The sequence below is a fragment of the Siniperca chuatsi genome, linkage group LG23 (assembly GCF_020085105.1).
Source record: "Siniperca chuatsi isolate FFG_IHB_CAS linkage group LG23, ASM2008510v1, whole genome shotgun sequence".
NCBI classification, from domain to species: Eukaryota; Metazoa; Chordata; class Actinopteri; order Centrarchiformes; family Sinipercidae; genus Siniperca; species Siniperca chuatsi.
In genome coordinates this window covers 12,573,174-12,716,893 of record NC_058064.1, presented here as the reverse complement: position 1 = coordinate 12,716,893, position 143,720 = coordinate 12,573,174, and the positions used below count along the sequence as shown (strand labels likewise).

General features: G+C 39.1%; 8 protein-coding genes and 1 long non-coding RNA gene across 17 annotated transcripts in view; 4 read left to right on the top strand and 5 right to left on the bottom strand.

Annotated features, from left to right (window-relative positions):
* Window positions 1–13,945: 13,945 nt before the first annotated feature.
* pus7l (pseudouridine synthase 7 like) lies at window positions 13,946–22,596 on the bottom strand. Of its 4 annotated transcripts, XM_044185691.1 has the most exons (11): window positions 22,457–22,572; window positions 22,311–22,346; window positions 21,306–22,140; window positions 20,897–21,056; window positions 20,483–20,702; window positions 19,518–19,616; window positions 19,206–19,287; window positions 17,143–17,308; window positions 16,189–16,315; window positions 14,664–14,717; window positions 13,946–14,572 (listed from the first exon to the last, which is right to left on the bottom strand). In XM_044185691.1, the coding sequence occupies exons 3-11, from the start codon at window positions 22,093–22,095 to the stop codon at window positions 14,198–14,200; spliced, it is 2,073 nt and encodes a 690-aa protein (XP_044041626.1). In that variant the 5' UTR covers window positions 22,096–22,140; window positions 22,311–22,346; window positions 22,457–22,572; the 3' UTR covers window positions 13,946–14,197. The 4 variants fall into 4 exon arrangements, with proteins under 4 accessions (XP_044041626.1, XP_044041627.1, XP_044041625.1 ...); XM_044185692.1 differs by lacking the exon at window positions 22,311–22,346 and having other exon boundaries at window positions 22,457–22,596; XM_044185690.1 differs by lacking the exon at window positions 22,311–22,346 and having other exon boundaries at window positions 22,427–22,534.
* Window positions 22,597–28,422: 5,826 nt separating this feature from the next.
* On the top strand, window positions 28,423–37,288 carry LOC122871085 (tetraspanin-8-like). The gene is made up of 9 exons (XM_044185687.1): window positions 28,423–28,644; window positions 29,863–29,928; window positions 31,250–31,366; window positions 31,485–31,559; window positions 32,587–32,682; window positions 33,101–33,193; window positions 33,595–33,666; window positions 34,227–34,310; window positions 36,242–37,288. The coding sequence occupies exons 1-9, from the start codon at window positions 28,585–28,587 to the stop codon at window positions 36,365–36,367; spliced, it is 789 nt and encodes a 262-aa protein (XP_044041622.1). The 5' UTR covers window positions 28,423–28,584; the 3' UTR covers window positions 36,368–37,288.
* Window positions 37,289–45,012: 7,724 nt separating this feature from the next.
* Window positions 45,013–53,331, top strand: LOC122871084 (tetraspanin-8-like). Of its 3 annotated transcripts, XM_044185686.1 has the most exons (10): window positions 45,013–45,394; window positions 45,916–45,971; window positions 46,323–46,388; window positions 47,090–47,206; window positions 47,325–47,399; window positions 49,022–49,117; window positions 49,537–49,629; window positions 50,034–50,105; window positions 50,759–50,842; window positions 52,520–53,331. In XM_044185686.1, exons 4-10 carry the CDS (start codon window positions 47,099–47,101, stop codon window positions 52,652–52,654), a joined length of 663 nt encoding a protein of 220 aa, XP_044041621.1. In that variant the 5' UTR covers window positions 45,013–45,394; window positions 45,916–45,971; window positions 46,323–46,388; window positions 47,090–47,098; the 3' UTR covers window positions 52,655–53,331. The 3 variants fall into 3 exon arrangements, with proteins under 3 accessions (XP_044041621.1, XP_044041620.1, XP_044041619.1); XM_044185685.1 differs by lacking the exon at window positions 45,916–45,971 and having other exon boundaries at window positions 45,018–45,394; window positions 50,759–50,846; window positions 52,524–53,331; XM_044185684.1 differs by lacking the exon at window positions 45,916–45,971 and having other exon boundaries at window positions 45,023–45,394.
* A 1,364-nt stretch (window positions 53,332–54,695) lies between these two features.
* Window positions 54,696–60,566, bottom strand: LOC122871082 (tetraspanin-8-like). The gene is made up of 9 exons (XM_044185681.1): window positions 60,321–60,566; window positions 59,468–59,533; window positions 58,913–59,026; window positions 58,695–58,769; window positions 58,452–58,550; window positions 57,016–57,102; window positions 56,729–56,788; window positions 56,517–56,600; window positions 54,696–56,170 (listed from the first exon to the last, which is right to left on the bottom strand). Exons 1-9 carry the CDS (start codon window positions 60,399–60,401, stop codon window positions 56,066–56,068), a joined length of 771 nt encoding a protein of 256 aa, XP_044041616.1. The 5' UTR covers window positions 60,402–60,566; the 3' UTR covers window positions 54,696–56,065.
* An 833-nt stretch (window positions 60,567–61,399) lies between these two features.
* LOC122871083 (ras-related protein Rab-19-like) lies at window positions 61,400–69,714 on the top strand. 2 transcript variants are annotated; one of them, XM_044185682.1, is made up of 5 exons: window positions 61,400–61,735; window positions 62,215–62,552; window positions 65,453–65,636; window positions 66,858–66,961; window positions 67,052–69,714. In XM_044185682.1, exons 2-5 carry the CDS (start codon window positions 62,358–62,360, stop codon window positions 67,238–67,240), a joined length of 672 nt encoding a protein of 223 aa, XP_044041617.1. In that variant the 5' UTR covers window positions 61,400–61,735; window positions 62,215–62,357; the 3' UTR covers window positions 67,241–69,714. The 2 variants fall into 2 exon arrangements, with proteins under 2 accessions (XP_044041617.1, XP_044041618.1); XM_044185683.1 differs by having other exon boundaries at window positions 61,507–61,523.
* Window positions 69,286–94,398, bottom strand: lrrc17 (leucine rich repeat containing 17). Its single transcript, XM_044185679.1, has 5 exons — window positions 93,991–94,398; window positions 84,973–85,351; window positions 83,719–84,217; window positions 73,995–74,150; window positions 69,286–70,329 (listed from the first exon to the last, which is right to left on the bottom strand). The coding sequence occupies exons 2-5, from the start codon at window positions 85,243–85,245 to the stop codon at window positions 69,887–69,889; spliced, it is 1,371 nt and encodes a 456-aa protein (XP_044041614.1). The 5' UTR covers window positions 85,246–85,351; window positions 93,991–94,398; the 3' UTR covers window positions 69,286–69,886.
* A 28,895-nt stretch (window positions 94,399–123,293) lies between these two features.
* Window positions 123,294–126,617, bottom strand: LOC122871080. Its single transcript, XR_006376784.1, has 2 exons — window positions 126,541–126,617; window positions 123,294–123,637 (listed from the first exon to the last, which is right to left on the bottom strand). It is a non-coding gene; the product is annotated as an uncharacterized LOC122871080 (long non-coding RNA).
* A 26-nt stretch (window positions 126,618–126,643) lies between these two features.
* Window positions 126,644–143,720, top strand: part of ccdc146 (coiled-coil domain containing 146) — a 50,272-nt gene continuing 33,195 nt past the window's right edge. For 2 of the 3 annotated variants that reach the window (XM_044185675.1, XM_044185674.1), the window contains exons 1-2: window positions 126,644–126,795; window positions 127,560–127,756. In XM_044185675.1, coding sequence (XP_044041610.1) covers window position 126,795; window positions 127,560–127,756 — 198 coding nt within the window. In that variant the 5' untranslated portion in view covers window positions 126,644–126,794. Of the gene's footprint in view, window positions 126,796–127,559; window positions 127,757–139,387; window positions 139,737–140,670; window positions 140,786–141,816; window positions 141,987–143,720 lie in introns of those variants that run through there. The other variant, XM_044185676.1, reaches the window with a different exon arrangement.
* On the bottom strand, window positions 128,064–139,253 carry fgl2a (fibrinogen-like 2a). The gene is made up of 5 exons (XM_044185678.1): window positions 138,402–139,253; window positions 137,400–137,604; window positions 132,291–132,510; window positions 130,250–130,420; window positions 128,064–130,139 (listed from the first exon to the last, which is right to left on the bottom strand). Exons 1-5 carry the CDS (start codon window positions 139,002–139,004, stop codon window positions 129,824–129,826), a joined length of 1,515 nt encoding a protein of 504 aa, XP_044041613.1. The 5' UTR covers window positions 139,005–139,253; the 3' UTR covers window positions 128,064–129,823.

Here is a 143,720-nt window from a genome sequence, read left to right as displayed (position 1 = left end):
TGCCTGACTGGGAGTGTGGGAATGTGTCATCCGATATCATAACTCCGGCAGGACCTGTGAGGACAGGGAATTAATCCAGCAGGAGCAGAAGAGGAGCGTGTCCTGATCTGATCAGCACAGCAATGCAGATGGGAAGCTAAAGGAGTGATATTTTACAGTACACTACTGCACTCTGTATTATGATGCAGCGTAGTTCCCAACTTAAGAGTGGAGGGAGGTCTTGTTTTAGCAAGCCGAAATTAAAGATGCCCAGCAGATGTAGGAACTTGGACTATGTGTCAATTTAAATTCCTTAAAACAGGGCAACAGCTGCTCAGGTGCTGCAACCTGCTTATTTAGCTGCAATGGAAACACCCTAATGGCTGTCCCAGACCACAACCCACATGAACACCACCAGGATAATTTAAATCAGTGTCACACACTTTATAGTGAATCAAGGCCAAAGTATACTGAAGCTGTTTGGCAGTTTGTAATGGCCCAGCACTCTATTAAGACACGTATGTATGTAGGTGTTTTCTTTAATTTAGGGATTTCCTTTAGTCCAGATCAGCAGGTCACACCATGATAGTTTTTTCCAATATGTAAGTGTTGTATGCTTTACGCACGTCTTAATGTATAGAACGTTTGTCATTAGAGACTGTCACCCATCCTGGTCAAAGTGTAAGTGAGAATCACATAACTTTTCCATTGCCACCTTAAGAAATGACGCACTTTACAAAAAAACCTAAGCTAAATTAAAACAGAAAATACACTAAATGTACAAAATATAATGAAATGAACCAATTATTTTTCTATATTATTAAATCTCATGCCTTGGAATCTCGTTCCTTTCACCTGAGACACTCAACACAACTAGATTGAGTGATAGTGCCCTCACATCTCAGAGCTGCTGCCCTGCAGAGAAAATGGATAAATCATTACTGCAGAATGGTATTCTGAATATACATGTAAATTAAAACAGAAAGCAATGAAGAAAATTAAAAAGTAATTAATAGTATACTGTTAAACCACCATTTATTGATTTTTTTTACCACTTGGGGGCAGCGTGACAAGCTACAGTTGAAACGCAATCTTGTTAGCAAACAATAAGTTATTTACACATCTAGCAGTTACGGAGCAACATTAGCATTCATTTGGAGTTGTGTTTCTGGCCACCAGGAGAATGCAAGTCCAATATTCACTATCCTTGTAGCTCAGTTTTGGTCGTCACCAACTCCTGAGCAGGTCCAAAACAGGTGCCTTATGCGGCTGAAAATAAACCGTAAAGCTGTGGACTGTTAAACCAAAGCAATGAGCCGAAAGATGCTAAAAATCTCTGTAGAGCTGAGAGGAACTGCAGAGTCGGGTGATAATTCTGTGTGTTCATCACTATGAGCAACCTCTATCACATCACACATTAGTCATTTCATCCATTGTTAATATAAAAATATTGATAAGAGCAGCTTTCAGTATTGTATAAATGTAAATCTGGGCAAAGCAGATGGACAACTCATGTGGTACAACCCAAGTACAACCACTGAAAATTCATATCCAAGTCTAATTTTTGCCGAATTTATTGCCTGATCTCTTAATACTCAATATATACATTAAAATCAATCTGTTCAAGTTTGGTCATTTGACAACTTATCCCCTTTGTGGACTCATAAATGATATTATAAAGAGTATGGTCTAAACTTGCTCTATATGAAAAGTGCAATGAGATAACTTCTGTTATGAATTGGCGCTATATAAATAATATTTTATTGAATAATGAAGTCAAATATTTTGTCTTAGATGTTTAAGAGGAGTAATAATATCCACTTTGTAGCTGTGTAATGCAGATGTGTGACAACACCTCAAACCCAGCCTGCCTGACCATCACATGCTCTCCAAACCACAGAGGTCTGGCTTTCTTAAAAAGCCATTCAAAGTCTATTAAGTCACTCACTTAGCAGAGGGGAGAGAAAAAGGGGGAGAGGAATATAAAAGACACAGAAAGAAAGAACAGAGAGAAGAAAAATCTCAAGTGAGACAAAAACAGAGACAAAGAGAATCTGTTGTGAGTAAAATTGTACAATAGAGAAACTATAGACAAAAATGTGGAATACTGTGAATAATTCACTTTAAAATTTTGGCAACATACATGTTTTTACGTTTTGAAGTACACAGTCACAGTACAAGTACACAGGGTATTTGGTGGGAACAATCAGTAACCACTTATTTCTTGATCCTTTGGTTCCTATGAGGCCGTCAGCACAGCTAATCCCAATTGAGCTGTTCACAGGAGAGCAGAATTAAAGAGGCGAGTTACAAAATTGCTCATAAGCACACTGTTTGCTTTTTCTAAACCTTATCAGCCATATCGTTTAGATAATGTTTCTTTAACCATCGAGTCTAAATATACCCAAGTAGGGTAATTTCCCTTTCTCTCCTCCTGTCTTTGCTCCCAGTGGAGCAACAAGTAAACACGTGAAAGGTTGATGCAATAACCCAGATGTGACAGAAGTGAGGAAACCTTGTATTATACAGTATATATACTCCAGCAGATGTTCAGATTTAGATTCCTCGAATGCTAGAAATTACAAGAATGTTTCCCTGATCTGCTCTGGCAGATTTTGCATTAAAAAAGAAAACATTCCCTAGATGTAGGAGATGACTCCTGTAGGAAATCAACTGTACTAGGTCCACAGCTACTCAGCCCTTATCTTGATAAATCACCCAGACTTCACAACAAAACTGAGCGACAGAGTCAAGAGCTTCAGCCCTGAATCATTCCTGAAATCCTGGCTATGGCTAACACAATATGAGCAGCTTTTTCCACTGCCATGCACATGACTGTATAAAGTAGTAGAACTGAACAGTGCTTTTGAAATAGGCTGATGAATTTCACACCCTGGTCTGTAGCCAGTGTGACCAAGACCTGCAAAAACAGTCAAATATTGGATGCATGGTTGGAGTTACATAAGCTGATACAACAGCTTATACAATAAGACTAAGACTACAGCTATGCTAGCTGCTCAGTGATTGTCACCCAAGTTATTAGAATTCATCCTGAGGGGAACATGAATGTCCATGTACCAAATTTCATTGCAATCCATCCAATGGATGTTGAGACATTTCACTCAAAACCACAAATGCCTACCCCATGGTGGGTCTAGAAGAAAAGTCAGGGGATCACCAAAGTCCATATGAATCATCTTCTGGGAACCAAACTTTGTGCCAATCTGTTGATTAGATATTGAGATATTTTACTGGATACGTGAACATTTTGACCTGCTGGTGGCGCTAGAGGAAATGTAAGGGGATGACCGAAGTGATTAGGATTCATCCTCTGGGGACTATGATTATCTGTACCAAATGTCATGGCGATCCAGCCAATAGTTGTTGAGATATTTCAGTCTGGATCAAAGTGGTGGATCAACCGACTAACTGAATTTGTCGAAACTGCTGGTGGGGCTAAAAATAACAAACCTCACAAATGTATATGAGCAAGCTACAAATAATAATAGAAAATAGAGATAAATTAATTTAAAATTAGTAATGAAAATATTAAACAAATTGACATAGTTTTACATAACATCCTTACGAATATGATTTAAGCTAAAAAGATCTTGGATCATGTTTCTTCTTATCCTGCTGGTGGCGTTAGAGTAGTTAACTGAATGAATTATACTTTGGTGCTCATCGTTTCCGTAAAATAAACTGAACGATTGAATTGTGGTGAATCTAACTGATCTAACAATGTGTAGCATGTCCATATTGACAAAATTTAAACATTTATATTTATATACACAATCTAAGCAGTTTAGAACTAGCTCAACCCGGTGGGCTTTACAATGTTTTATATATCCAAAGAGCTTCTATAAAAACCAGACCCAGCGTCTAATTGAGACCTGCGTTTATTTGTCAAAACGTGTAGCCACATCCGGCCAGTAAAAGGGACTCGTTTAATGATATTTTATAAGCAGTTTGAAAAACATTTTCTGTGGCCTTCCATCATGAGCATTTCTCAGGCTGGAGAAGTGAAAGTTAACCTGCATTAAAACTGCTTTTCTCCACTTTAATGTGTGACTACTCCAATTCAAACATCCAGTCAAAAGAGGTGCCCTGTACTCGCCCTCCAATGAGACCTCTTCTTTTGACAGGTTGACTACGTTGACGTAGGAGATTAATCCATTTGGGATAAATTGTTCTCATGTCTCTATCTGAATGTGTTGAACTCCCGTAAGAGATCAGTGAGACATGCAGGCTTTGTGCTCCTCCAAAGAACCATGTCAGTGAATAAAAACGAGGGCATGGTGGTCCATTGAGCCTGCGTATTTACACAAATCATAGCAAGGAGCTGATAAGAGATTTCAGCAATAGAGGGAAAATGGCTGAAGTGTTGTGGATCAGTCATGGTATGACTGTGTATTATGTAGCTACAGAGTAGTTATGTTTTATCAATTCGAACATCTACAAAAAGCAATATTCATATCTGTTTCTCCCTGTGTGGCCTAAACTGTTTTATTCCGAAACCAACCGCATATCAACCCATCTGTTGTACTCAGTTGTTTCTGCAACAGAATGCCACCAATTCATTGTGTTTCATGTTCATTTATGATGAATGATTTTTCTCTTTTTTCTCCTCCTAACTGAACCAAATCCATTTCCTCTGCAGAACAACGTTTTTTAAAAGAACCACACACACAAATGCATGTCAGGTTTTTCCAGATGCCCCCAAACAATGGCTCCATTCTTGGCAGATTCCCCTCATACTAAATTTAATTAGACATTGAACTGTTGCATACACTGTACTTTGTGTTCTTGCTTCTCAACCCCTTTGTTTTTTTGTCTTCTCTCCCTCTATCTCTGCCTTCTTCACGAGCAGTTAGTGTAATTTGGGTGTATAGACCAGTCGAGTGATGCTCAGTTTGTCTGGAGTGAACACACGTTTAGCTGCAAGACATTTGTGAATTTCTCAGGCATGTGGAAGCTGCCAATAAAGAAAAGAATGGAGGTTTGAATGGAGTTTTATACTTTGTAGTTTTGGTCTGATGGAGCATCTCTTTACTGTTACTGTTCTGTTATGGAGACTGGATAGGAGTGCGGTGTCCATTCTCTTGTCGGAGAATGCTGGTGATCTTGCATGTTTAGCTCACACTGACTTAAAACGATGATCCATCACAATGAACTTTTTTTAAATTCCCAATGTATTGTGACATTCTAATGCAGCAAGAAATGCTTGCATCTCCGAATCCTGTTTTTGGTGCATTCAAGTGCTTGTGGGAAACTCGGATATCTGAGATTTAATGCTTTCTTCCTAACAGCAACAAAAAACTTTTCAAAAAAACCTGAAGTCTTCAACCCCAACCAACACCGACTCAAGTGACATCACTTGAGGCAATTTAGCAGGCTTTGAACAAAAGGCTTGATACAACTTTTTTCTCATGTGCAACAGTACTCCCTAAGACCTGTAAACAGACTTTTATGTGTAAAATCAGCGGAGTTTCCCTGTAAGGTCATAGCTGTTCTTCAGGCAGTATAATGTTTCATTTTTATCAACATAGCAAGTAAATGCAATGATTTTTGGCACCTAAGCCTTTAATGTCAACGCTTACTTGAATGTATTAATGTGGAAGAGCTGCCAACAGCCCCGTCTAGCATCTGGATTACCATGGCAAGAAAAAAAAAGACCTCAAGCTAGTTTCGAATTTCTCCAAGTTGATTTTCATACTTTTCTGAAATTAACTTAAAACAATAGTTGCCTGGAAGGTAGGAAATCAATCTGAAACCCTATGGTATGCCTTGACCGTCTTGTAAAGTATACATGCTTTGTGTTTTATTGGTTAAAAGAAGCTCATGGTACTTATGGTATGATACTTTAAAATGTTGTTTTTCTTAAAAACTATGGAAAAAGAGGACAATAGAGTTCTGATGTAATTTTGGGAAAACAAGTTACAAACTATGCCTTGACAAGGCAACTCAATTTCAAGAGACTACGAGTTTAAATTGTTTGTTAAAGGAATAGTTTGACAATTTGGGAAATACATTATGTCACATGAATAACTTGATGAAGCTAGGAGACGATTAGCTGAGCTTAGCCTTAAAACTGGCAGCAGGGGGAAACAGCTAGCCTGGCTCTGCCCACAAGTGTAAAAACTCTGTCTGCCAGCACCTCTAAAGCTCAATAAATTAACATGCTAGCATCTTGTTTGTTTAATTTGTACTGCAGGAAAAAGTCACTGCGCCAACCAAGCAATAGTCCAGCTAATAAACCTCCATGAAACCCTGCTTCCAGTCTTAAAAATTAAGCTAACCGTCTCCTGGCTTTAGCTTCATATTTAGCATACAGACACTTGGTATCAATCTTCTAACTAAGAAACCGAATAAGCATATTTCCCAAAATGTCAAACTATTTCTTTAAGCTTTTTTACAGTGTAGATATGAGGCAAAAAGTAGGGGGAGAAACAAAGAGAGAAGGAGAACCGAGATCAAAACTGAAGTAAAAAAGAGAGGGAGTGGACAAACAGGCGAGATATATGTGCCATAGGCCAATGCCTGACAGTTTGTATAGACACAGAGAGAGAATAACAGCATTAAGTAAGTGCCATATCCAATTTTAGCAGGCTATAATGTGTTAGCTTACATCTCTGATAAATAGTGCTTTTACTTTCCTATGTTATCATATACATACATATCTAACATATATTATCTAATGGTCTAAGCATGGCGGATGTGAGATACTGCATAGATAATTTGGTGTATGGAGATATCAGCCGGCCATATGTAAACAATATCTGCCATTCCTTTGTAAAACAGAGGGAGAGTGAGGGGAACGGGGCAGGGGGCTTCATAGAGAGGAGGGTGAAGGACTGAGAAAGTGAAAAAGATGAAGAGGGGGTAGGGCGGATTGGAGCAGGATATTTAAGAGCATCAGGAAATAACGATGGTCCCTCAGAGCTCCTCAATAACCTCTACCAGGACAGGAAGCTGCTCCATCAATCACCATGAGGACAGCTCTCTTTCTCTCTCTCTCTCTCTCTCTCTCTCTCTCTCTCTCTCCTCCTCCTCAGGCACTGAACCCAACAGACGCACCGGTGCAGCTGCTCCAAAGTGGCCTGCCTCCCATTTTCATTCCTATCTGTCCATGAACACACACACACATACATAGACCTATTTGCAAATGCACACACATACACAGCTTGGATTTAGCCAATAAGGTAATTACCGGACTACAGTCAGGCTCCAAACCAGCTACACCATGGAGACACTGATTGATGTAAAAGAAATAGGTTGAAGGCAATGAAAGGATACAGGACGCTAAACTTGCAATGTGCATCTCAAAGCCTGTGTGTGTGTGTGTGTGTGTGTGTGTGTTGGTATTTCTTAAAAGAATAGTTCGACATTTTGAGATACTCATTTCCTTTCTTGTCAGGCTGAGCTGCCACAAACACACACACTCCCAAACACACTAACAGCTAACGTCTGTACAGTTAGGGACAAATTCACACAGACTACACAAACGGTCCAGCAGTCAAATTAGCGCAAATGATGATGATGAGGTGAAATTTGCTTCGCTTTCTGTCTGAATACACCTCAAGTTTCTTGGCCCAGGTGCAGTAATGTCCTGGAGTCTTGTTGTCAACATGAGGTTGCCAGGCAACCAGCGGGGACTCCAGGAAGTCACTGCTCCTGGCCAAGAAATCATTCTAGCACGCCCATAAAACCACAACTTGTCATTTTTACATTTTTAAAAAATGTATGTAAAGATCAAACAAACAAGAAACAATGTGTTGATTAGAAAAATTTTGAGGTGCTGGTAGGTGGATTTTATTAAACTTTGGACAGAGCCAGGCTAGATGTTTCCCCCTGTTTCCAGTCTTTAAGCTGAGCTATGCTAGCCATTTCCTGACTCTAGGTGCATGTAGCGTAAAGACATAAGAAGTGGTACTTCTCATCTGACTCTCATCATGTGTATTCTCCAAAATGTTGAACTATTGCTTTAACTGAATATTGAAACAATTCATTACAAATGGTCTAAACAATGTAATTTATTTAGTATATATAACAAACAGTATTCCTATCCGAGTTACCATTAAAGCTATTTTGTCATAGAAAAGGTTTCAGTCGTAGTCATCTGGACACTGTTTTCAGAATCAAGACGTTTCGGCTCCCATCCGGAAGTCATTCTCAATTGTGAAAAAATTGGACGGGAACTGGAAATTTAAGCTACTCTGAAATTTTCCAGTTCCCGTCCAATTTTTTCACAATTGAAAGACAGACGAATGACTTCCGGATGGGAGCCGAAACGTCTTGATTCTGAAAACAGTGTCCAGATGACTACGACTGAAACCTTTTCTACGATAGAACACTCCTGGACGAATGAGGGACTACACCGTCTAAAGCTATTTTGTGTAATCTGTTAAATTCATAAAAAACTAAATGGAAATTTAGCCAAGAAATTATGGTAATGGAAAAACATTGTCCATGTCCAACAAGTCCATGTTTTTGGTTTTTATATGACAGCATGGGTGTGCATGTTTGCATACACTTCGACAATGTCTTAGTGTTGCAGTCTGGAGCTAGCTAAGATAGTGTTATGGTTCATCTCTCTCTCTCCCTCTCTCAACCAGTGGAAAGACGCCATTAAAAATAATGAGCTTTCCTTCACCTCCCTGTACTTTGCAGCCAGTCAACAGATTCTTCCACTCTGGCACAGAGTGCTCACTGTACCCAGGCAGGGGTTTAACAGATTTTTTTGTGTCTTAACTTTTACAGTGTGAGAAAAATTCCCAGTTGTAGCGAGTAACCCATTAATGGCTCATGTGAAGGCAGTTTACCACGAGTCCGCTGGTGTTGTGCCTGTGTTAAAAGTTGGGTTGTTCGTTGGGTCACAAACAGGGCAGGAAATTAAGTTTTTCCACTGAGTGGACACAGTGAGTGGTTAGATCCAAAAGTCAACAGCCACTTTTTATATTTTAGCAGCCAGACGTTTTATGGCTTTTTATTTATTTTATTACAGAAAAGAGCTGTGTTGGATCTGTGCTTCATTTGCAGCCAGATAGAACAAGTTATAATTTTCCACCCTGGTTGCAACCACATTGTGTCACAGTTACCATAAAGTCCATAGTTAAAGACCCAAATTTTGGGGTATCCTAACACTTTAATTGCGCTCAAGCACATGACACAAACTTGTCATGTTATGGTTTCAAATCCTTGATCATGACCTTTCCAGGCTGACTGAGCATGCATGCTGTTTTTCACCAGCATCTGATTCACACTCACACCTGGGTGGTTTCAAGTGCAACTGCGGTTTTCTGAAGCTGGCATCTGTACATACTATCATGAGATCATCTTTTTGATTCTCATAAAATAAAAATACACACATATATAACCTTTTTAACCTTTTTAATGCTATAATACTTGCATTTTTGTGTCTGAATGAGTAAATGAATTTATATCACTTTTGATACACATTGTGGATTGACATCATGAGAATGTCTCATCCAACTGTCACACGCTGTCTTTTTGTCCTATGGATCCAACTGCTAGATGTGTGCAGGATCCACTGATGCTCCCAAAGCAGCATTACGTTACCCATTAATCAGTCTTATTTGACACAGCATTGGGGGGTTTTTCTTTCCGCTTGTCAATAGCTCAGTTATCAGGTCAGTGTATTTTCCACATGCAGGCCTCTCACATGTGGGACACTGACTGGAGTAAACTAAATGGGTGACAGAGCAGCCTCTGGGCAGCAGAGAGAGGTCCGGTGGTTTTACTGTTGGATGACACTGTCCCTTAATGAAAAGGTCACAGGTCAAGTGTTGCAAATGGCTCATGTGTCCAGCCATGTGTGCTTCTTATTACATGCATTTTTCCATGAACGTAAGGTACAATATGAGTTACAATTACAGTGAGCTTTCTTAAAACCAGTGCGAACAAAAAAAAATGTTTTTTTGGATAGAATAACCTGTGCGTTAAATGTGAATTTCATGTGGTAAAACCATTTCCAAATGATTTCAAGGGCTGGTCTGTACTTTTGCACCCTTGTTAGCTTCAATCCTTGCAATCAAAGAACCAGAATCTAACCCAAGAGCCTTTGTGCACCTACTACGTGAATGTCACTTAGGTGCATCAGTTAAATAAATCACTTAAATAATCACCTCCAATGTAAGTTTAGGAGCTCTTAAGAAAACACTGGAAATCCTAAAGACTAAACAGAGGATATTGACATTAATGTGGCAGCTTAAAAGTAAAAAGGCACATACTGTAAAATTAAGTTAACAGTGGGGGAATTGTTTTCTTTTACTGCGACTATTCAAAATGCATTTTGACATTGTAACAACAGTTTTGCTTATATTTCCATCCAACCTCTCTTGACTGTGCTCAGCCACCTTGTGTACACAGACTGTCACGTCTGGACAACACTCAGCGGTGGCTCCTGCAGCAACATGGCTGACAGGGGCCCAGAAAAAACACACACACACACCCACACACACACACACACACACACTCTCAGCTCTTTTGCTTTCTCTTTCACAGGCACAGACAAGCTCACAAACACACACACATACATTTTCAAAATGTCCACATGCACAGTCCCATATCAGCGTCTGCTCTAGTAAAAACATAGTGAACCACTTGTCAATTAACTGACTGGAGGACAGGCAGGTCAAAGGCCGCTAGAATGTTTACATGTCTAATCATGAACGAGGAACTGTGTGTGTGTGTGTGTGTGTGTGTGTGTGTATGAACCTCTTACATTACCATAAGCTCTGAATAGGCTGATGAAACCAGAACATACCAATGTACATGGCAGAAATGGTTATTCCTTTATCACTCTCAAACAGATTTACAGTGAGTGAGCACTGTTGTTTTGTTTCTTGTTCAAAGATGCTGACCAACGAACACTGGCCTTCCTAGTTGCCTCTTATTATTCCAGATTTTCCTCTCCACACTCAATTCCTCTCTCATTTCATTATTTTATTTTTCTTATCTTCTCTATCCTTCTTCTTGCCTGCAACTTCTTCCTCCTCAGTATGACAGGTGAGACCACTAGCAGCTAGCTATTCTTTGCATGGACTCATATGTCAACTAAAATACCCAAAACTGTGTTCATGTAGGACCCCGTTGCTCATAGCAAGAAGATGATTGAGAAAATATGTTTTCAGAGCCTTTAAAGGGCTGCAATAAAACACAAGGGCACATGGCCAGAGAAAGCCATACTGCTCCCCCATTCCATGGTAAGTGTCTTTCAGCTTCCTCCTCTTCCTCCATCTCTCTTTGAGAGGAGAAATATATCACTGTACATCCATGGTAAATATCTTTCATAACCCTTGACTTCCTTCTCATTCCTCAAGCCTTTGCGCTGCTTTTCAACTTAGCGAGACGTGTAGAAAAGTTGTCATCTTTGCTGCTGAGGTGGGTCAACATTTATCTACAGACGGCTGGAACGAGATTCAGCCCAAGGATGCAGAGAAGTCACTCACCCATTTCTGCCTGCGTAGAGGAATCATAGCTGAGCAAGATGTAGTCCTGTTCTCACTGTCTATAGAATCAGACCAGTTATACTCTTTTCAGCTGCAAGTGTACTGGGCCTTAGCCACACGAGCACAGTACAATAGATTTTATATTTCATGCAGAGTACAGAATCACCAAGTATATATATTTGGTGATCATATATGCATTTGTAGGCAGGTATGTCTTAATTTAATTCCTCTGCTATTCAGAGAGAAGGACACTGACCATGTGAACATGTCATTTTTTACGTCGAGTTTTATTTTTCATAATAGAAATGAAAATAGGTTGATATTGTAGTTTTCTTAGTTCCACTTGTTTTAGTCATTTTTAAGAAACAGTATCTTAAAACAAGGCAATATATTTGCAATATTTGAAAAACAATATTTGATTATTCAAATTTGATAGTTTGATTAATCTTCTCATTTAACTCTCGCAAGCAAATCAGAGTGTGTCCCAAAATGTTGAACTATTCCTTTAATGGAGGAGCTATTCACAAAGTGTCTCATCTTTAACTCTTATGGTTTGCTGTGATAGAAGTTATTGGTTGATACATTCTGGAAATGGCCTATTTCAGTCAAGACATCGTTGTTTGTTTGACTCCCAAGGCAAGAAATATTAAAACTCTCAATATACAGTATAGGATTCAGTCTTAAATTGTCACTGCAAGGATTTCAATTATCCACTCTCCTTTTTGGTGGATAGTATGTCATTTTGTATCAAAAATCTTGAAACAGTGAAGAAACTCATTATTGCTAATGCGTCTCTTTGGCAGACAGTTTAGCTCACAGGCAGGCACTTTATCAAGCAGCGCTATGGGTTGATGACAGGCTGCATGTCAGAACCCACCTCCAACTAAAACATCCATATAGTCAGTCACTATCCACATTGCTCACAGTAACGGGTATTAAAAATAGCCCACAGGTATATCTGACATGAGTTATTTATGAGGGAGGTTTTATATGCTGCTGTCTTTAAACATTCTCATCAAAATTGCATGAATTAGTCATAGAAGGCAAAGCTGGCTCGATTTTAATACAGATCGAATGCTGCCCCACAGCAGCATAATTACATCAGAGTTTTATGCTTCATTATATTTTATATTGGTTGTGGAATGCCTCTCCTGATGGTGTACAGCTCTTTTTTTATGTGAGAGTGGATCATATGAACTGGCAGGGTGGATTTAGCCTCAGATTAGGAGTGTGATATACTCATTAACATCATTAGCCTTTTAGTCATGTGGTGCAGGTGCTGTTTTCTGTCAGATAAGAAATCTCAATCTTATGCCAACGTGGCTGAGGGTAATTTGGTGGACACTTGGGAAAATCCAACTTTTAAAAAAAGAGTTAAAACCATCTCTATACACATTGCACTTTGAGGAGCAGGAGTTATGTGACTACGATTATATGTTGTCTCCATCTAGTGGTGATTTGTGGACAGTACAATAACCAAAAATGAGAAGTGTCCTAATTCCATATTAAATAATTCTAATTGTTAGTCACTTTACATTGTGAACACACTGCATACTAAATTAAGTATACTGAAAGCAGTCACTACTTTGCACGTTCAGTTTTTGTTGAAACTGTATTAGAGAGGTGCTAATGCAACTGTGGTGCTGTTGAACTGTATTGCATTATACTGTACAGTTAGGTGTTTCTGTTATTTAGTCTACCGTCATTGATATAAATGGACAAAATATTCAACAAAAACCTTCATGAAGGTAGAATTTATTATTATTATTTAGTTAGGTGTACCTAATAATAAACTGGCCACTGTGTGTAAATCCACAGAATCTTTGAGAGTGCTGATGGATGCAAAAAAGGAAATGTTCACAGCTGGAAAAACTAATTAAAACTAATTGTGGATGGTAGCGAAACACTTTAAGAAGCTACCAGAAAGCCATTAATACAGTATTAAATAAAAAATAAAAATATATTTCTCTTTTGTTTTAAACAAAAAAGTGTGTGTGTATCTTTTAAACACTGCACCTGATCTTTCCCTTAATAACAGAAAAATGTAGTTTAGTAATTATGATAACTTATTTAGCAAAGAAATGTATTTTGTTATCTTGGACAGAAAACACTCTATTTCAAGCTTTTTCTTGACCAATTTTACAGTGAGAGACATTAACTCTGGAGTGAAGAATTTTGGGCCTATTTTTTCATGAGGACTTGCAGATTTATCTAAATGTTGAGGGGATACAAATTCTAAGGCAGATTTTTTTTCTTCTTCTTTTACTGTTATTTATTGTTCTATTTGAAAATAATGTGAGTGTTGCAAGACTATTCGGGAATTTTGTGGAAATGTTGGCTAGATATATGTATGTATTTGGATTTATGTGCTGTGATCTGTTTAGATTTTTTGTTTTATCTCTTCAGCTATGGAGGATGAAATTTCTTATCCTTGAAAAAAAGCTTACACATTTAAGGTTACACATTTACTTTTTAAAAAGCAGAACACCGTTAGATGGAATCTTTGTCATTTTTATTAATGGCACAAAACACAAATACTGTTTACACGGTTTTACATTTAGATTTGTTCACATTTGTTTTATTAGTTCAACATTATGCTTTTTTTTTTTGTCTTATGCTCATTACTTCAACAACAAACCAAAAGGCTACTGATAATGTATCACAATGATGGGTTACAAAAATCTCTTTTCCACTAAAAACAAGAAAACATATTGTAGAAATACAACAGGAACAATGTCCCGTGACCTCTAGGGGTCACACTTCATGATCTCTCTGAGGCAGATAGTAGCATAGCAGGAGGAGTCCAGGTCGAAGTTTAAGGTGAGAGTGAGTGAGTCCTGCTTCCCTTCTACAGTTGTGCCATTCAGCTGCCCATCACTTCTTCTACTGCTGCCTCCTGTCGCCTCTCCTCCTCCGTCCCCACAGGCTGCTCTCTGCAGCTGGTAGCGGAGGTTGCGTGGACAGGCCAGCAGGGGGCGGTAGCAGCCAGGCAGATTTAGTTTGAGGCTGCTGACTCGGAAGCGACACTCTTCCAGTCCGTCTCTGGCCAGTCTCTCCTGGAACCAAGTCCCCATGGCGTTTTCTGGATACTTCACAGTGTTCCCCGGCATGGGTAGTAACACCTGACAGGATCATAAAAACACAGCAGCAACAGTAGTGAGAAAAGTAGAAATAGTAGCATTTAAAGTAGACGTACTTCCCTAAACTACATACTTGTCCCAGTGCGTACACTCCCTCTTGCTCCTCTTGGTCCGTCACCACATGGATCTGGAAAAGCAAAGAAGGAAAGGTCAGCAGCACAGACATGGTGTTTGCAAAACGTGTCAAAGGTGTTCTAACAGTTAGAGAGTGTCCTGCAATCAAGAGGTCACAAGTACAATCCCCAAAAAAAAAAAAAGTTGACGTTGCTGCCCCGCTTATTGCAAAGTAAAGAGAACTTGCATGAGAAAAGGGATGAGGATATTAAAGCTGAAGCAGAGGAAGAGCCTGTTGTGCTAGAGTTTAAAGATGTGACCCTGCAATCAGCTACCTTGGAATCACTGTGACACGAGGGCACAGAAGAATGAGTCACAGGGTTACTGTAAAGTGAGAGAATTGGTTTTTAGTTAAGAAATAATCATTTCATTGGTATTTTATATGTACTGATGTCAGCAATAGTTTTTGTAATTTCTCTCACTAACATGTGCTGACTCCAGTGATTCTCTCCCTCTCAGATTTCTCTCTGTTGGTCCTTGTGCTCTAACTGCAGTTTCATGCCAATATTAGGCGCTCATTTCTCAGGCTTAGAGTCGGAGGTACCACTAGTGCTTATGTGCACACTATCACTCCCCTCCACCTGCACCCGCACCCTCCTCTCTCTCTTCCCTCATGTGTTAAGGTCACTCACTACTTGGTATAATATGTCAAAGAAGAAGGTGACAGATCATGAAATGTGATATGGAAAATGTAATAGGAGATATCTGATTGGGTGATGAGATGATTATGTAGAAAGCCACAATCTTTATATTTGGACTTTGTGAAGATTTTGAACTTCGACTCTTGAGACTGTTTGAAAATACAAATTTGGACATTTTGGACTCTAGAAATTCATCCCTTTAAGATTTTTGTCTGTTTCATCCACATCATCATCATTTATATGCACTTTGCTATATTTTTTTAATTACTATTTTTAAAATGTTCTCCCTTTTCACCATAATCATATTTTATGATTCCATTTATTTTGGGAAACTAGAAAGGAAAACCTTTGAAGTTGTAAGTACTTGTTCACTCTGCTTAATAAACCAACACACATACTTATTTAAACCCAGACACTTGAGTTGTTTTCATTTGTGTTTGATAAATTTCTCTATGTTCAGCTTGTAGTTTAAGTCCAAGCTCTCACCAGAGGTCACTGTTGGTCAGGTCACATGTGTTAGATCCCCTCAGGGGTTCACTAGAACACTCATAACTTGAAGTATTTATTCATTATACCATTTCTATTTTTGCAGCCCTTTTAACTGTTTTATGGATGAAACAGAATTGTGTTTTTCTGATGTATAAATTATGAAAGGTGTGTTATTATGGACTATATCTTGTAATATTTGTAACAGCCTATACTCTGCCAATGGGCTTCCTATAGTATGTAAACACAGGGCATTTCCTTTGCGTGTCCTGATCAAAGCACTATAGTTAAAATATTGGTACATGCGATACATGTCACAGCAAATGTCTTTTTTGTGTATTTTCCATCCTCTCTTACCTGAGGCGAGCTGGTTTCTCCAGTGTCCTCCACTTTTTTTTGCCCTTCCTTCATCCACACCAGGTCTCCTCGCCTGGCACTGTGGCCCAGAGTAGCCAGCCTGTGAGCCACTGCCTCATTCCACACTCTGACAACCACAAACAGATCAGCACATTTTCACTATTAAGCAAGTAAATCATTGGGAGATGGCTTTAATTTCCCAAACCGATTATGACTTATTATATGATAGTCACTTACTATTATGTTGAATCTTTTTGTAAAAAGAGTAAATCACTTATTTAAGACTGAATTTGTTTATGAATTAAAAAGGTGAAAGCAGGTGATGCTGGGTTAAACCTAGCCCCAGTTTTACTCTGCAATCTTTGAAAACCCTGATGGTTGTTTAACAGCACTTTCCTGAAGTTATTTCCAGAATCTTTAAAGTCTCTTCTAACCATCTGGATGAAAAAATATTTAGTCTGCTGCACACTGAAAACGACTTTTAAGCTGCTTCCCAAGAGCAAGGACATATGTCATTTTCCAGCTACCTGGAAACAAAATACAGTCTCAACTTAGAAAACAGGTTAAAAATAAACATTTGGAAATACCTTCAGAAACGTTAAGTATTGTTAAAGGACCTTCTGGGTTTTTTAAAGATTTCTGGGTAATTTTTTTCCTGAAAATCGGATGCTAGCTTTGTAACTCGAATGTAATGATAATACATGACAGGCACAAACTAAAGGGTTTCAGGGTTAAACCCTGAAACTGAATGGGACAATCTAAAGGAAAGTAAATAATTATGTCTCCTTTTTTAACAATCTCTGTCAAACTGTAAATGAGGAATGCCCTTTTCTCCCAGTTTCTGCAATGGAGCTGCTCAATAGCCAACAGTAAAAAGCTACAATATGTTTGTGTTTGAACCTGGCAGGAACCCCATAAAAAAGGGTGTTTGGGGGTATTTTCCTTGCAGCTGACCTGCTACAGTAGGCGTGTGGGTAGAAGACTCTCATGCTGTGGGGCAGGCTGAGCCAGGCTTGGGTACAGCCATCCGGACCTGTACCGAAGCGGTTCAGAGCCCGAAGCATCAGTCGCTCCCTGGCCTTCGACAACGGCATCAGCGCCAAAGACTCCTTAGCGTTATCTGGTATAGAGAAGCAAAAATGTCAAGTGTGATAAAGAGAGCTACACACTTACAGCATGTTGAATTCCCAGATGCTAAAAAACAATTCACATTAAGGTAATTTACAACGTTTTAATATGCCAAAACTCAGTTTATGAAACCTGTCATAAATTTGCCACATTAGTTGTTCTCAATAGTATAAAAATATGATGGGTTTTCTACAACATATGACAATATTCAGCAGATTCTGAAGATTGTATTGCGCCCCTTTTACAAATTATTTTTAACAGCTCGCTGTCTACTGGCTGCATCCCTGATTTCTTTAAAACAGCTTGTGTCCAGCCAGTCCTAAAAAAACCCGGGCTTGATCCCACCCTCCTGGATAACTATCGCCCAATCTCCAAATTGCCTTTTATTTCGAAGATTCTCGAAAAACTTGTATCTAAGCAGCTTCTTGCTGCTGTGGAAAACAATAATACCTTTGAAAAGTTCCAATCTGGCTTTCGTCAACACCACAGCACTGAGACAGCCCTTCTCAAAGTCACCAATGACCTATTAATGAATGCAGACGCAGGCATGTGCTCAATTCTTGGGCTGTTGGACTTAAGTGCTGCCTTTGATACAATTGATCATGGCATTCTTTTAGATAGACTGAGACACTGGGTGGGCATATCTGGCACTGCACTAGACTGGTTCTCATCTTATCTGTCCAATAGGAAATTCTGTGTCATCCTTTTCCCATATCAAGTACGGTGTGCCTCAAGGTTCAATTCTGGGACCAATATTGTTCTCCTTATACATGCTTCCCTTGGGTGATGTCATCCGCAGACATGGTATTTCTTTTCATTGCTATGCGGATGACACACAGTTGTACCTCCCTGTCAAGCCCACTGACCTTAGTATGAGTTCTCTGCAGGACTGCCTGTCTGACATAAAAATTGGATGTCGACAAATTTTCTTCAGCTCAACTCAAATAAAACTGAAATCGTTGTTATTGGGCCCCAACACATCACTAAACAAATACTGCCATCTACTGGTAACCTGTCACAACATATCAAGCCTGTTGCAAGAAATCTTGGTGTCCTGTTTGATAGCAATTTATGTTTTGAGCAACATAACACTAAGCTTGTCCAATCATGTTTTTATCACCTCAGAAATATTGCAAAAATACGATCTATTTTAAATCTTAGTGATGAAACTTTGACAAAAATGCAGACTGTACAAAACTCAACTGCTAGGCTGTTAATCAGGAACAAGAAGTACGACCACATAACACCTGTTTTAGCCTCTTTACATTGGTTCCCTGTTGGATTTTGGATTGATTTTAAGATCTTGTTGATTACTTTTAAGGCTCTTCATGGCCTGGCCCCAGATTATATTTTAGACCTTGTAATACCTTATGAACCTTCACGTAGTTTGAGATCTTCGGGCAGGGGTCTCCTGTCTGTTCCTGAGTCCAGGATGAAAACTAAGGGGGACAGAGCTTTTGCTATCAGGGCCCTGAGGCTCTGGAACAACTTGCCCGAAGAAATTAGGTCGTTTCAAAACACATTTTTATCTGAAAGCATATCCTGATTTTACCTGAACTGGTTGTTTATTTTACTGTATACTTTATTGCTTTTGTGTATTTTATGTATTTTATTTCTTTATATTTTGTCATTCACTGTGGCATTTTATTTCTCTTGTTGTGAAGCACTTTGTACTTTGTTTTGATAAGAGCTCTATAAATAAAGTTTTATTATTGATTATAATATTACCACAACTATATTACAGGGGCAAAAAAGCACCAACAGAAACTCTTAGTTCCTGCAAACTCTAGTTCTTTGGAAGCAACTTTCACATCATCTTTTCTGTTCTCATCTCATCCGTTTTCAGGAAAAATGAAACATAAAACGGTCAGTGTTGTCCTGGCTCTCACCAGTTTGGAGGAAGTGTCTCTTCGCGTGGCTCTGAGGATCATCGCCTTCCTCTGGAGTGAAGAAGAGACGCACAGCAGCCACCTGACCCACACACAACAACACACGTCACAACACACACCAACAACAACACAGTACTGTGCAGTCTGATAGGGCATAAATCATGAATGGATAATTTTACTGAGACAAGTGTTTCAGGCTTCATGAAGTCGGTGATGCCTGCTTTGAGGAACCAGTGACTGCTCAGCTTCATTTCACAGCATGAAGAGCAGTAACATCTGGTCATGTACACAATAACTGTCTGTAACACTTACCATGTCTTCTTTGAGTAAAGCCAGCCCTACGGGGTCAGACTGAACGCTCTGCCCACTCCCAAACCTCTGTGGTCCATAGTAGTTGACAAAACCTCTGGCCTGCAAAGAACAAACCATGTGAACGTGGCAGTCTATTTGTAGCTTGTCAGAAAAATCACTTTCATATTACTACTGAACAGCAGGAGTGATACAGGCAGCCACCATTTAAGCATAAGGCTGGTAATGTTCTATATTTTCTTACGGTCAACAAATCCTATAAAAATACTAAAAGCAACTATGATATATATTTAAAAAAATGTAATTTTTTAAAAAGTTCAGTTCCTGAAACAGCTGGGCACTGTAGTTTTTAGCAAACCTTACTCATACAAGAGGAAATGGTGCATTTGTTGGGAACTATTTTCAGCTGTGGAGTCATACACATTTGGTGCTCTACACCTACAGTACTGTTACAGAATTTTCAACTTAGCATATGAGATAATTTGGGTATGCATTCAACATCGATATCATGTGGGATTTTAGTTAATCAAATATTATGATATAGCTTAAATTGTGTCTTGTTTTGTTTCATACTGTAGGGCAAAAAAGGCTGTAACAATGGCCTCATCACTCCTTCAAGATGGAGTATTTTCTGTAAATTTAAAAAGAGTTGCTTCATAACATAAATCAAATCTTGTACAATACCTTTGGTGTAAATCTCTTCTATGAGATTTTTTAAATGTTAAGATAATGTCTGAAACATGACCTAAAACTGAATCATTTGTGGTGGTTCACATGTAAAAAGTTATACTTGTGTGTATCTAGATTTGTTTCATTTTTCAGTACAAGAGGAAGGACATGCATGTGACAATATGCACTGCTGTGAGCGTAAATTGTGGTGAAAAATACAGGTTGACAATGTGTGATGATACAAACAAAAAAAAAACATCAACTGAAATTAATGAAACTGAAAAAAAAAAGAATAATACCTCGACATTCTCCACTGCTTCCTTTACCAGCGCTGCCAGGTGAGACTGTGTGCTTGCACCAGAGGAGTGTGTGTCACTGGCCCCGTGTGGTCTCAGGTTGCGGACCACCAGGTCGAAGTGGTTCCCCTGCAGTCGTCCAAGCCTGAGAGGCTCGCTGACAGAGCGGATCTGAGACAGACGCATCCCTCTCTTCTCGAACTCTGCTGTCTTCTCTTTCAACCTAGTGACAAATAACACCAAATAAATAAATAAATGGTCTCTGTTTCACACTGATTTCTGGCATTAATTTTGAGGCTTCAAAAGGAAGTTGCAACAAGATGTTACAGTTCTTTACTATCGTTTGTCTTGCCAATTTGTGAATAGAAATAAATGATCCCCAAACCAACGAAATCCATGAAAGATATGCAGAACTACCTTTGAGGTGAGACCTTCTTGACCACCATGGACTGGTAGGTGATGGCTCTCTTGTCCTTGATCCCAGCGTAGGTGAAATCTGACGGCAGGACCCCAAGAGCTGCTGCCATGTAGCTGATGGCCTCCAGAGTCTCCAGGTTCTCCTTACACAGAGTGAAAGCTGAAAGAGAGGGGACACACACACACACACAACACAGCAGTGTTTTTATTCTAATTTTAAGTGTCGCTTATAGGAAATCTGATTCGAAATTTTCATTATTTCTACTGATCTTGAAATAAAAAACAATGACATTATTTCAGTATTAAATGTCCTTACTTTCCCTCTTTATGACAATTGATTAATGGATGACAATTTTAAGTATTAATTGAGAAAATAATCAATAGTTAAAATTGCAATTCTACACCTTACCAGTGTAAACTTCTTCTTCCTTGCGTTCTTCTGCGGTTCTCTTCTTTGGCCTCCCTTGCTCTCTCAGCCTAACCGAGACTGCTGTCGTCCCCTGGTCGTTGAAACTTTTAGTCTCCACCAATTTGCCAAACCTTCGGCTCAGGAAGTGGTGGACAGCCGTCCTGTGCTCCTTACTGTCATCAGGTCCAAATGTATAGGATGAGCCTCGCACTTTGGCATCTATGAACCTGAAGAAGTCCTCTGCTTCGTCCTCTGTAACCAGCTGGGAGAGCTCTCTGTAGTCTGGGTCTTCCCTCACCCTGATCTCAGGTTGAATGGTGACGGTCATGAGGAAGGGGAAGCGGTGTCGGACGGCCCGGTGGACGTTAGCTCTGTGGTGTTTGTCAGGGAAGTATCCGAGAGATAGCTCCTGCTTGGTTGGCTTTTCATCTTTGAGAGTCAATACAAACTGCTCAAGCTCTTCGCTGACTGACTGGCCTAAAATCACACTTAAATCAAAGCTGCCTGGACTAGGAATGGTCACATCTACCCCACAATCAGCAGAATCATCAGTGTCCTGTGAGACTGAGTAATGACGATTCTCCTTACATTCTGCACTGGTTTCATTGTTTTTATCTGAGGAGGCACAGGCTGGTGTCTGTGTGGCTGCTGCTATATTAACACGCTGTCCAGTGATGTCTATCTCAGTCACCACGAAGTCTTTGATAAAGTTTTTGATGCTTCCAAGAAACCCTTCATGGTTTGATATGAAGCATGCAGGGACGTTCGCAGCATCACTGTCCTGCTTCATGGTCACTTCATCCAAACACTGCAGAGTTTTCACTTATTCCTGTTGCTGAAAAAGACAGAAATACAATGTTAAAGGCAGTCAGAGTTGGTGCACACCTTAAACGTAAAGTCAGGTGGCTTATACAGGTGATAGGTGTTTTAGGTGCTTAAGCATAGGTTATACATGCGAAATAGCTGGTCTGTTTACAGTAATAATCGTATATACATAAATCCTACCTCGACTTTGGTGACAGAGAGCTGTTACGTTACCTGCTATAACAAAGAAAGTAAAACACGTTCCTGACTTTAAATGGGAATATGAATTTATTATGAAGGAATAATAATAACTTAACTGTTTTTTTCTACTCATTTACTCAACGAACCTGCATGCGGTGTGTAAACGAGAAGCTGTTGATGTAAACACAACAACGCTGAAACAATTCAGTCTACTTCCGCGTCACGTGACCGTCATGTGACTTTTCTTAAAGGCACCGACAACAAGTCCGGGAGCAAGACAACGACCTGTTTCCAATTTCGGCCACCTGACTCGGTAACACACCTGACAGGGAACAGGGGATTCAGTCCTGGTTCATTTGTGTGGCCTAATCCTCAGTTGTAATACATGCAGTCGTTATACATGTTGGGTTACACTCACAACTGTCCTCCGTAAAACAACAACAACTGCAGGTAGGAACTAAAATTAGAGACAAGGGGGCATGAATAAGTAACCTAAATGTTAAACATTAAGAAACATTTTAATATTGCTTTAAATGCTAATGAAATTATATTGTTTGTAACAATAACCCAATTAACAATTATTCCTACTAAAATCTATAATTTACCACAATGTATTATATACTATGGCATAAACGTAAATGTAACATAAATGAATAAGATGCACTTACAGTTAAAGTAAAGTAATTCTACAATAATATTAATAATAATAATAATAATAATAATGCAATATACATTATAATACTAATAGGAATGTTATAGCTTCTGATGAAGATGATGTCAACTCATTTGAGATCAGGGAAGTTGAACAGTTGTCTTGAAAGCAATAACAATCACATAAACACCACTCTATCTATCAATTCCCAGACCGATGGAAAAATGCCTTGGTAATGCCTATTTTAAAATCCGGGGGAGCTGAAGAGACTAGCAACTACAGGCCAATTAGTCTTCTTCCTGTCCTGTCTAGTGCTGGAGGAGGTTGTTTCAGAACAACTGCTATATTACTTGGAGACAAACCATTATTTGCACCTTCTCCAGTTTGGTTTCAGTCATAAGCACTCCACAGAATCAGCTTATTTTCTGCTATTAGAAACCATGAAACAGTCACTTGATAAAGGAAATGTAGTAGCTGCAGTGTTCCTGGATTTAAATAAGGCTTTGATACCATAAATCACAGCATTTTAATTTTGAAACTCTCAATGTTCAATTTGTAAAAATGATTACTATCTTGGTTTGACTCATATTTAAAGGGTTGTGAAAAGTGTGTTGTAATTAATAACATCAAGTCTTTTTTAAATTGAAACAGGAATATCCCATGGAACATGGGATATTCTTGCGTAACATCCTTTCCAAGAAACTTAGAAAAAGTATCAGCTTGGCTTGATGCCTCCTGTTTGACACTAAACACTAAGAAGACAAAGTCTATCTGCTTTTCCATTAAAAAGCTACCTGCAACAGAATCTTTGAACAAATTAAAAGTGAGCTCATTGAACAAGTAACAGAGGGGAAGTATTTAGAGATACTTTTAGATTCTCAGTTGAATTTTAAAAGCCACGCTAAAAAGATTTGTAAAATGATTAAGGCTAACCTTAGCTGTTTTAAGATGATAAGAAATTGCTTGACATTTGATTTAAATTCAAGGATATTCTCACATCTGTCCTATGGTCTAACTACCTGTTTTTTTTGCTCAAATAGCTTTTTCTGTGAAAGGAGCAAAGTTCTGGAACTCGCTACCTGATCACCTGAAATCTGTTGCAAACCTCACCGCTTTTAAGAGAGTTGCCAAATCCTGGCTAATTCAGCAACAAACCTGTACTCATGTCTAGTTTTTAAATGTAATGTTTTTTAATATGGGCTTAATTGTATCTTGCCGTATTCAGTTTACCTTTTTTTTTACCTCACTGTATTAATCTTTTATTTTCATAGAAGCCCTTTTAGGGACGGGTGTTGCAAATTGGCATCCGCTATAAACACGATGATACTTGCATCAGATAGTTGTTTTCAGTTTGTCTTTGTATACTGTGTCTGTCCTTAACAAATAAATCATGAAGGAATGAATAAATAAATAAATAAATAAATACATAAAAAATATATACGTAGACTTTATGTCATTTCTGTCAAAGGAAAAGATAAAGCTGAGGTTCACCGTTGATTCTTGACCCTGGAAACAGCAGTTGAGGAAACAATCTCACCATTTGGTCAATTTAGTAGCTGTTCTTGAGCATTCAATCACATCACCTGATCTTACAGCGCTCGGAAAAATTGGAACTTTGAACATAAACAACTCGATGACAACCGAAACTCCATCTGCTGATGAAATCATGTGATGTGATTGAAAGCTCTAGAACAGCGACTTAATGGACCTTGTTTTGAGACTGTTTTGTCAACAATAATACTTTTTCCATATGATGATCTTTGAGCAATATGTTTTTTTATTACATATATTACATTTCATACACTGTGAATCTTTATTGTGAAAAACAGAGGGATTGTGTTATAAACTGTTCAGTGGTAACAATTATTTTAACTATCTTTATTATAATACAAACTGAATGGCTTTACTGACAGGAAGCTATTACCTTAAAACATAGCAGCAACTAACAAAATCACATTCTTTATCTATTATTGCTTTTATAAGCATCATTGTAATATGATAATTATTAGAAAAAGTGGGAGGAATGAAGAGTGGAAAATCTTGATACAAGAGCTGCAGGGAAGCTTTGTCACTCATGTGTGGGTGTGGTTTCCTGACACTGGTTTGTACACTGGAAACACTGTCACCCCCACCCAACTGATTTCTCACGCTTTGTGTCCAGGAACCACTCACAATGAAGGAACTCACAAGGAACCACTCACAATGATTTCACAGCTCTCATTCTCGGGAAATAACTTCAGACTTCACTGAAATTACTCAAAAATAAGTTGTACTGTCAAAATAATCAAATGTTCAGCAGCAGAGTCTTATCACCCTATACTGCCACGTATGTACATATAGGATTATCTTGGCTGCATGCAAGCACATTTAAACTACTGAAATTTCAGCCAAGAAACAGTACACACACACACTAAAGGGAGTAAAAAGGACACTCCACTCCCGTTTCCTCATCTTTAACCTCATCTTAATGAGATAAATAATGCATCTGAAGTGCATCGCTTACAAAGTGAGACTTTGGTGACCACAGACTCCCCAAAAGAAAGACTGATTACTTGTCTGGGGAGTTTTGAGCAACATATGAGGAATGCACTGTAACTTTCAAGATAAACACATACACTAATAACCAGTGGATTAGACCATGCCATCGCTCAGCTCTCGGGACTACCCAAGAAGGCAATAGGTCATCTGTAACATGTACAAAAAACTTAAGCCAGAGTCGTGACTGGAATGAAAAAGAATGAGAGCATATTTCTCCAGAGTGAAGGTCCCTTTACTAACTGTTGTTGAAATCTAGGCTGTCGATCCAGATTAGTTACATAACTTCCTGCAAACCTTGGAGCCACGACTCCAAACTGCACGCTGATCATATTTATAGTGATGTGTTTCTAATATGGTGCTGCTGCTTTCAGAGAGTGTGTGTGTGTGTGTGGGGGGAGGGGGATTACATCTTACATCTGCTGAGAATTTTGGCCAGATCGCTATAAACACTATGATACTTGCACCAAGCTTCTCACACTTGGGATATTTTTGTTGGTATTTAACAATGAGGTCCTGAAATGCCATGCTTCAATGATAGTGAGGTAAGTGAATTTTATCTGACTGTTGAAGAATCCCTCACAGCGATTCAGAGTCAACACACAGCTGTGTGAGTATCAACAGTGCTAATGTCCCCCACAGGACCTAAAGTATTCAAAAACAATGGGAGTTGGTGAAAAAAACAAAATGCTTATCCCCTTATCTATCTCAGAAATGCAGCACATACAAATACTTAAGTTCAAACACATACACACATATCCCATAAAGATATATGTTAACAGAATAGTTTGACATTTTGGGAAATATGTTTATTGGCTGTCTTGCCCAGAGTTAGACGAGAAGATTGATACCACTCTCATGTCAATACAGTAAATATTAAGCCAGCAGCCGCAGCTTAGCTTTTCTTAGCGTAAAGACCGGAAACAGGGGGAAACAGCTAGCCAGCACCTCTAAAGCTCACTAATTAACACATTATATCTTGTTTGTTTAATCTATACTGTAGGTCCATGAGTAAGCAGATACAAAGAGCATTAAAAGGTGACTACAAATTAGAAAATATTAAATTATAATTTAAATTTTTACACTGAGGTGGAGCAGAAAAGTCTGCTGAAACAATGTGAAGCCAATTGGATGTTTACTTAGAGGATGAACTTCCTCTCAGTTTAATGCTGTAGATTGATTTTGTTGCATGTTATTGTTAAAGTTCTACAAAGTTCTCCAGAGCCACAGAAGACATTATTAAACTTCTTGTCAGAGGCTGATCAGTACTCCGCTTGATGATTTTCTCGTCCAGTATATTAGCTATTGTGTAGTGTAGTGTATTGCCAAAGCAGTGTTGCAACACACTGATCTCTGACACCGTTCTCTTTTCTTTCATGTTAAAGACCCTCCATTTAGATCTGCTACAAAAACTTTATGTGTGCAGATACTTTGTGACAAAACATTTTTACTGTCATTATTTGACAGTATAGGAATAGGAGAAGGAGAAGTCGTAACTGTTCATGGGAACATGGGTATACAGAGAAGTGAAAAAAAGTAATACGAGGAATGTCAAGTGTTTTTTCATTCAATTTCAAGATAGAGCAGCAAAATAACCACTAAAAGTCACTGTGAGACCTTGTTTAAGCACACTAGGTTTCATTTTCAGGGAGTGATATATTTAGGACTTTATTATTCAAACACGGAAAGTGGATGTTCTGGTGTTTACTCAGTCAAACACACAGTAATGAGTTTTTCTGGACACCAGTGCAGGGGAGGGCTTTCTGTAGTAAACTAAAAGAAATTCATTGAAGATCATCTGCAGCGGAGGCCTTTTCTCGCAATGATCAACAACATTCTCTCATGACACATTCATCTACGTCATCCTTCACTCTAATATTTACAGTATTCATGTATATTCTCAAAATGCTGCTCCATAAGAATCAAACTGTGCAACCTTTAGCTCTAGAGAAGAGAACTGGTCCAGCCAGGCACTTCCAGTAAAGTTAAGGGGTTATTGGCCCTTTCCGCCCACCGACGTCCTCTGCGCCACAGCATGCCTCTGTGCATTCATGTCCTACAGATGTGTGAGCGCATGCCATCGTACATGCCTGTGTGCCAAAGATTTTGTGGATGTGTGCTGGTGAAGTTGACTGAAACATTTGGAAGCATGGGACACTAAGAAAGCTGAATGTATGTGTGTGTATATGTATGTCTGCATTTGTGTTTGTGTGTGTGTGTTCAAAATGCTCTCCAGATGTTTCTAGGCTCCAGCAGGAAATGCTCCACTCTGGATCTGCTTCAACAGTGGAAAGTTTTTTGGAGGAACTCCAGGGACCAATAATATTGCAGCAATGTGCATCTGTGTCTGTGTGGGTGAGTGTGTGTGAGTTGTAGATAGATAGATAGATAGACAGATAGATGGTGTGAGTGTGTGTTCGTATGTGTGTGGACTCTGATGAGAAGTCATGTGATGCAGCCTCTCACTAGTTCCTTTGTTCGTCAACAAAGGACAACACAACAGCAGACAAAAAGTGCTTTATGGGGAATTTAACGGAAGGCAAGTTCAGTCATAGGAACACACACACACTCACACACAAAAGAAGAAAAAGATTTTGAAGTCATGTTTCTACTTTCTTTCAGCTCCATTTGAGAGCTCTGTTTTCTTCATCATCTGTCTTCCTCTCAGTGTCTTTCTCTGTCTGGTCTTCATTGTGGTATTGAAGGCCTGAGGTCCAGCCCACTGAGCAGCAGATGTGGGGCTACAGACCAGAGCTACAAGGTTCCCCTAAATGAGGAAAAACATTTTTAGAATCACTTTTTCAAACATTTCTGAACAATATGTATATCTGTACAAAAATCATCCCCCCTCACCGCTCCAGCTCCACCCACACACATACCATTTCCAGATGAGGAGGGCTTATCACCGTCATGATGGGGGGCTCCCTCCCTCTCTGTGCCCAGTTATAAACACCAAGTTGCGAAATTTCTCTTTATTAAAATCAGGCTCATCTCTTTCTCTCTATAGCATGCGGTTATATTGAATAGGAAAGCTTTAAACTGCATTCAATATATCGACGATATTTTCGCGAGGTCAAGCGAAACAAAATGGGGAGAGTGAACGTGTGGTTGAAACGGAGTTACATTATCGTGATAAGTGTGATCGCGGTAAGTATTTTTCTGTTGCTGCTAGATAAAACCAGAGCTAAGGGTTTGTAAGTGCAGAGATTATTCCTCGCATTTTCCGTCGAATGGTTCAATTCAGTGCAACTTTTTCAAGAAATGTCTTACTGTGCCTTAATTGTTGCCATTGGCACTGCAGCTAAAGCCAATTGGAGATGAATTGTAAATGGTTAAAAGTAAAACGGAACAGTTTAATTTGAAAATCAAAACTTATTGGAATAAAGATTTCGGGGAGAGAGAGAACTCCGCAGTGGATGAAAGGAAAATGGACATGATGGTGTTGTAACAGGAAACTTGGCATATGTGCATATGATTGCTTACTCAATGTTATGAGCTACCAGTAAACCAGTTACACTTTATTGTAATGTTCTAACTATAATGTTTTCACAGTATTTCACAGCAAGCCTGCAACTAACGATTATTGTCACCACTGATTATTTTCTTAATTAACTGACTCATTGTTTGGTCTATATAAAATGTCAGAAGATGGTGAAATGCCCAAACCCATAGATACTCAGTTTACTATCACATACAGTACAAGGAAAAGGAGGAAATCCTCAAAACTGAGAAGCAGAAATTAGAATGTTTGGCATTTTTTCATGAAAAATTACTTCAAAGTTATCGATTATTAAAGTAGCTGCTTCTGTTGATTGATTAAGTAATTATTTGATAAATCCTTTCACTCTGCTGTATTTGTAGCACTAATCTTAAAGATATTCTTGGATTGTGTAACAACCCCAGCTTTAATACCAAAAGTAAAAACTAAACTAGAACACGAAAAGTAAAAAATCAGAATGTGCACATTGATTTAAAAACCTTTTATTAAGTTCTTAATATTCTCCTTCTTCATTTTTACATTACAGTACATGGGAACTGGATTGCGCAACATGTGGTTTTGCTTGTTTGTGTTTCCCTCCAGGTATTTTATAACTGTCACCGTTGTTCTGTCAGGCTGATGGTTGCCTCCCTGTTGTTTAGTATTTATAGATTCATAACACAATTTGATTTTCTTTACATGCTGTGTGAGCAACACGCTCTTCTTCATGATTTGTCCCAGAGCTCTTACAGCCAAAACACACTTTGTAATGCTTCACAAACAGTGGTATTGAGCCTGTGACAGCACCAGCAGATTGGTGGATAATACCAATCGTTAGTCGCAGCCCTGGGAGTAATGAATCATGAAGTGTATTGCTGCTGTTGCAGATCCTGAGTGCCCTGCTGTTGGCTTTCACTCTGTTTAGCCACGGATACTTCCACGAAGATGAAGAGGTACCACATGCATTTACAGTTTAAAAAACACACATAAAGCAGTATCTATCTATCTGTCTATTGATCTGTATATTGATCGATGTATCTATTAAATTCACATACAACTTAAGGGATCGTGTCAGTGGTTTTGCATGTTTTAGCATACCACAATGTATTCTCTACCATTTTGCAAACCATGTTACTGTATTTTAGGAAATTTCTGCCGTTCCAGGCATTAGCAGACAAATAAAACAACTAAGCAAGTTTCAAGTGTCTGCTAAATGATTTTAATACTGTACAGAAATTAATGGAAACAAATGGCTACCTGTAAAATACATTCATAGCTAAAAAAGTACAGCCTGCATTTGAAAACAATCAGCAAAAATGTGAATTATGCATAATTCAATTAAAAGTGTAAACTTTAACTAATAAATATTGTTTTGTATGCGTAAAGTTAGCTCCTTCTCATTTTCTTTCGGATTCGTATTGCTGCTTTTTAGCGCTGTGTGCATAGACGTAATGGCAAACTCTCTGACTGAATAGTAACTTGTAAAACCTCATTAAAAAAGTCACTCCAGCTGAAATCCTTTTTTTTCCTATTGAAAGCTTTATTCTTATTTTCCTCAACAACTCCACACAACTCCAAACACACACTCAACACTAAAAAAGAAAGGGTTAAAGTCCAACTTTGAGTGCACTTTGACCATAGGTTTATACAATGTACTATTCCAGTTCACAAGATAGAAGAAGGTAAGGCTGCAACTAGTCGTCATCTCCCCTCAACAAAACCATACTCTAGTTGTAGTCTTGCTTATGAAAGCCCAACTGTTTCCTCTAAAGCCATCTATCTTTCTAGAAACGATCAACAGAAATCTTTGAGGCATGTAAATACTTTGCAGTAGTGCCTTTAACACTACCAGGCAACAAATGAATGATATAAGTACATGTTATCGATGAAATCTTTTGCAGCATCTCCTCACAGAAGTTGACTCGTGTACACATAAAACCTGACAGTGGTAATTGAGCTCAATTCTTGCTGTCTTCCAATGAATAATGAGTTCAGTATTTACATGTTCAAAGTTCAAACAATAAGTACGGTGATAGTACTGGAATGATACTACTCTGTGTAGATGTTTGCCTAAATTCACCTTGACATTCAGAATAGTCCAGTTACAGTCTGTAAAAACTGCCTACACTGACCTCACTATAAGCTGCATGAACTAAAGACAAGAATTCGGACACTTCAGCAGTGACCATGCATGCTGACGCAAGGCTTTGAACTCAGTTTTTTCCCTGTTCACTGACAACTGCTGACCTGGTTCTCTGTTTGTTTTCTCCACAGATAGATCAGATGATCACAGGCCTACGTGTCTTGTATGGTATATCAATCATAACTCTGCTCTTGGCCATCACTGGTCTGTATGGTGCCTGCAAAAAGAAGCAGTGGGCGTTAATAGTGGTGGGTAAATAAAAACAACATCTGTGTTGTTATTAGTAGTATAGTAGTCCCTGTAGTAGTAGTAATAAGCAACTATAAAGTATAACAAACTCCTAAATCTTGATTGTGTGTGTCTCAGTTTGCAGTTGGAATGATCCTGAACAGTCTGTTCATGATTGCATGTAATATTGGAGGAGTGGCTTCACGACCACAGGTATATTACAAAATGTGTTGACCTTTTGTGATGTTTCTTTTAGACCCTCTACAAATTTCCACATACAAGGACTCATATACACTATATGAGCTAGTGTGCTGCATCAAAACCACATTACTGGTGAAACTAATACAGAAACATAAACAGGAAAAGGCTCTAGTTATTGATTTTATTTTAAGTCTAAGTACTTTAGCGTGCTACCAGGAGCAAAGATCAATTGACAGTTGGCTAAACGCCACCCTACTTATTGTTACTGTTGCTACGCCTGTCAAGCTTTCCATTCTCGCATGGCACATATGTGGTTTTCATTAATGACAGTGGCAGATTTACCCCTTGAAATTGGTAGTTATTTTTGAAACAATGGGTAACAAGAAGTAAACAAAAGCAGACTTCTCGTTTCTAGCTGAAGACGTAGATTTTGTTGGCTAAAATGACGACTGTTGATCAGCTGTAGCTAGCTAGAAAGCAAGTGCTAAGGCTGAAACTCTGGGCACTTTCAGTTTCTAGCTGATTAGTTTTAAAAGGAAAAGCCTGTAAAATGGTCTTAAATATGTCTGAATGTTTGAAGATTCCTCTACACATTCACAAATGAGAAAGGCAATAAATAAGACACCTCGCTCCAAGCTCTGTAGATAGCCAAATATCGCTGTACTGGTAGATACTGTTTCTGCAAGTGGCGAAATCTAGAGCTTGACATACCTGCCAAACCTAGTTACAATTGCTAATATGATTGGATAATCTCTGTTTGGCGGCAGGGCTTAGCCAACAGTCAGTTGAAATCATAACATAAGTGGGGTGAGTGTTCACAAACTCAAAAGATGAACTGCAGACACCTTCCAAATTTAGATTTTAATAACTGTAAAACTGTAAAACAATGTGGACGACTTCAGTTCCAACAAAAACATGGCTGCTGGTCATTTTTGGTTTGACCGAATGCATTTTGTGAATGACAAATGCACCTCCAAAAAAGTTACAATTTTAAATTGCTAGTTATCTAATTTTTACATTACTTTGTTTTGTTGTGCAGGTGGCTAATGAACTGAAGATGCAATACCTGCACATGCTGCCGCTGGCTAATGCTAGTGAGAATGCTATAGACAGCCTCGACAAAGTACAGATGGAAGTAGGTAACCGTGTGTGGGTGTGTGAGTGTGTGAATGCGTTCATGTTCAAGTTCAAGCTTATTTTCATAGCATAATCTCACACAGAAGCAGTTTCAAGTGCTTTAGAAAGTGATAAACCAATAAAAACTTAAAGCACAAACATACACACACCACCAACAACATATAAGTAATCTTATCTGCTGATGACAAAGGAATGGACAAGTATTTTCCTGAAAAGGGTGCAAGCACAGCCTCCTGGCACAAACGCACAGAGGTGTGACCAACACAATTTTCAGTAGCACAAATCAGACGCAGCTCGTGAAATAAGTTGAATAGATTAATAGCGGGGAATCGGGAGGTGGGGTCAGGATTTGCTTTGCAGTTACAAAGTCTCTGTGTTTTCTCATTTTCTCCTCTTCCTTCCGTCTTCCTTCTCAGTGGCAGTGTTGTGGACTGGATCAGGGCTACCTGGATTGGGGCTACAACATCTCAGAATCCTGCCTGTGCACCGAAGAGTCCACTAATCCATGTGTGAGTGTAAAAGCTACTCAATTTCTGTACCAAACTCTTGTGTACCAAGACCCATTGATATATAGTACGCATTGGTGAAACTCGAAGAATACTGTATATCATTGTGGATCAATTAAAGTTAAGATGGAGAGAAAAAAAAGCCTTGTATATGTAAGGTAGAACTTTCCCCCCCTTTAATGTAAGGGACCCCAAGCCCTCCCAAAAGACAAATCCAAACCCCACCCCACCCCACCTTCATCAGTTTGACATTTTTAGCCATGCATGCAGAATGGCATTATGGATGGCAATATCGGACGGTCAGCCATTTTGGTCCAGACTAAAATACTGTTGTTTTCCTCTACAGGTGCAGTAGTTACCATTCATTAGTCATTCAGCTAATGATTCATGTCTGTGTATTCTAGGTGGCAGCTCCAAGAAACAGCAGTCTGTTTGAGCATGTGGTCAATGACGAACCCATCATGATTTATAAAGAGGTAATAAAAAACATTATAATTCACATGTTCGTTTCTACATTTACAGGTTGATGTGAAAACTGCATAAACTGTTACTGTGTTAATTGATGCCACAGTGTGTGAATATACTCTAGTATACAACAGTACAATTGTTGAATTTCATTAGACAGCTATTAAAAAAAAACATTGATTTCTCATAAAGATTTTTTTTATGTTTAAATAAAAGTTTTACACTATTTTGGAATGAATCCCCTAAATAAAGCAAAAGGCACATGTCCTCATCTTGAAACAGGACCGACTTTAAATCAATTTTGAGCAAAAAATCTGAAAAGGGTCAAGTGTGAAAGTCATATTCCATAGCATTTCTCTATTTTCCTCTTGCAGTTTTCCTCTGACATCAAACAGAAAGCCAACTAGGAACTGAACCAGCTCTCACAAACTGCAACATTTGTTAGTCTGTTTGTCTGTTTGTCTCTCTTGTGGAATCTGCCTGAACTCTTATTAGTTGTAACTACAAACATGTTTTACAGTGAAGACGCTGTATGAAACATTACATTGATTGATCCACTCTCCTGTTTCAGCCATGCCTTCCATACTTGATTGCACATGTGGTGAATGCCATAAATGCTACATTGGGCGTATTGCTGGGAGTCATATTACTCTGGGTATGTACTGTCAGGCTATATGTGTCTATCACGATTGCCCACCTACCTGCCTCACTGTTTATCTACTCAACTTCACTATCACTTATTCTGTGTTTATCCACCTGCACTTAAGCTGAGAGCTGAGCCTCACAACATGCACTAATGGTCATCATGACGTTCATTCTTAATACAAAACCTCCATTTCACCCTTTTCTTCTTTTAAGTGAACCACTTGACTTTAAAGCCCTTATTCACCATAATTCACAGCTGTTAAAATTTGTTTATATTGATGAGTTTGATGTCATGAACATGGGAAGTAGGGGTGCTGAGGGGGCTGCAGCACCCCCTCAAATCTGGCATAATAAAATCCATCAGATAATACGAAAGTTTAAGCTTATGTTTTCCCATTTTTACTGGGATATATAGATGTAGTACAACGCTATTTGTGGCGGAAAGAGGTTTCACTTTGTTTTTTATCTGTTAATATTTTTGTGTATTTATAATAGCTCCTGCAAACTGTGCTTTTCTATTGCTCACAAACACATTAAGCTGTTTTGGAGAGTTTAGAGTTTTTCAACTGAATCAAAGTAACTAAAGACATCGGGGCACTTAACATCCTATCAGACAGACTCCTGGAGAGAGTTCAGTCAGGTCAGCTACAGCTGGATTATGTGAGTGAACTGTAATTGTATTACTGCTGCTGTACAGTGACACTGTACAATAGGATGTGTGATTTGGTTATAGCGCTTGATTGTAACTCTGTATAGTTATCAGGCTTATCAGTGACATGTACGAACTACACTGCAGACTGGAGTCTCTGCTGACAGTGACAGAGTGAGGGCTGTCTCACATGGACGGGTCCAACGCTGGTTGAATGCGCTTGGGTATCCGCACACACGCTTGTCTCCTATATGAAATGACTGTATCCTGGTCATAGGCCACATCTTTTGCCTTTCATCTCACTCGCTCATCATCTCCTTGCAGCTTTCATGCTTGACTTCAGTGTTGTTGTCTGTATAGTTGCTGTGGCTGCTTTCACCTACAGTAAGTTTGCTGTCTGCTGTTGGGTAAAACGTTGTGAAATTGGTGTGAAATGTTAATATTATTAGATATAAATTATCCTGACCATTCAAATTAATGCAAAAACCGTGAATGTTGCGCAGCATTTAGTATCGCATCATTATATAGACTGATTTTTTCTCAGCACCCCCAACTGTGACTGACTTCCAGCGTCCATGGTAGATTTTCAAATTTTCATTGTTTTCTGAGCACTTAAAGAACTTCTCTTCCATTAAGGCTTAAAAGTGGAGGTTTGAAGTTCATTCTTGACCTCAGAAACTGACAAAATAATCTCACCTCAAGTTTCGGCCCTCAGGTGGTATACAGACTGCCCTATCTTATTGATGAAGGTTATTGGTAAATGTAACCTGAAAGGAATTCCTGCAGATGCTACTGCAAAAAAAAGAAATAAAATATAAATGTGGGGTGAATCTGCTCTTCCAAAACTTTCTGACTACCCTCCCTTCAGCCAAAAGAACACATAACCCTCCCCCTATAGTCCCTAAGTCAGATTCAGTTGTGCTCTGATGGACTGTCTGTGTCTCAAGACTTGGACTTAAAATAAAACTCTCTCTAATGCAAGTCAGTGTAGCTTAGTCTATCTCACAGCAGGCAAAGCCCAGGTGTTACCAATAACATTAATGATGGCTCCGTAGCTAAATGGAAATCAGCCTTCATTCATTTAATTATTTACACCGGTTCTTTTCCTGCTGTGAAGTGTCAACATGTCTTCAGTGAAAGACGCCCATCTGTCACTGCTTCTGCTTTGTCTTTTCTGCCCCCCTCAGTCTCTTTATAAAATTGCAGCTCTATTCAAAACAATGCATGGCATAGGATGAAACAAAAAAGATGAAAAGGAAATAAACAACCATCTCTGTTTCACTGTCCTTTAGGTATTGTCAGTAGTGTTGTGTATTGCCATCTTGTGTCGGCTGAGTCGGAAGGAAGATACCCCTACAGTGGTCTACAGTCCAGAGGCAAAAGCAGGCAACTACACCGTTCTTGCAGAGTACACCTGATTTCTTAGTTTTTATTTTTGGCTGCTGTTCACAATGGTGGAGGTCATCGTGTCAGCATATTTAGCAGTTGAGAAAAACATTGGGAACAATGGGATTGCTACAAGGATCCATAGTGCATTTATGATACCTGAATATATCAGAAGTTGCATCCAACAAGTGAAGTTGCATGAAAAACAAGTGGATTTTTCTTTCTTTCTTCAATTTATTTTTGGGTAGTTTTTTTTTTTTTGGCTCTTTAAGCCTTTGTTCATTTTTGTCACCCCTGAAGATGTATGTTTTTTTGTCTTACAAAGGGAAAATTGTTGGTTCTGAAAATACTGTGAAAGTGTATTCTCATTTCTTTGTGACAATCAAAGAAGATGATGAAAACTAAGATACATAAGCTGCATGCCAAGTCTGAGTCCAGTTACAGAATAATAATAATAATTTTTTGGAAAGATTTGCTTCTCCTACACCCTTCTGCTACGTAAGAGAGGTGGGATATACAGTTATTCTGTTGCGCTGTAAATGAGCACATTTCCTTCCACTGTCTTCAATGGGCAACAAACAGTTCAAATAAGAAGTGAAGTGTGTTAACCAACGATCACATTTGAACTCGCCAGTGGTATTTTCATCCCAGATTAGTATCGTAATTTAGCACATTTGATCCAAGATGTAAGGAATAGAGTAAATAATTCAGATAAGATGGTTAAAGAAAATGTGGTTCCCAAAATAAAAGCACTGTTGAAAATATGAGTGCAGAAATATTTACGTTCTGGATGTATTAGAGCTTTAATTAAGAATGTCTATTTTTGTAGATTTTCTGAAATCTTCTGTATCATATTATGCCGAACTTTATGTAAACTTTGGTTGTTGTTTTTTAAAAAGTTTTTCCAACTTTTCAGTGACATTTTAATTAAAGAAGCTACTGGAGTACTTGCACACTTTTATAGTCATGCATATATTATATTTTGGCGTTAATACTTTCATCTCTAATAGGATGTCATTGGTACACATTGGAGACAGGAATACAGGTAACAGGGAAGTAATAAACTGTATTTTATATAAGACGGTGTAGTCCCTCATTCGTCCAGGAGTGTTCTATCGTAGAAAAGGTTTCAGTCGTAGTCATCTGGACACTGTTTTCAGAATCAAGACGTTTCGGCTCCCATCCGGAAGTCATTCTCAATTTTTTTATATGTTTATATGTATTTATATGTATTTTATATGTATTTTATATGTTTTGGGTGCAAATCCAAATTCATATAAAAACCAGTCTCTTCTTCTTCAGAATTGCTGTGTACCAGCCTCCTGTCACTCCCTAATCCCCTGTATAAAAGAAGGAGAATGTAGCCTACATGAAAGTTCAGGCACTTTATCATTGTCCTCCACCTCCCAATATGGTGTCAACTGTGTAACCTCACTGGCATCAGACAAAAAATGTAACAACTGCAATATTTATATTGATTATTTTTGTATGCCTTCTCATTGGTTTGGATATTTGAAATACACCACAAAAAGTAAACATCAGGACATTTTTTTAAACATAAATGTGGCTAAATATATTGTCATCAAAAGACATGTTGAGTGATACATATCCATGTTAAAATAAGTAATGATGAAATCAGGTTGGTAACGTTTAATGACTTGCCCACAGACATTCAGCTTACTTTCTGGTTTGATATGTAATTATTTGCTAAGATATGCTGTTGTTGTGATATAGCAGCAGGAGAGTTGTGAGTATCGCTGTCTGGAGCTGCTGTGCTGGCTCCTCCTCTCTGGCTGTTAGCTTCTCAGCAACAACTGTAGCAACAGTTTGTTAACCTACAACCTAGCTAATGTTAGTTATATTACTTGCTGTGTCGTTGTTCGCTCTATATCATGGTACTGGATTTCTCCAGAATCGCATGCCCCACCTTTAATTAAAAGTATTAGAAATCAGCTAAATGTACTTAAAGTATCACAAGTGTTGGAGTGCAAGAACATTTAGGCCAACTCAGGCACAGTACTAAAGTACAATTTTGAGGTACTTTAGTATTTCTATTTGATGCTACGTTATACTTTTTTCTTTCCACTCCACTACTTTTATATATATATATATATATATATATGCTATATTCATTCACATACCCAAAAAATGCAGTTATCTTCAACATACTGTTAAAGATGAAACCAGTGGCTCCAAACCTTTTTGGCTTGTGATCCCTTACAAATAATAAGTGTAATAATATTTTAGATTTTTAAACAAAATAGTGTGTTAATATTTTGCTTGTGTTTTACAATAAAAGCAAGGGCATATGTCATTTTCCAGCTACCTGGATTTAAAACACAGTCTTAGCTTAGAAAACGGGTTAAAAAATACTTTTTATTTTGCATTTATTTATTTATCCAGACAGTTAGCAGCGCCTAACAAAGGCAAGTGTTGTTGAAAGACCTTCTGGGTTTTTTAAAAAATCGCCAGAGAATTTCTTTTCTAAAAATCCAACCAAGTCGTCAAATACCGACGTTTTGTCGCGTCTCATACTGACGCACCAGGTACCGTTTAGCGTCTGTATGAGACGCACCGGGCTTTCAGTTAACTCCAGTGTAAAACCACCCTAGACAAAGACGCTCAGAGGAACTGCTGCGGCCGTCCATTCGCTCCAGTATTAACCTGACCGCTGTGAGCATCAGTCCCATTGGAGATCCGAGGACCAAGTGTTTTCCTCACTGTTAATTCCCACGTTAAGGTTTTCTTTCATTGATATCCTCAACATGTCTCAAAACTAAAACACGTCCCTTGATGCTACACAAACACAGAACATATAGATAGGCTAATTAAATTCATATTAAAATGGGGTAACATATAGCCTAAAATAAATAATATAAAACAATATATACAGTTATTTATATACATATATATATACACAGCCTACATGTATACACCCAGGAAATAATTCAGTGCATTTTATTTGCATCTGGCAGAATGTAAACAGCAGATAGATATAATATGGTTTCCATCTTCACATAAAAAGTTAAACATTTGGAAAACAGTGTCCGTCCACTTTGAGTGCATTCGAGCATTTGATCTTAAAGCGACTTTTGCTGATGAAGATGTTGTGACTGTTTTATCTACAATAATACTTTTCTTCACACACTGTAATCTTTGAGCAATACGTTGTTTTATTATCTTTATTGTGAATAACAGGGATTGTATTATCAACTGTTCAGTGGTAGCAATTATTTATATTATCTTTATTATTATACAGACTGAATGGCTTTACTCACAGATGGCTGTTACCATAAAACATAGCAGCAACTAACAAAATCACATTCTTTATTATTGCTTTTATTAACGCCATTGTAATATGATAATTATCTGAAAGAGTTGGAGGAATGAAGAGTGGAAAATCTTGATACAAGAGCTGCAGGGAAGCTTTGTCACCCAGTGTGGTTTACTGGCACTGGGTTGTACAATGGAAATTTTAGACACCCTGAAGCCAGAAAACAGCACACACACACTCTCCACACTCTTAAATAATTAATATGGTTGCTACAAATTGTGCACAAATAAAACCCAACTTTTGCTTTTTTTTTCACCTTTGCTGGCATTTAGTTTGACAAGCCTTTCTTACCATAGAATGCCATATAAAGGGAGTAAAAAGGACACTCCACTCCCGTTTCCTCATCTTTAACCTCATCTTAATGAGATAAATTATGCATCTGAAGTGCATCACTTACATAAATATCTGAAAGGCTCAAAGCCTCATTCTGTAACATTTGTCTACTGTAAGTGAGACTTTGGTGACCACAGACTCCCCAAAAGAAAGACTGATTACTTGTCTGGGGAGTTTTGAGCAACATATGAGGAATGCACTGTAACTTTCAAGATAAACACATACACTAATAACCAGTGGATTAGACCATGCCATCGCTCAGCTCTCGGGACTACCCAAGAAGGCAATAGGTCATCTGTAACATGTACAAAAAACTTAAGCCAGAGTCGTGACTGGAATGAAAAAGAATGAGAGCATATTTCTCCAGAGTGAAGGTCCCTTTACTAACTGTTGTTGAAATCTAGGCTGTCGATCCAGATTAGTTACATAACTTAAAAATAATGTGTCAGTCGATCAACTGAGCTCTTGCGCTCTGGTGATTCTGCACTTGTTTCCCTCAATTGAATCTCTCCCGCACCCTGTGGCATAGATCCATTCTTTCCTTCCACCTTTAGGGTGGTTCTCATCTTGAGCAGCACTTGGTATGGACCTCTCCATCTAAGAGAAAAAAGAGACACAACCACAAAAAAACTAAACACAAAATCTCTTGGCTTAAAAGGGTGGATGGCCTATTTTTCCAGGCTCTGGCAGTTCTGCAAAAACCTGTATGGGAATGTTAGAATGTTGGTTAGGGTTAGCACAAAGTCATTCAAAGATTCCATATCAGGGTAGCTCTGTGAGGTGTCAGCGGCGGGCTTGCACCTGTAGACATAGATGTAACACTTCCTGTGGCCCTGTCATAAGTGTACTTCTGATAGAATATAGCACTAAAGGCAAAGCATCTGGCTATGTTAAACCTACTGTCTGCACAGCTTTAGTTAGCTTTTCCTAGGATCCAGCTTGTAAATGGTGCTTTCCCTTTTTACTCCAGACCTACCAGGTGTCAATGCTTCAATTTCACTGTGGAACCTTTCAAATGCAGTGGTTTCTGCTTCATCAACAAGATCATCAACAGGCAACCTTTTTCAACTAGTGTACCTTTCAACTGTTGCATTTTATGCTCCACTTTGGTTTGAGTATTTCCATGGGAATTTCCCAGCAAATGCTTCATTTTCTGACTCAACTCCAGTAGAGTCCTCCTCAACTACAAAAACCATGCAACTGAGCTTTTTAACTTTTTCCAGTCTGAAAAGTATATCATCAGCTGATGAGTGGCATTTTAGATGTCATTAACTACAATGGCATTTACCATGAGGTCCCTCTTTACCTTTGCCATCAACTATGTCTGAATCCAATCTGTTAATTGGCCATTGCTCCTCCTCCTTTCCCCAGAAACTCTGGTCCTTCAATCCATCTGTTTTGAGTCAACAGATGTTCTACCCTCATCGTCTGCTGGATTTTGTGCTGTATGGATGTATCTCCACTGTGAGATGTCTGATGCCTCTCTGATGGCAGATATTCTGTTGGCAACAAAGGCATGAAATCTTTTGTCTTCAAAGGATTTCACACCTTTGGTGATGTTTGTGTGTGTGTGTGTGTGTGTGTGTGTGTGTGTGTGTTATTCTGATGTACTTGAGGACTGAGGTGCTGTCTGTCCAAAATACAGACTTCTCGAGTTTGAGTTGCAGCTCAGCTTGAAGCATCCTATTCACTCGGACTGCAAGAACAGTTGTGAACTGTGAGCTCCATGCGGGGTATTGTTATCTGTTTCAGAGCTGCCCCTCTAGCCTTGCCGAGCACAATGGCGATATGAATACTCTCTCCATTTTGCATCCTGAAGTAGCTGACAGTGCCATATGCTCCCTGGCTGGCATCACAGAAGTGATGTAGCTGAACACTTGTTGGCTGTCCAAAGCTCTCTGGTTTAAAGCATCAACTGACCTTGAAGTGTGCTACCCTTTTAATATCAGCCAACCACTTTCTCCATTGTAGTTGCATAGTTTAAGGTACTGGATCATCCCAATGATATTTCATGCGACAAAGCTCTTGCAACATAATTTTTGCCACAAGGGATAGTGGTGCCAAATATCCCAAAGGATCATATAGTGAGCTGACAAGTACCAAAATTCCTCCTGTAGTGTGTGGTTGCTTTTTAATTGTTTCTGTCGAGATCCAGCTCATGTACATTTTTTGACCAATGCTCCTCTGAAATGGCATGCAACACTTTTGTCTTCTGCTGTCTTACGAAGGGCATAGCACGCACAACTGTATGAAGAGACTGCATCAAAAAGGTGAACTGTCATGCGGTTCTCCACTGCTTCTTGATTTATGTCACCCTCTGGCCACCACAAGAACCTCAGAAAGTCTGTGTTCATCAGCAACCCTGGCTTGATGGAACATAGCTTCTATATCAGCCATAACTGCCACTGGCTCCAGTCTGAATCCCCCGTGATGGGGGATGTACCACACTTTGCCATCAGGTTGCTTAAGCTGATGTTGTGGTACTCTCTCAGCTGGCTACAATATCCACGATGCTCCTTTATTCTCTGTTTACCTGAGGTTTTCTTGTTAAATCATGATTATACTGATAAACAGGCAACAGCAATCCTATGCACAGCTGCTACAGAGCAGCCATTCTGCTCACCATGGCTTACCTAATCACCCATCCCAGCAGGGTTTCAATGGAATACCATCCATCTCCGACACTATTTATGACTTCCCAGAGTTCCATTAACTTAAGAGCATTAGTGCCGATCAGCAAGTCCACATCAGCTTGGATGCGGGGAAAACGGATACTGTTCAAATATGGCCACTTTGCTATTTCCTCATCTGAGATTAAATTACATGTCGACACATTAACCACAATAAATCCCTTTTATATAGACAAACATTTGTAGCCAGTGCATACAACTGATTATCATCTTTCTCAGTAAAGCCTTAACGTTACTACAATGAAACAGAAAACAGGACAAAACTCAGATAATTACACAACAATGAACAACAATAAATAAAACAGCTATGGACACCGCAGCGGGTTTAATATGCATCATTAGGGTGCAGAAATTAAACCGGCAGGTGGTTTAATTCTAATCTATTTTTAACCTTTAACAACAGAATGAAACGTCACCAAGGCAGACAACACAGAGGTGTATAAACAACATAAAGTCCACTGCAGCTGCAGCCAACAAACACATACGAAAGCACAAAGAAAGCACCAATAGTTTTCTAGGCAGCGCAGTGGTTGTTGACATTTTACTCTTCACAGTGAGAGGCACGACAAAATACTGTTTGTTTTGCAATAATATAAGAGGCAGTACCAGGAGTATCAGGTTGAATTAGTGGGACTTTTTTTACCTTCTTTCTTACCTGTCTTTCCAGTAGGCTATTTCTCTTACTCTCTGCTGTAGGTGTTTAGGTGCGTCCAGACCTTTAAATTCTCTCTGCTTTTGAGTCTTAACTGTTGGACCCCAACAGTTGGAGGCCTTCTTTTACTTACAAATCAGAACCACCAACGTCCTCTGCGCCACAGCATGCCTCTGTGCATTCATGTCCTACAGATGTGTGAGCGCATGCCATCGTACATGCCTGTGTGCCAAAGATTTTGTGGATGTGTGCTGGTGAAGTTGACTGAAACATTTGGAAGCATGGGACACTAAGAAAGCTGAATGTATGTGTGTGTATATGTATGTCTGCAGTTGTGTTTGTGTGCGTGTGTTCAAAATGCTCTCCAGATGTTTCTAGGCTCCAGCAGGAAATGCTCCACTCTGGATCTGCTTCAACAGTGGAAAGCTTTTTGGAGGAACTCCAGGGACCAATAATGTTGCAGCATCTGTGTCTGTGTGGGTGTGTGAGTTGTAGATAGATAGTTAGATAGATAGATAGATAGATAGATAGATAGATAGATAGATAGATAGATAGATAGATAGATAGATAGATAGATAGATAGATAGATAGATAGATAGATAGATAGATAGATAGATAGATAGATAGATAGATAGATAGATAGATGGTGTGAGTGTGTGTTCGTATGTGTGTGGACTCTGATGAGAAGTCATGTGATGCAGCCTCTCACTACTTCCTTTGTTCGTCAACAGAGGAAAACAGCAGACAAAAAGTGCTTTATGGGGAATTGAACGGAAGGCAAGTTCAGTCATAGGAACACACACACTTTCTTTCAGCTCCATTTGAGAGCTCTATTTCCTTCATGTGTCTTCCCATCCTATCTTCTCTGTCTGGTCTTTCATGGGAAACATTATCAGGTTTGGTGAACCTCCTGTGATTACGCTCCTTTACTTTTGATCAAATCACCTGATACACATTTAAAGGTGGGGTATGCAATTCTAATCCATTACACGTCTTTTTGTCAAATTCTGTGAATATCTCCTCACGGTCTACTAGCAGTCCATTCAGTGTGTGCGCTGAAAGAAAAATCCAGTGTTTGTACACAGCCCTGGCTCTGTAAATGGGAAACAAACAAAGTGGCTGCCACACAACACTATTCCAGCCTGTCCAGCCATGATTTGTGCGTCAGGTAACGTTAAATGACTTGCCCACGGACATTCAGCTTACTTTCTAGTTTGCCAAGACATGCAGTTGTTGTGATGTTAGCCAGGGGTTGAATTGGGATTTGTTATCTTGGTGGGCTCTGTGGTTTCAGGGTGGCCATGAGTGCACGTGTGTGTGTGCATAGACTACAACATTTGATTGATATCATTTGACAAATTGTAAATAAAATATAACAAGGGAAGAGAACCCTCTGCTCTGAACACTAAAACGCTTATCAAAGTAATTCTGAGCTGATGACAATAAAACCTTTCTGTAAGTGTACTCTCCTCTGTATCTGTATCAAATATCAAAAATATCAAAACATCGTTTAAGCAGAATATCAGAGCAATTTACCTTCTGTTATCAAACACCTGACCCGTGAGCCATGTAAACCATTTGCCATTGCCTCTGTTAATCTAAGATTAAGTAGATCTATACAGAGCAGAATGAAGTAGGCTTATAAACAAACAATATTTATTGAATAGATTTTTTTCTATAGAATCTTAAGCTAATCTTAAACTAAGTGAATATTAACATTAACATAAATAAAAAAATTTTACCACCACCACTACGGCTCCAACTCCACCTACACACACATACCATTTCCAGATGAGGAGGGCCTATCACCGTCATGATGGGGGGCTCCCTCCCTCTCTGTGCCCAGTTATAAACACCAAGTTGCGAAATTTCTCTTTATTAAAATCAGGCTCATCTCTTTCTCTCTATAGCATGCGGTTATATTGAATAGGAAAGCTTTAAACTGCATTCAATATATCGACGATATTTTCGCGAGGTCAAGCGAAACAAAATGGGGAGAGTGAACGTGTGGTTGAAACGGAGTTACATTATCGTGATAAGTGTGATCGCGGTAAGTATTTTTCTGTTGCTGCTAGATAAAACCAGAGCTAAGGGTTTGTAAGTGCAGAGATTATTCCTCGCATTTTCCGTCGAATGGTTCAATTCAGTGCAACTTTTTCAAGAAATGTCTTACTGTGCCTTAATTGTTGCCATTGGCACTGCAGCTAAAGCCAATTGGAGATGAATTGTAAATGGTTAAAAGTAAAACGGAACAGTTTAATTTGAAAATTAAAACTGGAATAAAGATTTCGGGGAGAGAGAGAACTCCGCAGTGGATGAAAGGAAAATGGACATGATGGTGTCCCAAAAAAAAAAAAAAATCTCTGCAGGACATGATAAGCAAAAGTGTTATTATTCTGCTGTATTTGTAGCACTAATCTTAAAGATATTCTTGGATTGTGTAACAACCCCAGCTTTAATACCAAAAGTAAAAACTAAACTAGAACACGAAAAGTAAAAAGAATGTGCACATTGATTTAAAAACCTTTTATTAAGTTCTTAATATTCTCCTTCTTCATTTTTACATTACAGTACATGGGAACTGGATTGCGCAACATGTGGTTTTGCTTGTTTGTGTTTCCCTCCAGGTATTTTATAACTGTCACCGTTGTTCTGTCAGGCTGATGGTTGCCTCCCTGTTGTTTAGTATTTATAGATTCATAACACAATTTGATTTTCTTTACATGCTGTGTGAGCAACACGCTCTTCTTCATGATTTGTCCCAGAGCTCTTACAGCCAAAACACACTTTGTAATGCTTCACAAACAGTGGTATTGAGCCTGTGACAGCTGAAATGTCAAACCTTTTTGGACATTTTTTGGACTACACAATGAATTGATTAGATGTAAAAAAGATAATTGACAGATTGGTGGATAATACCAATCGTTAGTCGCAGCCCTGGGAGTAATGAATCATGAAGTGTGTTGCTGCTGTTGCAGATCCTGAGTGCCCTGCTGTTGGCTTTCACTCTGTTTAGCCACGGATACTTCCACGAAAATGAAGAGGTACCACAAGCATTTGATATATCGTGAATGATATGATATGGCACACACCTAGTGTATATACAGAAAAAACAATGTAATGTATTACAAATATTTCAAAACAGTCAGCAAAGTATGCATAATGCAATCAAGAGTGTAAACTCAACAAAACCATACTCTAGTTGAAGTCTTGCTTATGAAAGCCCAACTGTTTCCTCTAAAGCCATCTATCTTTCTAGAAACGATCAACAGAAATCTTTGAGGCATGTAAATACTTTGCAGTAGTGTCTTTAACGCTACCAGGCAACAAATGAATGATATAAGTACATGTTATCGATGAAATCTTTTGCAGCATCTCCTCACAGAAGTTGACTCGTGTACACATAAAACCTGACAGTGGTAATTGAGCTCAATTCTTGCTGTCTTCCAATGAATAATGAGTTCAGTATTTACATGTTCAAAGTTCAAACAATAAGTACGGTGATAGTACTGGAATGATACTACTCTGTGTAGATGTTTGCCTAAATTCACCTTGACATTCAGAATAGTCCAGTTACAGTCTGTAAAAACTGCCTACACTGACCTCACTATAAGCTGCATGAACTAAAGACAAGAATTCGGACACTTCAGCAGTGACCATGCATGCTGACGCAAGGCTTTGAACTCAGTTTTTTCCCTGTTCACTGACAACTGCTGACCTGGTTCTCTGTTTGTTTTCTCCACAGATAGATCGGATGATCACAGGCCTACGTGTCTTGTATGGTATATCAATCATAACTCTGCTCTTGGCCATCACTGGTCTGTATGGTGCCTGCAAAGAGAAGCAGTGGGCGTTAATAGTGGTGGGTAAATAAAAAACGAATCTGTACTGTTATTAGTAGTTTAGTAGTCCCTGTAGTAGTAGTAATAAGCAACTATAAAGTATAACAAACTCCTAAATCTTGATTGTGTGTGTCTCAGTTTGCAGTTGGAATGATCCTGAACAGTCTGTTCATGATTGCATGTAATATTGGAGGAGTGGCTTCACGACCACAGGTATATTACAAAATGTGTTGTCCTTTTGTGATGTTTCTTTTAGACCTTCTACAAATTTCCACATACAAGGACTCATATACACTATATGAGCTAGTGTGCTGCATCAAAACCACATTACTGGTGAAACTAATACAGAAACAGAAACATAAAGGAAAAGGTAGCGTAGCATAAGCAACTGCTAACGCCTGTAATATTGTCTTAAGGTGGGGTATGCGATTCTCGAGATATCCAATGATTGAAAAAGTAATTTTTCCCTACAATTTTTTATTTATGTTAATGTTAATATTCAATTCACTAAGCTTAAGATTCTATAGAAAAAATTCTATTCAATAAATATTGTTTGTTTATAAGCCTACCTCATTCTGCTCTGTATAGATCTACTTAATCTTAGATTAACAGAGGCAATGGCAAATGGTTTACATGGCTCACGGGTCAGGTGTTTGATAACAGAAGGTAAATTGCTCTGATATTCTGCTTAAACAATGTTTTGATATTTTTGATATTTGATACAGATACAGAGGAGAGTACACTTACAGAAAGGTTTTATTGTCATCAGCTCAGAATTACTTTGATAAGCGTTTTAGTGTTCAGAGCAGAGGGTTCTCTTCCCTTGTTATATTTTATTTACAATTTGTCAAATGATATCAATCAAATGTTGTAGTCTATGCACACACACACGTGCACTCATGGCCACCCTGAAACCACAGAGCCCACCAACATAACAAATCCCAATTCAACCCCTGGCTAACATCACAACAACTGCATGTCTTGGCAAACTAGAAAGTAAGCTGAATGTCCGTGGGCAAGTCATTTAACGTTACCTGACGCACAAATCATGGCTGGACAGGCTGGAATAGTGTTGTGTGGCAGCCACTTTGTTTGTTTCCCATTTACAGAGCCAGGGCTGTGTACAAACACTGGATTTTTCTTTCAGCGCACACACTGAACGGACTGTGGGTACACTAGCGTACTGTGAGGAGATACCCACTAAATTTGACAAAAAGACTTGTAATGGATTAGAATCGCATACCCCACCTTTAAATATGTCAGAATACATGTTTGCAGATTCCTGTACAAAAGTGTGCACATACGGATTGAGCTACGACTTCACAACTCTCCACACACACAGGCTATTAGTACTACTTAGTTACTATAGTATAGGCTAGTTAGCTGTGCATGCTAACGTGTGCAACTTATGTTAGAGCAGATAAACATGATTTAATCCATTCCTTACACTTTTGCCCTTGTGTTTTTGGTTTTGAAAAGGCAATAAATACCATGCCTAGCTGCAGTTGCTAAGAAATGATTGGACAATCACTGTTCTGGGGCAGGGATTAGCCAACAGTCAATTGAAATCACAACATAAGTGGGGTGAGTGCTCGCAAACTCAAGATTAACTGCAGTGGGCCTACCTTACAGACACCTTCCAAATTTAGATGTAAATGACTGTAAAACTGCTTTTAATACAATGTTGACAGCTTCAGTTCCAACAAAAACATGGCTGCTGGTCATTTCTGGTTTGACCGAATGCATTTTGTGAATGACAAATGCACCTCCAAAAAAAGTAACATTTTTAAATTGCTAGTTATCTAATTCTTACATTACTTTGTTTTGTTGTGCAGGTGCGTAAAGATCTGAAGATGCAATACCTGCACATGCTGCCGCTGGCTAATGCTAGTGAGAATGTTATAGACAGCCTCGACAAAGTACAGATGGAAGTAGGTAACCGTGTGTGGGTGTGTGAGTGTGTGAATGCGTTCATGTTCAAGTTCAAGCTTATTTTCATAGCATAATCTCATACAGAAGCAGTTTCAAGTGCTTTAGAAAGTGATAAACCAATAAAAACTTAAAGCACAAACATACACACACCACCAACAACATATAAGTAATCTTATCTGCTGATGACAAAGGAATGGACAAGTATTTTCCTGAAAAGGGTGCAAGCACAGCCTCCTGGCACAAACGCACAGAGGTGTGACCAACACAATTTTCAGTAGCACAAATCAGACGCAGCTCGTGAAATAAGTTGAATAGATTAATAGCAGGGGAATCGGGAGGTGGGGTCAGGATTTGCTTTGCAGTTACAAAGTCTCTGTGTTTTCTCATTTTCTCCTCTTCCTTCCGTCTTCCTTCTCAGTGGCAGTGTTGTGGACTGGATCAGGGCTACCTGGATTGGGGCTACAACATCTCAGAATCCTGCCTGTGCACCGAAGAGTCCACTAATCCATGTGTGAGTGTAAAAGCTACTCAATTTCTGTACCAAACTCTTGTGTACCAAGACCCATTGATATATAGTACGCATTGGTGAAACTCGAAGAATACTGTATATCATTGTGGATCAATTAAAGTTAAGATGGAGAGAAAAAAAAGCCTTGTATATGTAAGGTAGAACTTTCCCCCCCTTTAATGTAAGGGACCCCAAGCCCTCCCAAAAGAGCACAAATCCAAACCCCACCCCACCCCACCTTCATCAGTTTGACATTTTTAGCCATGCATGCAGAATGGCATTATGGATGGCAATATCGGACGGTCAGCCATTTTGGTCCAGACTAAAATACTGTTGTTTTCCTCTACAGGTGCAGTAGTTACCATTCATTAGTCATTCAGCTAATGATTCATGTCTGTGTATTCTAGGTGGCAGCTCCAAGAAACAGCAGTCTGTTTGAGCATGTGGTCAGTGACGAACCCATCATGATTTATAAAGAGGTAATAAAAAACATTATAATTCACATGTTCGTTTCTACATTTACAGGTTGATGTGAAAACTGCATAAACTGTTACTGTGTTAATTGATGCCACAGTGAAAACTGTATTACAACTGTAATGCAAGAAAAATCTTGAGTGAATATACTGTACTATACAACAATAGAATTATTGAATTTCATTAGACAGCTATTAAAAAACAGAAAAAATCATTGATTTCCCATAAAGATTTTTTTTCATATTTACATAAAGGTTTAAGTCCAGTGAAGCGCTGTTCTCTACTGCTGCGTGGGGCTGTATTTCCAAAGCCTCCTAATACGAAGGGAGGGTAATACTTGAATTCTAACGTTTCCACAAAATATTCTTTCTGTAGTCTAAAACAGTGGTTTCCAGCCTTTTTTGACCCCTTAAAATGAAGTAATATATACTTGCAACTTCTCATCACCAGTTTTATATGATTACAGGTTGTTACCAGTTTCAACGAAAGAGGGATTTTTTTTCTTCTTTTCATTATTTGGTTTGTCAAACATTAGGAGTATTCTCCCTGAAATCTTGTGGAATCTGCCTGAACTCTTATTAGTTGTAACTACAAACATGTTTTACAGTGAAGACGCTGTATGAAACATTACATTGATTGATCCACTCTCCTGTTTCAGCCATGCCTTCCATACTTGATTGCATATGTGGTGAATGCCATAAATGCTACATTGGGCGTATTGCTGGGAGTCATATTACTCTGGGTATGTACTGTCAGGCTATATGTGTCTATCACGATTGCCCACCTACCTGCCTCACTGTTTATCTACTCAACTTCACTATCACTTATTCTGTGTTTATCCACCTGCACTTAAGCTGAGAGCTGAGCCTCACAACATGCACTAATGGTCATCATGACGTTCATTCTTAATACAAAACCTCCATTTCACCCTTTTCTTCTTTTAAGTGAACCACTTGACTTTAAAGCCCTTATTCACCATAATTCACAGCTGTTAAAATTTGTTTATATTGATGAGTTTGATGTCATGAACATGGGAAGTAGGGGTGCTGAGGGGGCTGCAGCACCCCCTCAAATCTGGCATAATAAAATCCATCAGATAATACGAAAGTTTAAGCTTATGTTTTCCCTTTTTTACTGGGATATATAGATGTAGTACAACGCTATTTGTGGCGGAAAGAGGTTTCACTTTGTTTTTTATCTATTAATATTTTTGTGTATTTATAATAGCTCCTGCAAACTGTGCTTTTCTATTGCTCACGAACACATTTTCTGACTTTTTCTCAGCACCCCCAACTGTGACTGACTGTGACTGTCGCAAGGTCAAATTTTCATTGTTTTCTGAGCACTTAAAGAACTTCTCTTCCATTAAGGCTTAAAAGTGGAGGTTCGAAGTTCATTCTTGATTTCACAGTTAATTCACACTTTTTATTTTTCCTTAAGGGACTGGGCAAGAATTATTGGGGTGGGGAGTGCGGCAGAACCTTATGGTTCACTTTTTTTTAAACCAAGGCTCTCCCCAGCTTAATCAAAATGTTCAATAGAACATTTTAACTTGGCACAAAAACTGCCCTTCCCACTAATATCTCAAAATAATATAACAGGGTTGAATTGGTACAACTTATTCAATCATAAAAACGTAAGGTGCATAAAGAACTATTTTAAACTTAATTTGTAAATGAAACAATCATTTTCACAAAATTCACCAAATTTCACACTAGAACTGTCCAGCTGCCAAAATCCAGATACGAGCTGATAAAAAGGTTGAGACACAGTCATCTGAATTGTCTTCAGTTATTACTGTGCAAGTGAGTGCTTGGCAGACTTTTTTTCGCCCTGGGTTTCGGCCCTCAGGTGGTATACAGACTGCCCTATCTTATTGGTGAAGGTTATTGGTAAATGTAACCTGAAAGGAATTCCTGCAGACACTACTGCAAATAAAATATAAATGTGGGGTAAATCTGCTCTTCCAAAAATTTCTGACTACCCTCCCTTCAGCCAAAAGAACACATAACCCTCCCCCTATAGTCCCTAAGTCAGATTCAGTTGTGCTCTGATGGACTGTCTGTGTCTCAAGACTTGGACTTAAAATAAAACTCTCTCTAATGCAAGTCAGTGTATCTTAGTCTATCTCACAGCAGGCAAAGCCCAGGTGTTACCAATAACATTAATGATGGCTCCGTAGCTAAATGGAAATCAGCCTTCATTCATTTAATTATTTACACCGGTTCTTTTCCTGCTGTGAAGTGTCAACATGTCTTCAGTGAAAGACGCCCATCTGTCACTGCTTCTGCTTTGTCTTTTCTGCCCCCCTCAGTCTCTTTATAAAATTGCAGCTCTATTCAAAACAATGCATGGCATAGGATGAAACAAAAAAGATGAAAAGGAAATAAACAACCATCTCTGTTTCACTGTCCTTTAGGTAGTGTCAGTAGTGTTGTGTATTGCCATCTTGTGTCGGCTGAGTCGGAAGGAAGATACCCCTACAGTGGTCTACAGTCCAGAGGCAAAAGAAGGCAACTACACTGTTCTTGCAGGTGCTACAGAGTACACCTGATTTCTTAGTTTTTATTTTTGGCTGCTCTTCACAATGGTGGAGGTCATCGTGTCAGCATATTTAGCAGTTGAGAAAAACATTGGGAACAATGGGATTGCTACAAGGATCCATAGTGCATTTATTATGCCTGAATATATCAGAAGATGCATCCAACAAGTGAAGTTGCATGAAAAACAAGTGCATTTTTATTTATTTCTTATTTAATTTATTTTTTGGGTAGGTTTTCTTTGGCTCTCTAAGCCTTTGTTCATTTTTGTCACCCCTGAAGATGTATGTTTTTTTTGTCACTGACAATCAAAGAAGATGATGAAAACTAAGATACATAAGCTGCATGCCAAGTCTGAGTCCAGTTACAGAATAATGGAACATTTTTCACTGTCTTCAATGGGCATCAAACAGTTCAAATAAGAAGTGAAGTGTGTTAACCAACGATCACATTTGAACTCGCCAGTGGTATTTTCATCCCAGAGTGGAATCGTAATTTAGCACATTTTATCCAAGATGTAAGGAATAGAGTAAATAATTCAGATAAGATGGTTAAAGAAAATGTGGTTCCAGAATCAAAAGCACTGATGAAAATATGCAGAGTGCAGAAATATTTACTGTACGTTCTGGATGTAAACTTTGGTTGTTGTTTTTTTTTCAATGACATTTTAATTAAAGAAGCTACTGGAGTACTTGCGTAGTTTTATAGTCAATGCATATATTATATTTTGCCGTTAATACTTTCATCTCTAATAGGATGTCATTGGTACACATTGCTATTACATGACAGAGTGTTTCTGGGATCAGGTGCTTCTGTTCATGGCAGAAGAAGACAGGAATACAGGTAACAGGGAAGTAATAAACTGTATTTTGGGTTCCAAATTCATATAAAATCTGTCTCTTCCTCTTTAGCATTGCTGTGTCACAGCCAGTCACTCCCTAATTTAGATTGTACGTACAAAAAATGTAATCTTCAATGCACTGTTAAAAATTAACCCAGCGGCTCCCAACCTTTTTAGCCTGTGACCCCTTACAAAAAACCAGTGTGTAGTTGGGGCTGCTTTTATGTTTCAGATGTCTATGAGTTGTTAAAAGTTCACCAAAGACACATTTCCTCTGTAAACTTCTCACATGATTTTATTTAAATAACCGTTTAAAGACCAAAGAGGTAAAATTATCCAATATTTCACCAAAAAGCAAAGAAAATGTCCAACAAACTGATCACAGATTTGTGCAGCACAACTTTGTTTTTTCTTCTTTCCTCTCCCATGAATCATCTCACGACCCCTCAGATTTATCTTGGAGGGGCCCGAACACTAGGTTGGGAATCACTGGACTAAACTAGCTAACATATAAAGTAGTTAAAACTACCTCCACCTCGACCAGCTACAACACTAAAATACTGCTTTCACATTGTATTGCATCAGTATTAACAACCTAATAATGTCACATAAAATAATATATCAGTCACAGGGACATTTTATTTGTGATACATTTAGGTGATTATCTGTGCTTTTAAGTAGGGCTTTGAATGCAGGACTTCTACTTTTAATGAAATACATTGTTGTGTTGGAACTTCTACGATTGTATTTGTATTTGTTTTGCAGGCAGAACGTCTTCCTGTCAATCTTTAATTAAAAGACGGAAACTTACGCTCTAAAACGTGGGCTGTATTATAAAGTGTTGCGGAAATTATATTACTGGATTATTATTACTGAGGCATCAATGTGTTACGCAGTACTTTAATATTGAAGCTGGTCATGGTGGAGCTATTTGGTATACTATTGGGTAGTTTAATCTACAACAATGCATTTTATTTTAGAGGCTGATCATACATGTTTTGTATGTCAAATCTTAATCTACAAAGTAACAAGTATAGCTGTCAAATAAATGCAGTGCAGTAAAAAAGTTTATTTCCCTCTAAAATGTAGTAGAGTGGAGATCTAAAGTAGCATAAAATGGAAATACTCAAGTACGACTACCACAAAATTGTACTTAACTACAGTACTAAAATGTAAATGTAAGCTTATAAAATCTAAGAAACGATTTCAAGACATCAAAGGAACAAGAATCACATTTTTTATTCCTGCTATTTACAAAACATTACATAAGTTCATTCCATAAATAAAAGTGTATGACAGAAATAAAAAAACATACAGAACATATTGTACATTAGGCATTAATGGTTAAAGTGCACAGGTAGACATTTGGATCTGCTGTTTCAGATGAAATTCATTTGACAGTATTCTAGCCAAGGAGACATTTCAACCGCAGGCAGCTCATGCAGCAAGTCATATTAGAAGAGATGTGGCATAAAAGGCTTATTCGGTGAGAGTGGCATCAGCTGGGACATTGCAGTCTCTGCAAGAATACTGATGACGCATTTTCCTACAAGAGCCTCTCACAACCTGTCTGCAGTGGCCTTGCTAAAATTTCTCCAAACCTTGAAATCAAATTTTGGAGGCAAAATAACTGAGGATTTACTGCACGTCTACTGAATGTGCAACCAAACAGAGTCCCCTTGCCTCCTAGTGAACATGATCAAGTGTCATTTTCTCACTAAATGTGCTTTTAAGAAAAACTGAATGGAGTTAAAGTTTCAACTCTACAATGTGCTTAACAAGGCATCAAGACATGAGAGCTGTGGCTCATTCCTTCGTCTAACCTGATTATTTACCCAAGAAAATACATCGCTCAATAATAAATAAATGATTATATTTCAATCAAAGCACTTTGTAAACACTGTTTAAGAAAAGTGCTACATAAGGGTTATTAATATTATTATCTGTTCAAAGATTATTGGTTGCTCTAATGCTGAAAAATCAAAGAGTGAGCTTAAGACAAGTATGAATATTTAAATATGTATGTTTAAAAGACGTTGGTCCAGTTGACAAGTGTTAAATGTGTTTTGTGTGTGTGTTTAGGTACAGTAGATGCAACCGGATTAATATCTGTCTTTCCAAAGACTCACTGATATGTCCAGGTATGAAGGAAATGGAGAGAACAAATATTATCCATACAAGACAATACTTACTGTAAATAACAAAATGCCAGGATAGGCTCCAGCTACTCAAAGAAAATAGATGGCTGGTTAATGCTTGGTAAGATAACATAATTTTAGAGATACGGCAAAAGCATATGAAAATCTGATGATTATTAAAGATTGGTTAACTTCATTAAATTGCATTGTTTTTACAGCAGTAAGGCAAAAAAGATTCATTTGAAATTGATCTATGCATGTAGATTACTTTTCAATATCAGTTACATGCATTAACACGTATTAATAGAAAATTATAATGTCAACATATGTTGCTATAGCACAAAATAGCCAGGTTATGGTATACAGCATAATGTGTTTACATGTGCAAATTCAAACAAGGTACTCTTGATAATAACTTGAAGTGTGTATCAAAACGTACTAGGTGACTAGAAGGCACCAGGAACATATCTGTTTGACTGGAGAAGAGCCATGAACTCCTGTTTTCTTTTTATCTGGCCCATCAGCTTGATGCTCATGACAAGTAAAATCACCTGGGAAAGGGAAACACAAGAGTTACAAGCATGCAAATCTGACCACCAGAACCCTTGGGTAATATGTCTACTTCATGACAGGAAGTATTTATTTGTATGTATTTGTATAATGAAAGATAAATGACATTATTTAGCGATATTAGATCAATAATTCAACATATACTTGGTGACTGTCATTGTCAGCTATTGTTGCCCTTTTCACAGACGTGGTCATTTTTGCTATATTTTGACCATAGCCTGAATTTGAACATAACAAAGCTATATAGGGTAGAATTGGTGTCCAAATTAATAGCTGTTTAAAGTCCTACCAAACATATAAATGTGTAAAAAACAACAAAACACATACCCAAAACACTCCACTTCCAAATTGTATACCCATCGCCAATGAGAATGCAAGCTTCAGTTCAGAAACATAAATTGGTAGGCAAGGCTGTGAAAAAAAGTGCAGGTATATTTTAAAGGCAGTGGCAAGATTTAGAGAGAAGATCAGTGAGAAAATAAGAGTTTACTGAAGCAGTAAGCCTGTTTATTTTTCTAAGCAATGTTAAGACCTTTTACCTCTTGATAAACATACTGGTTCTTTGGAGCCCCGAGTGTGGCGCTGCCCCGTAGCCGAATCTGGTGAGGAGTACAAAATCCCATTACATAATATGACAAAAATGAGGTTCACTTAATACAACATCAATATTATGAGGACAATTTAAAATTTAAAGAAAATGTATGTTCCCTTTACATCCTGGGTCTTATTTCCATAGTTTTGACTGTCACTCCTATCAGTTATGATAACATATTTCTTTCCAACTTTGTTGCTGTGAATCTCCTAAGCAATAAAATTGCTTACTCACACATTTTCCTGGATATTGACAGTTACAGGAGGCAGGGATGGAAGAGCCCCAGTCTTTGTAACCATCAATAAGACCACAGCACTCAAACTGGAGGTGACAAAGACACACACACACAGTGTGTGTAAAGTAAAAATTAAATCCAAAACAAATAAACCAGAACAAAATGTATTACACAATAAAACACACAACAAGCACATGCCTGCACCCACGAATGATGCATCCTTTCTTTGGTCCCTTCAGTTAAAAGTTGCAAAATCCTTTCAAGTTTCATCAACACCAAGTGTAGCAATTTACAGCTATTTGTGACCCTAGTTCCTGGCATTCCCATTATCCCTCACATTCCAGTTAAAAATCATGACTTTTAAATGGTTTAAATTGGCTGGATTTGTACGGGGAACACACCCGCTTGCCTGGCCATGCCCTAAAGACTAAGTTACATATACTGCTGCTGTGGCTTCATTCATTTTGATTGCCACCTGAGTGCTGTGTGTGATTTTTGTGTCTGTGTTGGGGGTTACAGTTTACAGTAAACGCCACCAAATGTGTGTAGAAGACTGGGTGCTTGTCTTCTTTGGGCAGCATCCCTAGATTTCTTTCCCCTTTACTCTTCCTTTCTTTTCAGTGTCAGCTTTCCGTCTTAAGAGCAAGTGTGGGAGCTGGTATCTTTCTGCCTCAGGTGGCCAAAAGTACCCCTAAGCTAGCGGTAGTCCGGGGTGAGCACAGAACAAGGCGGCTAACAGCGGATATTAGTGGCTCGCCTGATAAACTACAAAGTTTTCTGCTGGTTGTATTAGCGAGCTAAGCTTATCACACTATGCTAGTTGTAAACAAGGAAGTGGAATCTGTCAAGTATGGCAAGCCAGCAGTGACAGTCTTGTGTGGTTTTGATAGCATTTGTTGTGGTTGTGTTAGACCGGAGGTTTTCAAACTGTGAAGCACGCCTCCCCGGGGGGGCGTCCTCTGAGTCATAATTCAAATGTGATTCATTCACGCAGACATGATACACATATTTTTAGATTCAGTATGACTTTCTGAGGACATCCTTATATCCAATTCCTAATGCGAATACACGTCAATAAATCAGCTTAGAAATCATAGAAAAGAGACGCTCCTAAAACTCCAGAACTTGCCTGAGAATCATCACGTTTTCAAGTTTTCTTCAGTATCAATGTAATGCAGTGATAGTTGTCTGTACATCCATTGGTGCATTGAAAAGACGAACTGCTAATAGCTAATTCGGCATCCTTTAATGGTGCCAATTTGCCAAAATGTAAACAAATGGGCTAAAAAACAAAACAAAAGCGGGACTCAAGGTGTAGGCCACAGCTACGCTAACTAGCTAACTGACTCCATGGCAACATTATACTTCCTATTTACTTGCCCCAAAGCATTATGGAATAAACATCGAGTTGAAAAAATAAATAATAGCTGCCTACTTCTTCTTGAATACTATACAGCAGGGTCCTGTTGGCTTTGCTGGTTCCAGTAAGTGGCATCATGGACAGCAACTTAGACTCCTCACGGACCACACGTTTCTGAGGAGGGAGAAATCACATTGAACACTGTTCTTTGCATATCAAGACGTACTGTAGTTAAAGCTGCTTTTTAATAGCTGTAGGTTATCTTGTACTATAGAATCACATTTAATATTGGAAAAGCAGGGCAATCAAGTACTATACCTCATAAACATCTTGGTAACTTAGTGCTGTTCTAATAATTATTGTTTGACTGGCTGCCGCCATCCCAGCTGCATACTGCACACATACACAAACCAACAATAGTAAGTGAAAGAGAAACATCATTTTTGAACACACACAAAAAGTTTTGCAACACATTCCTTCACATATACAAGAAGGCACACACAGTAGTAACACAAAAGCAGAGAGCAGGTTTTTACCAGAATCAAACACCATCTCTTTCCTTTACAGGCTCCAAACACACCGAGCACTGAGAGCAGCAGGCAGCCAATCTCCATGACGTACATTATCACTACAGAAACACTGGACACCAGCTGAGGAGAAAAATAACATTGGCTTTAAAGGGATACATTCACTTAGAATTAATTTAAATATTATTTTGTTGTCACAGATGTATTTCCAAGATAGCATGGCTATAAAAGAGGTCAAAGGTCAGGGTCAGCTACAGAACGGTACCCTTAGCGCCTGGATATAATTCACTGTCTTGCCCAAGGACACTTCAACTGGCAGATGCTTGCCAACGTGAGGGCTTGAACTCAGGTCTTCCAGAAAAAAGACAATATAGTATGTTCGGGAAATATTGATGGAAGACCAAGTAAGACCCATTTATTAATGATTCCCCAGTTGTCCTTTGATATCCCAGCAACTCTTTTGCTCCTTTAAAGCCTGACATGACAGGAGCTGTTTCTGCCTCCAATAAATAACATTATCAGCTTAGGAACTCCATTCAGAAGAACATCTGACGTTAATCTTACTTTGCCAGTTTGTACAAGGTCTCTATGCCAAGCTACTGTCATCGTCAACATGAAGAAGCACAGCGCCTTTGGAGAAAGGAACAAAAAAAGACATTGTTAAGTTTGCAAACTACTGTAAGTTTAGAAGACATGGAAAGTGTTTAACGCTATGCAGACAATTCAGGAAATACATATTTTAGGTTTGTGTTCGCTAAATTAGTATCCAATCCATAAATATCATTGTAAGTATCACCTACAATGTTTTGTGTTTGTGCTGCCTTTTGCTGAACTCAGATGTGTGTCACCTCTTAGAGGAGCAGTCTAGTTCATTTAAGGGCTAATGGAAGGCAGCAGCATGCTATCCAGGATCAGCCTACAACTGAAATAATGCCTTATATTACAGGTCAGTAATACCACAGCCAAAACGAGACCTATACTGCATATGACTCACACATTAAACAGCATTAAGAGAACATTACAGATTTGTTTGGGGGGAGAGGAGGGATGGAAAAGAATGGTTATCCTTTGTGAATGCAAATTATAACCACCACTATGGCGTCTTTTTCATATATATTTACCAGTAGATTTTCTTTCTTGTCACTTTCTCTGTGTACAACCTTAAAACATTATGGCATAAAATGCACTGCAGACATTGCCACATTGTACATAATTTTGATGGATGCTGCAGCATGTTTGTATGTGAGACAGAAATGTAGCACGAGGCTTGTTTTGGGTTAATTATAGACTTGACTGATGATTTGGGTCAAAAATAACAGCAGCAAATCAAACATTTATTCGGAGAAATAGCCTCTAAACGGCAATCGAATAGGCCTCTTGGCTTAAATTGCATTCAAAAGCAGGGAAATTCACCTACCATATGCACAGCATTTGCAAAAATAAACGGCCTTTTCAGGCTCGTTTTATCCGCCACCACCACCACTGCGCTCCGCTGCATGCTGCTGCTTCTCTCCCGAGCGTTAAAACGCCCTTTTACATAAAGAAAATATTAAGGATATATAGCTATGATTTGAACAGTAAGGACATCTATCTATCCGCACAGGACGTCACTGTGATGTAGCCTACTGGATGAGGATGCTCTGTGCCGCTTTCACGTGCAGTCGGAAATATTGGAATCGAGAGGATTAGCGCACAGGAATGATGTTCAGCCAGTTAGTTATAAAAGTAGTCACGTTGACTCTAAAAATAGGCTACTCAGTAGCTGTAGAATGTCTTATATTTCTATAGAAAAAAATACAGCCCTTAATATGAAGCTATTGTTTATGCAGTTTTCCTCATTTTATGCAGCTCTTAATAAATTGGGAGGCCGCCATCCAAATGTGTCTGCATTCTTTAGTGCAACTGATACACAAACATTTGAAATCCTTTCATAAAGGTATAATGTAGCTTTAATAAAGTGCTGGAACAAGCGGATACAGAATGTGAAACAGTCATGCAGTGTGGAAAACAATGTTTCAAATATAGGGTGAATACTGGTAGTGGGACACTTTCTGATACACTTCCTTCTGCATCATTTTTAATTATGATCCAAATGTCTTAGCCCCTCATATGATACTATTCTAACTAGCTTAAGATAAAAGAAAAAAAAACATTAAACACAGGATGGATGTCCCCAAACACACATTGACCCAAAACCAGATTTTTCCAGGGGCTACTGCCAAACTGGGACACCTTTATTGGCAATCTGGGACACTTAAAATGCATTCAATTGTTATTCAAGTATAGGCCTAATGAATTAAATACACAATAATGATATAAACTACAACAATAATAATAATAAACATCACCTTTTTTGTTTAAAGGAGGGGTGCAGGTACAGCAGATTCCTGGCAAAATGACTGCATTTCCCAGAATCCCACAGCAGTAATGGGGCTGGGCTACTTATCTAGAACAGGTAGGGCGGGTTTCTATTGTTTCAACAGGTGCTGTGAAGACAGAGAGAAAGAGAAAGACGCAGGAGGCTATAAGCCAGTAAGAACAGGAATAACATGACAAAGATAAAGGGAGGGAGAGAAGCCGGTGGAGGAAACATACTGACACGTGTGTGAAAGTACAGCAGGTGGATTGGACAGGACAGCATCTTTTTCATTTCTATTTTATTTAATGGAACTTCCTTTATTTCTTTTGACAGACAGCTAACCAGAACCTGTGCAGGAGGACAAAAAAGGATAGGACATTTTCTGCTGTCGTGGGCCATGAAGTGGGTCAACACCTGAGAAGGAGCTGAAAGGAACAGCAGAGAGAGAGGCAGTTTTGTCCTTTACTGAAAGAGTACGGGGGGATGGGGGGTGGGGTTAGACAGGCTGAACTGACTAGAGACACAAGACAGAGAGAATGGAGAATTATAAAGAAAATACCTTTTAGTTTTTAGCAACTGAAAACAGGCACAGCTGATTCTTCTGTATTGTTGCTTGTGCACCTGGTACTTTACAATGTGTACAATTACTCAAATTTTAGGCCATTGAAATATTATTGTGAAAATATTGGTGGAGTGACAAATGGATTGTCAGGCACTTTCTAATCTTTGAGCAACACCATTTTGCATCTTGACAAACACACTTTCTCACACCCCTAAACTGGTTTTACAGGCTACATGTGGACCAATTTAACTAAATTCACCCTGCTGCTGGAAATCTACCGACTGTAGCTTTCACTGGAAGGAGAAACAGTGGAGTAAGATTTTAGTTGGGGGGGGATTTGGGACAAAACTTCTCAACATAATAGCATCCGTTTTCTTTCCTATGACTCAGCCTTTATTCAAGCATGAAGACAACCCAGCATCTCTTGAAGTCCAAACATTCCAAGTGATCTACAGTATAAGGGGGATCATTTCCTCCATCCTCACACGTTAAACATCCACAGAAAAAGACGCATACTCTACTGTGCCTCCACCATGCAGACCCCAGGGCCTGAACACGATGACTCTTTTGATTTCCTGTTCAAGATCATCCTGATCGGAGACTCTAACGTAGGGAAGACCTGCGTGGTTCAGAATTTCAAGTCAGGGATTTTCTCAGAGAAACAGCAGAACACCATCGGAGTGGATTTCAGTGTACGGACCGTGGATATAGAGGGGAAGAAAGTTAAGGTTAGTATTCTATGTGGTGTGTTTGAGTGTGTGTGATGTTGAGGAACATATATGCATGTGGAGTCTTTGAGGACATGTGTGTGTTGAGGTGGTGTACAGAACATCAAATCAGCCATATGCAGACCTTTCTGTGCAACCAGCCACAGTGGAGAGTAGATTCAGAATTTCTTTTTCAAAATGTTGTAGTCACTGAAGCCATTAACAGTGTAAATAAAAACAGCTTTTACAAGAGTTTCAGAATTCATAGAGTGAAAAACTACTACTACCAGCATGTGTGTTAGAAAGGGATTAAAAAAAAGGACTTTAAGATGTGAGTAGTGGAAATTATCAGCCTACCTTCAGGTCGTAAAAAGCCTTAAGTTATTAAAAAGTCTTAAATTAAAAATGTGGTCATGTAAATTACTGTTGTGTTAATGTTTTTGTATGTGATTGCAGGCTGTCAGGAGACGTTACACACTTATAATCTAAAAGACAGTGGATTGTGCATACTGAAGGCTGTTCAATCCTTTTTGTGTGTTTAAGTGTTGTGTGTGTGTGTGTGTGTTTGCTCCATCCATCCATTTTATGTTGCTTATCTGGATCCAGGTCACATTCATTTCATTCATTATATCATTAGAAATTATTGTTATTTACTTCTGGGAAGTATAAAAAAATAATGTGATATAGTAATTAATAATTCAAAGCCATATTATCCCTACTGGTTTTCCATCATTATTTCATACTTTGGCCCTATGTGACCATGAAACAGGTATTAAATTGCATTCTATATGTGGTATTAAAAAGTTCTTAAATTTAACACAGTTTACCCTGCAGAAACCCTGATAATGCCTGCTAAAATCGTGGGTGTTTTAGAGTCAGCTGGCTCTGACAATGACAGGCTGCATAGCATGGTTACAGGCCTTTTTGGTAAAATATTTAATGAAAAGTATGGTATAAACTGGAAAAAGCAACTCCTGTCAGAGACACGAAAGAGCCACTGAGATGTGATGGACTTCTCTAGGTTTGGGGGTAATTGACAATAGAGGTGTCCTGTGGTTACAGTGTCAGTTAGACACCAAAACAAGTCAGACCAGCTGCTCACATGAAGGACCTGTCCTTCGGGTTTCTCTGCTCGAGCTTTTGTGCGGACAAAAACAAACCTGGAATGACCTCCCTGCGCTGTCATTGAGCTAGAAAATGAACTAAATGATTCAGGTGGAATGTGATAGGTTCCGCATGCATCAAAAGTCAGTATGTTACTAGGGTACTTCTGATCTGATAAAAAATCATCTCTGTGTTCATTCAGTTAAGTGGTGGCTTACATACACACTTCCTATCATCACTAAACTGATCATTCATGTGCAAACTGATTATCTATATTGATCAATGGGCAGACACCGGCACAGCAGTACCTGCCACACATAATACTGTCAGGTTTGGGGTCTCTATCACACTTGGTTTGTCTGTAGATTTGTCATAGTTCGGGGGGGCACAGTCTGTTACTCAACGCACACACACACATCAACACACCTACACTAACTATTGTATTGTAGACAAGCCTGTTAGATTACTGCAGGATAATAAAAATGGCACGCTGTCTCATCTCAACAAACGTGCCATGACCTGAACTTTAATTCAGGAGGAATTATTTTGTCTACCTACGTCATAAATCCCTTAGTATTAATGGTTAAGAGAACCGTGATCTCAAAGATAACCACCCCGGATTTATGTAATGAAGACCTAAACATGAATTTAAGTTTTGATGGTTTTGACGACTGGTTTCCATGCTTGTAGTAGGGCTGACAGTGTTTACAGACAAGATGTCAGCATTTGCATTATATTTTCCCATTTAATCCGTCTGTTTTTATGAATCAGTAAATCACATTATAAGGTCACCATAAGGTTGTAAAAGTAACACAATAGATTGAACTGCTTGGGAATCGTTAAGAGTTAAGGGTTCAAATGAGTCCAAACAATGACAGCTCCTGTTTGTGTGTTTACCTCAACCCCCAAGCCTGAGGCTGTATGTAATTGAGCCACCTGATATTGAGTACATTTCACTTTTGTATTTCTCTTCATCTTTGGTGATCAGCGGCTATACTGTGCTGTTTTTATGTCACATTCTGTGTGCACAGGGATGATGATTTCCTTGAATTTTCAGTTTTTAATGAAGTTCCCGTGAGTTCTTTTTGGCTTTGGTTGCCATTATAGATATTAACTACTACTAACAACCCACTGCTAAAACTCTAACATGTATTATACATGAGTTTGTAACAGCAGTGCATCAGCTTTCATAAGCTAGATATCACAGCTAAATAACAGTTAAATCACAGCTGTGTCATGTGAATCAAGTATTTGTCTTCGAGAAACACTATAAGGAGATTATTACTTGACAAAAAGCTTTCTTTATTTTACAACTTCTACATAAAGAGGGAGTCATCAAATATTATTATTATTATAATATTATTATATATTTTTACATATTCAGAAATGTAAAGATGTCAGCTTTTATTTAATTAATACAATGGAGAAAAAATGTTATGATCTGGTTTGTAAGCTTATCCAGATAGCAAAAGTAGACATGGTTCAAATCATCAATACAAACAAATAGGTTGAGCTGGTGAGTCTGGATTGGTTGCTATGGCAGGTGTTACCACGCTAGCATGGTCTGTCAGATGCTAAGGGAGTATTGTGTAAAAGGACACCAAGGAGTCTGAAACTCTATTTCCTGTGTGTGTGTGTGTGTGTGTGTGTGTGTGTGTGTGTGTGTGTGTGTGTGTTGGTGAATAGTCAGTCTATTGCCATTTTGTTGATTATGTGCATATCAGCCATACATCCAGTCAAGTGTATTTCATTATCCATGTGTGTATGTGTGTGTGTGTGTGTGTGTGTGTGTGTGTGTGTGTGTGTGTGTGTGACAGATGCAGGTGTGGGACACGGCAGGTCAGGAGAGGTTTCGTACGATCACCCAGAGCTACTACCGCAGCGCTCATGGCGCCATCATCGCCTATGACATCACACGACGCCCGACCTTTGACTCTGTGACTCACTGGATCAAGGAGGTGGAGCTCTATGGAGCATCCAATATAGTGCTGGTTCTCATAGGTGAGTGTGGGTGTGACTGTTCACATGTAAGTGCAGTGTGTACTATTTAGTACAATAGCCCTGCAATAAGAGCGTGTCAGAGAGGTGTAGGTTTAATGTGGTCATTTTTTAGGCTCACATTTGTGGTGTTGCTGTAGTGAATTGGTTTATATAATAAACTCTTGATTTATTTATTCTTCTATTTATTTGTCTACCCTATGTGCATAGGGTGATTTAGTTTCCCAATTAAAAGTGCTGAGTGATTATCTCCACCAGCTGAGGAAAGGGATGTTCAGCACATTGTGCCTTTCTCAGGTGTCAGGGATTACTTGATGATGATCGTTTCCTAGAGCACATTGAATTCCCTGAAGGTTGTTGAAGGTGATAATTTGAACATTAGTGCCTTGGGGAGGCTTTTTAAATGCTTTTATTAACAAAGGTGGCATCTTTTTGCAGCCTAATGTCAGAGAAATATATATTTTGAGAATGTACTGGAAATATACAGAGCGCTGCAAGCAGGATTTGAACCTGTGTGGGGAAACAACATTGATTTCAACACCTCTCTTGGTACGGTAATGATACTCCGCTATGGTACTTTCTGATTTCTGTGGAAAGTGCATCATACCTAATTTAACTAAGTACAAAAAATACAAAAATAAAAATAAAAAATGTAACAATTTAATGTGGGTTTGCTCATGCAAACATACACGATAAACCTTTTGGAATTTGACTTAGACCTCTAAATTGTTAGCAACGACCTTTCCACTAGGCATACTTCAAATTTATTAAGGATCACATAATGCGCTTCAAATTTTATCTTGAGATCTTTGAGTACCCCACAGTCCTCAAAGTCAAATCAAAAACTTTTTTCTAAATTTTCTAACTTTAAATGGAACTTTTTATTTCAGTCATGAGCATTTGAATCTGAAAAACAGTGTCAAGCGAGTGAATATACATACGTACAACATAAAGTTTTGGACCTGAAGTCAAATTAATTCTCCTTGTGTTAATATTACACTTTAAACCTTATGTTTGCAGCATAGGCTGTATAAAACAGGTTTCCAGTAGTACTTACAGTATTGTACACTTAAGTGTGTTGTAATGCTGGCCTTAGCATCTAAATTAGGTGCATTGTTAATAATATGAGCAGAACTTTGGCGATACAGACTCCTGTTGGGTATTTCAGGTAATCTTGAGGTGATTGTGTTCACATCTCTCAGCTCCCTGATTGTCTCCATCTAGGTAACAAAAGTGACCTGGAGCAGGAACGTCAGGTTCAGTTTGAGGAAGCCTGCAACCTGGCAAAAGAGGGAGGCATACTAGCTGCTCTAGAAACATCTGCAAAGGTAATGAGTGTACATATAAAACACAGAGGAGAAGTTTTGAAGTCGGTTAAAATTGTTATCTAAAGTTCTCTATCTCCTGCTCTCATGTAGGAGAGTCAGAATGTGGAAGAAGCCTTCATGATGATGGCCAGAGAGCTGCTGTCTCGTAACGGCCTCAATATCCAGCAGGGGGACTTAAAGAGCAATAACACACCTCGAGTTCTCCTCCGGGCCGACTCTAGGCCGGTCAATGGCATCGTAGCTGCCTACACACCACCAGAGAAGAAGTCATGTTGCTGATTCAAACGTGGATAGGACAGAGAAGATGAAAGGTGACTGATGCTGGAATCGACAGTAGATGAGGGTGAAGGACACTTTTCATCGTGAATGTTGGAGAAGAGGAATGGAAGAAGATCCAAAGATGCATGGTTGTTGAAAATGGCTGGCAAGGGCTTATGCACCAAGAATCTTGGCATTGAGGAAGTTTAGGCAATTATTGGAAAGTACTGAAAAATCAATTCAGTGTACTTTTCTGTGACTTACCTGACCCGAGAAAGTCGTTCAGCTGCTGCTACAAGGACAAGAAAGTCAAACCAGGCATTTTTAATAATGGGGGAGTAAGGGACAGTGGTGACAGCTGTGATCAGTGTTGGGTAAAGTTACAGTAAGCCAATCTCATTTATATCAATTATACCTGGATTGTTATTTTTTTTTCTCCTCCAACTGATGTAATATTATCTGCAAAAAATGTTGTGGGACTATTACTATTCTAATGTTTTTTTAAGTTTGCACTACCAAAAGTAATCCAAATCTGAATTTAAAAACTAAAGCAATAATACGGTAGTTACCACAAAATGTAAGCACTCAAAGCATTCTCAACACCTGCTGGCCTCAGCTACGCTATCCATAACACAACATTGTTTGTGTTCTATTGTCACAATGCTGTCTTCATGCTTCACTCTGCCGATAAAACTTTTGAAAAGCTGGTAAAGACCTTTGTGGTACATAAGACTCTGAGTATTTTACCCAAGTGACCTGTTGTGGGGCCTCTATGACGAGCTGTGATCCTCTGCTGCTGCGTTCTGGATAAAAATTTCCTGGAGAACCTGTTACAAGCCAGAAGACTGTGAATTATACATTTTTGTTTGACTTTCTCTTGTCACAGTTGTATACACAATGATGTCTTAAATAGTCATAAATGTCAATAATGGGCTGTAAATGTGTTCTAAATTGCTTATTTCAATTTCTGATCAGTTGGTATGATGAAGCAGGACAGAGTTTGACTCTCTGTGAGAAACAAAGGCTCTGTAGAGGCTTTGGTTAAGACTGTCATGTACTAATGAATTAACAAATTAACGGATAACCAGCATAAAGTGTCTTAGAAAATTGTTGGGCCTCCAATGGACCACTTCACTGTGAACACTAGAGGGCACTGTGATGTTGCACATAATCATTTAACTGCAGGTTGGTTGCTCATTGCCTTAGACAATAAATACCAAGGTGCTTTAAAACATCTGTGACTGCACTAAGAAACAATGAACTACGTTTACATGCAACCCAGTAAACAGGAAAAAAGTAAAATCACCTTTAAGGCTGAACTTTGCCAAGATCACTTCCTGCCAACACAACGATCAAACTGAAATAATTGAGCTGACAAGGCTTACATCCAGGATATAATCTTTCTTTGTGTCTAATGCCAAGTTGGCAGACCTTATTTAAACACCAACCTGGAAGTCAAGTAGCTGGACTTCCACTGATTGTTACACTGATACAGTTATAATGTTTATTAATTTAGTTATGAGTGGAACAACCATGGGAACTATCCAGGTGTAGCCTTGTCCTTTATCTAAAATGAAACTTCTGCTCCATCTGACAAGCTACCTTTCAACTTATGGCTATACAATTATTTAATTCATCTTTAGTTACTTACTTACTAAAGTTCTGCTAAATTGTAATGTTGTATATATTTTAGCTCTTCACTGACCGCAGGAAATTAATTATCTTGGTTTTACATATGAAAAAATATATAGCATACCATTAGGAATGAGAATCTGAATGATATGAGTTCAAGTTTCCAAAAGGAGGAAGTTGGCTGTTGTGTCAACCCCCCACCCCAAAAAAGGCCATTTTTATAATGTGGCACCATTTAACGATAATTATCAGTGTGCACTTGGCAGATTCCCAGTAATGTGTATCTGGAAACTTACACGACCTCTTTAAAACAATGAGTCAGTCGCAATACATCTGCTTCCCGTCATATTTGGTGGCTAACCGGTGGCACAGTAGGTAAACAAGTTCAGTATGTCTACCTTCTATCATGTCTGTCCACCACTTAGTAAAACAAATTTTCAGAAAAAATAAACCCAATTTTATTTCCAGACAACAGGTAGACAAAGTCATACATTACTTAATACAAAAAAGACCAAAAAATACTTTTTGGAATAAAAATAAATGTATCCTGAACAATATCAAAATTACTGTAACAGAAAAAAATAGACCACCTGCAGTTTATTGTGTGAGAAAAATTCAAAGAGATGTTTTTGTCATTATTAGATCTGATACAGACTGGATTGGGAACATTCTGCAAAAAGATAAAACAAAAGCTCAAATGGCATCTCCTAAACCTTTGTTTAAAGTTTAAAGGTAAACTTAGCAATATCACATTGCAACCAATAATCTTTTAAGAAAATGTTAATGTTCCAAATTGAGTTTTTCTGTTCTCCACACAAGATGGTGAATGTTGATTAATAAAAAGACATCCTAAGCAATCCTAATCCTAATGCATTTTATCCCAAAATTGTACTTTTATTCATATTTTTATTTAAACATCAAACCACTGAGTCTACCTTTATTAATCCATTCTTCAGCCTGTCCACAGACCTCCATTTTAATCCAACACTGCTCACTCCATACTAAACCCCACCAGTTCGCTGTTCCAACTCCATTCTAACTCAGCCTGATGATCTCAAACCTATTGGGCTTCTTCTCTTTCAGGGGCAGAGGCAGACGCTCACCCTGCCACTCACCGATCTCCCCCACCACCTCCTGCGCTTCATTGTCCGTCCCACCTTGTCCTCCCTGTCCCGTATCCATCCCTCCAGTTTGTTTATCCTTGGGACATTCCCCATTGTAGGTCTTGACGTAATCCTCAACGCGCCAGCCCCTGAACTCCTGTGGCTCAGAGCAGATTAGGCCAGTGTAGACGACGCCTGGGTGGAGCTTGAGCCAGTAGATCAGGTAGTGGATGTTGTAGTCGCAGATCCAGGGGTTGTTCTCCAGCATGAGCTTCCGTAGGAAGTAGAGGTCCTCCAGTACACCATACTGGAAGTAATGGAGGCTGTTGTTGGACAGGTCGAGCTCACGGAGGTACAGCAGGCCTGCAAATGCAGCTGGGAGGGGGAGAAAAGTAGAACAAACAAAAAAAAAGTTTATCCTGTCTCCCTGGACAATTCCTGTTGGGTTGCTTGTTTGGTTTATTTAATCCTGCATAATATTCGCTTGGTTAGGTTTAAGCAATAGGACTACTTGGTTAAGTTTAGGCACCAAAACTACTTGGTTAGGTTTAGGAAAAGATCATGGTTTGGGTTGAAATATGTAAGTTATGTTAGTAAGTTACAGTAAGCCATGGCGTAACTTACGTACGTAACTTAAAATAAGTCAGCGGTGTCTTTTGGCATCAAAAGTAATAAGCTGCTTGCACAGACGATCTATACGGCTGTGATTTGGGGAAGGATGGTCTGTATTTTGAGTCGGTTGACTCTGAAAGTGTTTCATTATTCTAAAAGGTTAAAACATATCTAGAATATATAATCTTTCAAATAAAGGGAGAACATGATAATCACCAAAATTGCAGCATCAGCAGCAGTGCATGGTATGGCATGTGTTTGCATGGAAAATTAAGAACAACTTTTGTTGAACTAAAATTATACACTTTCTTAAAGATTTTGGGGCAGTTGCACTTGCTTAACGCATTAAGCTGTGATAATTATTTCTAGCTGTCTCTTATACATCTCCATTTATATGGGTGTGAAACAACAGGGACTTTGAGCTGGGCTGAAGGATCACCAGAATCTAACTAACTTGATTTGAAAAGGTGACTGTTAATGTCCTTTAAAGGTTCCAGATGTTGTTAGTAGTCTGCGTAATGGAACAGTGATTGTTTCACACTGTTCACTAGCCTTGGGCCTAACTTTGATCTTTATAGAGCAGAAGAGAGGAGGGGAGGAAAATGGGAGGTGGAGGAGGAGAGTGTATGGAACATAGAGGTAGACAAATAGTGACAATAAATAACTAAAATCCTTCTGATATGCATTGTCAATAATTGTAACAAATAAGTTACTGTTACTGCAATCTTATCATTCAACCCTAAAGATGACACAGATAAAGGGAACTATAGAAGAGGAAGGAGGAGGAATGGAGGAATGAGAGACGCCCTTGTTTCATCTCCTGTTCCCCTATCTTATCTCTCGACTCATGAGACTAACTCTCCCAAATTGGCTATTGTCATTTGCTTTTTTTGAACCACTATGGCTACAGGAAGCCCAGTGTGGTCTACTTTCATTCATATTTCCTATTTTAACTGAAATAAACTGACGCAATATTCTCTGTGACTTATATTCAGTTTGCAGGTACTAGCTGGCTAGCTGTTTCCCCCTTTGTACAGTCTTTGTGCTAAGCTAAGCTAACAGGCTGCTGGTTGTAGCTTAATATTTAGTGTACAGACATGAGAGTGGTATCGCATAGCATTTCCCAAAATGTCCAACTATTAATGACCACACTTCCCTTAGCTAGTTGGTGCGACATGTCAGTTCTTCCATGATTGTTCTTTCCATTTGTTCTTCGTTTCGAAACATCCTTATCTCACTATCCTTTGAGACTACTGTAAATTTTTTGTCATAGAATAAATGCAAGCAAAGAGCTCTACATAACTCTAATCTCCAAGTATTTAAATGAGCACTCCCACCAGGATTGCAGATCCATACAACATAACAACCACTGAGACTAATGCTTTAAAACCTGTCATCAATGTTTTCCAGCTTTAATGTACATGTATTAACATTATTTGAGCTAACAAAGGAACAGACAGAATGGCACGAAAACACAACCCCTGTCCAACTTAAGCAGTGGTGACAAATTTAGGATTTACCCCCCAGGCTTGTCCTGCCCTGGGCTGATCTTGGCAACAAGTCTCCATAACAAATAAACACAATTTCAAAGTCTCTAGTCACCATAACTACAGATATTGCATAAGTCCCTCCAACTATTACATACTTGTCTGCTGCTTCTTTGTTGCTTCACTTACAGTAACACAAAGGAAATGCAGGCAAGAAGGAGCTTCTACAGGAACTTGGGAGACTATTAAGAAGGTTTTTTTGCAGAGTTTGGAGTTCTTGATGCATGGGGCCCCCACATTGTGACAAGTTATTAGTCATAGGAAATTGCAGTTTTTTTTATTATAGGGTATGTCCTGTCAGGAAAAACCACAATAATCTGGCACAAAAATTGGCCAAAACCAACAACGAAAGACAACTGCAAATAACTGTGCATTTATTAGTAACAATCCATGTGTGCCAGAGCCTTTGTCTTGCCTTTTCATTCATGTTTCCTTCTCGCTCTTGTCGTCCTCCACATGAAAAGCATAACTAAATAACCTCTTGAAAATGATTCTAAACATGTTCTGTTTTGCTCCAAATGTGAATATGATTATAAGGAGCAACCCTGATTGAGACCACATGTCACTGGCTATCACAACCTCTCAGAAATACACAGAATTTATTCAGAGCAGTCATAGTCTTGGACACACTGGGGCGAGCTACAGCAGATTGTTTACATGTGTTGCAGGGTAATGAAGAAAACTACCAGGTTTTATAAAGCATTTCCCTCCTGGGCAGGAAGACATGAGCCCAGGCACCATTAGCCTAGAGAGAGAGTAATGAGTCTGCACTTTTTTAATGGTGCTCCTCTAGTGCTGAGGCCGAATTAGTATTCAGAACAGATATTCTGCTTCAATAAAATTGATCTTTTGAACACTGAATTATCTTGTGTTTCCCTGATGAAGGACCTAAAAATTCCCCAAACCTTTCCTTGTTCTCTTTTTATCTCTATTTATAAAATAATAATATATTTATAATATATTTACTGTTAAGAGTTGTATATTTTGTTATTCGTGTTATTAATTGTGTCACATTTTATGTGTAGCTCTGCATCTTGCCTGGTGTGTTGACTAATCACTAATTACGCAAAAGATGCTAGTTAAGAGATGAGGTGGTAAAAAATGAATCACACCAATATCTATGACTGTCTCAAACAGTACTTGGTGTTGTCATGTAATAGCGTTTTTGTCATTTTAAGTGCTTCTGCAAGACCTTCAGTATGGCACCAGTATATCATATGGCCCCCGGCAATGTGTGAACTATACCATGGCTTTCAGGGGAGCTCAAATATGATACAATATGGCCATGATTATGAAGATACAGAAAAATAGAAATGCATGGCAAAAACAGCATCCCAGCAGCAGAGACCCCCCCCCCCAAAAAAAAAAAAAAAAATTTCACAAAGCGTGTTTTCAGAGGAGCTCATGTCTTATTAAGGGCTCCCCTGTAGTTCCCACCCTGGGCCTCGGTTAACACATGTCGGTGGCACATGTGTTTCCTCTGATTACCTGTGTATATGCTGTTTGTTTTGGTGTGTGCCTGCTCAAAAGGTTGTATTGCTAATGTTAAATGTAGCTTCATACATTTGAGCTTCTTGCATACTATATAGATGCATTTGCACACTTTTGTAACAAATAATTCAAATTGAGACCCCCAGGTTGGGAACCACTAGTTTAAGCCAAGGTTAGGTTGACTTCATCAGTAAGAGTTAACTGGTAGTTTAACTTTTGACAAGAACTATGTTTGAGGGACCCTGTTATGTGATTTTAATGAACACCTGCCAGCCAATCAGAAAGTATCTCTGTGGCCATGGTATAATGTATTGAAATGCAGAGATGTATGTGCTCAGGTGTGTGTGTGTGTGTGTGTGTGAGTTTCGGATTGTAGGGCTGTTGTGTTACCTATGTCTATATGGCGCAGGCTGTTGCTGCTAAGGTTGAGCAGCTTGAGGTCTTTGGACAGCTGGAACTGTTTGGGCCTGAGATGTTTAATGCTGTTACTGGACAGATCCATCTTCACAATGTCAGATGGCAGGTCAGATGGTATGTTATTCAAATCTGCAAAGAAGGAAAGACAAAGAAACATAGGTTGTTCAACAAGGTAAAACGTAATACTTGCCATGAAGAAACTGGGTTTTTGTAAAGATTTAAAATAAAAGAGGATTGAGGCAGATGTGCACAACAAATGAAATCAGAATATAAAGTGCAAAGTGCCAGAATCTTCAGGAGATCTGGAAATCCAATCTGTCTGCATCCTTATACATTTTCAAGATGTTGTGTGGGTTGTGTGCAACATTTAACCTTTTCAAGATGGAGTCAAGTGTGACAGCATGTATAACAATATTTCACTTCTGTGCCAGGGCAGAGTGTTTCCACTCTCTTCCTGTGTTTCCAGCCTCACACATATACATTTCCCTCCCCCCTTGTAAGAGTATCTTTGGAGAATCTAATGTATGAAACAGAGATTCCCACATATTCCCATTTCGATAACAGATCCTCTCTGGAGTTTTAAATCAAAGTCCTACGCTGAAGCACATTTCACAAATGCTATGTCATCCCTGCAATGTTGGGACAGTTAAAATAAAAATTTGTCATTGTGGACACATTTTGTCCCGAACCCAGAAACCACAGAGATGAAGCTTGAATCCAGATACATGGAGCTTCTCTTCCTGTTAAGACCCTTATTGCACATGTTCTACTTTTGTGAGTTTGGTTGTTGGATCAAAGCCTTTTGAAGTCAAATGCATGTTTGAATTGATTTTGAATTGGTTTTGTGGTTCCCACAGTCACTAGACTTTCACCTGTCAGTGTCTGTAAAAATATGATAAATCGCCTAAATTCGAGATCACATCTGCTCTGCCAATCATTGTGTAGTTCTGTTTAAAACTGAGTAGGAGTCCCCTGCAACCTGTATCATTGAAATGAAAATGGTTGAACATGGGTTTTTGAAGCAGTTTGCAAAATGGTTGCAGATGATAGGACGCATGACTGTGTTTAGGCAGTGAATACTGACTGAGATATAATCAAACAAATGTTTATTTTGACATAAAATGACTGCTTTATGTTGTAGATTTAAAAAAACAAGATTGTGTATAATATGTGTGTGGTTGAGCATTCATGTGTACATGCATGTGGACTAGTTTCCTGCATGTATTTATTTACATGGACTCTATAATGTGCTCAGAAGAATGCTTATGGGCATTTTTACAGTGCAGATGTTGCAGTCTTTATGCACACACTTTATTGCCACAGTTGTAGCCACTTATCATGGAGGCATGGCACCATAAATCATCACAGACTCCAAGAAAATATAATTACACACACACACAGGACACAAATAGAGCATGCACACAGATGTAGCCATTGCACTCAGGAAATGTAATTAATATTGTTATTCTTTAGTGATGTAATGCATTGATGGCTGTTGAGTGGGCAGCAGGCAGAGATGTTTACAAAGGCAGGAACAGACTCTGAAGATCCACAAGCTATCAGCCCTCCACAGTGAGAACTGGAAATCTAAAGGGAATCCCACTCTGCCTTAGGTGTACATGTCTCTGCAATTTTTTCCAAGCAGATTTTCAGATAAGAAAGGGCTGGAAAAATAAAATGCTGGCACTCTCACATCAGGCTCATTCCCAGGCTCACTTGTGAGAAATCAGACTTCCACCTTTTGAGCCAGAAACAAATCCTCTCTGTCCAAGAAAGATGCATGCAGTGGTCTTCTGTGTTTTACGGTGAACGAGAATAATCTCCTACACGATGTATTCACCAGTGACAGTAGGCTAAGTCTGGATAAGTGGTGTCTGTGACCAGTAGGACCTGTTTTCCTCTGAGTAAGAAAGCAAACAAAAAAAGCTGAGCCAAATATGGTAAGAGCTGGATCTATTTTTTAGGGGCCAGGCAGAAATTTTAAAAATTGAGCCTACAGTGGATCAAAACGGTTTGCCGTAAACAGTACGGTAAACAGCTACTGCAAATTCCCGATAAAATAAATCTCCGATGTTTGTGAAAAAAAGTTACAAAATTTTGAAGTTAATGTAGATGTAGTGTGGTAAATTTCAGAATTTTATCTCAAAAACAGATTTTTTTTTATTCTAGCCTCATGTCAACCATTGCAGTCAATGGAAATAGAGCATCTTTAAACATCAGTTTGTCATTTATGGAGCAATCAATCTTTGTAAAAAAAAAAAAAATTACAGACATAATTCTCTCATAATACTCTTGCTCCTTCTTCTTCTTCTTCTTCTTCTTCTTCTTCTTCTTCTTCTTCTTCTTCTTCTTCTTCTTCTTCTTCTTCTTCTTCTTCTTCCTCCTCAAAATGCCCGGCCCCGACTCACAGCTGCACAGCATCTATAATCTTGCTTATTATCTTGATTCGTTATGTTACAAATCCCTTGCTCTTGTAGCACTGCTTCCTGAGGCTAAATGTGTTTTCAGGAAGTCATTTTATCAGGAGCCTTTGGGGTATCTTGTGATTTTTAATGGAGCAAATCTTTTAGATAGTGTTAGGCTCTTTCCTACTTTAACATCTGTGCCTCCTCAGAGCAGACTGCTGAATAAAGAAACATACAGAGAGAAGGAGAAAGAGAGAGGACATGTCAGGAAAGTCATTCATTCATAACTGGGTTTGGGCTGTTTTTTTGTTTTGTTTTTTGCTGAATCTGCTGGAGTCATTATTTCTGAGCACATGTGAACATCTGTCCCTCTTGGACTTTTCTGTCCAAAAAAGAAGTGCTTTGTGCTTTGCTGCTACCTGATATATATATATATATATATATATATATATATATATATATATATATATATATATATATATATATATATATATACATTTAGTTTGGCCATTGGGTGTTACATTTTTGAGTGATTTCACCATTTATTCTATGGAGTCTAAACTTTAGCCTGCTTTATGTCAAAGTGCCAGGTTTGAATTACTTTCTGCAGCTACTCAGTCAGTCATTTGCCAAAAGATCCTATGGAGGGTCCATTATTAGTTAAACACATGTAGACCGTGCATTAGTATAACACATGGATTAAGTACTGCAGTAACTGTACAGCAGTGTTTACATAGTTTGAATAGATAGAGCTCAGCTATTTCCATGATTTAGTAGGAATGCAGAACATTAATCTGCACATTTATCTACACATCCTACTCCAGAGGGTATGGGCTAGCACTGCTGATGAATTATACGTACATGTAGTGTTAAGAAATAGTTTTTCCAAATGTTTTCCCCTCTTTTCTTCATCATATATTCTATAAAATGTCTTATAGGACACTTATAGAAATATATGGCAACACCTGTAGGATATATTTCATTTGTGCATCAATACCGATTCTATTTGGAGCAGGTGGTGCAATGTTTTATACTGTTTAGACAGTAGAAAGGGAAGCAGTTATTTTTTTTACAGTGCTGACATGATTACTCTGGGGTCAACTGTGCATAGTGCAGTGAATTTTTGTGGTTTGGATCCACACCCCATGGCTTGACGGGTAATGTTTTCTTGATGTCTTAGCATTAGATTTGCTGCATGGTAGCATTAGGCAGCAGTAAATTAGTTCATATTTAACATGGTTACCTTCTGAACTTTAAACATCTGAGGTCACTTGCACCTCAGTTGCTTAACTGCATACATTATATGACCCAAGACTAGAGGTATAATGGTTGCAGAGGAAATATATATAGTACAGTTATTTGTCCAACTTGAGGGTACATGCAGTATATGCCTTAGGAACAGAGGCGAGGATATTCTGTTTACTATTTTTAGCTACACTACTATAATCATCATCAAGCCCAGGCTGAAGCAAAAACCTGAACTGAGTTGGGGTCTTTTCCATCATTAGCATTTACCAGCATTCCCTACAATTGCTTCTAGACTCTGAATTTTGCATGCGGTTTATGTTTGGACTTTATGTAATATACATAACTCTCTGTCATCATTCAATCAAAAGATATGTAGGTAGAGGTGAAGCTTTTCTAAACATGCTGACAACTCTGTTATAGAATATCACTATTACAACGAACAGATTGGTAGTCATGTCCTCCTTTATAATGATGGTCTTGAGGGTTTAAGTCATGCTACATTTTTAAAAGAGGTTTATTGCCTTAATGCTTTAACTCACAGTGACAACAGTACAGAATAGGTTTCCATATTAGACTTCCTTTCCAAACGGGTGTGCATTAAAGCTACTTTGTTTCCTTGAGAGTAAACAACATTAGTAGTGGCACCTACATTACCCACAATGCAACTCGACCGCTGACAGTTTGTTCAGTGATTCGGGTGTGTTTTGCTAGTAGCGGCTAATGTAGCCTTGAGCTGTTAGCTTCTTTGTAACTCCACACCCCCAGATTTATCTCTCTACTCTCTATACTCTTATTTCTACCAATCGTAATGAATACATCCAGAGTCAGTCTTGCCCAGGACTGATGTAACCATGTCACCATGACAACAGTGTTTTGGGAATAACAAAATAAAGAAAATAATCAAAATATAATCAACCTATTGTCATCCAAGGTATATCCATCCAAACCTTGACCATTAAACAGTGCAGGTAACTGCCAACTTGCCTACAGTAATACAACAGTTGGTTTCAGTATTTCTAGTATCCCATGGTCTGTTCTCACAATGTTTCAATGATCTTTTCACCTCAGTGGGAAAAATGTCTTCGGGAAACTGTGAACCCCAGAAGTCAAACATCAGTTCAGTTTCATAACAGCTGTACAGTTCCCAGTGTAGACAGGAGCTTCAAACTAGGAAAACTTCTTGGCGCCTGGCAGAGTCTGCAGCTAAATCCTGCTGTTAGTAGAGAGTGATGTTTGATTCTGTCCTCTTTCTCATTCATGCTCTCTACCTCTGCCTCTCGCTCAAATGACATTATGGAAATTTTTTTCTGCTGACTAAATGCCCGCTGTCTGTGATCCAGGCAGTCTAGGGAGAGCCTGACATAATATCATGCGCGTGGCCGTGTGTGTGACTGGGAAACAGCCAACTCACCATATACATGAGTCACTTTTCTACTGCCCACTCAGATGGTTTGAAGTAGATATGGAGGATTTATGTTACTTCTGAAACCAATGATTTCTTGACCTTATGATCACAGTCTTGAAGGCAGAGTCTAAAAGTAGGCCAATACTACCCTGTAGATGGGTTTCTGAGCAACATTATGAGATGTGTACGAAAAACACAAACTGGAATGACTGAAAACTCAGGTAGATCGATATGAAAAGCTGGTTTTGCACTAATGTAACACATCTGGCATATATCTACTGTCTTACTAATACAATATCCAGAATAAGGAGACTTTATTCAGTAATATCATATATGCTAATGTTACTTTTTTATGCAACGCTACTTTTTTTATACTAACGTTACTTTTTTATGCTAATGTTAGTTGTGTGAGCAGAGCTTCTGTGTTTTTAACCCATGCTGCCGGCTGATGGTTTGGGACACACACAGGTCATTTCTCACTACCTGTAGAGCTAACATTGTGTAGTCTAGGTTAGTGTTATCACACCTCCTAGCTGCCATTTCTCACTGGAATTGCATATGGAATATTAGCTAGCCAGAGCCGACAGATGTCTATGAAAATTAGCTTTAAGTTAGCTCTGGTACAATACATCAAATGGTAACATTTATGTTTAATATTGTACATGGTCCCTTACAAATAAAGTAAATGTCCAGCAAGTTGCTCCTATTTCTAAATACAGAAAATATTAAGCTATCAAGACATTATGTCAATGATTTTGGGATGATGAGGATACATACTATTTAGGGGGAGTTAAACAATGTGTCCACTGTATCAATTTGGGGCTTGGCACTACTTGGGAAGTAATTTGAAGACACATTTTGATGGTACCACAGAGTAACTCTCAAGTCCACATCCCATCTTGGAGAAAAGAACCTTAAGAACTCCCATATTAACTCTAACCACTCTGTATACCATTGATCTCCAGCGAGAATGATGTGGAGCCTGAAATCTGCTGTGGTTCACCTCAGAGAAACAGACTTCAAACCAGAGTGAGGGAGACATGGAGACAGGGGAGAATAACAGGGAGAAAGAGATAGACAAGAGGAAAATATAGGGTTTGGTGACAGGGAGATCGGAGTATGTTTCCACTCTGCTCGGGATTTTCTAATTCTCGCTCCCCGTTCGCTTTCCAGTCCAATGTCAAAGAAAACCATCTCCCGTATTTGTTCCACATCCACACACTCATGTTCCCCCTCTTCACAGATAGTTTTCACTTCAGTTTCACTTCAATTTAATTTCTTTGTATTTTTTACCATTATCATTCTGATGATATTGGTCAAATTCCTCACGTGGGTTATAGTCTGACTGTAGCAAATTCATTTTTAAAGCTGACAGTCCTGCAATTGAGTTATAAGCTATGTTCCTGTGCAATGCTGGGCAAAAGAGGCCAACATTATTAGCTAACTTGTGGCCATGTCTTGTATGGGAACCCTGTGTCAAAATCTAGTTTTAAGAGCTTAATTATTTTAGTTTATATTGCACTCACATAATGCATATTTCTAACAAGAAAGCTGTATTTCATCAAATTACCGCAAACTTAAGGCAAATTAAAGGTACCCTGTGAAGTTTTTGACAGCTAGTTGCATTATGAAAAAATGTTTTCAGAGGTGGGTCCCTGTTTGTGTTGTGCATGCACAAGCACGTACGCAACACAATAGACATTCCCGCCGATGGTATCACGCTATTCCAGTAATCGACAATTGGTGGCGGTAACAATGCAACAACACAGACAAAGAAGAAGAAGACAAATGCAAGCTAGTAAATGTGGATGTAAACAATGTAGATTTTAAAATACTGGATTGGAGAAATATTTAGAATGAAAGTTAATTGGCATATCAATGGCTATATCATATCACAGCATACCAAACTCTGCCAGCATCTGTAAGTGTTTAGATTGTTGAACATGACATAAGGGGGAGGAGAAAACATGTGTAATGATATAATCTACCTGTGATTAGATTTCACACTGACTGACAGCTAATACAGCCAATGCAACTAATGAAAACATTGATGCTGAAATGCAGTGAAAACAACAAAATGAAGACTCCACACCTCAGCTCGTATCAGCTTCCAGTACAACTATATGAGCATCCTTGCAAATCGAAAGCACAGAAACCATGTATTGAATGTCATGCACAACAGCTGTAGTATATTAAGCAACATTCACACGTCGCATATCGCTTTCATGGTGGAGCATGGTTTAGAAGGAGGCAGGATACAGAGTTAGAATTATTACGGGGTATAAAAAAAGAGGAAAAGATGTAGAGAATCAGCCTGTGAAAAAAAACAGAGAAACCTTATAGTGGTTCAGATAATGAATCAATTCAAAAGTCCTACTGTAGAAAAAAGAAAATTAGGAAAATATGCAAAAAGCGTCCTCCAGCATTTACACAACACAGATGCTGCATTGTGTAGTTTTGGCTTGCCGATGCTCTGTGAAAGACTGCTTTCTGCGAAGGGCATACGCTCTCCATTTATAGATGCATTCAGCTGCTCGTTTAAATCTGGGCGCTCACTTGGTCCTTCAGTTCGGTGTGTTGACAGCGGATGCTATTTGGCCGTCAGAGAAGTCATGTTTTAGTGCTTTGAAGAAGAGAGAGATGAAAGGGGTGTGCTGGACAGAGAGAACACAGATAAAAGGGAGAAGATGAGAAAGCAACCAAGAATAAAGAGCCCACATTAAAGTAACAAAAAGTAATCTGTCTGCACAATTTCAGAAATTGTCGTCCCTGCCTCAAGTCTGTCTTTGAAAAGCAGCACTGAAACAACATTTTTATGGAGCACTGGAGAAGTTACAGTATCTATGATAGCAGCCTCATAGGGGCATTTTTACACAGAGAGAGAACCAGATGTGAAAACTGGAGGAGCTGAAAGAAAGTTGGAGAAGCACTTGCTTTTCCCACTCTCCTCCTTTTATTTTGACTGATGCCTGCCTGTTTCCATCTTTTCTGCAGCTTTCTACCCACGCTGAGTGTTAGAACTGAAAACACAAACAGATTGAGATGCTGGTGGTTATTACTGCCTATTCAAATTCCTTGGAGAGCACAAATCTGCAGAACATTAATGAATGTATGATTCAAATTAGAATACAATACAATAGAAAAATCTGAGTGCTGAACATCACAACAGGTTACACAAGAACACACCACAATGCAACTGTTCAAAATGTCTAACGATACAACACAATCACAGCAGGTAGCCTCATGTACTGAAATAATGTCAAAAGAGTATGATGTCTTAAAGCAACAGACCACGACCAGCCCAGAGCCTGCTCCTTCCCTCCCAATGAGGTTCAGACACCCCACATGGCAAATTCAATAAAACAAACACAATTCTGCTTTCTCAGCCTGGTTGTAACCAAGACATTTAACAGCAAACTAATTCTTGTGCCAAATTTCACTCATCAAGCAAGCATGACTCTAATCTGGAGAGTGCTCAGCAAACCTAACAAATGTATGTTTTATACCAGGTACTCCTCTGCCAGGGCAGTCTATTTAGTAAATTGATATATTTGGCAGGAAAATTATTTTTCGTCACACTTGATAACCATCGAGTAAGTAGAAAAGCTTCAGCTAACCACGTAACAACACTGGGTGATTTGACATGGGTTTGGCTGCAAATGAACAGTTTCTAATGCAGAAACAATGAAGTGATTCTTTGTGTGAGTTTATGCCACCCCTCATATTCAGTTCGGTTCAAGTTGACCTTTTTCTGGGGACATAGTAACTATTGGATTTCTAATGAAGGACAAAGTTGGTGCACGTGTGATTGACAGGTAGTACACGTTTTCCTATAGATGTTCAACCTACATAATGATTACTATAGTTTAATTATAGTTATAACAAGACTAAGGGTGTACAGCCATGCTAATGGCTCTGTGAGGATGTACCTAGGCACAGCAGTGTTTTAAGCTAAATGCTAACATTAGCATGTTACTAGCTATTAACAGATACTCAGACAGATTCCCTCCTGCGGGCAGGGCTTATGTAACTCAGATTAGCTTAAATTTCCAGTTCCCGTCCAATTTTTTCACAATTGAGAATGACTTCCGGATGGGAGCCGAAACATCTTGATTCTGAAAACAGTGTCCAGATGACTACGACTGAAACCTTTTCTACGATTAGCATGTTAACATACACAAAGTAACAAAAAAGCAGGTACAATGTTTAACATGTTTAACATCGTACTTTACCGTGTAAGCATGCTAACGTTTGCTAATTAGCACTAACAACAAAGTACATCTAGTACTGGACAAATTAAAATTTTGACCTAATGACGGCCCTGCTGTAAAAAGTAAAAAGTGATCGCATGAATTTGTATACCAAATTTCATGGCAATTCAAACAATTGTTGAGATATTTCAGTCTGGATCAGTCTGGTGGTGGCCCAACCGACCAACGTTGCCATTTACAGAGCCATGATGCTAGAATGGCTAAAAGGTACCTACAACTGCTTTAACTGAATGCTAATTTTATCATGTGTCGAATAGGTTGTGTGTTATCAGTTATCCCGACGTAGCATCCACAACAAGCAAAATTCACAACATTTCACATCACACAAGATAATAAAGGTACAGAGATACAGAATTTGACAGTCTCACCTTTACCGCTGCAGTCCAGCAGAGGTTTGGGGAACATGTAGGTGTGGCACATGGACGTGGCCTCTGGCTTCACTTTGATTGGTGGAGTCCCCGGACGCACCCTCTCTCCGCCCCCCGGCCTCCTGTCCACCTGGTTGTCATTCGCACACAACAACTCCACACTCAGCTTCTTCAGCTTCTGGCCCCTCAGTGACAGGGGCTCCGCACACTTGCCGTAGTTGCCCAGGTTGCGGTTGCTAGGCACCTGCAGGGTCCTCACCAGGCTGTCCAATGGGCAGTGGCAGCTCCAGGGGTTGTCATAGAGACGGAGGTAGGTAAGGCGGGGCAGAGGGAGCAGGACCTCCTCGGAGGCTGTTTTCAGTCCATTGTGCTGGAGGAGCAGGGTGGTGAGCTGGGAGAGGCCGCTGAACGCTCCGTCCTCCATCATGGAGATGTCGTTCTGCTGGAGGTCAAGGCTCTTCAGCTCGGTGAACTGGGAGAACATGTTGTCCCTCAAAACCTAAGGGTGGAGATGAAAGTGGTGAGACTGAACCAAAATAGTAAAGATGTGAGTCGTAAAAAGACAAATGAGTTATACTGAGGGTAATATTTCTCTATGCATTCGTCACTACAAGCAACACCTTTCACAGTACACATAGTCATTTGACCCATTGTTGATATAAAAGTGTAGATATATTGCAGCTTTAAGTACAAATCGCAGGATATAGCTTTAATACTCAGATTGTAGTTTTAGTGACTACATTTTAAATGTGTTACATATGTTTTAAGTGTTTGTAATTCTATGCCAAAGAAACAGCTAATAATAAAATAATATCCACTTTGTTCATTCTTTTCCTCACTACTCAATCATTCAACAACCCAGCTCTTTGAACTTGAATGGATGAAAGTAAATCTTAAGTATGTTCATTTTTCACCGATCTGATCATTGTTTATAACTCATTCATCTTTTATTATTTATTACCTCGCTGACAAAGCATTTTGTTTTGTTCCTCTAACCACCTGTGACACATACATCTGGTGTGCTCACTCTGACATGCAAAAACCTACACACAGAAAAATCTGTCTTTGATCGCGGCCCCAAATAAATGGTGCACAGATGCTCATGGTATCATCAAGCAGTCTGTATTCAGGGTCAGAGTAAGAGGCATTCTCAGAATCTGTTAATTATTGCTAGTTGGCTCTTATAACTGGACTGCAACAGGTGGTCTTTGTATTGCCTCTATACATTTGCACGTGTAAATTGTCTGTACGTACCTGAATCTTATTTCTTGCCAACAGCAGGTGCTGAATATCTTTGGGCCAGTCCTGCATCACGGTGGTCAGCTTCCTGTCCTGGCAGTCCAGGTACTTCTCTCCCGCCTCCATGTATTCCTTACACTCCTGAGTTTGACGTCTCATTACTCCGGCCCTTCCTCTGCCTCGTACACGGCCCCCAGCGCCCCTCTGCATAGCCCCTGACCGAGGGCCTCTCCGGGGCTCGGCTGACCGGAGCAACAGCAAGAGGAGGAGGGTGGTGAGGAGACGCATGATAGGAGAGGAGAGGAGAGGAAGGGAGGCCTCTTGGTATTCAGATCAACCTTGGAAGACTGTTGTGGGAAGATTAGCGTGACAGGACACAGGAGGCCGGTCACAGCTGTGTGTATGAAGAAAAAAACAGAGGAAGAGAGAGAGGTGAATTTTCAAAGGTCTTCAATGGTCAGTTCACACAAATATTGACTTAGAATTTAACCATTTAGCTGCCACTTTAATCGCTGCTGGTGAGTTGTTTTATGTTTTGTAGGACATTTTGCCAACACTAGCTATCAGTGAATGAAACGCTATTCGGGTGATTCTACTGCAACTAATGATGCCACACAAATTGTGCTTTTAGAAGTTCATTAATTGCATCACATTTGCTGCCTTGAATGTTAATTAGACACAAATAAAATGGTACTTGCATTAAACCTGTCAACAAAGTCCATTGACCATATATTCAAAGTATTTCTGATGGCAGATGTATTTGTCCTGTCACCCAAATTTAACGGTGAACACTGAACGCAGCGTGAAACGCAGCAATGTGAAGTTCATCTTTATTCATTTTTCTATGGGATCCAAGTGAATCACCACTCAAAGTACTTTGGGATAGCAGGCAATGCTGGACGGACCAGCAACACACAAAAAAGGGAGGTGTCGGAACATTTTTAACTTGGGTGAATGAAGTGTGAAATTCGTCTGGAAGCTCTGTAGTGATTTGCCAAACAAAAACCCTGACAAAGTAAAGGTGATGCAGTGGTGAGCCTTGCCTCCAAGATTACAGATACAAATAAAAATGAAGTCCTATTTGGCACGTAAATTCTTTGAGATAGTTGTAGGTTACTTGTTTACACAATGTTTGCTAACAAGCAAGCTACTAGATGGATTGCAAGCGGTGATACACCCACAGTGACAAGTGAGAAGCGGCAGAGGCGAAGCTGCACAACAAATATTATCAGCTACTACAGTAACAGCAAGTACCACAAGGGTTAAAGCAACAACACACATGTAACAAAATGTTAAAATTTTGAGCATTTTACAGCTAACTTTGAATCCACAAAAGACGATGTACAATTGTGTATAATCCTTTAATGGGACAGAAAACATTTGAACACATGAACATTTGAATGTTTTCACATGACATGTATACATGAAAGTGTAATAGAAAAGTGAAGGGCAAATAAATAAGCATATTGGCCAGAAGAGATTTTAAAAAGTCCATAGGTAAAGAGAAGCTAAATCATTTTATTCACAATTACAATAAAATGTACAGGGATTTGTCTTAGTAGCATGTCGAGACATGCTGACAACTAAAATGGTAACACTGCACATGTTGAAAGAATTAGAGGTAGAGCAAGAGGAAAGTGGGGATAAAGAGAGGAAACAGGAAAAGAAAGAGACATTTGTCATGTGTTAACATGTAATGGGTTTAAATGCGGTCGTAGCAAAGTGCAATGTGCTTTTATCTGAATTTAAACATGTCATGGTTTTGGGTTTGTGTCTAGTTGATTTCCTGTTTTATTTTTAAAAAAAACTCTCCTTCCCTCATGTGTCTGGTAGTTTTGCTTCCTGTCGTTGATTACTTTGATTGTTTTCACCAGTGTCAATTAGCTTCACCTGTGTCTCGTTGTCTCCCCTACCTGAGCGTATTTAGTCTGTGTTCTTCCATTGTTCTGTGTCAGATTGTTGTTGTATCTATGTGGCAAGCTTTCTATTATGATATTTAGTGAGATTTAGAGGTCAGATCCTGACTAGCTGTTTCCAGTTTTTGTGCGAAGTCAAAGTCTTTAAAACCATTATCTGACTACTCTTTGACTTACTTGCTTTTGTGTCTTTTTCTCTCTCCTTGCTGCCTTGCCTTTCTTGCCATTTGTACAGCCAAACTGTGAAACTATCATCAGCCACAAATATGAAAACTCCAAGAATGGACATTAATATTTATGGCTTAATAATGATGGCGATGGTTAATTGTTTGCCACACACCCACTTGTTTTGGACTCCCTGCCTGACTATGTGTATGGGTTTATGTGCACGTTTTATGAGGGAAAAAAAGTGAGTCATGAGTCCCTTGTGTGATCAGAGGCAAAAAGGCAAGACCCACAGGTCTGCCAAGACACCATATACACACACACAGACTCACATGTACACACTGTCCAATCCAACTGTACCAAACCGCAGCCCCCTTACAGTGCAGTGTTCCAGTCTCTCCCACAGTGGAACAAGTCTGTCAATGCAGATGGTGCTGTTCCATTGTGAATAACAGACTGGGCATGTTAGCTAGCTACAGACAGAAACAGCTGAGAATGTATCAGGGGATCCATTTTCCAGTCCACTGAGCACTCCTCAACTGTCCAACTATCAATCGTCTCAAATGAAGCAAACACGAAAGTTCGATTTCCTTCAGTGAAGCCATCGCATGCAATAACGCACTTCTAGTGAGCTGTTACTCCAAACCCAACAGGAACTGAATGAGCTGGTTCTCCTCAGCCACCAGCTGTCAGTGATTGTATGATTGTGCCTAGCATGCCCTGATATGTGTGTTTCTGTTCATGTGCATGGGTACTGTACATCAACTGCAAGCACATGTTTTTGTGTCTCTGTTGCATGATGGTGCAGCTGATGAGAGACATGTTTCAACACATGGCGAGACTTTTCCAATCCAAATACCAGACTAGACTAGACTGAGGTGGAAACATAGAAAGGTGTCTTGAGTAGACCACCAGTATCCACCATGTGGCCATTTCAAACCTCCAAAACAACTTCAGTACTCTTTTCATAGATTCTGGCAGAAGTTTCTGGAACTCTACTGGAGGGATGAACATTCTTCCAAAAGATATTGTGGTGGGATACCACACCTCATTTGAGCACAAGATTAAAAGTGCCCTGTAAAATTGTTATTTCCATAGGTTTTCCTTTCATTTTTCACCCATCTACGAGGTTAAGTAAATAAGCTAACCACTGTACTTCATTTAAAAATTCAAAAGTATTGCGATGACAGGCTGGTATATTTTACATGCCATTGTATTCCTAACATTATACTGCTGTTTGTTATACTGTTCCTCCACTGTCACTCAAAATATGAAAGAAGTGAATTTCACATTTGAAACAAGCTGAAACTCTCACTGCAAAAGAAAAGCATTTTAACTTTTTCTCTCTACTTCCCTCTATAGTCAGTGAACCGTCTCCAAGCCATTTGGACCAGTGCTGGTACTACTCAGATCTTTTCCACGTCACAGCTGTTCATCCAGAACAGTCCAGCCTTTCTTAAAAAACTACAGCCACGGACAGCCTGCAATATCCAAGGCACATTCCAGTTGGAACCATAATAAACCCACTCAGGCCAAACCTATCCCTGCGGTTCACCTCATGCCCATACTAGTCAGAATTAGCCCTTCCAGTCTAGTATTATTATCCCACCCCAGCTCCCTCTGGTCAGTCTAAACCAACCCCAAGAAGTCTAAACAACGTGCATAAAGGCCTCAGGGCTTTGGTCAGTTACTTCCTCTGGGGTACTGAAACTAAACTAAACTAAATACCATGCAGACTGTTATTTGCTGCCACTGTACTGAACCAGAATAAAGTTTGGTCTAGACATAAAATATGGTAGCAACATGTCTCTCATTTTGGACCATGGAAAAATAAGCCTGTGGGAATAACCTGAGGCCTTTTTGAAGAAAAGATGGCAGTTGATCTGTTTGCTCTGTATGGTCATGTGTGTTAGCAGTGTACAATGCAGTGTTTTTTGGGTTGCTGAATAAAAAAACATTGATGATGCATACGTAACCATTAAAAAAGTGTCAAAGAGATTATCTCATCAATCATATTCTAGCTTTCAGCACTTTATGTAGTGCCATATTTGGCTGACAGTTTTATCAGTTTGTTCACACTTTAGTGAAGGTTCTTCATGCTAACAAGGGTGTAGTTTAAAGGCCTCCAGATCACTCTGTTAAAGGTCTATTGTTTGGTTTTTACATTGGGTGCTAATTATTTGACATTTTATTTTTGTTAACATTCCTGGCTCCATTTTCAAAACTGTCACATTTCAACCACATTAGGTGGCTTTTTGCAGGGAGACCACAATCAGACCACTGCCAGTAAACGTTTCAGATAAATGTACTTGTAACAGTGAGAGTATTATTATGTCATCAGTAGTGATAGAGATTCAGTTACCAGCATGCACTGAACAGACACTTAGTGTGTCATTGTGTCTGAAATTGCTGAGAAATGGAAAAATCATTATCTGGTCATTTGAATTAAATCTTTCTAATGGCTTTTCAAACCAAAACAATTTACAGAGTCAATCTTTTAGACAAGTATGGGACAGCAAGTACTCAGCACAAGTGTGCTCTAAATCAAAACAACCCAATGAATAAATGCTTATGTCTGCTGTGTTTCTCTGTGTGGAATTTTGTTTTTGGGAACAGTGTGCAGGGAGTGTAGACTTTAAACTCATCTCCAACTGAATATCACGTGTCTCCCTGCTGTACCAGCATTAACGGAAGTTAAAACAGCTCTTTCATTCTTTTGATTCTCGCACTCCTTACTCAATGTTGTAATTTGATGAGAGCGTCGACTAAATGCTTAAAGTTTAAGCTATAAATGTTACTACAAGTACAGTAGCACACCACATATATGACATACACGTAATGCAGGTGTTGTATAATGTAGTGTTGTATGATGAAGTGGAAAGTATAATTTAACCAGGTGGTTTGGCAGGACTTCAGTGGTGACATTAACCAGGGCGACAGGAAGTTACACTGCTCGGACAAAGAACCAAAAGTCTAAGTGCAAATGTGTGTGAATGATGCAGGGGATCCACACACTAAAGAGAGAGTGTGTGTCTGTGTATGTTTTCTGAACTGTCTGTGGGCTCAAATGGGTCATTTGGTTTCAGCAGACTGGAGGAAACACAGACAGGTTGGCCACTAACACCATCACCACACACCTACATCAGGAAGAGAGGGTGAGAGAAGAGGCACTGACATGAAGAAAAATACAGATGGAGGCAGCACACATATTTGAAAACCCCTTTCAAATAATGTTTCAGACACAAAAGAAACCTGAGGGAGAAAGTGAAAGACAGAACGAAAGTCCTAAGGACAAGATTAATGTCAGAAGCTGAACTTGTATGGGATATAAAATATCATGATGTCAGCTAAAGGGAAATTCCCCCTGGCAGAGGGGATTTGTTTGGTTTCAGATTACACTGCTGTGCTTCTGTTAAGCCACACACAAGAAGAATTTTAAAATCCTAACCAACTGGGGAAAGAGCCAGTACCACACATTAACAATACAGTAGACCTTCCCAGATTACTTTTTTTCAACACCACTACAGGCAGATTACATAATCAGGCTAAAAAGTGTGTTACTGGCTTAAAGCTGCACTACTCAATATTTTTATATTAACAATGAAACAAATGACTATGTCTATGTGAAAGAGGTCACTCGTAGGGAACGAACCGACAGAGAATAATGAAACTGTGCAGTTCCCCTCAGCATTTTTGCGTCTTTCAGCTCATTCTTTTACGGCCCACAAATTTGTGGTTCACTCTCACCACACCACTCTCATCAAACCTGTTTTCAGCAGCAGCAGGCAGCTGTTTTCAGTGAAAAAGCTCTGTCACACTAACTGTATGCTACCTGCCCAGCACAAAACAGTGGAGAGACACAGTTAACGACTAGCTGGTGAAAATAGTGGAGTATTTAGCAGCTACAGTTGGAGTTGGAGTTGGTGGACACCAGACCAGTGCTAGAAGGAGAGCAAATATTGGACTTACAAGTGGTCAGAAACTTGAGTCCAAATGAATGCTAATGTTGCTCCATGCCTGCTGCGTGTGTAAATAAGAAATTACTGACACAATTACAAATGTTTGCAAACTCAACCAGGTGGAGAAATATGCAAGTCATACAAAAACTACAAAAATCTTATGCATGCTGCACCTTTGAAGACACAATGTCACAGCCACCCATAAAGCCTTGGCTGCCTGTAGAGGCTCTCCATGCTCCAATAACACTGGACAGGCCACTGGGGATGAAAAGACTTCAGACCTCCAGAGGAAACAGTTCAGAAACACAGGAGCCACTCTGTTGCACAGAGAAAGCGAGAACAAGCAGGAGAGGCTGCAAAAACAAGAGCAAGCCTTTTCTCCATAGCTACATATAAAAAAAAATGTAAAACAAATTCAGCATCCATCCATGCTGCATGCATTGGTACTATATGTAGACAGGGAAGCGGGAGCAGGCAGAATGTCAGTCAGGCAGTTTTTCAACAGAAAAAAAACAGCGACAGAGTGTTGGAGGGCAAGAACAAGGAATAAGCTTAAAGGTGAGGATTTTTTCCTCTGTAAGCCAACCTCCCAGTAAGCTGACCTTACTTTGTTTCCTTTGGGCTGAATTCCCTTTATGTGTGGAGTGTATGTGTGCCCAAAGGTCTGTGGCTTGTTACCATGTAACAGACCTGCCATCCAGCTATATATATATACTGTGTATGTAGAGAGTGCAAGAGAGAGAGAGAACCCTCACACATTTCTGACAGCCTAATTGAAACCAGACACGTTCATTTCTGCAGAAGAGGAGAGGCAAGCGGGAAAAAGGTTGAGAGACAATGACACAGAGAGGGCCAGAGGTGGTGAACTCAGGAAAAAAAATCAGAAAGTGTGTGTTCCTTATACCCATGAGAGTTTTCTCCTATCTCTGGAGTCCAAATATACCCACGAGAATAGCAACTACGACCCTCGAAAGAGGTCACGTCCCACAGACACACGTCTCTGCATTCATGCAACTCCTGTTTGTGTGTGTATGTGTTTGTGACAACCAGCTAATGACAGATGACATTATGCAGGCATCAGTGGTCTCCCCCTGTTTCTTGGCTGCATCTTATCATGTTCTGAAACTGCTAATTATGGAATGCTCAGCTCCATCATAAAACATTAAACACGGGATTACTGTACAGCTGAAATGTGTCAAGTTTATACATTCTGAGACAGAAAAATTAAGAGTTGCAGAGGCGAAACATTTTTCTGTTACGAAATATTCTATTGTGTTTCCTGAATCCTGAGTGTCTTACAAACTGCTTCATTAGAATGAGGGAGTTGCTTATTGTCATGAGATGTTTAACAGAGCTTACACGCACACGCACGTGCACGTGTGCACACACACACACACAAACACAATGTCTTTCCCACCAATGAGCCATGTTGATTGCTTTGTTTTGGTGCCAGACACATCTGCACCTTACACACACACACACACACACATGCAACAGACACAACACACACTTCAAGCATAATTCTCCCACTCATGCCCACGCTCCTCTTATTACAAAGTGTTCCACTTAAACTTAACTGTGGCAAGCTGAAACAGCAAAAATTTAAGTAAAAGGGACTCGCTCACATTTTGTATTGAGAGTAAACTTGCAAGTCAAGCTTTTTCTCTTCCCCTTTTTTGGTGCAGGATTCCAGAGTAAAACCACACGTTGCTCCGCTCTGAGCTGCATGAGTCTGGAGTTTTCCCAAAACTTACACAGGGGCATGTACCTCCATGTGCAGATGTACATATAGCTGCCCTCACACGCATATAGATGCTTAAACAACCTAGAAGTATACACACAAACTGTAAAGTAAGCTCTGGCTTCTTCTTGAGCATTTTGTAATTTTACATTTTAGAAATCTAGAAAAGAAAATAGAAAAGAGCCATTTGACAAATCTCCAAACCAAAGTTTCCCAATCCTGTTTATTTTTTTTACATGTTGGCTGTGTTTTCAATGAACATGAGTCATTTGGTGGACATGACTATCCAGAGTTCCTTGCAATTCAAAGAGGGTCCAAGTGGGTAAATGAACCCCTCATCCTGGCAGAAGTGGTTCTTAGCTCTATCTGTTGAGCTACACTGGGAACTGAATGCCTAATAATGGCAGTGTGAGTGCTTTTGAGTTATGGTACATGGGAGCACCAGCTAGTTACATAACAAAAGCAGTGGGGAATACACTAAAATTAGCAACTGAATGTTTTCTTTGCTGCAGAATTTATCTGCCATTAAGAGGAAATCAAGATCAACGACTCTCCATAAACTTGGCACAACTTCAACAACCCCAAATGAGAGTTTACCTCAGCAATTCCTCAAATACTGAGCTGGAACAAGATGCAGTTTAAATGTAAAGAATACAATAATTAATTGCGTATTTGGATGTTTGGATGGAGTGCCAGAAAGTACAATCCAATGCAGCAGCAAAATGAAATGACTTAATATGATATTGCATGTTATGCAAACATGCTTACTAACCTGCTCTGTCCATTCATATCAACACCATATGTTTGCAATTTCATCATCACTTAATAAATTCTCAACACAGTTGTCTTCCTTCTCTGTCTATGCATACACTATCAGTGCTTCCCATAGTGTCTAGGGAACAAAGGAATAAGGAAATGGGGAAGACACACTCCTAGTAAAACCTTCAAAAAAGATTTAAAAAGAGGCAGAAATAATCCTTTGGTGGATTTTATTACCTATTCTGCAATGTATTAACCTTTTCACATCAAGATTCAAATAATATACTGTGGTCTTTTCCTAGCCTTCAGAGAATCAGATTTTATCACCCAGAACTAAACTGTGCCAAACAATACTTGGCAAAAAAAAATCTTGCAAATTGAATATTGAATCAGGAAGGATTGGGGAAAGCTGTTGCTTTAAACTGAACAATCTTTTGTAGATAGACAGACAGATCTTATGCACTTTGGTACAATATGAAGGTTTATGTCATACCTGTGCAGGGAGAGAATCTGGCTCGGACTCGTCCACTACCTGCGGATCTCCGGTTGGTCCCACGTCCCCGGCTCCTAATCCTGTCATGAGCGCTGCGTCTAAGCCAAGAAAATCTGCCTGGCTGCCTATAAATTTAGAGCCTGGAGTGAAGGACGAACGACTGGCTGTTTCTCCAATCTCTCGCACTCTCTCTCTCTCTCTCTCTCTCTCTCGCTCTCCCGCTTTCTCTCTCCCTGGCTGCCTGTGTTGAGTGATTGACTACTGCCTTATACAAGCTGCCTCTCTCTCTCTCTCTCTCTCTCTCTCTCTCTCTCTCTCTTGCTTTTCACCCACACAGCTAGATCGCATTGACAATGTGAAGGGAGAGACATAGAGAGATTGTGAGCAAAGTAAAGCTGATTCTCAAAGAAGCCACAAGGCTATCTGGTTTAGCAAACACACACACACACACACACACACACACACACACACAAAGCCCTCCTGCTGTGTGTGTGTGTGTGTGTGTGTGTGTGTGCCACCCCGCACTGGTCCCCTTTATTAAACCAATGGACTTCATCCAGGATATGCTAACTGGTCTGATGGACTGAGAGAGAGAGAGAGAGAGAGAGAGAGAGAGAGAGAGATTGGGCATCTGGGGGGCACAGAGGCAAAACACTCACTCACCACCGCAAAACACCCCCAAGTGTGTGTCTGTCTGGGTATGTGTGATGTCATACTCCCAGAAGAAGGGAGACGCCTTTGAGTTGCAAATCAGCAGGTTTGTTCCAAAATAGCCTCATTCCACTTCCAACATCTGCCTTTGTTCATTGCTTCAGTAGAGGATCTATCCTTTGTTATTGAACCATGTTGCATGTTGCAGGCAACACTTGTGGTTTCACAAGATTCTGTGCCACCCATCATCTGGACTGCATCACTTTATAATAGTGCAAGAGGTGGAACCAACCACTTATACAGTGTTTTATTCTGTCCTGCTACTTTTTAGGCATGCTAGCGGTGTGGCTTTAGGGATAGTAGCCTAATGGCAGTCCACCATTTTGGCAGACTGAAATATCCCAATAACTATTGGATGGATTGCCATGAAATTTTGTACATACATTCATGGTTCCCATCGATGAATCTAAGTGACTTTGGTAATACCCTGACTTTTCCTCTAGCACCATCATGAGGTTGTCATTTTTGTTTTGTAGTGAGTAAATATACATAAACTGTTGTATGAACTTCAGTAATATCAGAACATACATTCATGGTCCCCAGAGGAGGCATCCCAGTGACTTTGATGATTCCCTGACTATTCCTCTAGCGTCACCATGAGGTTGACATTTGTGGTATCGAGCGAAATATCTCAACAACTAATGGAAGGACTGTCATGAAATTTAGTGCAGACATTCATGTCACGCTCAGGATGAACTGAAAATTGTGGTAATTGCTTTTAATTCAACCATTATCAGGTCAAAATTTTAACTAACTTGGTTACTTTGGTTTATGACCAAATACTTGCCGTTGTGCCAAAGTACAGCCTCATAGCTGCTAGCATGGATGTAGACTGTTCTTTTCAGTGTTGTAATCGATCTTACAAAGCTACGAAGCCTCTATCACTATCTGACATTTTAACATGTTCACTATCGTAGTTTCATTATTCGTAAGTCGCTATTTAGCCAGGTGTTAGTGAGGCTAGTGTAGCGTGGCTATAGTCTTGTTTAATCATGAAAAATAGATCTTCCAATTTTTAATGCAGAAATTCTGTTACGTAACACAAGACTTCTTTTTTGTTTAATTTCTTTGACATTTCTGTGATGAATCAGGGTTGAGCTCCTGGTGTCTCTTTGGAGGCAAATTCTGTGTAATTGTTTTGCACTGCAGTACGTCTATATTTACTTATGAAGCATTGAAGCTTCCCACAGTGGCTGGACACTCTCTACCACTTGTTGCTAACATGAACCAGTTGGACTCTCTGACACAAAACAGCTCCCACAGGAATAGTTTCATCTACTAGGGAGGTTCATTCTGTGTAATTGTATGGTGCCAGAGAAAGTAAGCCCTGCTAATCAACACAATGTCGCCTGCTCTGTTGGTCTCTTCTCTTCTTTTCTCTTCTCTGGATCAACACTGAGTGAAACAGCTCCATATTAGGATCACTATTCTGCATTGGCTTAAATGGATTGTTTACTGCCAAATCTTAAAACAGCTTGAGGGCACTTACAACAGAACAACTGTTTTAAGTAGGTAGGAGGAGCTGTGATGGAGACCTGGGGGCTTTTCTGCAAATGCATATGCCTAATGCATCCTTTTAAGACATTTGTATAGCCTCTGTGCACTATATAAATGTCTAAATAAATCTTTGATGAAAGCAAAATGTGTGAACATGTCTAATTTTGTCAGGCAAGGCAGTTTCAAGGCATATTAATTATTTGTTATAACATTAAAAATCCAATATCTATACTAGATAACATATCAAAAAACAAAGCAAACAAAGCTTACAGAATCCGAAGTTTCAAGTCTCTACAAGTTGCTACACTGAAATTAATGGAAACCAATGGCTTTCTGGGAGGTAGGAAATCCATCTTAATGCAATTATAATTTATTCAAATTGTATGCTTTGGACTGACTAGTTGTCAGTTATGTAATGTAAACATGAAAAACTGCCCTCTAATTAGGCTAAAGCTGCATTTCTTCCATTTCCAGCCTTTGCCACAGGGAAAACATGTTGTGGCTGCAGTGCTTTCCTGCCCCAAGAGTAGAAGAACAACTCCCTAATTCCTTATGGAAGAACTGAACACATCTTCATTTCTTTAGTCTCTAGTGTATGGACCAAAAGCAACTGATATTTCAGAGCCATGGTTGGGGCCATAGATTCTAACTTGCACAAATACTCAACTAAACAAGAGAGGAGGATGCTGGCCAAACTACATGCCATCTTGGACAGTGTCTCCCACCCACTCCATGATCAAACAAAGGAGTACCTTCAGCAGAAGACTCATCCCCCCAAAATGCACCACAGAGCGCCACAGGAAGTCATTCCTGCCTGTGGCCATCAAACTCTTTAACTCCTCCCTCTAAGTGTCAGTCTATATGACCCTAAGTCATAAAACTGGACATTGGGCCATTAACATCACTGCAACACTTGAAATAATTGTGCAATATTCTCTGTTTAATACTGCTGTGCAATATACTCTTTTCAGTTGAAAATTACCTATTTATTGATATTTATTCATACTTCTATTACTGCTGTGCAATATCCGCCATCTCATAATAATCTTAATAAGCTACACTTAACTTGACAGTACATGTACATGTACTATTACTTATTACTTATTACTTATTATTACATTGTATTATTATACCATACATACTCCTCAACCGGTAAATCCACTGTGTACTTTACACTTATTTTAATTTTGTACCTATATCCACTTTGTACTTAATTTATCTGTCTTGTATTTTAGTGTATTACATTTGATTTGCTTAGAACTTTTATTCCTGTGTTCACTGACGTGATAGTGAGCAGCTGTAACAAAAGAATTTCCCCTCGGGGATCAATAAAGCTTTTCTGATTCTGAAATGACTCTTAAGTGAGAGGGGTCGCTGATAGTGACGAAACCACAGAGAATTATCACCTGATTCTACAGTTCCGTTCAGCTCTATAGAGCATTTTAACCTTTCAGTTTCAGCATTTCAGCTCATTGTTTTGGTTTTACAGCCCGCAATTTGCACGGCTCTCGTCATTCTTTCCAGACGCAGCAGGCAGCACTAAACAGCAGACAGACAAAATTCATGACTTGCATTTAGCTGCTAAAAAGACAGATATTTCCCTCAGGAGTTGATAGAGACCTAACCAAAGCCAAAAGAAGAATGAATATTGGACTTACATCCGTTAGGTGGATACAGATACAAATCCAAATGAATGTTAATGTTGCTCTGTATCTGCTGGATGCGTAAATAGGCAACATTTTGCTAAAAAGTATCATATCAACTTAAAAGGTTATAATATGTAAATATTGCTTTTACAACTTGACTCAGTTGCCCCCAAGTGGCTCAAAAATCAATTAAAGCTAATTTAAATTCATATGAAATTTGTTTAAAATTAAAAAAATAATTAATAAATATTTCCAAAAACTATAGTAGCTTTTTCAGCCCTGAGTGTTGTCTAAAGGCTGCCTTAACCTTAATCCAATAACCTGCACCAGTTAGAGGGTTAGGACAGACTGTTTGTAGCCTAAGAGGCAAAACCCATGGCAAAAGAAGTCAAGACACATGAGCTGCTACTTATAAAGCTCATTGGTGTGCACAGAAACAATTGATGGGGATTTAGAACATTTTTATAAACTCAGAGCTTCTTTCATCTGTTTTGTGAAATGGACAGTAAGAGGACACTGTGGTGAGAGGTTTTAGAACGTAAGTCAAACTTCAACTGTCCCCCTAACTGACAAGTTAGGGGGACAAAGCTAGGATTATTAAAATGTGTGAGGGAGGGTGAAGGTACCATTGTAGAAGCAGAACACAGTTTGCATTGTCCTAAACCCAAAGGTTTTATACAGGAAGATATACTTTGCAATTTATTTTTGGAGAAAGTTGCAAACATCACAGATCTTGGTATCCAAAATAACTTTTCTGGGTGGAGATGAGAGGTTTTTATTTATTGTATCAGCTATCGGACACTATTTGATCAGGGACATACATGTTTCGTCAGTTAACTCTGCTTGTCTCTGTCTGCTTTGTCTCTTTTTTTTTTCTTGGCTCTCTGTTTGGGAATCAGTCTGTCTGCATCTCTTTCTCTCTCAGTCAGTGTCCCATGTTCCTCTACCTGGCCACAATCCATGACAGACTGGAAATGCATTTGAACAACACATGTACACACAAACGCAGCCATACGGATGCAACTATTTAGACAAACCAGATGACCCCATATCTCCATCTGCTGTGGCTATAAACTTAAATCCTATTTAATCAAAGCACCATACACTCAATCCCTCCCATTAACATCCATCAGTCTGCAGCACTGATTTAGTCCACACAGTAATTGCTCACTTCAAAGACAACAAGCATTAATCACTCATTAGATCAGGAAATCATGTCATCTTATTTTTCCCTTTATTTTCTCAGTCTTTCTCACTATTATTTTTTCACTATTTATCTCATTCTGTATTGCTGTTTGTGTGTGCCCTTTTCCACCTCTTTCCACTCGTTTTGGTGATTTATATGTTTTTCATAATATCTTTCTCTAACATTCCCTCCCTTCCTCTCTCTTTTTTATTTTCTTCGCTGCTTCCCTGCGCCAGAACAATGGTTAGACACAAGGATATTATGTGTATTATTAATACAAATAATCTTGCAATTGTGCATTAAACTGTGGGATATATTTAAGGAATGTGTCTGTGGACAGACAAATGAAGGGTGCAAAAAAAAAGATAAGAAGGAAAAAAGAAAGACAAAATACTCAATCAATGAATCGTCTTCATATCTGAAGGATTGATTATGTATCACATAATAAACTGGGTGTCTGTTACAATCTGTTTCTCTGGGTGTCATGGTGGATTAAAGGACTATAACATATGACTACAGTGAAGAGCAAAGACAAATAAAGGTTGGATGTAGAAAGAAGAAATAGAAGCACACATTAAATACATCTAAACACGTGTCAAAGAAGAGACTGTGTGCTGTAATGACTAAAAAATGACTTAACGGTGTGTTTAGAGTAATAACTGCCATTAATCCAGGTTAACAGGAGGGTTGGAAAGGAGACTGTTTGGATACATTTTGTACAATTTGTGAGCAAGTGATAAATTAATCCCATCATACTGTACTGTAAGTCAATAAACTGGAATTTTTAGTTTTACTTTGCCAGACAATTACAGGGAACTATCAAGAGTGTGTAAAATGAGTCATTTACAAATAACAGACAAAAAAGGACAGATAGTTAAAGGATAAGTGATAAGATGTTGGCATGATATCGCTCGTAAAGGGGAAATATCATAAGGCCTGTAGATGATGTAGATGACATTTATTGTTGGAGAAGTGACCTTGCAGCAAGAACAATGTTGGTTTGAATCCTTAGAAGGAGTGGATACAGCCAGACTTGAGCATGAGCATAGGCTCCAAGGCATTATGTTGCAGCTCACTCTAAACCTATGCACTGCATAGTTCATCCATATAGGATTCCGGTGTGAGCTTTCCAGTGGAAAGCTGCTCTAATCTTTTTTTTTTATATCAACATGACTCAAAGGGGTCATTTGTAGTGATAAACCCGCAAACAATTATCATCTAATTCTGCAGTTCCCTTCAGTTCTACAAATGTTTTAGCCTCTCATTGTTTTGGTTTTACAGCCCACAACTGTTTTGGTTCACTCTCATCGCTCTCAGCAGAGCTGTTGCTCTGATTAAATTAAATTGAATTAAAGCTTTGATTAAACAAACTGTACACTACCTGCCCAAACGGCAGAAGGCCATAGTTAGTGAATAGATGGTGAACATAGTGGAGTATTTAGCAGCTTAAGAGCCAACTATTTCCCTTAGGAGTTGGTGGAGACCAAAGCAGAGTGAATATTGGACTTCATCAGGTGTCCAGACACACAACTCCAATTGAATGCTAATGTTGCTCGATGTCTATTGTATGTGTAATAGACAAATGTTCTCTAATGGTCGCCATGTCAACGTATAAGGTGATAATATGTGAATGTTGAGTTTACAGTGTCTTCTGTTGCACCCAAATGACCAAAAATTAAAATCAGTAAATAGTGTTTTAAAGGATATTTAACATAAAAGACAGAAGTATTTAATATACAACAGAGTACCTTATTATGAAATTTAAGAATACTTTTTTTCACATACATGTAGCTACTGTATACCCAGTGCCATCCATCACTTTACAGCAGGAGTTCACACAAACAAATCAGTGACAAAACCCCTAACTCCCCAGTATCAGGTTGACACAACTTACAGTAATAAGCACCAGACAGAACATTTATTTTTCACAAGTTGAGTGTAATGGCTGTGTTAATGGCTAAAAACAATCAAGTCAACCATTTTATCACCATGCTCTCTCTTGTCCCTAATGACCATATCCCATTTCAGAGTTATCACCATTACTGCATAGCTCTTCTCCCTAATGTGATAAAATAACAAGACGGTGAGAGAATACTCCCTGTGCGGAGAGATTCTTCTCTCTGAGGACTCAAAGTGATAAAATGATGCTGAACAAGAAAAAGCTCACATTAATTGCTACAACTTTGGGGAGTATTTGGGGTAGAGAGGATTTAATGATTACAAATTCTCCCATGGGATCTTCTGGCCACTGCTCCGCTTTCCTGTTGCTGACCATTACCTGCAATCTCCCAACAACAGTTCCCCAACAACCTACTGGTCTAAATCCTGTCTGCGTAACCCTCAGCAGACCAGACAAAAGCTTAAATTAAAGTCTTATTAGCCCAGAGGCTACATAGCTGTTCTCCCTGAGCGGAGTGCAGAGTGAGGTCACCAAGACAAGTTATCCAGCACCGGAAATTTTCACTGCAAAGCAAACATTAGTCCAAGGAAGCACTATGTTTTCAGTGGCTGGAAGAAAATAGAGATGTATTCATGTAAAATGCATTTGCATAGAAAGTTTGGCAGCTCCTGGGACATTGTGTTGAGCTGCCAAATCTGGTTGAGTTAACTTTAAGAAGAGCCTCCATAAAGAGTTTGCAAAATGACAGGGTGTGGAACCATTTCAAGAATTAGGCGATCAGTTTGCACATCATGAGTGTCAGAAAGTTGCTAAAATTATCTGTCATCATCTGTCATCATCTGTCCTTTTTTATTGTATCCCATCAGAGATGAAAGCTGGCCAATGCATTTAGATGCACTTATAATCAGTTGCAAATGTGTTTATCTGAAAGTAAACAATCTGCAATTATTGTCCCTTTTCTTCTATGTTTTATAACTGTGAATTTTGCTGCATTTCATCACTTAATATACCATATAAAGAATAAGTGGTGTTTTTAATGAGTCAAATTTTCTGACAATAAATGGCTTTGACTTTGAGCCATTAAGGCCAATTCTGTAATTGCTTAAAGATGCTGAAAGAAATTTCAGTGTTGTTGTCTAATGTAACTACAGCACATTAAACAGTTTTAATTAGTAGGAGTGTGGTTAAGTGTTGCTTTATTATGTTGGATCCAAATGCTTTTTACATTGTGTGATGAATGTGGAAATATTATTGAAACTTCGTTATATGTTCTGGTTTTGTTTATGTGTAAAGTCTGCGTCTGTAGTTTTCCCAAAAATTGCCTGAGTGGTCCTCATGTTTTATCAATGTACTGACAATATTGTGGGCATCCTTCTAATTTTGAAATGCAGCCACTTTTACGTAATCCATTTCATAATTGTCTTAAATTTTCAAAATCCTCATGTACAGTAAGTAACCCACATTTTAGCTCAAGATCTTAGTTTTTGGATTCTCTATGTATTGTATGTTCTGTCAAAAAGTTAAAATGAAACATGTCTAAGTAAACATAAAAGATTAACGATTGTGAGATGAAAAAAGAAAAGCTACACACATTTTCCATAGAGATTATTTTGAGAGCAGAGGAAGCCTGCAAGTTGAATCCAACAAAAATACATTTGTACATCCTGTTCTGTGTTGCTACTTTGTCCTTCTGTCCCATCTCCCTTGCAAATTATATTTCTTTGTATTTAATTATTCTAACAAAACTGAATAGTCCATCTAACCTCACCTAAAAGATATGAAAGAAAAGATCCCAGACCAACATTTTGCAGAGGCACAACTGCTCTGCAGGTAGAAATACTGTGATCTTATTGGCTGAGCTAGACCTCAACAAAGGAAACTAGAGCCAGTAAAGCAGATAGACACACAATACAAAGTAGCTAATATTATAAAACCTCAGTGCACTTTCTAATCACTGAAAAACTGAAAAGGAGAAAGGCCTAAGTTGTCTACAGGTTACTCTGTCTAGTTGCCCTGCATGATGAGAGATCATGAATAGCCATTTCATGAATAAATAAATAATAATTACAGTTTATATATGTTAGACTGGTGATCCTTTCTGCCCTTTAAAGCTGTTTGATATCAACTTTGAATGTGACTCCCTGTAGTGTGAAATGGTTGCCAGATCATACTTTGAATCAAGACCCTACTCTGCAGCTTCATACTGTTTTCAGATTGTTCTTTTGAATTCGCTGTCTAGAACAATTGAGTCCTGTTGGCTCTCACTGTCCCATCCATTCAAAGTATCTAGATCACACAAATTGTGCAGTGTCAGCCTGGTGTGAAATGAGCTGAAGTAAACAGGCGGTGAAGAAAGTAGAGAAGACCTAAAGGCGTTAGTGTGCTTGAAACTAAGTGCTTGTCAGATCGTAAAACCAACAATATGACAATAACACCAACCTCACACAGTGATTGATCGGGTATGCAGAGGTGAGAAGGTATGCAAGATTTGAACTTCTCTTTCAAGTTATTTTTTTCCATTCTTCACACAACTGCTTCTGTCAATTTTTGTAAAACTGAGTGCAACGCCATGAAACCCTGTGAGGAGACCAGACTGTCCAAAAGTTTGTGCTGTTTGTAACATTTCTACTATTTATCATGTTCGCACATTTGAGCATACCCCAGCCTTACGTTTGGCAGTTTACTGATTTGCACAGCTGTCAAAAGTTTACCTGGCTCTGTCCATTAACTCAAACAATCTGGTCATTTCTGCAGCTCTGCCTCAAAGAATGTGTGAGCCCTAATATTCTATCACACCATACTGTATTACTTTATTACACTGCTGCATAGAGTAAACCCACATGACAGCATCCTGGAAAAAGTGAAAGTAACATCTTGGCAGTTTCTTCCAAGCATAATTGCTTTGACTGAGGAATCTTTACCCCCTCTGCTCCACTGCAGCAAAGGATGATGTGTTCTTTAGGCATTGGAGTCTGTATGGAGAATATCAGGGGTGGATTGGATTAAACTAGATCTGGAAAAAACTTTCCAATACCTCAGGTTTTTTTCATCCTGCAACCCATACTGAGTCAATTTAGTCTTCTCCTAAATGTATCCAAAACTAGCTTTATTTCTGTATATAGTATGGTATTTGTCACCTACTGGCTGAACTTATGTGTTGCTAAGGTATTAATGTCCAGGGAATTAAGCAGGATTTGGCTATCTCAAACTGTAGCCATGAGCTGCAGGCTACAGTGTATCCAGTTCATACAGATGTGTTCTCTGGCTCTGAATTGTCTTACGTTTAAGTGGTGATTGGGGACGGTTCACCCCAAAAGTACATATTTTTCCTTTTACCTGTAGTGCTATTAATCTATCTAGATTGTTTTGGTGTGAGCTGCTGAGTTTTTGAGATATCTGCCATAGAGATGTCTGCCTTTTTTTTAAAATAATGGGACTATATGGCACTCAGCTTGTAGTGCTCAAAGCGCCAAAAGAATACATTTGAAAAACTCAACAGCAATGTCTGGTTCCAGTGTTTCCACCCTTTTTCTGATGTAATGGCCCTATTCTTAACAGGAATCAGCCACGAAATGGAAATCGTCAACTTGGCCTCTCCAACGAGTAAATCTAATTTGGCTAATGACAAAATATCAGTTGTGTTATAGTAAAGATCCAGTAGAAGAACCCTTGTGACCCATTAGGAGACACATAAACCTAAACCAGTTGTCTGAACCTGTGTGGTGCAGCAGATCTTTTGTGTGGAAAGTGAATGATACACAAATGTTGAAAGAATAAACACAACAAATTGGGATCTTGGAAACAACAAATTGGGGTCTTGGAAACCAAAAAAGGAGCTGAATTGTTTTATAACATCAAATTTTATAGATTATGAGAAGCCTTTTAATCCCAAATACAACCAAACACTAGCCAGTGAGAGGTCATGTTTTTCTTACTGTAATAGTGACTCCTATTGGTTGACCTGGGCGTCTAGAGAATGGTAGCGGGATGTGAAAGGGATATTGTAAACCTCCAAGTATTTTCTGACTTTTATAAACCTCAATCATTCAATCCAGTTTACAACAATATTGACCAGTCTGCGATACACTAAGTAGTATCTTGTCACTAACAAAAATAATGAAGTCACTTCATTGTTTAAATGGAATTCCCCACATTGTGTGGCAGGCAGATTGGAGTTTTAACAGACTGTTATAGTGAAGAGGACGCTGTGCCTAAGGGCAAAGCTTGTGATTTACCATGTTAATCTATGTTCAAACGCTCACCCATGGTTATGGGCTCTGGGTAATAATGGAAAAAATTGCATTCAAATACAAGCAGCCGAAATGCACTTCCTTTGCAGATTTTCTGGGCTCACCGTTAACGAGAAGATGAGGAGCTCAGATATCCAGAAGGAACTCAGATTATACCCGCTGCTACTTCAGGTCACCTGGGCTACTTTGCTTAGCCTGCTGATACCACAGCCCAGACAAATAGATGAATTTTGATGATTTATGAAAGAATGACTAAATGAATGGGTAAACTATCAAAATACAGTAGAGGATCCAACAGAAGTGCCTGGTGAGGAAGTATAATATTGGATTTTTAAACAGCCTAAAAGTCAGAACCCCTCGCACACTCCCACAGATAGTATATTATAGTCACTCTTTAGCTCAATGCTACCTCTTTCCCCACCAACCCAGTACTAGAGTAAGCTACAGATGGCTTTGGCAAAGGTTTTATGGTTAGGTAAGCAACCACGCATCAAGCTCTCTACAATGCAGCAGGAGAGACAAGCTGGTGGTGTCGGTTGGGGCGCTCTGGAAGAGAGTCTAGTATGTCCTTACTCCCTCCAAGATCTTCTGTATTCTAATGTGCCCATTATTCAGTGTCATCACAACTTAGGCCCCATTGTCTTTCAATTGCTCTCTGTATGGAGGGCAGCAGAGAAACTCAGTGCCTGCCCCTTTGCATGGAACCCATGCTCCCCAATATTTAATAATATTAGACTGTTGATTGATGGCCATCCTGTTCAGTTCTCTCATTGGAGACAGAAAGGGGTTAATACACTGGGGGATATTTATGGAAACGAGGGCCTACGCTCCTTCCAGGATCTACACAATTTAATTTACCACGTTCCACTATTTTCTTATAGTTGGTCCATGGCAAAGTCCTTTCGCACCATACCCACTTCCAAAAATGTTGTACTGCACTAGAGGTAGAAGAGGCCTGGTTTCCAAACTCAACTGGTTTATCTCACAGCACTCTATAGACCCCTGGCAGTAGATGCTTTATGGAGGGCCGATGTCCCGGACCTGGACCCCGACTTCTGATTGGAACAAAGTTTGGTCCAACATACTGCTAGCCTCCAGAAATCCTGATCACCAGCAAATACACTATATTTTGTACATCGAGTGTATATGACACTGATCAAAAAGCAAGAGCTATTAGCCGGCCGTACAGCAGCAAAAAAAATGTATTGCTCCGCGCTGGAAGCCTCCCCACCCCCTCTCTTTTCGAGTGTGGGTTCAAATGTACCTAGATATCGTGTACTTAGAGCTATTGACAGCCTGTGTACATGGGGCGAAGGAGTCAACGATAGAGATCTGGAGTTCAGTCTCAGTGCACCTTAAAAGCCGTGAACATGTTGTCAGGAGATGTGGCCTGGATCCTGGGTGGTGGTGATGGTGGTGTGGTCCTTAAGTGGGATGGCTGTTTTGTTTTTTCCTTCCTTCTTGTTAACACTAACACTTTTTTCTTTTGGATACTGACTGTGTGCATTGTTGTTACTCAATTCGAGAATGACGATTTTTCCATTGTTACATGTTATAAAACAAATGTCAATAAAAGAAACATTTCGTCATAAAAAAATAGATTACACTGCTGATATAGATAGCAGATGATAAGAGTTCTCACTTTGCTCTTTTGTAACCATGACTAAATAATCACTCCAGTGTAAAAGTATAATTCTTCCTTCTTGTTGTCAGCCAAGGCTTATTGACAGGACTGAGGCCTCTTGCACTTCCTCTTGTTACCAAGGAGATCATAATGTGAAGACCAACACTGTCTAAAACATTTCTACTGCCAGTGCATACAGCTGCTAATCTGACCTTCCACACCACAAGACTTCATTGATTGACAAATGCGGGAGGATGTGGAATGTAGAAACTACAGTGATTGTGCGTTGGGCTCTGAGCCCTGCCAAAACGCAGGTGACCTACACTCAGTACTGTGCCTGAACGTATCTTGTTTAGACGCAGATGGAGGACTGAAGCTACTGCTCTGCTAACGTTCCGTTCACGCTAAGCCTCCTGTGTAGACACAGCCGACACAAATGATACACAGACCAGCTCTGTGATATAGAACTATTTTGTTTGATAAATAGTTGCATGGTGTTCCTCGGGGTTCAGTGCTGGGTCCATGATTGTTTTGTTGATTTTATTTTAATCTATGTCATTTCTTTGGGTATCTTAAAGCTGGTGAGACAGACTATTAGTCCTGTATTGTATGTTTTACGTGCTAGTGCATTTAGAAAATATGTTTTCTAATATTAAATCTAAGCCTGTATGTGATTTATTCTGACCTTTCTTTTGCTTCTCAAAAGAAAACCATTGTGCAGTTTTCCTCCAGATGAGGTACATTATATTTGAGGTACATTGCTGAAATCAAGTCTTATTCCTTATTATCATTTAGAACCCTTCAAAGGGCCACTCGTGCTTTTATTTTGGCAAGGCATGCGTAGTTCTCCCAGTTATTTGTTTCTTTTCTTAGTTCCTGTCTTTATTCAGGGCTCAATATGAGGTGAGCTCATGCTGCTCTTTTCTGGTTGTCTGTGAGTTTAAAAATGTTATGTAAGATTGTATTACATGCATTTAGAATATGCAGGCTCTTAGTTTTTATACATATATTTACCACCATCTGTCCGTCTCCTAACCAAAGGCCGTCATTGTCCTTTGTGTTTAGCTGTGGAAAGGATTTTATTTTGCAAAGTACTCCATATATGTGTTAAATGTATTATATTTTTGGCTAAAAAGGTTTGCTAACTTTTGATGTGTCTTCCTTAATCTACTAGCTGCCATTCAGAAGTAATGTAATAGGAGCTTTGCTACCTAGTGTCACCATCACCAGTACTTTTCCATTATACTTTCACTTGCCCCATTTTCCAAACCAAATCTCTTCTCCAAGCCATGCTCCTTGCTCAAGCTTTGAGACATCTCTTTTGCCTCAACAAGCTGAGTCATCTGTGTTGACTCCTGCAGGACTGAAATGACTTATAAACACATAAAATCAGAACGACCAGGTGTCACCATAATAACAGATCACGTACTAACACAAGGCAAGCACTGGCCTGCTAATAACAGACCAAACCCAGATCTCTCTTTCTGTTTATCTGGCTAATATATTTTATGGTATGCCTCTGCCCTGGGAAACCAAAATTATAAGTTGTTGAAGTTATCTCACATGCCACACCATATATTAACCAGAATTTTCCAGAGATCAGTGACCTGTATCGTGTGTGTAGCACACATCCACACACACACAAACACTAAGCTTCTGGAAAGAAAGCCGTCATAATCATTTGCAATTGTAATAATCTTCTGTAATATCACAAACATAACAAACGCTGTAGTTTTTGGAGTGAAAACTACATCTGATATTTTGCTAATATGTGAAGCCTCTTTATTGAAAATGAAGCATGACTAACCTTGGATGCTTCTTAGGAATCCAGTGCTGTATACAGGAAGCGTAATGAGGGAAAGCAAACAATACACTATTTTTTCTTCTTCTTTGGCCTTCACGAACTCGAGCTCTATTGGTTCAGTAGAGATGACTTTGTTTTAACTTTCACTTCAAAATTACATTTCCATCATGTACAACACACAATTATGTATGGTCCTAGTTTCTACGGCTATTCGATGATTTTTGCATTAAACACTATCTGTCATTTTAAGATCTCTCTCAAGACTTGTCTATACCCATTGCTAAGTGCAACACTAAGAGCACGGAACAATATTTAGCTTTGAAATTATGCTAAATTATCAAAACATAGCCTGTTTACACAGCTGTGTCAGATGCTTATAAAGGTTGTTTGAGGAGCCACATGATTTATTCATTGGGCGGGGGGAGACTTTCTGTGCTGAAACGCACTTACCGGTATGAATTTTAGAAATTTTGCAACACGGTGGGGAAGATAGTTTTACACAAGGAGGCCAAAGGTCAGGTACAGAACATCACCTGGAGGGAGAGAGGGATCAGTGTCTTGAAAGGTTTCATTACTTGGGGAGGGGATTATGTCATCTGTGGTTAATGTTAGGAAGAGAGTTGTTTATCTAGAATAAAGGTAGAATTCAGTTTGTTTATCAGATTTTGCAATAAATGTAGAACTACTCTTTAGTACACCTTTAAGTCACAGGCATCAACTAATGCTCACAAAATAGATAATCAAACCAAACTAATAAATGATCTCTCCACAGTATCAGCATGAAAAAGGATTGTGGTTTGTCAGTTGTCATGTTATATATCTAATAACAGAATGTGTATTCTCAAGACAACAAATGTAGGCATTATTTCACTGAAAACTCTACACAGGAGGCATAGAGTGAGTAGCACCAACAGCTTTACTGCTCCTTCTGTGTCTACACGGGATGCATTCATGCACGGTATTAAGTGTAGGTCACTCGTGTTTTAAACAGAAGAAAATTAATTTGAAGCATAAAAATGCACTTTGAAAAAACACCTGAAAGGCTTTCTGTGTAGACACGCCATCAGTGTCTGCTCATTTCGTTTGTAGCTTTATGATAACCACTGGCCTGGGCATAATATGCAAGCAAAGTTTTACATCCGTTTAACTACCTGTTTCTTTAATTGGATATTTTATAGAGATTCTATTCTCTCTAAAGCTGCAATCTGTGATTTAATAGGATGACAGCAGCATAAACCTTAGCTCCTAATAGGGGCTGTGGTGTGTCACAGTGCTCTGATGCCGTGCCACTCTGTGGGCAATTTATCATATGTCACAAGCTGTTTATAGCAGCTGTCACACACAGTGCATAAACACACACAAACTCATGCTGTGTTTGTGGTTAGGCTAACTTCCCCTTACATAGTACATTAACACAGCTTTAGCTAACATGCATGGATATTATTGGAATCATTCATTGCAAGCCACTGGCATCACTGAGAATATTTTCCATTGAATGTAATCAATGTTCAGTTTGGCAAGTATATAGGTACTTAGTTTTCAGGGGCACTGAAAAAAAAGAACTTTGCAGAAGCCGCATAAGCAGGCTTTATATTCATATTTAATTTATCACTGTAGTAAATTCAAGCGTGAAACAACTTTATTTATAATGCACAACTACTTGCAACAACTAAATACTGACTGTGTTGTCAAACTGTGACAGAGTGAGTCAGTAGATTGATCACGTTGTCTGTGAGCATGTCTGTATGAAGCCAAACTGGATGCTTCAGCTCATTCCATTGAAGACATAAAATATTACTGTATAAGATCCTCCTCTATTCTGCAGTCCTCTTCACTCATTTGCTTTTTTTTTTATCTAAACCTCTACCAAAACCACCTTATTCAACACACATCCCTTCCCTTTATCCCTGCCATCTCTCCCCCTATACTCCTTTCCCTAATCTAAATTTTCCATTTGCACGGCAATTCCTTTCCCCTTTTTTTATCTTTTTTGTCAGTCTGATCGTTTTTTTTTGTAAGCTTCTGTCTTTTCCTGCTCGTCCTCCTCTTTTTCCTCTGCTCTCTACCTCCCACTTTCCTTCTCACCTTCCAGAACTCTTGTCACATTTCATCCTCCACCTTGCTTACCTCTCCTCTTTTTATAACCCGTCAGCCATCTTCTCACCATGCTCTCCAGTAAGACCAGTAAAAGTTTTACAAAGTAAGACAAAGTTTCAGTCAATTAATTTCACACACCCAATCTACTTTTGAAAGTCTGTCCCACTGAGGTCCAGGCACGCATTATGTTGTTAAATAAAGCCACTGCTCACACTACACTACGCACCTGATAGGAGTCTGCAGGCAGAATATATAGTGGGAAATGGGGGCTGAACTGTTTTAACTGGGTGAACTCACACTGTGGGATACTGTGCATGTGCGTAGGTACGTCCTCAGATTGAGTTACTTAGTAGTAAAGGAAAGAATGATAAATGATTGAAAGTAAGGATGCCCTGAGCTGATCCACAGATTGGGACTGATCCAAGTGAATGAAAGAATTCATTAGTATTTATTTTTCTATTAAAGTGTCATATACTTAAAGGTGCCCAGCCCACATGGGCTTACAAGACACTACTTACATTACCTTCAGAGGCAAGAGAAAACTAAAAGAAAGCAAGCCAATACATGGTGCTGTATACATGTGTCAAATATAAATAACCAGGTTTCTTCCATATCATATCCTGAACATGATTATAAGTAAGGACACCAATATATCCAGAAAGCAGCCCTGGTGCTAAATGACTAAATGTAAACTGGTGGCTTTATAACTGGGTAGGATGCATTTGACAACACAGTGGTATTTTCCTTTAAATCTCATATCTCAGCTGTAATAGTCTCTATACATTTCATACAATTCATGATTTCTAAGATAAACTCATTCTACACTTTTATTATTTAGTTATTGATTTGTTGCAGTTTTTGTTGTTACAGTACATTGACAGTTGGATGGCGTACTGTAAAGGTAAAGAAGCAGCTGATGTGTCACTGCTGCCAAGACTCAACAGCTGTGTCTGACAGCCTCCTCCAGCGGGCGAGGAAATACTCCCAAAATCGCTTTCCAATGAAACTGGAAGAAAGCCCCCTCCCTAGGCTGGATCTGTTAACCTGCAGAGATGCTGCTGGTCTCCTCACCATCCTCCTCCTCCCTCTTCTTCATCTTTGATGTCGGGGTAAGGAATTTCACAAACCTGCCCCACCCTGAAGGCCTCTGCTGCTGCAGAGTTCAGTCTGCTGAGGCGTCTCCTCCTCCGACTCTTCCTCGGCCTCCACCACACGGGGACTCTCATCCATCAGGATGTTGATAACTACTGACAGTCATGATTCATTCATAGTCAAAATGCGCAGCTGTTGCCTTGGTAATGGGGTGATATGAGATGATGCAGAGCACAGACAAACATTGTCATGTGTGCAGATGTTTGCGTCTGGTTTTGTCTGGTTTTGTTTTTAACCAAGTGGATCCTTGTGTGTAACGGCGCTGCGCTTTTCACCTGAGAGGCTGCCGCATGGAGCACAAACATCTGTCCTGACAGCTGCAGGCTGAGTTTGCTGCTGGCATAAGAAGTCTAGGAAAATGTTGGGGGTCAGAGGAAATAAATTAACGATAACGATTACTGTCAAAATTGATCTTTGTACTTGCCTGTGCTATAACAGGTGGTCTGAGAGAATTTTAATGGCTTGTTGGCAGAGGCGCACACTCAGACTTCTCTAAAATGCTGTCCTTTCAGTTAATTTGAATTTTGCTGCTTTCACGTGGATATATATTTGATCACATTGTGGTGCAGATTGAAATGCAAATCAATGTCTTCAAGACAGGGTCTGCACTGTTGTCGTCAAACCACATAAGGTACTGTGTGTCTATTTTCCAATTTTGCCAAGTTTGACATAGCTGTGGATACCTTTAGTTATTATTTAAATGGTTGGACACATTGGTAACTGACGGTAATTTAGCTTTTCTTGAGCAGTTCCACAGATACAGTTAATCTGCAGTATGGCTGGCATTCACCTGCTTTCCACTTTTATTTTAAGCAAATCGTCAAACAAATGTTTTGTCAAGATAATCAAAATAAGTGATTGTCATGTCAGCAGGATTATTATGGGGAGTTTAGTGAGTGGCCAGATTGTTACTTTATCCTGAGTATTTATTGTTGTGGCGTTATGGTGCAGATGTAAATGTACTCAGCTATAATTCCTAACTCCTCTTTAATCAGTAAATTAATACGAAATGTATTAACTTCTCATCTCTCCTCTCCTCCTTTGCTCTTTCTTCTTCCCCTCAAACACCTCTCCCCCTTTCATTTTCTCCTTTCCCATATTTACTTCCCTTCTCACCTCCTGTCATCCTCTCCTGTCACACACCTCGCTCCTCCTTCCTCTCCTAACCTTTTCTTATCCTCCCTGTGTCACTTTTTTCAATCCTGGGTTATAGTTTATCTCTTTATCTCTGAAGGAATGCAGAAAGTGTTTTTTGTAAATGTATGTGTGTGTAAGTGTGTGTGTGTGTGTGTGTGTGTGTGTGTGTGTGTGTGTGTGTGTGTGTGTGTGTGTGTGTGTCAATATCTGTCATCATGTGTGAGCCTGGATCCAGCACACATGTTCTTTTTACACAGATGTCAACTGAGAGCTTAACCAAACTTTGTATCTGGGTCGACAGAATCTGCCAACAACTGAAAGGACAAAGGGGGCCAATTGACTAAGTCAGAGTAGGTCAGAACCACTGTGTGTGTGTGTGTGTGTGTGTGTGTGTGTGTGTGTGTGTGTGTGTGTGTGTGTGTGTGTGTGTGTGTGTGTGTTGGAGTGAAATACATTGATTGTGTGTCTGATGATGATTTACCATGAAGGGTATGTTCTCATTGGAACATCTGCTTTCTAGCACTGACAAGCAACAGTGCGATAATGATATGTGTTTGTGTGTGTATACGTATATGTGTGTGTGTGTGTGTGTGTGTGTGTCTGTTTGTCTGTGCTGTTGACCCTGAAGAGGCGCCAGCTTTATAGCTTGCTTGCCTGTTTTGTCTTTAAAGGAACATTCCACTTTTCATTTACAATGTCTGATCGTCTGACTACTGTTGCTGTGAGATAAGGCATGTATGCTGTTCAAGTTATGGCTTAAACACCACTAGGTCTTTCTTGACTTATTCTACAAAGCACCTCCCATTAATTTCATGTGTAATATAAAAGACATACAACTGGTTAACTTTTAATATTTTAGCATTTTGTGTCTAGTCCCTCCTGTTTTCTCAGGTTGACCAAAGTCCCCCTACTCCTAATTCATTGGAATTACTTCTCTTTGTGTTCAGCTCGTGGTGGAAGGCCAAAACAGCAGGAGAAAGCTCTTTAGGTCAGAGAAAATTCAGAATCCTTTTTACAGTAATATACATGCCTCCATATTTGTGGTCCATCAAAGACACCACAGGACGCAATGTGGTTGCAATGGTCAACACACGAGTTTTCATGTTTACTGATGGAAAGAGAAACGGAGAGAGACAGACAGACATAGAGGACTGAAGTGAAGGAAACTTCAGCTGGTCTTGTTTTGCAAGCATTATTTTTTCATCATTGTTTATCATGGAGTTAAAGCATATATGAATGAACCTCAAACAAGTAAAAGAGGGCAAAACAATATTTCACAGGGTTAGTTCAAAAGTGCAGCAGATGTTGAACAAACCTCATAAAAAATATAGTCATATGTCTCCAGCACTATAGAGGCATTACAGACACTACCACTGTATTCAGTTATAAAAGGTTGCAACCCAAAAGGTCTGTGAACTAAATGATTCTATAAAGTCAAAAAAATGAAAAGAAACCTCATTAAACATTCTTGTGAATGAAAAGTTGGACTCTCCAAAGGGTTCATGTGTTTTTACTACAGAGGATCTACACTATAAAGAAAAACTGTTTTACACACATCACAGAAACTTGTCCCACAGAATGTTTTAACCAAAATCCAAGTCTCGCTGTAATTGATTGAGTTTGTGAACTCACAGAAACACACCCACATATGCACACAATAAAAAGTAACCTCTGGAATTCCGGTCACAAAGAACAATGTTAAGCAGTACAAACTACTACATCTGCTATAGTAAAGAAGTCACACTTGTTCATGGGTGCGTACTGCAATTTTTTTTACTTTGAGACTCAAGTTACAGATGTAATAAGATTTACATTTTTTTTGCCCTGAAGAGACCTTTTGAGTTTAGTTTCACACAGTTTGGGGTGACAGCAGTATAAAGGTACAAACTAGGATAAACTGGACAGTAAGGTATAATTAGTAACGCTGTTTCACCAACTAGCAAAGGAGTGTTATGCAAGGTGCATTGCCAAAAATGAACAGGCATTCCACATATTTTTAAAGTGTTACATTGGGAATTTTAACATCAAGAAAGCAGTGCCACATTTATTTCTAGAAGTAATTACAGTACATAAATTGGCTGCTATACTGCATGTTATGTTGTGTACTGATTGTGCATTTGTGGGGAATCTATAAAATGCTTTATAATAAATATCCATGAATCCAGACACGCTTGCATTTTGTGCGTGCATGCATGCATGGTGAATTGCACATCCATTATGTGCTCCAACACTGGCCAAAGTCCCACACAGCTGAATGAGGGTTCAAAGGTCACCAAGAGAGCCTGTAGCTGACCCCGGAGCTGCATATCTTCACCATGATGTCAGCATCTGCTCATCTTTGCTCAACTTCAGTCACCAACTGAGCGCATGTGTTATCTTGTTGACTTTCTTACTAAATGAATGTGTAACTGACAGCTTTAAAAAAAAAACATTTTTCTTTTGATGTTGATTTCCATTTTTCGTTCTTTTTCACCCTTGCTGGTTTAAGTCATCTGGTCCAGTGGCAAGCATGTGCCCCTATTACGTTTTTCATCACTTCATTTCACTGTGGAGAGCTTTTAAGACCTCACTAAACTGGCCACTAAATAGTGAGCGTCTGGAGGATTTGGGAATGAGTGTAACTGCGTGAGGACTGGGTCACTGTGGGGGGTCGGTTTTTGAAGTCTGGACTGTAATGGTTTTACTGAGACCTGGCAGACAGAGAGACAGAGTGAGTCATGACGTCTTTCAGCAAACTGGGTTCTGCTCACGTCGTCTCTGAGCAGACATATGTATAGGCAAACATACATTTTTTGTTTGTTGTTTGTTCTCTTTTTCTCTTCCATAAGTAGATGAGCACTGTTTTCAAGGGAGTCAGATGATGTTTTCTTATGCATTTGAGACGTTTAAAGGAGCTTAATTGTCATTTGAAGATCAGATGTTTGCATCATTGTAGTTGCATATTCCTTCCCCCTCAGTCTTAGCTCTCTACTCTGTAATTTTGGTTTTGGGGTGTAGGCTTCTCCTGAGGACTAAATAGAAAACCCTCCGTACTGCATAGAAACAGTGTTAGCCTGTTTTGACCACAGACAGGGGGAAAAAACACAAAATAAATTGTGGATATAGGATATCATGCAATAAAAATGAACTGTGCCTTCTTCAAGATGGCACCAGCATCCATGGAAAATTATAGTCTCTCTCTGTGGTTTGTACATTTAGTAAAATAGAAAAGGAAACAAAGGAAAATAGTAGTTTGGGGTTTTTGGTTGTAAAATAATTGGAGTTAGTTAATTTCAATGGTTGAAATTTAGTTGGGAAAGTGAAAGAGCTTGTGCCAAAAAGTGTATTGCACACTGTTACACTGGTCACCTGAAAGATGTGTGCTTATGACTTGGTCAGCTTGCTTGTTTAAGGTGTTATGTTTAAAGGTATGCTGTATAACAATTTAATATGACAAAATCATTATAATGTTATTAAATTATTTTTTGTAACTGGAGACATTAGAAGAAGGTAGTAACAGAGGAAGAAAAAGGAGAAGTTGCTGTTCTTTCATGAAAATCATCTCATACACTCCATTATAATATGAAGGCTTATGATTCTTTAAAGCTGCTATAATCAATATTTGTGTTAATAAGTTAATAAGTTTTGGTTGACTCTCACAGCTCTCATCACCTTAATTTTCTGCCGCAGCCGGCAAAAGAAGCCCTAAAAACCCACTGTACACTACCTGCCCAGGAGCAAATGGCAGACAGACAAAGTTAGCGACTAGTTGGTGAACATAGTGGAGCATTTAGCTGCTAAAGATCCAGATATTTTTCTCAGGAGTTAGTGTAGACCAAACCAGAGCTAAAAAAGAGTGATATATTGAAACTACATTTGTCTGGTGGCCAAACATATGAAATTAATGCTAATGTTGCTGCTTGTCTACTGGATGAATAAACAAGCAACTGTTTGCTAACAAGTTTGCTATCAGTTAGTACAGGTTTAATTTTTTAAGTCAGTGCTTGATGGTTCTTCTTTATTGGTCCAACCTCGTGACATACGTATGATTTCGTTTAGTAAGAGGAATTACTGTATCACTGTGGGGCCACTGCGTGGAATACACATAGACACATTTCCATAATACTGAACACTAGTTTTCCAATAGGAAACAAATGAAATGTCTGTTTTTCCCTCAGAGTTTTTGCTATTATCATTTATTAGTGGTGACGAGTGACGAGTTACCAGATGTGGTGTGTGTGTATGTGTGTGTGTTAGAGTAAAGTGAAAGAGACAGACAGAGAGAGAATGATTCATGATGAGAATAAGTGATGTGTTCAAAGAGACAGAAAACATAGAAAAAGAGAGAAATGGAAGATAAAACATAAGACAAAAATGGTAGAAACAGACCAAGATAGAAGGACAGACAGAAACTGAAACAGAGAAAGTGAGAGATGATTTGACACATAGATGTTCCGTAGACTTAACCATCTTAACCAGAGAGGGCGTCATTTGCAAGGATGTGGCTGTCTGTGGACTGTGGCTGGGATGAAAGGGGAGGAAGCCAGGCGGCCCTGGAGGATTCCTCCCTGGATCTGTGGGGAACACACACATTAACGCACATACACACTCACAAAATGAACATGTATGTAAATGAGAGGCTATCCTCTTGATCTGGTGAACAGATGCAGTTAATTGTTTCCATCCTTCTCAACAGGCAATGTGCAACTCTCGGAGAAATAAACTTACACTACACAGACACACATCATAGAGCTTTTCTTTCTTTCTTTCTTTCTTTCTTTCTTTCTTTCTTTCTTTCTTTCTTTCTTTCTTTCTTTCTTCTTTCCCAGACATTCCAGTGTTACCCATAAAATAGGTTAATACCCTCAATGATGGTTCAGCTACAGATGTTTGTAGGTGATTAAATCTCCTCTGACGTGATGTCACATGCATGCATGTCTCTGTTTTCCTATAACTTTCTTCTCTCTGTAGTCTTTTCTTTTATTTGTTATATTATACTGTTTAGAGATATGAAAAGAGTGATGCATATGTTCCCTTTGCATGGAAACATACATTTTTAGTATGTACTATTTACAATGAACTTATTTAGATTCAACCACTGTTGAATCTAACCAAGTCCATTTACTCAAGTATAATTTTAAGGTATTGTACAGTATTTTACTGTTTTCCATTTTATGCTACATTACTTTCTAACTTTCTACTCACTACTCCTTGCATTGTACAGGCTAATACTGTACTTTTATGTGACAGCTATAGTTACTAGTTACTTCTCTGATTGCAGTTTTTCATACAAAATATGTGATCAATTTCTACAGACTATCAAAAACTATATCAAATTGTGAAAATGCTGATGTTTAGCTGGTATAATGTTTACCATGTTCACCATCTTAGTTTGGCGTGTTAGCGTACTAACATTTGTTAATTAGCAGTAGGCGATTTGAGGGGGGACAAGGGAGGATGCCATCCCCTTGTTAGCAAAATGACCAAAATCCGTCCCCCTTGTTAACTTGCTCAAAAGATTATTTGTCTCGTAGTGGCGCTTCACATTGCCGCTTATAATAATCGCCTTGGAACATATGAGACATACTGGATTTGAACTGCCTGTGGGAAGATTGAACATGTAAGAGTCTGTCCATTCTTGATTAAAAGCTCTGTTTCCACTGTCTGCTTTTCTCTTTTTAGAGCATGCATGTGAAATTATTTCTCTGACTCGTCTCGTCTCGTCTCTACTCTCCCTGTGTGTGTACCTCATCACACTTACTGACTCGACTCGCAGGCTGCTAAACCAGTGCCGAAAAGGCTAGAAAAGCTGCGCCGGTTAAAATAGAAACGTCAAAACTGAATAATTCTCAACAAGTTATCTATATGCTCTACAGAAGATGGGGGGAAAGAGAAAGTGCGGCAGCAGCATGACAGAGGCCGGGTCAGAAATCAACAGAGCTTGGACCAAGAGTTACCTTGAATGCTCATAAACATTTTTCTTTTTCTTTTTTTTTTTTGCTGTTCTCACTTATTTTTTCAATCACAACAAATCTTTCTGCTGCATATAGTGTTTATTTGATAATATAACTTAATAATTATACATTATTTCAGAGTTTAGTAGTAGTAGTCCTTGGATCATCAAGTTACTGGGATTCTTCCTGCGGGGGACATGACAGTCTGCACATAGCAATCCATCCAATAGTTGTTGAGATATTTCAGACCGACACTACCATCCCTATAGGACCACGCTACTAGCATGGCTAAAAATGCTGCTTAATGCATTAGTAATTCAATAATAACATAACACTTAGAAACAGTCCATTTTGCATGATGTGTACTTTTACTTTTTATAATTAAAGTACATTTTGCTGCTAATACTTCTGTACTTTTACTTGTAATGAAGTATTTTCACTGTGTTTTTTCTACTTTTACTTAAGTAAAATATCTGAATACTTCTTTCACCACTCTTTTGAAATCAAACAACCAACATCTTTATTTGGGACAGTCAATTAAATCTTTATTGTTCTATCTTTAAAACTTTCTATTGTTGTTTTTATGTAAATCTTGGATTATCTTGTTATCATTAAGTACCACTTTCCTCCACAACTCCCAGAGTTGGTATGTGAAAGAGATAAAGTGAGACTTTCTACTATTTTTAAGACATTTCTCCTTTATTAGATTGTATCCAGTGGTGAGTGCCATCAATGAAGTAGAGGGAGAGGATAAAGGATGACATGCAATAAAGGTCTAATATCATCTTCAGCTTGCGTGTATAGTAAGAGGCTAATCCAACTGAGCCAACATTAGATATTGGACCAGTAATAGTCTGGTAGGATGCTAGTTTGAAGGAATGGAGAACTTGCATCTGGGAAGTAAATCCTCTCTGTATAGATAAAGATTGAAAAGAAAAACAGTCTTGGCACAGTTGTAAAAATAGCCATGGTGCCATCTGGATTAACTACAAGCCGAAACCAAACAAAAGATGTTTATGTAACTTGAGTGTGTCTCTGTAAGAAGTCAAAGTGAATCATCACTTGTGACAGACTGATTTGGTTTTACTGCAGTGCAGTAAGACAACCTGACCTGGTCTGTTTATTGCGATTCAATACTTAAACTCTCTTCAGTAAGGTAATGTGACCTGTGTGGCCCCTCTGAGATATTCCAGTTTACCCCCAAATCATTTCCTTGACCATGATATCAATATACATTTGTGGAAAGCAGTAAAATAGATAAAGGACTCCATCCTTTCCTCAGTGGAAACAGGAAGGTGGTGGTAATTTTACTCTAACCCCCTTCGACATTTGTAGGGTGTCTTTGGATAAATTTCACCTCAGAGGTCATGGAGGGTCACATACATGGAATCAATTAACTTTCTGCAATACCACAAGTTTTCAGATATATTCAGATATTAAGACAAAAGCAGGGTTTTATCTGACTGTAATTGAATATATAAAAAGTTTGCTTCTCTCTTGTTAATAGTAATAGCAGTACAGTATGCTCCTCTATCAAGACTTTCTTTGTCATGGCCCTACTTTGTTTTACTAGTTACAATCCAAAATCATCCATGTGAACAAAGACAGTGCTTCAGTAGGTTCCAGTAAACTATAATTAGACTGAGCGTTTATGGTGAAAAGCATTAACTGAAGTTGATTCAGCCTTTCATTTAGCATGGAGCTAGGCTTACTAAAATATTTGTAATTATCTTTTAATGTTTGAATGTTTTTCCATTGATTTTCTCCAGGAATTAAAATTTAATTACACTGACACTATAAATACAGTGATTGTTTTAAGTCTCAAAAGTCAGGATAAACTTAATTTGAAATTAGTTTGGCAGCAGAAACATCCATTTTGGAGACACAATGGAAACCAAAACACAAAAATACTGATGTGAAAAAACACTGTAACGATAATAAGAACAATCTACAACTATAAAGTGTGTCAGTAAAGTGGCCCTTAGGCTAAAAGTACATAATAAAACCTAATTGTAGCTGAAAACACTGAAGTAAGCATCTTCCTCTCAGGTTATACCTATGCAAGTATCTATGCAGCAGTTGGCAATTTGTTTAATTTTATTGGCCATCAGCCTGGTGCACAGGCTAGCCACAGATGATTAGTTACTTGTTACATGAGCTGCACCACATGTACATGTTTCTTTTAGAAGTGTATAAGGTCTTGTGAGGACCAATAACAAGAAAGACCACATCAAAGCTAGAAAGAGGAGAAGAGGCCTTTTTGGTTTGGTTTCTACATTAGGGCAAATACTGACACCATAGACAAGATCAGTCTGTGACCACTTACTGCAAGAACAAGTTGTATTGAAACAACTTGTTCTTGCAGTAAGTGGTCACATCACTTACATACCTTTTGACCTTCATTGTCCGTTAAACCTTTCCCCTCTCCTTTTAGGACACTACTATAGACTGCAATACCATACAAATCACCATAAAATGCCATAAAATTAACATATTTTAAATCATTATACACCCTGGTGTGTAGACTTCCTGAAAGAGGATAGGTATGAAAACATTACCTCATCCCAGAGGCCAGCACTAGCAAATCTCAACAATCAAAGAATCTAACGTCAGCCAAAGAATTTGTCTCTACATACACATGTTCACAAACACACACTGACACAGACACAGACACAGACATACACACACACACCATATTTAGACCAGGTGTTGTTCTAATAGTGCTGAAAGTAATATCATCCTATAAAACACAGTCTAGCAGGTTGTAAATGTAATTAACTTGCATGTGTAGACACCTAAACAAATCTATGCAAGGATCCAGTACATTCTGCATGGTATATTGTATTATGCAGTCCAGTATTATATAGTGTAAATGACAATTGTGTATCTGTTTGATATGATGCAAAACAATATGTTAATACTTCTAATCATTCATTACAAAATGTGCACAGCTGTTGCTGGCTCACACATATTTGAATAATTTAGTTTAGTTGACTCAGAGAGACACAGATATTGAAAACACAGACGCGGCTGTTCAGTGAATATGATTTTTTTTGTTTGGGATTCAGAGGAATCCAAGCTGTAGGGGGTCTTACAGTCTGCATTACAGTAAAAGAGTTTTCTTCTGGGCCTCTGGTCTGCCCACTGACACATTGTGGAACAATGCCCTGGATTCTCCACAGAGATCCTGTAGAGACTCTGAGGAATGACATCAGACTCACAGTTTGCCAAAAGCAGTTCTCAGTTTCTCAGTAATTTATGTTTTAGGTAGTCCATTAAACTCAGATTTGATGGTGCAAAATATTTATACAGAATGTCAACTCAACAGTATTTAGTTTGATCCAACAGTGAGGACAATGAGGAGTTAGATTACATTTCATGTTTCCATCCCTCTGGTGAAATGACTTAACAGTAATCATAACATCTCTCGCCGTTTTATCTCCTGTTACATCCCATTCTATCTTTAAATATAAGAAAAAGGTTTCGCGAGGGCACAAATACTATTTTAGAAGTGTTCAAAAGATTTGGTCTGAGCTTCAATAAAAAGCTGGTTTCAAGGTTTTAAGAGACTTAAACATCTGTTTATGGACTGTTTATGCATTGTCTATAGGACAAAGTCTTTGACAAGGAAATTATACAGCAGATTTTGTGTATGGAAAAAGAACACTGCACATTGTGTGTGTGTGTGTGTGTGTGTGTGTGTGTGTGTGTGTGTGTGTGTACTCATTCTTGCTACATAGTGGGGACTGGGATTTTTTTTTTTTTTTTTTTTTTTACCTACAGGGTGAGGACATTTTTGGAAAGTGAGGACATTTTGGCCGGTCCTCACAACTTCAAAGGGCTGTTTAAAGGTTAAGACTTGGTTTTAAGGGTTAGGTTAGGATTAGGTTAGGGTAAGGGTCTAGGGAATGCATTATGTCAATGATGGTCCTCACAAAGATAGAAGTACAAGGATGTGGTGTGTGTGTGTGTGTGTGTGTGTGTGTGTGTGTGTGTGTGTGTGTGTGTGTGTTTTTTTAATTAGGACATTTAAAATGGCCTCCCAACACCCAACCGCACATGAAAGAGAGGAACCTGGAGGTGGAGGGGGGTTGTAAAATTACCCCTAATCCCCAAGTTGCGTTTGTTCTGACTACAATACAGCAGTAAAACAGATCTGGAGTACAGTAACGTTTTCCAAAGGCCTGGTTTGTGCATGGGCTAGTGAGCAAACAAACACATTCAACTCATGCACTCACACAATGTGATACCTATGGTTGCTGTGGTTCTTGACCTGCTCACAGAGTTCACAAAAGGATAGTAGCAGCAGTGATTTGTCGTAGTGCACGATCAAAGAACCCCAAATGCAGAACACAACCGAACTGGGTTTCGTTAGTAACAGTCTTTATTATTGCTGTAATAATAACTGTGCGGTAGTCTGGCGTAGTTCCCTGTAGACAGATGACGCGGCCGGCCCAGGTCATAGATGACGTGGCAACGTTCCGGACAGAGACAGGGGAAGCAGGCTCTGGACTGGCTGGTGTAGTGGGGTGTGCTGAACCGACCAGACAACTGATCTGTGGGGTGGACACAAGAGGCAGCAGGCTCGAGAGATGAGGTTGACAGAGCAGGCAAGGCAGCAGGCTAGTGTAGCGTGGCAGTTGGTACAGGAAACAGTCTTGCAGCGATCCGAGGGGAGACTGTGGCTGAGATCACCGGCAGAGAATACCTCTGTGACAGAAACAGACAAGGTTACAACGAGGCAAAAACTAGAGCGTACTATTCACTTAACTTGGTCAAGGTTGGAGCCGTAATGTAGATATTGACAAGTGTACGGAGACGATCTGGCGCCAGTAGTGTGGTAGAGCCTGGTAGATATGCTAACTATAACAAGATTACCATCTTAAATTTAAATCGGTTTTGGATAAAAGTGTGGTTCATGTTTAAGGACAGGAGTCTACAGCCATTGACCTAAATGCTAATGTCAGCATGCTAACATTACAACAATGATAATGCTAACATGCTGATATTTAGCAGGTATAATGTTTACCATGTTCACCATCTTAGTTTGGTGTGTAGCATGCTAATATTTGCTAATTAGCACCAAACTAAAAGTACAGCTGAGGCTGAAGGGGATGTCATTAGTTTTGTAGGTATGTAATCATAAACCAAAATATTGGACAAATTGAAATTTTGATCTTATGATGGAGCTATATGAAGTAAGTATGAAGTAAGAGGATCACCAAAGTTATTACAATTAATCTTGAGAGGGACATGAATGTGTGTACCAAATTCCATCCATCCAATAGTTGGATGGATTTTACTAAAAGTCACAAATATGAACCTCATGGTGGCGCTAGATGAAAAGTCAGGGGATCACCAGCATCAGTAGGATTCATCCTCTGGGGACCAGGAATGTCTGTACATAATTTCATGGCAATCCATTGGATAGTTGTTGAGATATTTCAGTCTGGACCAAATTGGTGGACCGACAGACCAACATTGCCATCCCTAGAGCCACGCCACTAGCATGGCTAAAAGGTGCTACAGCAAATTAATATGGACAATATCAATAATATGATCTTGACCACTGACACCCACCTAGCCATCTATTCAACATACTGTATAATCCCAGTCTTCAGCCCAGCTAACTGACCCTGGTGACTGATTCAATATGCATCATCAACATCTGTTGTAGACAATAAAACTTCACAGCAGTTCCTGTGAACTGTGGCAAAAAAAATCCAAACTCATGAATCTCAAGCCAGCAATTTTGGTTGTGTTGATGGGAAGACATAAAAAAGGGAAAGTTTTATAACACATATAGTCAGCAGATTTGACTGAGATTAAAGGATAAAGCAACATCTGCAAAATATGTATAAGCACTATAGAATGGTAAAGTTTATGTCAGTGCAATAACTGATTCAGCAACAAACAACTCTCAAACTTTCGGAGGCCTTCTATTATTCCCACTTATGTTTGCTATTCTAAATTGCTGTCCCCAAAAAAAGCTGTAAAACTGGGGCTTATGTTTTATTTAGCCAAAAATGGTAATACTAAGAGCACATGGAGGGGCATATTTTCATTAGAAAATAAACTGGAGTCTGCCAGGATTCAGAAGTTAGCAAACCCAGACTGTTGGAGGGGATTCAAGGTTCATTTGGAAACCTGGATTCTGCGAAAAACACTGGGTGATTTGTTTGGATTTAACAAGGGGTGGTAAAATTAGGTCTACATAATTAACAGGTTCAACCAGAGAGTCTGTCTTTAAAAGTCTAATTTGGTCTTACATGTACAAGGAGGATGGCACTCACCTTCATTTCCCCCTTTTTTTCATTCATCACAATGGAAAAACAGTGGACAGTGTTTCTGTCCTGCATGAAATTTGTTTTTTAAAAGTTTATCATTATAATGTTGTGTCTGAGAGCTGATACTGTCTCCCATGTGTCACTATTTCCGAAACTTATACAGAAGCCAAACCATGGATAATGTGTCAAACAAAACTGCAATCACTGGAAAAATCAGTCATTTTAGTTGTTGACTTTGTGCTCAAAAATAGTACAGTACATCTCCTCTGCCAAAACAACCAAATTGCAAGGGAGTGTTCAGTCAGTTGGTCAAATATGGTTAAAGTGAATTGTAGCTGAGTAATAGCCACAGCCATTACTGGTGATGCCAGTTAAACTCTAGTGTAGGTCTAGTGTATATGTACATGCAAGCATTAATACACAATGTTAGGGGTTGTTTAAGTATGTGTGAGCTTTTTCTTCCTGGTGAACATAAAGATACACTCACCCTCACAGCATGGTAAATTAACATACCTGTACCATATGTAAAGCCATATGGTTTTGTAGACAAGAATTACTGTAAGTAACACTAAAAACAAAACAGCCTTTGAAGAGGAGGGTTATTTGTGCGACAGCCAGTATCCCAAGATAAATCAGGAACATACCAAGGAGGAAAACACAGACTAAAACTGTCTCCCACAATTCATCATTGACAAAGATTCAATGCTGACCATATCATTAAGGAGAGGGGGTTAAAGGTGCTTCTTACTTGGTGGCACCTAGCATTTTTAGGTTTTTTAGGCCATATAATGTCTATGTCTACCTTTAGAAACTGAAAAACCTAAAGGGGTCGCTGTCTCTTTCATACATATTGTGTGCACACACACATTGGCATACACACAGGTATTGCTGAGTTAACACTCCTGCAGCTGCTGCAGGGAGTGAGTAATGGGCCATGCCAGCTCCCAAAGTGCACTGTGGGAAAGAAGCTAACAGGAGAACAGCAGTATTGAAGCATCACCATCCCTCTCACCTTGGATTCAAGTCAGTTTCATTTTAGTGCTTTCATTGCGCAGTCATTCAATATATTCAGTCACCTGGCCTTTGATGCTGTTCTGCGTGTCCAATGCATGACACATGTTGATGATGTGCCGTAAGACTACAATAAATTACTCTTTTACGCCATCTGCTGGACAGTCACTGCAAGTGTAAATAAGATTCTGGATTGCATGAGTACACTCGTTTAAAACTTTTACATTTTTGTATGTTATCAACTGGTAACTTTAAGGAGCAAAAGGTAAATATAGCTTACATATACATAACCAATGTGAAAATAAGGGATTTCACCTGAAAAGCTGTTTGCCAACCGCCATAAAACATCAGACGAAGAAGAAGAAGGGATTTCACCTGACATCGGCGACGTATGCCGCCGTTTCTATGGTAACCACAACACGCCATTCAACCAGAGAGAAATCTGTGATTGGGTTTGCTAACGTTAGTTAACCTAGCTGTATTTGGTATATAAACTGTTTAAGGCGTATGGTCTTAAAGTTTAACAGGACAAAGTGGCCAAGTCTTGGGGACGTGTGCGAAGATTTCAAAGTAAGACTTTTACATAAATGTTTGTTTCTTTGTGTAGCAGACAAACACCGACACAAACATTTAACGTTAGTAGTTGTAGCTAGCTAACTCGTTAGCTGCTGTATACGGTTTATTAAGTAGGTAACGCGTAATGTTTTTAACGGTATGAGCACTGATTTCAACCGTATGCATCCACCTGGAGTAAAGACCAAGTTTACAGAAGCACTCGGGTGTTTTAGGGCAATAAATAAGCTGAAGATGGTCTCTATCCGGGTTTTTACATGTGCGACAGTAACGTTACATTACAGTATCACTGTCAGTGTTTCAAAGACCGTTCAGCTATCGAAAAGGAAAGCTAACGTTAGCGTTATTTTGTAAGAAAGCCATTGTTAAAGATGATAAACCGTTTAATTTGACTTGTTGTGTACTTAAGGTCAATAGGCTTTTTAACTAATATAATGACAGTCGCAATAACGACAATAAACTGTTGTTTTTTATTATGATTATTAAAAACTTACGGGTCGAATCTTTAAGAATAAAAGAGTAATTTTCACATTTTAAACTGATTCTACCCCTGTGTACTCTACCCTGTAATTTATCATCATCATATTATTATTTATTCTGTAGTGGTTATGGAAAAAGACTACAATCCCTCAAATATAAATATTGAAACTGTACTTGTACTCTACTGTACCAGTGTGCCCTTGCTAGTATTTTGACCTGTATATATATACATATCAATAGATTGGTCAGTCTACTGTATCTATCTATGTGTTTTGCTTTAGTGAGTCTATCTGAGGAGCAGCACGATAGCAGGCCTCCCAGCAGAGAAGTGGAGGTGGAAGAACAAGAGGAGGAGTACACAGGAATGGAGGAGGACACCCCTCTAGTGGCCCTTGCACCTGATGCTTCACTCCCAGAGGAGAAACCCTCTGCCAGTGATGATATCTCTGCTAGTCCTGCTTTCCAGTGCCTAGATGAGGTAAGGCTCATTAATGTTGTTAAATGATCATATTTCTTCTGAATGGCATTTTGGAGGTTTCATAGGAAAGACAAACATCACGGTTGGTTGTTGCAGTCTTTACTCTAATTACTTAAAACATGAAAGAAACATTTCTGATTGCTTTCAAAAAACTACACAGTGTACTGGGATCTAATGTGTGCTAGTGTATTTAAGGATAATAGAACTTTGTACTGTAGATGGATTTATGTGTCTTACAACGTTCACCTTAAAACCTTAAAAAACGTAAAAGTTTTTTAATGTTTAAACAAAAGTAAATACTTAGAACTTGAAATCATCATGCAAATGAGCACAAAACTTTTTTTATTAACTTGATCGTCACATACAGTAAACAGACATTAAAGTCACAGGCCCAAAGTTTGATCATTTATCCTCTGTGAAGTTCATATGAACTCATTCTTTTATTGAGTTGCTTTATTGAGTCAACACCTCATTAACCCATTTATTATGGGCATGCAGCACCTCATCCTTCCATTTTTACAGGTGTCAAGTAGCCCTGCATACTAGACAGCAGACACTTCAACTTTTTGGGATTTCTACTCATGGATACTCATGCTAAACTTGTATACATTTTTGTATACAGTCATTGAACGGTGAATCCAATACAGAAGAAGCTTTTAAAGATGAGCAAGCATCAATATTATTTAAAACTGCCAAACACTGCAATGTGCAAAGCCTTGTAGTTAGAACTTTATTAATTTTTTGATATAAAAAGTGCATATCTTTTGGAATGACAGTTGAATATGAATGATAGAAAAGATCAATATTGTACACACACAAAGCTTCAAATGCACAGGTAATTACTATGAATGGTCACAATAATGCACAGTCTTTATCATTTCTCAAATCATTAAACCTTGACCTATGTATTATATAAAAGCTATCATACCTCACAAAATAAAATAAATACTGTACACGTCCTTAAAGTGAAACATTTCTTTCCCCATCCTTCCCATTCACAGTGTGTATAGAATGGATTAAATGATGCAATACAGTTTTCTAACATTAGGCAGCAGTATCGTACAAGTGGTGAGTCAGGGAAGAATTTCTTTTACATGTGAAAACTGGTGTATGGCATCAAGAGATGTGCAGTAGTTCAATGCACCCAGAGATAAGGGTGGAAAAACAATTGGAATAGTTTTTTTCTCCTGCTCCGTGGCTGCTGTCAAGAAGAATTTACTAAAGCATCAATAATGCAGAATGTACTTGGGAATGATCCAATAGAAATGTGTCTCAGGCTGGGGTGTTTTATATCATATAAAATGATGATACATCAGCAAAGTGTCCCAGTGTAATTAGATAAACGACACAGAAGCTAATACTTGTGCACTGCTGCCCAAAGCGTGTTGTATGTTGCTTCCTGTAGTTTTTCTTTTTAAACAGTTTGACTCTGACCCCAGCATTAAGTCTTTCACAATGCATTTCAGACCCACTCAAAACTGTATCATTAGCTCTCATATACCTCACATGAGTGGCTGCTGTTAATTATTAAACCATTTAGAGCAGGGAAATTGATAGCTCATTAGTTTTTACTACTACTGTGTGCTGTGCGGTCTCTCAGCTGGGTTTATAGCAGGAGGCAGCAGGACAGAAAGTGGAGAAATGTCAGAGAAACAGTGAAAAATCTCTTATGGTAACCCTCCGTATAATATTATGGCCCCTGTAGGAGGCTGGCCTTTACATTGCATGTGTGGGTTTTTTATTAGTCCATCATCGTTCATAGTCCATTGTCCTTTTATTATGATCATTTTAATCCAACACTTTGAAGGCCACACTCACCACAGTGGAAAAAAAAGTAATAGCACAGTTAAATTTTTCACAATTACTTTTGTTATTACTGCATTCAAACTGTCTATAGGGCTTATAGTCTTTTTCGGTGTACACGTATGCATGTGTAAATGTATGCAAATGCATGACTATGTGTATGAGTTTCTGAGTCTACTTGTTCCGTTTTCTGACTGTTTTTGTTTGTGTGTTTGTCCGTCTATCTGTCCGTCTGACTATATTCGGGAATATTTACCTGTCCTCTTAAGGAGCATAGTTCTTGGGCCGTATCATCATCTTGACAGTTTTGAAGGCCTGCCTGTAGTTGGTAGGGTAGTACTCTGTCGACATGTTGTGCCATGTTCCCCAGAAGATCCCGTTCCTGACTCCCTTGTACCTCTTGTGATAATACTTCCCGTTGAGGTTGGCAGACATGCAGGCATCGAACCACCAGCCGGAGCTGTAGTAGGCGCCGCAGTTTCCGGAAGGATACATGTCGTTGTCGCGGTCGGGCGTGGAGAAAAACTTCTGGTCATGGTTGAAGTGCTTGTTGAAACTGATGGCGTTCCCAGCGGTCCCACTACAATGACACATCGTTTTTTTATATGTATATATATATATATAAGAAGTAGTCCTCCTTTATTAATATTTGATCACCCATGCATGCATACACAGAATCTAGTATTGTACCTGTATCCACTGATAGACAGCCGGTAGCGTAGGAATTCATTGGCCACATAGAACTGGTCATACTTGGCATACTCCCGAACACCCTCAAAGTCCTCCAGCTCGATACGCAGGATCATGTCTTTGGCTTTTGTCATCAAGTGGATATGGTCATTGCCCAGCCAGAACTCACCTCTACAGCAGAGGAAAAGGCAGAGGAAGGAGGGGATAGAACAGAGCAAAATGACGGATGGATTATAAACAAGCCCATATGCTTGTACACTTGATTAGAAAATGGATACAGTTACTCAAACTGAATTTACTCATCCCCACAGGGGAGGAGAGGAAGGAACAGATGCAAGGGGAGAGTTGTGTGATAGTAAAAGAAGGATGAGTGGAAAAATTATTCTTTCAGTGGGAGGTTATACTAGATCTGTAGGCATGGTTATCAAGAGGTAACTATGGTTATTTCCAATATAAAACTCCTACATGAGCTGAGACGAGAATAGAGAAAATGAGCTGAAATTTGAATCCAGTTACAGGCTATAGTAGAGGCTCTGCATTAAAACAAAATATAGTCAGTGTGAAAAGGCTGCTTCCCTCCATTTTCACTGGGACCTGTTTCCCAACTTTACACATTTTTTGGTTTTAAATCAATAATTTTAGTCAACAACTTTATTGCATATTCATTTAGTTGCTTTACATGTGAACAATCAGTGAGAGTGAGAACAGAAGCGCGTTCAGCCCCGACAACACATAGCAAAACATGTTTTTAAATGTAAACGGTGGTGCATTGAATACCCTGTTGTGCTACGCCAGCATTGCAACTATGGCAGCTGAGAAGGCCATTCTTTGCGTTACTACTACTAAATACGATTTTAGTCACTGCCATCCAGAATAGCAGAGATCATTCCAATCAAGGTTAAAAGTACGTGGAAACGGTGGGGCGGGGGTTTATATGGGCTTATACATGGCTGCTGATTAGGTAACACCTCTGACACACCCACCAAACGACAGAAAACCTCAAAGCCCGTTGCACACTGTATCACACCCTTTTCGAGGAAACATGTTGTTCAACCCAGAAACCGTAGCAAAACGGTGCACACCGTTTTCAGATTGAACGTGCCCCAGGCATCGTTAGGTCCTCATTAGCACTGAGTGACTTGGCACTCTCAAGTTGGGAGGAAGGGTAAAACTAATTTGTAACAAATGACACTAATACATTTGTGTACTGATGGGTGTGCGTGGGTACCCATAGATAAATTCTGCTTGTCATGAGTAACAGAGGAATCTTGACTTAATGCTTTGTTTAATATTTTGTGTTTTTTTTTTAAAGATTTGTATCAGTCTAGCTTACCCCTATGGTTATCTGAGCAGATGGTAGGCTCCAGATAGGTAAGGCTGAGAAGATAATAAAAGGCCAGTTACTCTCCCACAGGTGGCAGCTTGCCCTTAGGCTTTGTGGGTTGTTCTTTTTGGGGTTTGTGTTTTGATTGTATTTCATTATTATTTTTGTTAAAGGAGTACTCTGGCGATTTTGTATTTGGGGGACATACAAGAGACAGATAAAAAAACTACATCACCAGGGTTATTTTCTCAGACTTAAGAAAGTTTTCCAGTGCCACACAACATCAACTGCCCTCTATATGGGGTGGCAGCACTACAGTCAGCATGCAAAAAAGTTTAGAATATAACCTCTTATATTATAAAATATAGATGTCATATTTGAACTCCACTCCCCTCTACATATGTGGTATTTGAGCCTCCTAACCTGCATACAAATAGCAGGAAATTTAGCTTTTTTGTTTTCCACAAAATGTATACAATGTAAATGAATTGCAAATCCACAAATCCCTCAACCACCTCCACTATTTTTCAAACAAATTCATTTGTATGACCTCAACTTATCTATTAAAGAATAAGACCTAAAAATACAGTTGGATATAACTGGTTGTCTATGCAAGCCTATAAGCAACATCTGCAAATTTACAGGCTTTGGTTCCCAGCAGGTGCATCCTAAGATATCTTTTGAGAAGAACCTTGGAATGATACCCTAGCCTATTACCTGAGGTTCCCGAATCCTTTCTTATACTCGTTCCAGGTGCGGTTGAAGCTGACAGACCCATCGAGCCGTTGCTGTATCACTGTCCATCCACCTCCAAAAGACTCCATGTCACAGAGGACCTCAAATGTCCCGTTGCGGGGATCAGGGGTCACACGATACACACCGTTCTTCTTCACCTCTAGCACATTGTAGTCTGAACAATCCCGAGGGGCTAAGATGACTGTTTGAAGACAGAGAGAAGGGGGGGGAGAAGAGAGGGCAGTTTTTAAGGGGATGTTACTGGATGATATTGAATAATCTTTTCTCTTTGCTATGGCATTTTTCTTTCTCTCTTGCCCAACCAAGAGCCAGTAATAGAAACGGCCCCTGAGGCTGAGGATAGGGGAAAAAAATGCTATAAGTTAGCAGGAAATCCAGCTTTAACCATTGTGGAAGTTCTCATTCCTGCATTAATTTCCGGGGCAGTCTATTCAAACACAAAACAGTTCAGCATGTTCTTTAGCCAACCTGTTACCAGACTATTCCCCAGTTTCTTGTATGGATCAAACTAAAGTTCAGTAAGTCATCAAGCATACAACAGAATACTATCTTTCAGTAAGCATTTGAGAACACTCTAGCCTATTCTGTGCTTCTCAACATGATGTCCCCTTTCTGGAAATCACATTGAGTATCAGGCCTCCGACATGAAAGAAAGTAAGTGAAAGGACAAGGGCTACTGCAAAAGGATAGAAGTCAGTGATCTTCCCCTGTGCTGCACCACAGGCCCATTTCATACAGCTCCTCTACTTTCTAAGATCTCTTCCTCCCATTTCTTCTTATACCTGCCCACTTATTTCTCTAACTCTTGCTCCTGTCCCCTGTGTCGCACTGCAGGCTGCTGACCCCACCCAAAACCAAGGTCCAAAGGCCCCTGTCAGTTAACATTTGGGAATTGAAAGGAACAGACTTGTCAAAACGTGGGAAAGTGTAAAACTGGATTAGAGTGGCATACCCCCTCCCTGCACGTTTGGCAACTGGGGCCTAAATCATCCTGACATTGGGCAGGCAGCAAGTAGACCCCTCCTGAGTTTGTTTGCTGCACTCCATTACTGATACAGTTTTGTCATACTGTTAAATCTGTTTAGTGGTTTGGTAGATTATAATAGAGCAAGTGTAGGGGGAACCATACTGATTACAGAGGACCAGACATCAGGTTTCTTCAAGTGCAGGGAGGGGAAGTCTAGACCTTATAGTGTTTTGTGGAGTAGAGAAACGTGCAGTCATGGTACTTTCTGGTACCATTAGTGCAAGATAGACTTGGGTTTTCTTCTCATGCTTAAATGTCTTTTGGTTGCTTTGACTCTGTAGCCATCTACTGTATTTTCCTGTCAAAATACTTTTAGGTGCAAAATGGCTGCAGATGGTAGATCACTCCATATGGAAAGCAGTCTGGGAGTCGAGCGTGAGGTTAAAAATTGTATCCTTGTCACGTTAACAGCTCTGTCTGCTCTTGGCATTCAAAGTATTGTCCTGTAAATTCTTTCAGTGTCTCCTTCACTTTAAGTGAACACATCTCCCTCTCCCTATTTGTCCCCATCTGTCTGACTGGGCCGCCAGTATCCCTAGACAGACAAGAGCCATCTCATCTAACTACCTCTGGCACTGTGTCAGAGCTAAATAACTCTAATATCAGCATCTTACTGATGTCTAAATGACTGTTGGCTGATTGGCTGTCTGACTGTTGAGGTGGCTGTTGAGTCAAATGAATGGTTAACTGGGTGGCTGATTGCTTTGCCTGCTTTCTTGCTTACTTCCATAATTCCATTGTGGTAACCTGCTCTCTTAAAGGCTGATAACTGACATGCTTTTATAGACAACTTTTTGACCGACTGCCTGTTTGACTGACTGCACACAGATAAATGATTGGCATAAAAGGAAAACAACTTGCCCTGTGACAACAAGTAGTCAACTACGATAAGCACCTGTAATGGAAGGAAATGTGTATCAAAGTGATAGTATAATCTTTCCCCACAAGAACAGCTTAAATAGAGTACTAATGTCTGTTTTGACGGAAAGAAACTCTCATCAAAAAGCAGCACCCTTCCTTTAGGAGGTTGTGCGTCACCACATTGCAGACAAGCAGTTCATGACAATGTGGCGGACTGGGCATCTATTCTCTTTGTTTATAATTGAGTTAATGTAGCTGAACAGTAACATGAATTGCTATCCATTCACCTCAAGGCCCTAATACGTCTCGCAGTAGTGAAAGTGAAGATTAGTGCTTGCAGCAGGGATGGGAATTGGCAAAGAGGGTGAAAAAAAATGCTTACAGAACTGTGAGCTGTGAGTGATAAAAGCATACTATTAATCCTGCTTGATGGCATAATTGCTATTCTAAAATGTCTGGGTAATGTATGCCAGTGTTTTATTAGCTGCATGTTCCTCATCAGTTGTTGTATTTTTGAACACTGGGACATAGTTTGGATAAAGGGATGAAAAAAGTTAGAAAAAGTGAGTGTCCTTAGATGCCTTTTCTTAACCCACTGAGTGTAAATGTTGTTTGAGCTGTGTAGTGTAGCCTAATGAGGTGTACCAGTGTGGCTGGTTTCTAAATCCTTGCGCATGTGTGAGTGGTTGTTAACATTTGCTTGCCAATGATCCATCACCACAGCTTCATCACCATTAAAATATACATCTGTCTCATATGACGTCTCCTAAAAATGTTATCTTAAAATAATCTTCAGATGATGTGGTCACCTGCTTGCGTCTCTAGCTTTGGATGAAAACAGAATTTAAATTTGGTTTGTGCACATCTCTATTTAACAATTATTTAATGATTTAGCTACAATTTGGCAGCTGTATAGTTTATTCAGGAGTCAGGGGAACCATTTAGCCATGAATTGCTTCAATAAGCCCTTTTCACATTGTGATAAACAACTGGAAAACATTTTCACTGACCATCCTTTTGCACTATGTAGTGGTAATAGCAAGTAGAGGGACATATTAATTCAGCATCTGGTATTAGTAGTTTTAAGATTAAGAGACTTCACATTGGGAATAAAATGGGATTGGTGTGGCATGAGTATGTCATGAGTAGTATGAGGAAAACCTTTCTCAAAGCCTCTAGAAGATTTAACATTTTTTGTTCACATCAGTTGTTAATCATGTTTTTTTTTCAATAAGAAGAATCACTTAAGTAAAACAGCAATTACAACATTGTTTATACTCAGTTGTGAAACTGCAGTGTTATCATAACATTTTGGTCTATTTCCATGGTAACAACAACTGTCTCTTGTCTACTTCTTCTGGATTCACTTCAGACACCATCCGACAAGATTTCCTAACTTGCGGCAGAATGATTTGCCAGTTCTTGAGTTTAACATGACAGATTGATGTACAAATACAAGTATAACTGACCCTGTGTGCCACCCATGACTAATGTTGGGAAATCCGCCCACATTACTTCTTATTACTTATTGTTGTCAAGAGATAATGAGAGCTAGTTGTTTTATGCAGGAATGAGCACTCAAGAGCATGACCTCCAGAGGAAGAGAGGTAGGGGGAGAGGCAGGGGTAAGGGGATTAAAGAGAGAAGGAGACAGGGAAAGTTACTGAAGAGTAAGATATGAAGGGAAATGGAGAGATGAAGAACAGATAGACTGAGGATAAATGTACTGTATAAGGGAGAGAGGAAAAGATTTGAAGGAGAGTTTGAAGGCGAAAGAAGCAAGTTTAGGGGAGACGAAAACACAGAGGAAGAGAAAAAGATGGGATTCCCTTCACACCACTGTCCCAGCTAATCTACTTAGAAATAAGCTCACATCTGTTTTCCACATAAAAGCCCCAATATAGTGTCACATTCACATTCACTCATGCAATATCAGGGTATTATTCAGTTTCAGTCTGAAAAGTGGCCTGCATTTCAACTGTGCTCTCATCCAAATAAGCTTTAACATCAATGTAAAGTGGAATGTTTGTTATGCTTGGCTAGTTTGCAATCCCTTCTGATACGTTTTTGCATAGTCTCCATCATGAGGTTCTACTCCCATTAATCTCTGGACTTCCTCTTTACAGAATTAAACCGGACTCTAGTAATTGTTGCCTTTTTTTAAGCCTTTTTTTTTTTTAAGTTCACACTATATGTAATAGTGTAGGTGCCAAGTATCTGTCTTTTTCTCCCTCTCCCTTTTTTGAGTTTCTCCATACGGAGAGTAGTGGAATGAAGTAGTTATATAAGAGGTAATTTGAATTCTCACTTTGATCCTAGTTGTCATATTACTTCACTCATGAACAGTGTAACCTCAACCTAAAGCTATTTTGCTGTTGTAAGATTTACTATGGCTGCACTTAGCCGACTGAGGTTCTACTATAGTAATGTAGTGGACATGGGCAGCTATTGTTGGCATGGCACCCTCATTATAGTATCTTTTTAAAGGTGATGGAAAATTCCTCTTCTCATGATTATACGAATCTCCCCAGATATGTAATGTTGTTCATGTTGGTAATGGAGAAGGCATGTCGCAACAAACCACTGTTTGCAGTTGACAGTGTCATTGTCAGCCTGGAAGATTTAATTTCCCATTTCCCAGAAAGAAAGGCAGCGTTGGGTGAAGGTGACCACCCAGAGTTGGGTTGTTTGGAGGGATTACAAGTCACCATGTCTACTTAGGCATGATTGAATAGATCCTATGCCAGAAAATTCACCTCACAATGACCCAAACTGCTGAACTTAGATGGTGTGTGCTGGAATTTCATTACCATAACAACATCTGTGCTGTGGTGAATTTAAGGGAATATAATAGAAGAGAAGAGAATAGAGAAGGGGCTTCTTGATCATGCTCAGAAAGACTGCAAAAAATAAAATACATGAGGGAAGGAGAGAAGAAGAGAGACATCTTTGAAATAGCAATGCTAGAACAAAATTGAATATAACACAACAGAAAACACAAAGAAAGAACTTTTCGTCAAAAGAGAATACATATATTGTATATAGCGGAAAAATATGGAGGGGGCTTTCAAAGGACAGTGTAAGATAGGATAGAACCAAAATAATGGGAGAAAAAGGTTGGAGCATTCAAAATAACAAAATAGAGAATGCTACCAAATGAATCTTAGTAAAAGCAGGCTTACACTGAGGGCTGTTCTGTACTGGACACGCGGTGGTGCAAGTGGAGCTGAGCTTGTTGACTGCTCCAGTGATGTTATCCACCCGCCTGTCCACCATAGCCTGCACGTTGTCCATGTTGAGCAGGTTGAGCCCCTCCAGACGACCCTGCATAGCCGAGATCTGGCTCCTGGCGTTGCGCAGGCTGGCTGACATCCTATTCAGCTTCACCTGGGAAGGGCCAGAGTGGGGGGGGGGGATTATTTATGTGCACAGAATACAAAGCAGGTGGATTACTGAAGTCACCAGCCTCCTTCATTGTTTTACCAGCCAATTTGAATTTTAGAATAGAACATGTCTGCGTGATGGTTGGCCGTCTGCCAATGTGGCTGTGAGAGTCAACAAACTTACCAGACAGAGCAAAAATGTATCGCCATTTGGGTGGGTGTCTAATGCTGATTCCCCACCCTGTTTACAGTACCAGGAATTTTTCCCTGGTGCATTGGTGCCAGGTAGGATTTTACAGGTATTTTAACATCTGGCCAATTTACATTCCAGCATGATACTTTTGACTGGGCAAATTTAGGGGACTTTATTCCTATTGTGTTTATAATGCACATTTTGGTTTAGTTCACTAAAATCTTCACAAGGCTGATAATGGTACTGGCTTACTGGGAATTTACATGGTTTTGATGGAAATACAGAAATTGGTGCAGTGCCATTATTGCACTGTTTATACAGACCTCTAAATTATGTTTATTTGGTACAGAATGTGCACTGATGTGGATTTTACACAGTTTGAACAATTTGAAAATTATTGCCTACCCTAATTTAGATTAAGCAGACAAAGCATACACTTAACTTTTATTGACATCAGTCATGAGAAATACCTGGAGGTTTTATCTTTGCTTTGAACCAAGTAGTTGTAAAAATAGCATTCATTCCTTGGTAAAATCCTGCATTTTCCAATTAAAAGTGTTTATTATAAATTGTCTCTTTTTTTAGTGAGACTGAACTGTGCCTCTTACCTGCATCTCCTGCATAGTGCTTGGGCTTGGTGTAATTTTCCCAAAAATAGAACTTTGCCCTAGTCCAGCACCATCCACAGTAGATCCAGGGACCATGCCATCTCCCCTCTCCTCTTGGCTGGACCCACCTTGCACCTCCTGTCCTGTCAGGTCCAGTCTCACTTCTTCCCCGGCATCCCTCTGCGCCTGTCCCTGGTCAGCTTGCTGATGTCCAAAAACTCTATTGCCCCGTGCCCCACGGCACTCCTGGCACCCGCTCTTCAGCTTGTTGACCACCTCTTTCAGGCTCTGCAGCTCCTTCATCGTCTTCTCCAGCAGCCTGAACTGCTTGGGCAGCTGGATGGTGAGGGGAGGCAGGGTGAGCTGGTAAGGGCAGTCATCCCCCTCCTCTGCCCCAGCCCCAGAGCTCCCGCACTGGCCTGAGGGTCTCAGTTTCATGGGGCAGGAGGTGGGGGTACCAGATTCAGATCCCAAAGAGTAGGGTCCTCTAGCATCCCATCTCTGATGTGAGTTGACGGGAAAGTCTGCTGCCCGGCTGCTGCGCGGCACCAAGGTAGCTGTAAGCAGGAGACTGGCACAAACGCAAAGCACAATTGTCCTCATTTTTCTGTCTGAGATTTGTAAAGGAGAAATAAGTGTGTGTAAAGTGAGAGTGTCTGCGACTGCCTCTGATATGAACTCAAAAAGTGTCTGAATGCGTATAGTAGTGTGTGTGAGTGTATAGGAGTATGTGAATGTGTGTCCAGTATCCTATTGGTTTAAGAGAGAGTGTGTGTGTGTGTGTGCATGTGTGTGTGTGAGCACAGCCTGCAGAAGGGAGAGCGCGCAGGGGAACTGCCGCTGCCTCAGATAGCTGTGTCATTAATATCAGGACGAGGGAGGGAGTGAGGGAGAGAAAGAGAGGGAGGGTGCTGAGTTAGAGAGGATGGGAGGGGCAGCACTATTGCGTAATGTAAAACACCATATCAGCAGCACTGTGAAAAACCACAGAGATGCAGACAGAAATTATGTGAGTGGGGGAGAGAGAAAGAAAGAGGGGGAGGAAAGGAGAGAGAGAGAAGGTAGGTCCTTTGCCTGCAGTCAGTGCATGTTGCCGTCCTGCTTACTCTGAAGTCAGCTCATTTCCCTGAAGAGAGAAATGACTCAGTGCACAGGAAATATCCACTCAACTGACGTTAGGGTGATGTTTTTTCATGCTTTGTTGTTTTGTGGTTTTGGATGTCCTCAGCACACTATTCAAAGGCCTCATCCCCTGACCCAGTTCAGATTTCAAAGCCTCATTGAAAACACAGGGTCAACTCTGCCAGTCACTCTCCTGGTCCAAATTAGGCTCAGGTGAGCACAATTACTGTAAAATCCATGGTTAGCCAGGAGCAACAATAAAGAGGATTTGTTTCAATTAGTACAAACAACTTGGGGGTTTTTTTCATTAACAAGGCTTGCTCAGGATGTTACAAATTAATCATCAGAGACTTCCGAATAAGTTTTTACACAATACAGCTGCAGATTGCACAATTAACTATAGATCTACATTACAATGATTAAAGCCAATTCAATTTAGATATGTTCTGATGGCTAAATAGTATAATATCACATCACATTTATAATGGTTTCCTATATTGTTTTCCCATATTTTTTGCTAGTGTCCTTTCTTGGCACAATACTTTCTTGTGTTGTGTCAGGGAAGTTTGGACTGAATTTAGACAGCCTCTCTTCATCTTTAGCATGAACAAAATATGGAAATTAAAAAGCAATTTCATACCAACAGCAGCAGGTACACCTGCAACATGTCACTGAAATCAATGCAAAACAGTGTTTTTTTAACCCAAAATGGCTCTGCTCTCTGGCTTTGTTCACCTCACTAGCTGTCAGTGTGGATAGGATATCATTAATTGAAACTGCTGGCTGCTCTTTATTCATTTGTGCCTCATAATGATTCTCTTGCATTTAGGAATGTTAGGAATAGGTTCTAGTGTTTTTAATGAAGGGAAATGTGACATTTTGGTAGCACAAATTGTTAAACAAAGAATCAGAAATGTTTTGGGACCCACTTGAAAACGAATTTCAAGGGGTTTGTCCTGATACAATAAATGTGACTCATCAAATTAGGCTTTCTGATGCTGATACCAATCTATTCAACAATGCCTTGGTTGGCTTTTTAGAAAACAAAACATCCCTAAGAACATGAACATTCTTATTTCACTTGCTTCCTCCATAAGGATGTCAAAAGTCAGAAAATCTGAATATTGACCTGTTATTTTACATTAAGTGCCTTGCTCAAGGATACTTCAACAAGACTGATGTAGGCTGACAGGAGAGTTTGAACTCAATCGTCTTGTCCTCACCACTCCACTCCCCCAGCTGTTGATAAAGTTACACAATAGGTAACTTCATTTAAAATGTATTAAAACTTTAATTGCTGTGATGTCAACATTGATGGAATTATGAATTGTTTTACGTAGGTTGTTTAGATATTAACAAAGCAAACAGATAATGAAGTTTTTATGAATAAACAATTAACAATGCACTTGTTTTTGCCTGTAATGATGATGTGGTAATTTAGGTGGTTTTTAGATTGTCTTGATTGACATTGCACTCATACTCTCCCACAAACATTATTCATACATGAGCCAATTTCATGGAGCATCTTATTGTGGGCAATTATTAAGCAATACAAGCTATTAAAATTGATTGTTTATCCTGCAGAATGAACAATTCTTAGTTTAGGATCCTCACCCAGTGACATTTACAGTCTGGATGTTACCCTAGTTGGAGTCTTGTTATAAACTTGGAGTAAGTTCATTAACTTGGCACTGATTATTTGTTTGTGGGACATGGCTATTGTTTCAGTATATTAAGTGATTCATAACCAGGGGTCATGAAATTAGATTTTTTTCTGGGGCGTTAAATATCTCATGCACATGTCACATTTCTAGAGAAATGACACAGTGTCGGATAATTGATTTCATCTACAGAAGTGGCTCTCAGCCCTGATGGAGGCTCCAGAAAGGAAAATATTACTGCACAAAACTTCCCCTAACAAAGTGATTCCATCTAGCTGTAGGCTCAACTCCAATTCAAATAGTCAATATCAGGACATGAAGGTAGAGATACGCACAGAGAGAGATGGTTGCTCTCTCCATCACACAGTGGAATTCAGTGCTGTGCCTCAGTGGTCATTATTTTTCTCCCTGAAGGTGCAGTGTATTAAAGCCCACAGGTTCTTTTTGTTACACACTTCACATACCTTGCTGCACCACACACTCATATTACTGGAAGCTTTATTGCTGCTCTGCAGTACAGATCACATGCTTGCTTCGCCAAGTTGTGCATGTGTGTGGGAGTAAATGGACAGGTATGTGTCCATGTGTCTACATAAATATCTTCCAGTGATTGTCTCTATCTCTCTTCAAAGATGGTCCGCCACATGTGAGCCTCATGCAGCCACCCCATAAAAGCCTCCCAATACTCTATTGCTGAAGATAAGTCTTGGCACCAGAATTAGAGAGGCTGCCTGAAACCGCTTCAGGCTGCTTCTCTCAGATAAATGCCCAGTGTATGGCCAGGATGTCTGTCGCACCACTGGTATGTCATCTACACTGCTGAAAACACAACTATGACCATATTTGATGTGCTGTTTTGTCCCAAAATCTGTTTTGAATTGTTATTTAGTTTCAGTGCAATGAGATAATTTCACATCTTCCCGTCATTTGCTTTTTTAGGAGTCAATATTAGATTATATGACTAAGGTTGAAGTTAAAGAGATCAGTTAGGACCAGATGACCCACTTACCATTTCAAGATGTAAGAGTCAGAGATTTAACTATACTTTTAATGTTTTAAACGCAGATAATATAATACTAGTCAGGTGTTTTGCTTGTAGTGATGTGACCTTGGGTGACTGCTAATGCAAACTGACTGAAAAACATCTGAATAAATCATATTAACGAGAGCCCTAATCTGCATCATTCACAACATTCATATCTCTGTCCTTTCAGCCCTTGGAACGTGGTCAGAACTTGCGAGCACATTTGACAATAGCCAGATAAACAATATAATGGCATGAATCTAAAGACATAATCGGCTATCCCTAATATTTGAAGTTGGGGTGAGTTATCAGTCCGTGTGTGTGTGTGTATATAATCAGCGCGTTTGTGTGTGTACATTGCTGTTACACAGTCCAACCTGAGATATCTTCAGTTCTGCAGCTCTTTGGTACAGACAAGGCCATCCTTCATTACTCCTGCTTCTACCAACCTGGCTCTGAAGATAAGAGGGGAACAACACCTGTCTTTTGTTTCTATCACTGTTAGATACACAGAACTACCTTGCCACAAAGAGAAATTTATCAACAACTCTTAGTGATAATTTTCCATTTTTGCAATGTTGTTGACCTGATATATTTTTCTTTGCTTTGTTTTCTTTTTACCAAGGTTTCATAGCTGCATGTCTTTTTTTATCAACTTTTTTTAAATCATTCAGGCCAAATGGTACCTGTAATCTCAAGAACTGTAGCTATCGTTATATATGGGCCATTTACAATGATTTTTCTTCTCCTTTTGAGATTGCAGATAGTTGAAGGTTTGTGTTTTATCCTGATTGTGATAAGGTGTTCTGATACTATATCTGCTGTGATGATGATGAGGTTTATTCAGCCCAACTTTGGTTAAATCCTCTTAACAGATATCAGGGAGTTGGGCTTTGTTGTGGTCTATCACACTTTGTGTTGGCAGGTCCAAACAGATATAAAAGAGCTTTTACTTACAACAGTAACTGGAGTTGAGCATATTACAGCAGAAACAAAGCAATTTTTGTCAAAAAGTTCTGACTATTATGAAATTTGAAACTCTTTTGGGGTCTCTAGTGATTAAGTTTTCTTCTTCTTCAACTCCTGAAACTTAATTTTGTCACTAAACAATATTACAAAACTGCTTGCTGGTCAGAATTGTATGTGGTTCCTAGCAATATTGCCCTATTGAATATTCTGTCCGGAGAAAATGGCAACAAGAGAGTTCCACAGAATGTGATATTCTATTCATATCTTAGCTTTTATACAGGCAGCTCGGGTCAGATCAAAGACTTTGAAATATTGCAACCTGAGCTTGCAAACTCATGCAGGAAGATTTGGAGCCGACTTAGCGGAATACAGTTTACCACTGTTGTAATGTCTGGCAGTAGCTGGACTGTTCACATGTGGACGATTGACACAGGGGAAATTTGTAAATCCCAGCCACCAATCATATGCTGATAGAAATGTTGGTTACACACTTAGAGTTACTATAGACCCTAAATAATCAATTGTGTAGTACCTACAATATCT

Excerpts from the sequence above, each read along its gene's own strand:
- LOC122871083 (XM_044185682.1), top strand. The coding sequence starts at position 62,358 with ATGCAGACCCCAGGGCCTGAACACGATGACTCTTTTGATTTCCTGTTC. Across the intron at positions 65,637-66,857 it reads TATAGTGCTGGTTCTCATAG|GTAACAAAAGTGACCTGGAG; the intron begins GTGAGTGTGGGT and ends GTCTCCATCTAG. Across the intron at positions 66,962-67,051 it reads CTCTAGAAACATCTGCAAAG|GAGAGTCAGAATGTGGAAGA; the intron begins GTAATGAGTGTA and ends GCTCTCATGTAG.
- LOC122871084 (XM_044185685.1), top strand. The coding sequence starts at position 45,335 with ATGGGGAGAGTGAACGTGTGGTTGAAACGGAGTTACATTATCGTGATA. Across the intron at positions 45,395-46,322 it reads TCGTGATAAGTGTGATCGCG|ATCCTGAGTGCCCTGCTGTT; the intron begins GTAAGTATTTTT and ends CTGCTGTTGCAG. Across the intron at positions 47,400-49,021 it reads GAGTGGCTTCACGACCACAG|GTGCGTAAAGATCTGAAGAT; the intron begins GTATATTACAAA and ends TTTGTTGTGCAG.
- lrrc17 (XM_044185679.1), bottom strand. The coding sequence starts at position 85,245 with ATGCGTCTCCTCACCACCCTCCTCCTCTTGCTGTTGCTCCGGTCAGCC. Across the intron at positions 84,218-84,972 it reads TGGCAAGAAATAAGATTCAG|GTTTTGAGGGACAACATGTT; the intron begins GTACGTACAGAC and ends CTCCACCCTTAG. Across the intron at positions 70,330-73,994 it reads CCTGCGCCATATAGACATAG|CTGCATTTGCAGGCCTGCTG; the intron begins GTAACACAACAG and ends TCCCCCTCCCAG.
- LOC122871085 (XM_044185687.1), top strand. The coding sequence starts at position 28,585 with ATGGGGAGAGTGAACGTGTGGTTGAAACGGAGTTACATTATCGTGATA. Across the intron at positions 33,194-33,594 it reads AAGAGTCCACTAATCCATGT|GTGGCAGCTCCAAGAAACAG; the intron begins GTGAGTGTAAAA and ends TGTGTATTCTAG. Across the intron at positions 34,311-36,241 it reads TGGGAGTCATATTACTCTGG|GTATTGTCAGTAGTGTTGTG; the intron begins GTATGTACTGTC and ends ACTGTCCTTTAG.
- LOC122871082 (XM_044185681.1), bottom strand. The coding sequence starts at position 60,401 with ATGCAGCGGAGCGCAGTGGTGGTGGTGGCGGATAAAACGAGCCTGAAA. Across the intron at positions 58,770-58,912 it reads AGAGATGGTGTTTGATTCTG|TATGCAGCTGGGATGGCGGC; the intron begins GTAAAAACCTGC and ends GTATGTGTGCAG. Across the intron at positions 56,171-56,516 it reads TTGGAAGTGGAGTGTTTTGG|GTGATTTTACTTGTCATGAG; the intron begins GTATGTGTTTTG and ends TCCCTTTCCCAG.
- pus7l (XM_044185692.1), bottom strand. The coding sequence starts at position 22,095 with ATGAAGCAGGACAGTGATGCTGCGAACGTCCCTGCATGCTTCATATCA. Across the intron at positions 19,288-19,517 it reads CTTTACTCAAAGAAGACATG|GTGGCTGCTGTGCGTCTCTT; the intron begins GTAAGTGTTACA and ends TGTGTGGGTCAG. Across the intron at positions 14,718-16,188 it reads GAGAAACCAGCTCGCCTCAG|ATCCATGTGGTGACGGACCA; the intron begins GTAAGAGAGGAT and ends TTGCTTTTCCAG.
- fgl2a (XM_044185678.1), bottom strand. The coding sequence starts at position 139,004 with ATGAGGACAATTGTGCTTTGCGTTTGTGCCAGTCTCCTGCTTACAGCT. Across the intron at positions 137,605-138,401 it reads GCACTATGCAGGAGATGCAG|GTGAAGCTGAATAGGATGTC; the intron begins GTAAGAGGCACA and ends GGCCCTTCCCAG. Across the intron at positions 132,511-137,399 it reads AGTACAGAACAGCCCTCAGT|TCATCTTAGCCCCTCGGGAT; the intron begins GTAAGCCTGCTT and ends GTCTTCAAACAG.